The 144,179-nt window shown below is 45.1% G+C and overlaps 1 protein-coding gene, 1 long non-coding RNA gene and 1 pseudogene across 2 annotated transcripts; 1 reads left to right on the top strand and 2 right to left on the bottom strand.

The window, feature by feature from the left end:
- The first annotated feature begins 12,722 nt into the window (after positions 1-12,722).
- LOC123407546 (probable trehalose-phosphate phosphatase 7) lies at positions 12,723-13,777 on the top strand. The gene is made up of 2 exons (XM_045100711.1): positions 12,723-12,887; positions 13,013-13,777. The coding sequence occupies exons 1-2, from the start codon at positions 12,744-12,746 to the stop codon at positions 13,214-13,216; spliced, it is 348 nt and encodes a 115-aa protein (XP_044956646.1). The 5' UTR covers positions 12,723-12,743; the 3' UTR covers positions 13,217-13,777.
- A 3,945-nt stretch (positions 13,778-17,722) lies between these two features.
- On the bottom strand, positions 17,723-20,407 carry LOC123407547. The gene is made up of 3 exons (XR_006612631.1): positions 19,922-20,407; positions 19,221-19,302; positions 17,723-19,065 (listed from the first exon to the last, which is right to left on the bottom strand). It is a non-coding gene; the product is annotated as an uncharacterized LOC123407547 (long non-coding RNA).
- Positions 20,408-61,458: 41,051 nt separating this feature from the next.
- On the bottom strand, positions 61,459-130,023 carry LOC123408841 (annotated as a pseudogene).
- Positions 130,024-144,179: the final 14,156 nt, after the last annotated feature.

The raw sequence follows: 144,179 nt of genomic DNA, 5'->3' as shown, positions 1-144,179 counted from the left end.
TGGTGAAAGTGGATCTAAACCATGGACTCAACATTAGTCATGAAGAACTCATATACTTGTTGCAAAAGTTTTATTAGTAATCGAAACAAAGCATTCAATGCATACTCCTAGGGGAAGGGTTGGTAGGTATAAATCATCGCGCGACCCCGACCGCCACACAAAGGATGACAATCAATAGACTAATCATGCTCAGACTTCATCACATAGCGGTTCACCATACGTGCATGCTACGGGAATCACTAACTTCAACACAAGTATTTCTAGATCCACAACACCTTACTAATATAACTTCAATATTACCACAACCACAACTTAAAACTAGTTGATATGAATCAAACTTCTCTAACTATTCAATGCACATGAAGGTGGAAGTTTTCGTATCCCTTTGGATAACTACCCCTTTTTGAGACTAATTTCATAGCATAGATCAACTACCAAGCCACGCACCGCCGTGATCTAAAATATATAAGTAAAGCACATAGAGCAAAATCAACTAGCTCAAAAGATATAAGTGAAGCACATGTGAGCTGAATTGTCTACCAAAGGATATAAGTGAAGCTCGACAAAATCACGGTGAGTGCATGTCTCTCTCTCTAGGTGTGCAGCAAGGATGATTGTGACACAACAAAAATAAAAGACTCCTACGATACAATACGCTCCAAGCAAAACACATAACATGTGGTGAATAAAGATATAGCCCCAAGTAACGTTACCGATGGATTGAAGACGAAAGAGGGGATGCCTTCCTAGGGCATCCCCAAGCTTAGGCTTTTATGACATCCTTGAATCAACTTGGGGTGCCTTGGGCATCCCCAAGATTGAGCTCTTGCCACTCTTTATCTTTTTGTCCATAAGAACTTCACCCAAAACTTGAAAACTTCTCAACACGAAACTTAAACAGAAACTCGTGATAACATTAGTATAAGAAAGCAAACCACCACTTCCTTAGGTACTGGAGCAAACTTAAATTCTACTTATTTTGATGTTGGGTTACTGTATTTTCAATCTTCCTTGGCTAATACCCCCGATACTATCCATAGTTTCATCAAAATAGCAACCAACACAAGAAAAAAAAAATCTGTTAACAGCAGACCAGTCTGTAGCAATCTGTATACTTCGTATACTTCTGGTACTTCACAAATTTTGTAAACATACGACAGTCTGAAGAATTTGTGTAGCAATCAGCAGCAAAAAGAATCAACTCAAAAGCTCTTACAGAAATAAATTAAAATTCTTTTCGTGAGCAGAAAGTTTCTATCTTTTCCAGCATGACCAAACGATCATCCCCAAGACTAATCATAACGGTTTTGCTTGGCACAAACGCAAAAAGAAACACAAAAAACACAATCCTAACAGAATTATGAAAGCGTGGAAAACACAAAACAGAAAGAAAAAGGATAGATTCGTTGGGTTGCCTCCCAACAAGCAATATTGTTTAACGCCCTTAGCTAGGCATAAGACAAACAAATCTAAGTCTAACATACTTCCTATGCATAGGCATTTTATAGGAAAACAAATTGGCAAGACAACCAATAGTTACCAAATTCAAGGAAGAAAGAGACAATAGCAATCTCAACATAACGAGAGGTAATCTGGTAACATGAAAGTTTCTACCACAATATTTTCCTCTTTCATAGCAATTACATGTGGGATTATATTCAAATTCCACAATATAGCTATCCTATAGGATATTCTTTTCATGATCCACATGCATGCAAAGTTGATGGTTTTCAAAAATAGTGGGATTATCATCAACTAAAGTCATGACTTCTCCGAACCCACTTTCAATATTATTGCAAATATCATATTTATCATTAGGTTTGAACAAATTTTCAAGATCATAAGAAAGATCATCACCCCAATCATGATTATTGCGACAAGTAGTGGACATAGCAAAACTAGCATCCCCAAGCTTAGGGTTTTGTATATTTTTAGCATGATTGTCACTAATAGAATTCATAGTGAAACCATTACAATCATGCTTTTCATTCAAGGAGCCCTCGTGAATCACTTCATAAATTTCTTCGTCACGATTTTCAGATTCACGCATCTCAAGCAAAACTCCATAAAGATAGTCAAGTGCACTCAACTCACTAGCAATTGGATCAACATAATTGGATCTCTTAAAGAGATTAGCAAGTGGATGAGGATCCATATCACTAGATTTTCAGCAAGCGAAGATGCAAGAATATTGAAGGCACATGGCAACACAAGCAAACAGAAAGCAAGCGAAAGAAAGGGCGAATGAAAAAGGCAAACGAAAAAGGCAAAAGAAAAAGGCAAATTGGTGAAGTAGGGAAGAGGAAAACGAGAGGCAACTAGCAAACAAAGTAAATGCAAAAGATGAGTTTGTGACACCTACTTGAATAGATCTTGATCTCTTCTTCCCCGGCAACGGTGCCAGAAATACTTCTTCTACTGCAACAAAAGACCTTCCAACGGCGCGAGAAACACGTGCTGACGGGAGACTATTCTTGTCTTGATACTCCTCAGCAACGGCACGAGGAATCCTTCTGCTACGGCTATGCCTTTAGGGACTTCCTTGGAAAATATGCAAAGGATTCCCATGTGGCCTTGGAGCCTTGTGTTGGTGTTCCCTCGAAGCCGAAAGGTTGATGTAGCACAGCGGGGGTAAGTATTTCCCTCAGTTTTGAGAACCAAGGTATCGATCCAGTGAAGGAATATCACAAGTATCTGCACAAACACAAAGAGCTTGCACCCAACGCTACGAAGGGGTTGTCAATCCCTTGTATATTGTTTGCCAAGTGAGAACTGAACGCAACAAAGAAACAAAGAAAAGTAAAAGCAAAAGTGGAAACGATTGGTGTGAATAGACCCGGGGGCCGTAGTGTTCACTAGTGGCTTCTCTCATGAAAGCAAGTAGACGGTGGGTGAACAAATTACTATCGAGCAATTGACAGAACCGCGCAAAGTCGTTACGTTATCTACGGCAATGATTATATCTATAGGCATCACATCCAAAACAAGTAGACTGATACTTTCTGCATCTACTACTATTACTCCACACGTCGACCGCTATCCAGCATGCATCTAGTGTATTAAGTTCATGAGATCATAGTAACGCCTTAAGCAAGATGACATGATGTAGATGGACAATCTCATATCTACGATAAAAGCCCATCTTGTTACCCTTGATGGCAACAACACGACGTGTGCCTTGCTGCCGCTTCTGTCACTGGAAAAGGTCACCACACTGTATGAACCCAAAACCAAGCACTTCTCCCATTGCAAGAATCATAGATCTAGTTGGCCAAACAAAACCCAAGACTCGGAGAGACTTACAAGGATATCAAATCATGCATATAAGAAATCAGCAAAGACTCAAATATATATCATAGATAATCTGATCACAAATCCACAATTCATCTGATCTCGACAAACACACCGTCAAAGAGGATTACATCAGATAGATCTCCATGAACATCATGGAGAACTTTGTATTGAAGATCCAAGAGAGAGAAGAAGTCATCTAACTATTACCTACGGACCCGTAGGTCTGAAGTGAACTACTCACGAGTCATTGAAGGGGTGTTGTTGTTGATGAAGAAGCCCTCCAACTCCAAAGTCCCCTCCGATAGGGCACCAAGAAGGGACTCTAGATGAGATCTCGCGGAAACGGAAGCTTGCGACGACGGAAAATTGTTTTCGTGGATGCCCTGATTTTTTCTGAATTTTTAGGGAATTTATAGGCCAAAGACCTAGGGCAGGGAAGCGACAGGGGGGCCACAAGCTTGGTTGCTGCAGCCTCCCCCGTGGCCCTGGCAACAGGGCTTGTGGGCCCCCTGTGGGCCCACTTGCTTGTCCCTCAAGCCTCCCGATCTTCTTTCGTTCTGAAAAAACTTATTTCGGGGATTTTACTCCGTTTGTACTCCGTTCCAAAATCAGAGCTGAAAAGAGTCAAAAACACAGAAAAAACAGGAACTGGCGCTTGGCACTGAATTAATAAGTTAGTCCCAAAAAAGATATAAAAGGTAAACAAAACATCCAAAGTTGACAAGATAACAACGTGAAACCTTCAAAAATTATAGATACGTTTGAGACGTATCAGGAAACAACTCTAAATCGTTAAGACTATGCCCAATTCTTCGCCCGACCACTACCCATCGTGTCTATGACGAACATGTGCATGAAGGATTAGATCATGTTGGACCAAGAACCTCTCGGCCAGTGTCCGCCGATAGCAAGCCCCCGCTCTCCTCACCTGTCTCATGAGCACTACACTTATGTGATGCTTGGGGAAGTATGTTGTTATCCTCATGGATGACATACTTATCCACCGACTAAGAGGAGGAACACTTTAGTCCTGTTTGGACGAGCCCCAGGAACTCCGATCGCTATGCCTCTCGGGAATAAGGTGTCATCTCAAGATGATGGGTTTCTCAAAGCAACCTCAAGACATCGGAAGTCTATCCTTACCAACACAAGGCAAAGAACCGCAGTGGTTTGGGAAACCGCGACGATGAACAAGAAGCAGTAGAAGTCAACCACTGATCCTGCGCTGACTACATCAATGATGTCATGGAGGCTCGACTACTCAAGCCAATGAAACTTTTGTACAGTGAGAGAAATCAGAGAGCCTCTTCTTGGTCCAAAACAAAGACGAGAGTCCTAATTGGATCATGGTGAAAACATGTTGAAGGTGATTCACCCTCCTCCGAATCCAAGACCTTAGGTACTGGATATCTGGCCTATACTCTTGGGTACCGAGCTCATCCATAACCCCTCACGAACCTTCCCGGTTCTGAACACTGAGACTGTGAGCTTAGACTCATGGACGAGACCCAACCCAGACACGTTACCTTGCCACGTATTCCGAACTTGGGATACACAAGTAAGTTAGACGCTTGCGAGAACTTAGTTCACAAAGTCCTTGACCCTAATTTATTTCCAGAACCCGCTGACGGTCATCCAAGGACGTGCGGGGCATTCGAAGCTGTATCATCAAGCACCTCAAGATCCACAACAACAACATGGGGACGTGAAGACTGCCTCCAATTTAAAATTAAGTATCTCTCGAACGCCTAGCCTAGAAATCTAAAGCACGATATTTTTTAAGGGGTAAAGTGTTCACACCCTGTGTTTGACTCTCCTGACTAAATTAACTTATTTTAAAAACTAGGACCAATTAAAAAATTCATGGCTCATTGTGATGCTTGATGTGATTGTTGCGTGATTGCCTATTGCTTGTGTTTGAATCCAATGTTCCTGCTACTCTCCAAACTAACCTCCTTGACCCAAATCCTTGCCTAATGACCATGCCATGTGTATAGGACCAGAAACAAGTTTACCAAATATTATTTTCACCAAAAAGCATTTCTATTGATTTAAGCTTTCAAAAACCGCTGAGTTGGGATTTGTACTAAAAGTCCTCAAACTAGGGAGGTTGTTTTGCACCAATAATTTATCTAAATCCCATTATCAAAATTACTTCACAAAACCAGAAGATTATTATTTTAAAAGTTATTTCACTATTTTATTTAAATACCTTTCTCTGAGGCCAGAAATGGTCCCTTATGAAGGAAAGTTATTTTTATTGCTTTCAAAATGTTTGGGAAAATTTAGGGAAACTCACTGGATATATATATTTCATATATAAGAGTTTCAACCAATGGTCATGTTCAAAATATTAGGCAAAACCCTTCAAAACCCTTCTTGTCTATTTCAAGCTTTTCGTAGATTTTCATAAGAAATATTCTCAATAAATTCCAGTAAAATTCTAGCATGTCACATCTGATATATGTGATGACCTTGCCATGTTTCACCTCAATCCAAGTTGATTTGATTCACTTAATTATTCTAAAACCCTATCTGTCCAGATCCAAAAGTGAGCAACTCTACATTGCCAAGTGTCTCCAATTGTGCTCAAATTTGGTGGACATGTTCTGATACTCCAATAATGCATCCACACCAAGTGGTGCATCAAGGAGAATAGAAGAACTTGTCCCAAACGCCTCAAAACCTTCTCTGTTGATTTCTAACTTTGCGAAACTTTACATTATAATGTTTCTCCAATTGAACCCAAACTTTTTGAGCATGCTTTAATGCTCAAATAATGCACCCACACCAAGTTGTGGATTTGTGGGAATTGATTTGCGTGGTTTCATAAGAAGAAAGGCATTTTTGCCCATCTAATGGGTTTTTCAAGTATGCATTGGAAACATTCTCCATCAAATCCTAAATTGGTGTCCAAGCTAATGGAGTCAATTTTCTAGCCCTAACATCCATCAAACACCTTCTGTGCATTTACAAAACTTGCTGCCTTGGCCCTTTCCACTATTTCCCTTGAGCTTAAATTATTACCACAACTCTCTCTAGTCCCCTTTTGCATCCAATAACCTTGCCATGGCCACTGGTCAATTATTGGGGGGTGAGCCCATGTATCTACCCCTCATTTTTACCTTGGAAGCACTATTTTAACCCTCTTATTATACTCCTGTTTAAGCTAAAGCCCCCACCTCTTTCCAGAGATCCCCTAGAATGCTAATGCATCATCTCTAAGCAAGATATGGCATGCTCATGTAGGAAAAATGACCAGCACATCTGAAACTTGATTTCTGGCAGAATTGTAGCCTTGCACTACAACTACTAGCTAAACTCACCTGCCTGAGCTGAAACTTTGCAGAACTGTAGACCTTCCATGCCTAAGAATACTAGACATGGTTTCACCCCATTATCTCTCAAGTAAGTGCCCTCATCATTAGCCCTAAGTTTGCTGCTGCAAACTAAACTGCGGTCAAAACCATTTCGAACCAGCTCCACTTGGGTCCAAACTCCACCAATGCTTCGTGGCATGCATCCCTTGCATGCTTGACACCTTGGTCCAGCCATGGGGTGGCTTTGGACACGTCGAGGGGTGGTGACCACGTCCCTGGAGTGTAGAAATGGTGCTCTGCACCTTGTCTTCTTCCTCCAAGCCATGTCCAGCTGTTGCAGCATGTCTCAGCACGCTGTTGGGCCTCCTTTCACCGGTCCTGCCAGTCCCCGACGCTAGCTCGCCTCCAAACTCTCCCTAGGATGCATGCTATCATGTGCCTAGAGCATCCAAAGCTCTCCCGAGCTCTCCCTTACATTCCTCTCGTATATCTCCTTCCCGCGAGCCTCTGTTGCCTCTTACCTGTCTACCTCTCCCCCTGGAACCTCCCGGTCCTCTCCAACCTCTCTCCTTTGCTCTCTCCCCCTCCCATGGCCGCCCTTGCCACATTAGGCCTCGCTCCAGTTTTAGCGCCCCTAGGCTCTTCTCTACTTTGGGGATCGTCGGGGCCTACCAAGAATAGCACTGGCCCCGCCCCCGCGTCGTTTTCTCCTTCCATGTGGTCGGACGACATCCTCCGAGGCCGCCAGCGTTCGCTCCTCCGCGACAGAGAGCTCGTGCGCCTCGGAGCTCCCCGGCGGGAGCAGACCAACCAGGCGGGCGTGCCTCCTAGCCCCGCATGCTCCGGTGGCTGGAGCGACATCAGGGACGACCGGAGCCGCCGAGGTATGCGTCGGACGCTTCTCTGTCGCGCCTCCCTTGTCGCACCCCATTGAGAGGGAGGTTAGGTATAGTCCTCACAGGCGGGCCCCGCTTTACGGTGATCGGACGGCCAGGACCACGCGCAGTAAGTTGAGAGGGAGTCTCCCCGGCCGCCTCCGCCGTGCAGGAGGCGTATTTCTATTTCAGGAAATACGCCACCAGCGTAGCCCCTTGCGCGCACAGCCGTGCTGTTGGGCCAGCCCAACTGCTACGTGGCACCCTGAGCGCCACATTGCCCTTGGTATAAATTGTTGTTCCCTTTTTTTAGTAAAGAGGCAAATAATTTCATATCTAATTCACTTGTATTTGAAATCTGATGATTCAAATTTCTACAGGTTCCTAAAATCAAGACCTATCCATATATGTGCATTGCACATTTTTCCAAAAGACTTTTCTATCATATTAATATTCAAATACCCATTTGAATATTTAAACACCAGCTTCCAAAAACCCTAGAGGATTCAAATCAACTTCAAAACGAGTGATTCCAATTTCCAGGGTCTTCTAATATCATGCACTATTTTTGAAGAATTAGTCAACACTAGTCGCCAACCCGTGCTTACGCGCGGGCTCGCTTTATTTTTCCTTTTCTTTGAATTTTAAATTTTACATATCTAAGTACATGACTATATCTTACATTGAGAATACATTTTCGAAAGTTATACTAAAAGAATCGAATATTGTTCATAGTCACCAAAGGACTAAATATGTTATGGTCTCAAATCAGTTTGAAATTATATGATTTTGATTCTGGACTAACTTTGTTCTAGAACACATTTATGTTTTACTTTTGGATAGGGATGTAGTTCTCATGGTGCAACCGAGGCCACTGTTTTTATGTATATATTAGTACTACTACATAAATTACATATAATCTGAAGTTCCATTTTGACCTAGCAAATCAGAACAATTTTCTTAAATTAGTTGTCAAACATAACTATAGTTTGACTACACACTTCAGAATATCATTTCAGGTTAAAGCTTATCGGCAAGTGGTTCGATGTAATTTTTCTACATAAGTTAATTCTATTGATCCATACACAAACCACCACAGCTAACAAAGTCAGTATGATAGTATGATATTTGCACGGGAAATGCAATTTTGAAAAAATTCCAAAAAAAATTGTGTGTTCTTTGTCAACCAAATGGTACCTAAATTTTTTGAGGCAAAATGGTTAAGCATTTTGGCCTGTGCAAAAAAAAACCGAATTGAACATCAATTGTTGCCCCAAGATGTTACATTCAAATATGTTTTTTATCGACAAAACATCACTGCTCCAATTTGCATCAAAATTGTCAAGCATGTGTGCAACAGTAACACTCACATCCATAAAAAAATAGATTTGTCAAAAACATTTAATATTTTTTTTGTGTTATTGTTTACTCGGGTGCAAATGCACCCGGGAGCCAAAACACCTCTCCCTGCTTTGCACCAACTACATGTCTTGAAGCATATTTATATTGATTTTTTTTACTATAATTAAATTCCATAAAATGAAATAAGCAGACATGAGTTGATAGTACATCTCGGAATCTATCACCTGTTAGAAGCACTACAAAGTATGATAGTTATAAAATGTGATGGGTATTTCTTCCCACCAAGTAACCAGATCTGTTGTAGTTGTAATTCTCGACAACATGTAGGATTTCTTGTTTGCGAAGAATGAACTGGTTTGCAATAAAAATAGAACCAAAACTGGTTACTTAATATTGGATTAATGTGGAAGAATGTAATTTCTAATACCTCTATTGAAACCTGCCTACTAACGTGGTAGCACATGAAGTACCTATCACACGTATATCAGCATCATGGTTACAAAAGCTTTTTTGTACAACAATAAAGTAGTATAAGGTAGAGATGTGAATTATTAGTTTCACATAGGAACAAAAACATATACTGTATGATATTAGATGAGAATGGCAAATGAAGAATGCACCAAAAGAGAATAGTTAGGATAATTAAATAGAAAACAGAAATTCAGAATTCTTAGAATAATAATGAATAATCTTAAATCTATGTAAACCTCCTTGCAAAAAAAATAAGGAATTATATTTCAAAATATACCTGGAAATCTACTGCAGAGGAAATTCTTTCTCTTCCTAGAATAGGCATACATGTAGAATGTTCTATGCTCAGATAAGTCAGAAAAAACAAACCCACACTTCCTTTTGGTAAGAATTCATCCCCAATAGGCATACATTTATATCAGTTTTTGTTAAAGTGGCCTTAGCCCATGATTCCCTAAGGGAAACATTTGCAGTGGGTTATTTTATTTTGAGCTGCTGGAATATATAGTGTATGAATGGGAAGACTTCTGAGGATGAAAGCCCTTAGATACAGAAGTTGAAGAGGGGTCTTAAGTATGATCTGGATAGGTAGAGTCAAGAACAAACACCTCAATCAGTTCAATTTATGGATACAACAACTTATAACTTATTTCCTTATGTTTTCCTTTAATGTCTATTCTTACAAAGATTTCTTCCAAAGATCCTTATACTATACTTTATTTAATAGTATATTAATATAATTCTGACACTCTCGTATTGTTTCCCATTCAAAAAGATCCTTTGCTTGCACCATTTCGGTCCTACTTGAATCAAGATCAATAGTGTTGTACAGTAAATAGACTGAGTGGTGACATGTCGCGTTACGACAAAGAGATTAATAATGTACTGTAAATGTATTAATCGACATCAGTACAACTGAACTTGGATCAAAATATAGTGTGGGATTTTTCCAAGGAATTACATGCCTTCATATCAAATCACAAACAGGTGCACTATTTTGTATAACAAATAAAACAAAATACCGCACCTTAAAGGAAACTCAAAAAAAGGAGAATATCAACATGCATGAGAAGTGTCTCGTAACATCTTGAGCACCGATCTTTGCTTTACCTCATTCCTCGAAGTAGTTTTGCCCTCAAATGTGAATAAGAGAGTGCAGTTATTTTTGGGTTCTTTCTTAGGACTCCATCACTGCTCTTGTCCATTGCTGATGTACAGAACGCAAAGAGCAAAACATGATGTGGGTCTGCTAACCTAGACATTGGACGCCATGGTATGTCAAGTACCACTTGCGTCACCCTCTGTATGGTACTCAAGCTAATATTCCTCTGAATATCATGAAAAAAATAAAATAAAAATCGTGATTTAAAGTCTTTTTGCATAAGAGTGAAAATATAGTGCCTATTCCTAGAAAGAGATGAAATCATTACAAAGTTAGTACAAAGTTGAGTCACTTAATTTGGGACATAGGGAGTATGTGATTTGTTTTTTTAACAATTGTTAGCTCTGATGGAGCGACAAAATTACTGGAGTGAAGTTTTTTGTCATGCTTGACTATTATTAGACTATCATATATATATAGAGAGAGGATGGCCTACAATAGGCAATAATCTGCGTGCGAAAAAATACATGGTATTTAAGCAACTTTCACTAAACTTGGTGAATGATATATTTGTCTAAGATGGTGCTTTTTACATGTACATACGTAACCGACCGTTGGAAAGTAGGAAGTTTCATTTTTAAAGTAGGAAGTTTCATTTTTCTCAAACGACACACATATTAGGCGTTGCCTGATTCTCCCCATAGTACTATTTCTTAGGCTCACTACAAAGTACTAATTAACATCAACACTAAAATGTGGGAAGTAGATTAGAATGACAGGAGCCCATCAAATGCCTTATTAAATTACTATAAGATTTGTAGCATGCTTGTATCCAATTCAACTGCACCATGGAACACATCAAGCAATTTATCCATGGAGAAGGGAGATAATCGTTCAAGACCATCAGTTGTATCTCTACTATTAAAGCAGAATCGAACGTCGTGATGGTTCAACCTACCGATGGTTCGACCTTCCAGCGATCCCACCTCGTCCCCGAACAAAAAAAAAAACGAAACGACCTCGCATGTCTCTCCCCCACCCCCTCCCTCGCAACCACCCCCTCTCCCCCGTCGGTCTCCATCCTCTCAGCCACGAACGCACCTGCCTCCCCCACGCTCTCACGATCCCCTCCTCTCGGCCTCCGTGGTCTCCCCCAACCGCGGCCTCCACTTCACCGCCGGCGCCGCCTCCCCTCCTTTCCCTGCTCGTAGATCCGCTCAAGCAGCGAAGCCCACGATTAGATCCTCCATCTCTCCTCCCGACGTAGCCGCCGGCCATGCCGACCGACCGACTGAACGCCACGGGAGGGAGCACAACACCGCGGGCGCCTCGGCCGGTGCGGCCGCCGGCGGGGGCGTCGTCGCGGGCGGAGGCGCGGTGACCGGTGGTGGCGTCACGGGAGGAGGCGCCTTCACGGGCGGAGGTGCGGTGACCGGTGGTGGCGTCACGGGAGGATGCGCCTTCACGGGCGGTGGTGACACGGGAGGAGGCGTCACGACGGGCGGCGGCGCGGACACGGGCGCGACAACCGAAGGCGGCTTGACCGGCGCGACTGCGGGTGGCGGCTTAGCGGTCGCGACGGGGGTGGCGGTGGGCGCGGGAGTGAGGGGGTGGCGGTGGGCGTGGGGGTGGCGGTGGGCGCGGGCGTGGCCGGCGCGGGAGGTGACTGGGCGGGCGCCGTCGGCACGCCGGTGCTTTTCTCCCCCAATTGGTGCCCACATGGCCATATCGATTCAAGCGCCAGGTGAAGACAGCCCCTCTCCCCCGTCGGTCTCCATCCCCAGATCTCTCTCCCCCACCCCCTCCCTCACAACCACCCCGTCCCTCTCCCAGTCTCTCCCACCTCTCGCCCCAGATCCGTCCTGTCCACGCCGAGCGCAGCCTCATCGCCAACGCCGCTGCCGCCGGTCGAGATCCCGCGGTCCCCGGCCACCCCCGACGCGTCGGCGCCGGCGGAGGACGTGCTGCTGCGAGTCCCCCAGCGCAGCCACCCGCTGCCCGCCGACGACCTCTCCCTCCACCGCATCCAGGCCGGAGACACCTCCCTGGCCGCCATCGAGCATGCCGGTCGTGTCAGAGGTGGGCATCACGGTGACCACGGCCACGGCCACGGCGTGCCCCTGCCCGGGGTCGCTGTTCCCGTACCCGCCGCCGCGTGCCGGGATGGCCGTGAGCCGGAAGTGCCTACGGGCGGCGCAGGCGGAGCTTGGCGCGGGGATGCTCAGTGGCCTGGTCGAGTCCATGCGGGCGTCGTCCCCCACGCACGCCAGGGCCGCTGCCGCCCTCGCTGCAGGCGTCGACGACGAGCACGCGGCCTGGATGGCCAGGCACCCCTCCGCCCTGGCCAAGTTCGAGGAGATCGTGGCCGCCTCCAAAGGGAAGCAGATCGTCATGTTCCTTGACTACGACGGCACGCTGTCCCCCATCGTCGATGACCCCGACGCCGCCTTCATGAGCGAGACGGTGAGCCACTCCCTGCCTCCCCTGTTCGCTCTGCTTTCCTTCCTAAATTCATTCCGCCACCATGCGCCTCTGCTCACGACCTGCATGCGGGCACGTTATTAATTTTTCTGATTTGGAATGAGCAGATGCGGATGGCCGTGCGCAGCGTGGCCAAGCACTTCCCGACGGCGATCGTCAGCGGTTGGTGCCGCGACAAGGTACTACACCTGCACCTCCAAGCAGCACCCCTACCAGCAATTAATGAGCTCCCATTGCCATCGTCCACCACCACCACTACCCCTAACCAAACGGAGCCTTCAATTTCGTTTCGCAGGTGTTTGAGTTCGTGAAGCTGGCGGAGCTCTACTACGCCGGCAGCCACGGCATGGACATCAAGCCCCCGGAGATGCTCAGGCGGATCAAAAGGTAGTGCTTTCTTTCCTCAGCTATTCGTATCACATAAATGTGTTCCTATTTGCTCATGCAGACTTATTAATCAGTGGGATTGTGATGAGTAAATGCTTCAAGGTTTGGGCACATCACAGTTCATAGTTAGATTGTATTACTTGTTTAAATCGTGATGCAAAGTGCGATCATGTGTATCTTATTTCGATTCATAATGAACTCCCATTGCCATCGTCCACCACCACCACTACCCCTGACCAAACGGAATTCTTGATGCGTTTTTGTTTGTCCCGACCGATTTATTGTTAAGATTAATTACGCTTCAAGCATCCGATCTATGGCTTTCTAGAGTAAGCACAAGCGGAACTCAGTAATAGAAAATCTGAAAGTTCTTAACTAATCATTAATTGGATAAAATAAACAAAATGCCACAGTTACCAATAGGCTTGTTTGAACAACAGATATAGTTCAACGGATGAAAAAAAATGGAAGGCCATAAAATTGGCTTCTTACACGATGGTTGGGTGGTCTGTAGGTTGGGTTCGTCAGAATGGTTTGCACCAAGCCAGAGCGGAACATGGACATGTCCTTCACCTTCCACAATAGCAACATCATGAATCGCATACTATTGAGTTCCAGATGTATATTAGAGGTACAATTTTCATGTTTTGCATTGTGGCCTTGTGGGTACCATTGCTGGATGTTGACTTGACTGTGTGATTTATCAAATGATATAAGTTTATTCTTTATTAGAAATAAATAATGTAGGTTGTTATCACAGTGTAGGCGCCAAGCAAAATTCAGTAATTAGAATTATGTACTATCTTAACCATTGCTGATTTATTAAATAACTATTTGAAAGATAATAGGGGCCGGGAAATACAGTCATACTGTTTAGTCTATAACGCTTGCTAATCATTATACTTTAATGTAGTTTCTTGTCTCCTACCACAGTTGAAGCAATTAAATATGAGATCCGCAACTATATAACCATCTCCGTCTAACCAACCATATGCAAAAAATTATACGTCTTTCGCAAAAATAAACAACATTATACGTAATCCGGGAGGTATATTTAGTTCTCGCTGGGCATATTAATATGATACTTCACTACTGGCATTTGGCTACAATTGAGATGTTACCATAGTTTTTTGCTGTCTTTTGAGAGTATAAAGTTATGTAAAGTGCATCTTTCCAATCCTCGTTTTTGGTCTGCCTTGATTGCTGCTAGACTGTGATGACGATTTGATGTGGTTTGATTTTATCCACCTCCGAGCGACGGATCTGATTTCTTATTGTTTCTGCCGTGCAACCTTAGGTGGTGGTGGTGGTGTCCCCACCATGGGCAAGCAGAAGGCGGCCATGGCCGGCAAGCCCGACCCCAAGAACACCCGCCATGCCCTCGGCGACATCGGCAACATTGAGGCCAACAACCAGCGCGCCCCCTGGGCGACATCGGCAACGTCGTCAACCTCCTCGCGGCTGAAGGGTAAGGAGGAGAAACCCACTACCCAATCCAGTACGACCCCCTTCTTCTTCCTGTGGATCTTCCGCTAATGGTGCCTTCTTAGAAACAGGAAGCCGCAGCTACATGAGCCCGCGAACCGCCCCGTCACGAGGAACTTCGGCGCCCAACTCCTCAAGAACGCCCAGGAGAAGGCCAAGAACCCGGTGGCGAGACCTGCGCTGCAGAGGGCTCATGTCAAGCCCGTCCCTCCTCCACCAGAGCACGTGATCGAGATCAGCTCCGATACCGACGTGACCAAGTCGGAGGCCGACAGCGTCAACTCCGTCCGCAAGTACTGAGGAAGAAGGTGGTCACCACCCTCAGGCACGTGCTCTCGGTACGCTCAAAGGTGCGCGCGTCACCCGTCAACAGCCAAACACTAGCTTCCTAAACATGTGCGTGCAAAGAGTCTGATTTGATTCTGATCCACCATTACAATGCCAGTTTGCACCTGGAATCACGGAAGAACCACTGAACCAGAGATCCAGGAGTCCAGGACATCGACAAGCTTGACTGCGGCAGCCAGCTCGCCGTCGTTGATTACATCGAAGATATCTACAAGTTTTACAAGTTTGCCGAGGTAAGACCATCGACTCCCCCTTGATAGCAAGTAGTGGGATGTCCCTGCTCTGCCACAGAACTTCTGAATCTGACGGTGTTGTTTCCATCCATGCTCTGTTGACAGAATGACTGCCGAGCCGGAGACTACAGGGGCTTGTAGGTGGAGATCAATGCCAAGATGAGGGGGCATCCTGGTGGACTAGATCCTGGAGGTCCACCAGAAATTTGATCTCATGTTTGAGTCACTCTATCTGACAGTCTACATCATAGATATGTATCTGTTGCTGCAGCCCGTGCTCCGGCGGGAGCTGCAGCTGGTGGGCGTCTCCGCCCTCCTGATATTAGAAAAGTTATTGGTTCCTTTTTTTAAAGAATATTCTTCTATGTCTTATTATTTTTATTTTGCTCATTTTTGTATCATGTCTCAAACTGTGTTAACTTCTGAAATTTGCAAGCTAATTGGAATTTTCCTTTTGCATAAAATATAATATTAATGCAATGTACCAGGTTTGGTTTTAGTTGCATAACATAACATATTATCTGTGAACTTTTTTTTGGTGCTGACTATGATATTTCATTTGTTGAACTGTAGGTTCAGCTGGGACATCATTTACTCCTCACATAATAACTGTCAAGCCTAATGAGGTACTTGAACAATGCTCCCTCCTCTCTGATGTCTATTCGCGCAGTCTGGTTGTTCCTAAGTTGCTTTTGGACATTAGTTGTGCGGTCAGGATCGAGTAGATTGCCCTGCTGGTTACCACTCTTGGTTGAGAACAGAGCTAAGAACAGAGTGTGTATTATGTGGCTCCTGGTACAAACAACAAGAAGTAAAGCATAGCACTGAGTCGACCCTTAACCATCTTTTGAATATTTTATCCTCTTTACTTCTGTTTTCTTGCGACAACTGTTTTCGGTCTTACCTTGGAATCCATGCCATTACTGCTTATTTATTACAGTATATAGTATCCAACTTGAACTTGCTGCTTATCCACAGGATGCATGGCACAATTCTTAAAGGATGGCATTACAAAACTAGGAGAGTATGAGTAATAAATAACTGTCGGTTCTATTTGAGGTAAGCATTTGTGTTTGTGTGTTAATCATTACGCACTAGATACCAATCTTTGTGTTGTTATCTTATATGATCGGTTCTTTTACGATGCTATCCTAAAGAACCAGACATGCCCTGTTAGTGCTCTCTGAGTTAGCTTGCTATGCGCAGATAGTAATATTTCCCGATTCTTCTATTTTTGTATTTTTGTTTTAATCGATAGTTAACAAACGAATTTTTTGTTGCTTTATATATTCATATGCCAGGAATCTCTAATCTGACTATTGCCTCCTTTGTTTGTTGTATAGTTCTTTCCCAACATCTATGAAAAATGCAGAGTGATTTTCTATAGAAAGGGAAAATAATTGAAGTATGTGAGGTTGTTTGTTACTTTGTGTGGCATGTTTGGGTGGCCTTGTCATGATCTGACTATTGTTCTTGTACGCTGGTGCTGCCACTGGATCTTGCCTCCCTCGGCGAGCTGCTGATGATGCTGTATGTTTTGCCTTACCTTTCAGGTCCACTCTCTGAGGTGTATCCGTTGTCACTCATGAGGCTATTGGCATACTTCTGCAGGAAGTTAATTGAACTTGTCACTGCACTTCGCCCCGATCATGCACGATAACCTCACAAATTGATGCAAACCTTATAGCTATCCAAGAATAGCAAAATGGGCACAATGATTTATATATGTTCACTTATTAGTATTTAATCTTTCCAGGTAAATCTTGATATTGCGTGAGGACTAAATTCTTTAATCCCATGGATGATAATCCTAATAATAAACACGTGCCATGTTTTCTTCATAATTTGGCTCATGTAATGTGCTTCTGTAAGAATTCTTTATTTGCTCATGTGGACAATATAGATTACAGATAGCTTTATTTTTCTTTATTAGAATTTAGAAATGAATCAGTTTTGGGTAGAACGTTGCTCAACTACGTTATGAATGTACTACTGACATTGCGCTCTCAACCTGTAGGAGTTTGTCTATATATTCTCAGGGTCATGACCTCTCCATGCAAGTATTTCTGGTTCTCTGGTTTAGGATCTAATAATCTACACTTACGAGTACTATTTGTCTTCTAATGAATTCAACATCTTGTTATCTCATATGAACATAATACATCATGCATGTGAAGCTTTGATCAATTCACAACAATTCTTGATGGTCACTTAATATTTTTCCCAGTGCAGGCCAATCAAAATTGCATGCCAAACACTAATAACCAAAGTCACCCAAGGGAGCTTTAAATCGTAGGAAATGCTGCTACTTGGAACATAGTTTCAGATTTTGTAGGTAGTGTTAGACTTGTAAGATTTTTTTTCTTTTTCAAATTGATGCAGAACACTTGCGAGCATCCGATATACATGACTGAAAAATGAGATATACAAATGAAAAGTCACTGCCAATGGCCCTTTCATATCTTATTTTTTTTCGCTCATGGATTTTGTTTATCTGAATTGATGTCGTGGTTACTGGAAGCTAGAAAGAAGTTTCCACAGAATTTTGCAATATCAAGGAAAGCTACAGATAAATGCAAACATGGTAGATAATTCTCTGAGTATGGTATTTAGTCCTTCAAAGATTGTGGGCGTATTTATTCTTCATGTAATATGTGAGTACTAAAGGAGTTTCCTAACTTACTGCTCTTAGTCCCTCATGCTTTTGTTCAGTGTTATTTCAAAAACAACAAATCTATGATGCTATTTAGATAGGAAATAATTATACATGCTTTAATCGTACATACTGGTCAAGGAAAGGGCAACCCGCAGAGATGAATTTTAGTGCTTGCCATGACACACCGAGACAGTCCTCGTGTAGTCGTGTTTTGCCCGTAGCAACGCACGGGCACATTTACTAGTTTTTATAATGTGAAGACACAATAAAATAACAAAGAAGTAGCGCTCACCACTCAGACCTTTTAGTACTTTAAATTTAGAGTAAGCTAATAAAGACATGGAACATCTAATACTTGGCACTTCCTAAACATGAGCACTATATCTTTATTAATGAACCTAAAAATATTTATTCGATATTTTGATTCAGTATTTACAAAACTGGAAAAAGAACTTAAAATGCTTTGTGCATTTTATAATTATCCTCAGCAGAATTTATGCAAATCGTTGTAAAATGCACTACCACAAATACTGGCAGTTGCTTATGTAACCTAAAAGGGTGTCTTAATGGGTTGGACATTTGCACATTTAAAAACAGCTCCATAAATATCGGCAATGGTGGCCTGGCAAAGAGCCACTTAGGTTGTCTTGATCATTTAAAATCTATATCAGAAATCTGACTTGCTCAAGCCTTGTGGACAATATGGCTTCCCCTGCTCAGGAATATTAACTGATCATAATGAACTAAAGATTGCCTACCTAAAAAATATGATGTCCAAGCCAATAAGGTTCTCCTCATAGCTTAATATCCATATCTAAAATTTGTACTTTCTCGATTATGATGGAAAACATGTGTGTGCCTATTCTGAAGTACCAACTAATCATATGAATCAATGATAACATACCTAACAGGAAAGGCATAAAACGCATATTGGCTTGATATTTTGGATGTCCCTCATATTGGCATGATATTTCGGCCATTCCGATTGCGTGAACACATAGAGTGCTGCATCTCAAAGTTGACCTCCCCATTCGTCTCTGGAACTTAACTCCTAGAAAAAGGCACACAAAATTGTAAGCATATACAGATTTTTCTCAGCTCTATCCAACGTCAATAAAGACTTAAGGGCAGCTTGCATGAACCACATTTGACCGAACCACACATAATAGAGCATCTTCATCCAACGGAGGGCATCGAATAAATTACCTCTAGAAAATTGGTGGAGGCGGATGCCATGACCGTGAAGTGGACTCCTAGGGTGAGGTCGTTGGCATTATGTCGTCCAACCCTGATATGCCACAAAACAAATATTTAGCAACAACAGTAAGGAAAGGGAGCACCGTTTTGCGAGAGCACTGCTTACAACATGCATGTCTGTACATAGCCTATGTGTTCACAGCCTACCGGCAAGCAATATTTTTGCATCATCTTGTAGATTTGTCAATAGAGATAGTAAACTGTAGTACACTGGACAACATAAAGCAATGCATTGGGTATTTTTCATCACCGATAGTCCACACAACTATACTATACACTATAGTAACCTAAATAGAAGTTGATCCCATGAACCATTTCATTAAAACTAACTAAACCACCAATTATTAAAAAAATCGGTTATCCTCTGCCAAATTCAATCGAGTCGACCACTCTCTACTTTTAGTCCTAACTGAAACACCTGTTAACAAATTAACTAAACCACCATGATTCAAAAAAACAAAACAATCCAAATCACCATTGCAAAGCCAAAGGATAGTAGTATTGACACAGTTCCTTGCCAAACTCAAATTCGTGTGTGTGGGAGAGGAGATTCTGCCCACTAACATGCCCATACAATGGCACTCCACCTAGCACATCCGCCAATCCATCCCACCCAAGTTCCATGAGAGAACTTCAGTGCAGAAAATTACCTTGCCGGTTAGCCACTTAGAACATGGCCGAATTTTCTACAGGGAGCATGATCTTCTCCTCGGTGGCCTCAAGTGTGGAGGGGTACAACAGGGCACATCAGAACACCATTGCTGTCACCTATAGGCACCGATGCAAAAGAGGATAGCATTGTGTGTCGCAGTAACTGCGAACGTGACCTTTTGAGAGGAGGAACATGAGATGGGGGCAGATCGACGAACGGGACACAGTCAGCCTCACCCCGGTTCCCTCGATCGGCCGCGTCGCCACACACCACCAAAAGCATCTGCGGTCGTGTGCATGTCAAAGAGAAGAGACCAAGGAGAGTGATGGTTCATGGTGGCGGTGGAGCCGATCGGATGTGACAGAGGCTGGATGCGATGGAGAGCAGTGGCGGATGGGAAAGGGAACAACGACGGGAGCAGGGCAGCGGCGCGATCCAAGGCACGCGATGTGTGGGGATGGTTGGCTTGGTGAGGTTAGGGATAGATGAGAACAAACGTGATGAAAAGGATTGTGGGCCTGTACAGTTTTTTTTACCGAATTAAAATTAGATGCATTAATCTCCACCGTAATTACTCGGTTCCACCAGATAAACGGTTTATAATTTCTAATTAACGTGGTAATTTCTAGGAAGTCTCTAATTAGTATAAGTATAGATTTTTATCTGGCATGTTTCTGTTGCATTAAATAAATAGCTCATTTTTGCTATTTATCCAATGTTAGAAAATCCCTAGAATATTCATACCAACTCCAAATTCAGTGAAACAATTTCCTAAATATTTCTAAAATCATGCTCTGTCAAATGAGTGCCTCCACTCATTTTTAACAGAATGTTTTCTGTGAGCTTCTTAAAGGATCACCTATTCCTCCTTTCGTCCATTCAAAAATCCTTGATGGTCCAAATCTCCTAGAGAAAGCTTCATGTATTTTACTTATGACCAGAGAGGTCCAAGAAAAATAAAACTCCTATTTATATAGCACCTTTGTTTCTGCTTGTTGTGTGGCTTACTATGATTGTTTCCGACGATAGTTGACGGAGTAGACGGAATACTAGGAGTCGAACCGGAAGACCTCAAAGACCCCGAGGACTTACGTGAGCAAAGGCAAGCAACCCTTTGTCCATGTCTGAGAAAATGTTTTATGCATGACCTGTTGATTACTTTATTCCGATGTATATAGTCATGGTTAATCGGTACACCCCGACATGGTGTTTATGATAGCTCCTCTGGAGCACTTGCATTGAGCATGACGCTACCACCTATGAGGGTCACACTGTTAAAAGTTGACAAGTAGTAGTAGTGCTACGCATATGATGAGAATATGCATGGTGATGGTAACACTAAGAAGAAATCAAAGACTTTACAAAAACCCCGTCGGGTGCCACTAATGCCCGAAGGTGATGCCATTGAGCTCGATGACCACTTGAGAAAGAAGTGATGTACCGGAAAGGTTTTTTGTGATTGGTATCAAACATGGGATTAGATTTATGATGTGTCGACCATCCCAACCTTACATGTGCGACCATGATACCCCTTTATGGGACGGGGCTTTGTTGATTACTTTGGTCGGTGATAGCAAAGAGCCCGCATTAGTAGTGGCGGGACAAATATGTTCACTCTCGTGATGGGGTCGTACCAGGTAGGTCGACTATGCCGTTTTTACGTGTTCCGGGCACACCGTTGGTCCCCGCATGGATGATACGGTCCAGAGTTGGTGCTCGTAAGATGTACATCATGTGGGTTGGGTACCAATCGAGTGGCTCTTTGTCTAGTTTCATCAGGGGAAAAGCAATGATCGGGTACGTACCTCAGGTATGTTATATACCGCGAGTCGTGGATGACATGGAAGTTTTCGGCATCTCGTGGGTAGAGCGTACAACCTCTGTGGAGTGTAAAACTATTCGAATAGTTGTGTCCATGGTCAAGGACAACTGGGTAATCCTGCTTAAAATACGTCCAGTCGTTTCCGCATAAACCAAGTGTGTGTGTGTGGTTGAGAAAGATGATACTGTCAAGTTTGGTGACTTGACATGGAGGGTGAACATGAGGTGTTCAGTCTTCAGATTATTAATGTTGACATCTGTAACCCGTTGTTATGGTTACTATTTACCTAGGGATGCATGCCCATCTATATACTTGACCATGTTTACGCACTTATAAAACCTCCTTTCCACAAAGGCTGAATTATACTTCACATTTCACTCAAATACATAATCCGCATCATGGGCTGTTGCGACTACATTCAAAGTACTCATTGGCTTGCCACTGGTTATTTCATTGACCAGGTAAGAGAGAACATGAGATGGTGAAGAGTAACTTGGTGACGTTCCAGCGAGCCAGGACGCTTCCTAGTCAGAATGCTTGTAGGTTACGACTTGGGTTTGCGCTTTCGACCAATATCTCTGCTAATGGTTAAGTTTGGTGTGCTGGCATTCAAGGCCCTATATATGTAACACTTGACTGCAATGGTCAGTTATTGTAGCAAACAGTATCTATGGATGTGAGACTCTTGTTATTCCGTTTTTGTGTGTTCGGTGAGCATTGATGTCCGGGATCACTGAGCATGTACATTTGGCGATCTCGACTCGTAACCCGTGGTCCCCACATTGTAACTCACCATCTTGGTAAGCCGCCTTTATGTTAAGGCAACTTGAACATTTTAGACTGCTTTATTATTTCCTTCTTGAGTCCCTTGCTTCTTCAAACAAGTTTGTTCATCGAGATAACCCGCCAACGTATTCATGCAGCACGTTTTCTTCGTAAATCTGTCAACATGTCAAAGCCATCCAAATGTGATTGGCTGCTATTAGAAATTGGTGACGTCGCCCTTCACCGAAGCGTACCAATAGGAGTCTTGTCTCCTAAGGAAGTGATCGGATGGAGAGCCGCTGCTCATGAAGAACGACCGCAACCCACCGAAGGAGAAGTTGTGGTCTTCACCGATCACCTTGAACGAGGCTTTTCTCCCCCTGGCTCAAAATTCTTTGGAGATGCCTTGCACTTCTTCAATCTTCATCCTCAAGATCTGGGACCCAACTCAATCAGCAACTTATGCCAATTTCAAGTCTTTTGCGAAGCATACTTCAAAATAGAGCCCATTGTTCCCTTGTTTAGGGAATTCCTCTATTTGAACCGCCAAACAAAATGGGCCGATGGTCCCAGCTTAGAACTTGGCGGGGTCACAATCCAAAGGCGCTGAGAATGTGGTTTTCCTGCTGTCACCCTGCCCAGTCACCCCAAGGGCTGAGGAAAGACTTGGTTTTATTCTAAGAATACTACACCTGGCAACGAAAATTCTGTGCGAGGTTTTAGAGAGGAGTGCCTTCCAATGGAATTCCAACTTGCCGGCTCACTGACTTGGCAAGAACAATCCACAATTAATTTTATCTCGCCGAAACTTAGGGATTTGAGCGGCAGAAGCTTAACCAGAATTGACTTGATCCGATGTTGGGTGGAGTGGCGCAGTATGCCCTTAAGCCGCCGGGATGGATTCATGTGTAAATATGATGGCGATTTAAACAATACATAACGCTTCACCAATGTTATGCTTGACTCTAATGAAGTCAATAGCATTGTGAAGAAGCTAAGTGGCAAGCCAAAGAAGTCTGTTCAAAAACTGGTCTGAAGCCATTCTGCTTCCAGAACCCGTCTCCTGAGGTACAGACCTTTAACCATTTCTCGCCATACTTATTATTTCTGTTACTCCTTTGAGAACTTACTTTTTGTCAATATTACTGTAGAAAAACTCGCCCTTCTAGAAGCAGAGACCGGCGAAACCGCCCATCAAGAATGTAAAAGCCTCCCCAAAGAAGATAAAGAAGAACAAAACTGCTACTGGCGAGTCATCTGTTATGGGCGAGTCACAGGCCACCGAAAACCAATCTGAGGTAAATGTTTCATCTATCCCTTTATTTTCATGTGTGATGTACTAAGCATTTTGTTCAATCTTAGGAGGATGACGCTGAGAGTGATGCTGAGGATGTCGAGGTAATTTCAATATCTTCTTATTCAGATATTTCTTTGACAAGGCCTCCAAGGCGCGTTTGTAGAAAAGTTCCTATGACTCATTCAGATGCTTATTTGGATCCTGACTTCCTTTTGAAGAAGTCTATTTATACTCCAAAATGCCACACCCGTAGCTCCTTAGGCAATCTTATGGCGGGTCTACCCAAGAAGGCCGTCGGTCTTAAATTTTGAACTGAGGTGCCTTTCATCCTAACTCTTATTCCCTAGAAAATAAATTATGTTTGTTGATTGCTCAAACTTTACGGGGTTTCCACCTTAATAGGTATCCCCTCCTTCATCGAGCGAATCAGCATCTTCAAAATTGCCACCTCTTGTTCATCTCCCAGGGTAAATCCGTATTTGTATATCCAATACTTACTTCAGTACTTATACTTCATTACGTATGTATCAACATTTCGTGTTTTAGGGCCCAAGCCAATAAAAGGAAAACCAACGGGTCAGTGAACAATCGCGACGCGCCTAGAGAGGAGGAAGTGGATGTTACCCTCCTTGAAACTCCAATTGAAACAGGTGGCACTCATACCAAGCTTCCTGAAACAAATATTATGGACGATCTTCCTGATGTCCAAGTTAACCCGGCGGAGGTTGACAATACAGCCATGGAGGCGAGTCAGAAAATGATCTTGATCCGCCAAGTCCTTCAAAGGTAACAAAAGATTTTTTATCCGATGATGAGCCAGTTATCGTTACTGGGACGGGTCACACCACACTCGTCTACACCGTGTTGGCTAAGCATACTGCCAAAGGTGCAACAACCGAAGTGGAGAAAGGGAAAGGTAAACTTGAACTTCCCAATGTTGAAACACTTGATTTGGAAGAACTCCAAGCTGGATATCTGACCCGCCTCTTCATGAGCCATGGTATGCAAGCCAGTCTGCGAAATATGATGAAGAAACGATATGAGGTATGATGCTCTACCATAACGCATTCCATTTATCGTTCTATAGCCCCCAAGTGCCGGGTCACCTTCCAGAAGATGTGTCGGGCCTTGTGAATTACTTGAAACTTCAACCTGTAGCCTCGAAGGGCGGGTCATCTTCTTGAAGATGAGACGGGTCTTGTAAATATTAATTTGAAACTTCAACCTGTAGCCTCCAAAGTTTGGTTCATCTTCTTGAAGATGAGCCGAGTATTTTAAATATTAATTCGAAACATGAACGTGTACACCCCAAGGGTCGGGTTGTCCTCTTGAAGATGAGTCGGATCTTGTAAATATTAATCTAAAACATCAACCTGTAGCCCCCAAGGGCCGTTTCATCTTCTTGAAGATGAGCCGGGTCTTTATCAATTTTTCCTTGGAATTTCAACCTATAGCCCCCAAGGGATGGGTCATCTTCTTGAAGATGAGCCGGTATGTAAAATGATGTAATACAAAACTAACATGCATTCGCCCCCAAGTGTCAAGTATATTGCATGCAATCTGCTTGAGACTTGATACCAATCTTCTATGGAAGTAGAATAGTCTTTTACAATCCGTATTAGCGGCTCAGCTTTGTCTTAATTACCCATCTTGCTTTGATTGTATAGGAATTTGTAGGTCAAGCTAACTCATTCTTGAATAGTATGAAGAAAAATATGTCACGACAACAAGACGACAGGGCTGAAGCTGAGGAAAAACGTCGGATTTCCTTGGCAGAAATTGAAAAAATCACGTATGAGCACACATTGTATAAAGAGAGGGCTGAAACTGAGAAGGCCTCCATGTTAATACGTGCTAAAGTCGCCGAGGGTCAGCTGAAACTTACGTCTGAAGAGTTAACTGGTCTAAAACGACATATCTCCAGGATGACCAATGTTGTGTTTGGTAAGAACCTTGTTTGTAAAATTGTCAATTGCCACATTTGTAAAGAAACAGAAAACTTCTAGGCGACTCACACTCCATATGTTTTGTTGCAGGCCCTCGATCAGCCAACCTTTAAGATTACTATGTGCTAAAGCGGAAAGCATTATATACCCTGACAGAGCAACTTTATGCTGGCGGCTTATTCACTATCAAGGCTGTGTGGGTGATAAAGAGTTGGTGAGGTTTATCAGTGATATGCTGAAGCGGCTCTCGACCATACCCAAGCATATAGAAGAAATGAAGAGATCAACTGCATGGAAAGGGCTAATCACTTCTCTGAGCCGTTCTTTGTCTTATGCACCAGAACTCAAGTCAGAGGAAATACCAGGTGGGTTTCGTGAATAAAAGAATGATGGCTCAAAATTCACGCGGGAAGACAATGCCCAGTGTGTGAGGGAGGTTCGTCCAGCAGCGAGTCGGCTTCTGAGGATCTTGACTTGACGAAATATCAGGCGGCTTATGATGAAAACCACAAGCGTGTGCCACATGCAACTTTTGCACCAGTGGACCTTACTCCTTAGTGTCATAAGCACCTTTTTTCCTCTGATACTAATCTGTCGACCATCTTGACAGAAGAAGGTGAATTTCATGCTTTAACAAATTGCAACTTCCCAATATTCAGCCTGGAGGAAAGGGCAACTTCCAGACCCAAGACCCCGAAAGCTTGGCATAGGGTAAACCGGGGGCAGCTTAACCAAGGCAGCTTCCCAATATTCAGCCTGGAGGAAATGGAACCCGGAGGAATTGGCCACCGGGTTAATGTGGAAAGAAAATTTTGGCCTTATTGAGCAATGTAATATTTTTTAGGTTTAAAAAACTACTATGTTTGCACAAAACGGTGTATGGATGCTAATATTTTTGGCATTAACATTTAATATAAGTTACCTTTCTGAGCTTTATTGCCTTGCAAATTTGATTTTCCCTTTTTGATAAAAAAGGACTTTATAGTCACCATACTTTGCATGAGTCTGTAAGAATATTGAATCCATGCCTGAAAAAGATAACACCATATAGGGTATTGAATTTTTAGAAATAAGCCGGCTCATTGAGTTATGTCGGGTAGACAGGCTTGTAAGACTCTAGTAGTACCCTAAGAGGTTTTTGCAAAATCCTTCATGATTTAGAATGGCGGATCAGGCCCAAGTCAAGCTTCAGTGAAGTAGGTTCAATGAACCCATGCATGTTTTGTCTATTTTCCATATGTCGGATCTCTGTGACACCTCAAAGGTTTAACCTTGGTAAGTTCAGGGTCCAAGATGGATTGACTAGCCAAGAGTACACGGGGCCAATAAGGGGAGTCGCTTCGAACATACAGTCCAGTATATACATTGTAAGTCAAGATGGTATTAAGCTTGAACTCAATTAGGGTATTAAGCTTGAACTCAATGAGTTTGAAGCCCCCAAGTGACCTATGATCAAGGAAAAGCCGAGCATAGGATTGCACAAGACGATGCTATTACTGCTAAACAACCTGGGGACTAGTAGCCCCCAAGTAAGCCGGCTTTATTCTTCAAGATCATAAATTGGCGCCTATGTTTGAACCGTGCATCATGGCAACTGGTCCTCTTTGGAATATTATTATCCATGTTTGAATGATCGCAACAGGGTGGCTCATCCTCTTTGATACTAATAGCGTCCATGTTTGAATGACCTCCTTGGCGGCGGCTCATCCTCATAGGTGGCTTATGTAAACAATAAAGACTCATGCTCAACATACAGTCTGAAATGGCAGAGCCCCCGAATTTAATGGGCGTTGTTTTTATTGTTCTGATAAAAATAGTAAAAGATTTTAAACTATGTACATATATAGGGAGCCAATAGCTCTAAGTGTAGTAAGGCCGAATGTGGGTGACTCCGCAACAGCAGACTTTCCCTTGCAACGGCACCAGAAGAATGCTGCTAGCACTCTCCGGCAATCAAAACTAGAAGAATGTTGTTGACGGCCCACCAGCGCGTGGGATCGTAGCAGTTTTCGAGGGTAGAGTATTCGACCCAAATTTGTTGATCGCCAAACAGGAGGTGAGAGGATACTCTCAAGTATTAGCAGCTGAATATGTCAGCTTCAACCACACCTGAAAGATTAGTATCTGTAAGCAAAGTAGTAACAGCAAAGTAGTATGATAACAATGGTGTCAGAAACGATCTGTTGACACGGCAGACTATTTCTAACGATTGTATCAATGGCGCGAAGTTGCCTCGTTGACGGAAATTGTCAGTTCCCGTCAACGACCAGCGAGAAAAAGATTGTAGCAGGTAGCAGCGGTGTAACGAGCAATAACAGCGGCAAGGAAAAGCAGTAGTGACAGCAGTAGCAAGTAGCAACAGTAGCAAGCGACAGTAGTAGCAACAGTAGCAGCAAAGCAAGACAAGTAACAGCAGCAGAGCAAGACAAGTAACAGCAGCAGAGCAAGACAACTAACAACAGCTGTATGACAAACTCGTAGGCAATGGGTCGGTGAATTGTTTGGATGATATTCATCATGCAACAGTTATAACACGGAGAGATTTGTGGCTAGCTCCCGTTCGTCTATGTGATGTAGGCATGCATTCCGTGTGTCGTCATACGTGCTTAGGGAAAATAACTTGCATGACATCTATTGTCCATCCCTCCCGTGGCAGCGGGGTCCAAAAGGAAACTACGGGGTATTAAGGTTCTCCTTTTAATAAAGAAACGGACCAACGCATTAGCACTTGGTGAACACATGAACTCCTCAAACTATGGTCATCACCGGGAGTGGTTCCGGTTATTGTCACTCCGGGGTTGCCGGATAATAACACATATTAGGTAACTACAACTTGCAAGATCGGATCTAAAACACACATATATTGGTGACAACATAATAATTTCAGATCTGAAATCATGGCACTCGGGCCCTAGTGACAAGCATTAAGCATGGCAAAGTAGTAGCAACATCAATCTCAGAACATAGTGGATACTAGGGATCAATCCCCATCAAAACTAACTCGATTACATGATAGATCTCAGCCTACTCATCACCGCCCAGCGAGCCTACGAATAGATTACTCACGAACGATGAAGAGCTTCATGGAATTGGAGAGGGAAGAAGGTTGATGATGACGATGGCGACGATTTCCCCTCTCCGGAGCCGAAAACGGACTCCAGATCTGCGCTCTAGATGAAGAACAGGTTGTGATGGCGCCTCCGTATCGCAAACGCGATGAAATCTTCTCTTTTTATTTTTTCTGGGACGAAACTAAACTTATAGACCTGAGATTGGGGGCAGCAGAGCCGTGTGGGCCCCACAAGCTTGCCCACCGCCACCAGGGGGGTGGCGGAGGCAGGGCTTGTGGTTCACTGGCCCACCCCCTCAGGTGGGTCTTTGCGCGGGTATTTTTCATATTTTCCAAAAATGCTCCCCATAAATTTTCAGGACGTTTGGAGAACTTTGATTTCTGCACAAAAATAACACCAAGGCAATTCTGCTGAAAACAACGTCAGTCCAGGTTAGTTCCATTCAAATCATGCAAATTAGAGTCCAAAACAAGGGCAAAAGAGTTTGGAAAAGTAGATACGATGGAGACGTATCAACTCCCCCAAACTTAAAACCTTGCTTGTCCTCAAGCAACTCAGTTGACAAACTGGGAGAGAAATAAAAACTCTGACAAACTCTGTTTGATCTTGTTGTTGCAACTATGTCTAACTCATAACCAGAATTTCAGCAAGATCACAAGTTAACCACATAACCAAGTGACACAAAGGTCTCACGGTAAACTAATATCAATGGCATAATCAGCTAACGAGCAAATAATAATGAGTTTCAAATACCAACACTTCAATCAAAACAAGCATGAAGCAATATGAATAGGTGGTATCTCGCTAGCTCTTTCTGAGACCGCAAAACATAAAAGCAGAGCACTTTCAAACATCAAAGGCTGACTAAACATTGTAATTCATAGCAACGAAGATCCAGTCATAAGCATACTCAATATCAATCAAAAGCAAAGAATAAAAATGACAGAGGTGCTCTCTAATTGGTGCTTGTAATAGAAGAGGATGACTCAATAGGAAAATAAATAGACAGGCCCTTCGCAGAGGGAAGCATTGATTTGCAGAGGTGCCAGAGCTCAAGCTTTGAAAACAGATATAATAATTTTGGGTGGCATGCTTTCATTGTCAACGCAATGACTAAGAGTTCTCAATATCTTCCATGCTACTCATGCTATAGGCGGTTCCCAAACAGAAAAGTAAAGTTTTAACTCCCCGACCACCAATCAATCCTCGGGTACCGTCCATACTAACATCAATCCGGGGGGAGTCTTGTTTTGCAGGTACGTTTTCGATTTAAGAGTGGAACTGGGCATTCCAATTACCGGCCCCTTTCTCGTGAATGAAAGTGAATAAACACAGGTCGAGTATAACACTCCTAGCATGGAAGATACCAATAGCCCCTATCACCACATGAGCGGTTCGGGCATGCAAAACAGATTATTTCTTGAAGGTTTAGAGAATGGCACATGCAAATTTACTTGGAACAACAGGTAGATACCGCAAATAGGTAGGTATAGTGGACTGTCATGGAAAAACTTTTGGGTTTATGGAAGTGGATGCACAAGTAGTATTCCGCTTAGTACAAGTGAAGGCTAGCAAAAGACTGGGAAGCGACCAACTAGAGAGCGATAACAGTCATCAAGATGCAATGAGTTTGACTAACATTTAATGCAAGCATGAACAGGATATAAATCACCATGAACACGAACATCATAGAGGCTATGTTGATTTTGTTTCAACTACATGCATGAACTTGCGCCAAGTCAAGCCACTTGAAACATTCAAAGGAGAATACCATCCTATCATAATACATCATAGTCATCTCAAAATCTATGTTGGCATTCAAGACAAACCATTATAAACTCTCAGCTAAATAAGCATGGCATCAGAAACTATCATCTCTAAGTTGTCATTCCAAACATGGTTCTCTCACAACAAAGCTGAATCTAGGTCGACAAGCTAGTCATATTTACAAAAACAAAATAGATAGAGTTCATACCAGCTTTTCAGTCTCTGTCACTTCATCATATATCATCATTATTGCCTTTCACTTGCACGATCGAACGATGTGAACAATAATAAGAGTGCTCGTGCATTGGACTAAGTTGAATCTGTAGGCAAACACAAAGGAGAAGACAAAGTAATATGGCTCTTTGAAAGCTAAACAGGTATGCATGCAAGAACCACTAAACATTGTAACCAATATCTTCTACCTTGACCCAAAGAAAAAGAAAACTATTTACACGGGAAAGCTCCCAACAAGCAAAAGAAGAAAGAAAAATCTTTTTGGGTTTTCTCAAAAGGACACAAAACAAGAAAACAAGAAAACAAAAATAAACTAGAATGGATAATACAGTGGCAAAGTGTGAACACCGGCTAACAAAGTGAAAGCATAAGCATGAATGTAAAGTCGGTGAGAACACGTACTCCCCAAAGTTTAGGCTTTTGGCCTAGCTTGGTCTACTCCCATGGATGGTCCTGGCGAAACCCAAAATCATAATGGGTGTTATACGGGAGTGGTGCAGCCATTGCCTGAATAGCTGCCTCACGAAGTCGAGCAGCCGTCGCTTCCCTCTCATACTCCTCTGCCTCTCCTATGGTTATGTAGTATCTTCGTTTTACCTGAAAGTCAAAGAAAGCTGGAGCAGGATGGGTAATATGGAAAACACGCTGCCGGTTAAATATCAAGCGGTATAGGAGGGATCCATGATCTCTCTCAAGGAACTGGTAGCGTGTTAGAGCGACACGATCAAGGTAGGCTGTACGGAGAGGAGTGTCTTCTGGACGGATGGATACTCCAAGAAAATTTGCTAAGCGTGTAGCATAAACTCCACCAAAGAAATCCCCCTCACTGGCATTTTTATTCAGCCTCCTTGCTATTATAGCTCCCATATTGAAGCTCCTGTCACGTGTTACTGGGCTCTTAAGGATACTAAGGTCGAAAGCGCATAGGTGATAACGTGCACCCTTGCCGTTAATGCACCTACCAATGAAGAGGGCAAAGTAGCGCAAGGCAGGGAAATGGATGCTTCCTATGGTGGCTTGCGTGATATCTCTGGTTTCTCCAACAGTTATACTCGAGAGAAAGTCTCTGACCGAAGACTTAGAAGGATCATTAATACTACCTCCATCGGGTATCTTGCAAATCCTATTGAAATCCTCCAAATCTATGGTATAGGATTTATCGTACAGATCAAACAGTATGGATGAGTCACGGCCGACTGAAAATTTAAATCTACGCACGAAAGAGGCAGTGAGCATAGCATACTATTCACATTTATCTGAGAGGAATTCTTCTAACCCGGCATTGCAGACCAGTGTATCAAACTTATCCTTGAAACCTGCTTCGATCATATACTCATCGGAAGGCCATTCACATGGTTGCACCGGTGCGTCCCTTAGTTGAAAAGGTTCGGGCTCCCGAAAAGAAAGACGGGGACCCTTCTTACTTGAGGAACCACCATGAAACTTCCTCCTGAACATAATTTCTTTTTGCTGAAATTTTTGAAGTTGAAGAGAAAAGTGAATGAAGACCAACCATACCTTGTAGCAACTACTCCTACTAGTGCCTCGAGACCGTATCACGCGCTAAAACTACTTGGGACAAGCTAAAATCAATGTTTCTAGCTCAAGAACAGGGTCACCAAGGTAGCAAGAATACGCGAAGGATAAAGCACTAGAGCGAAAACTAATTGGACCAATGGAGGAGTCACTTACCAAGGAGTAATTTCCCCAAAACAGTTCGGAGAATGGTGCTTTGAGCCAGGAGATCGAAAATCACAGCCAAAAGAGCAAGAACACGGGTTTGCGCTGCGAATCAATTTTTTCTATAGGTGGAAGAAGAGGCTGGGAGCTGGAATGAGTGGAGGGGGTCCCAGTGGGCCCCACAAGCTTGCTCTCCACCACCAGAGTGGTGGCGGTGGCACAGCTTGTGGCCCACTAGTGAGGCCCCCACGCCAGCTCTCAGGCCTAGTAATTTTCAAAAATTCCAGAAAAAATCATACTAAATTTTCAGGACCATCGGAGAACTTTTATTTTCGAGGTATTTTTCTCTGGGACGCTAAAATAGAAAACGAGAAAAGCTAAACTATTTCCATCATTTTTCTTCTAAGCAACAGAAAATGAAAGCTCAAAACACAGGTATGTGACTCTTTGATTCATCCATTTCATGGTCATCGAAAGAAATCCGTCAATGGGGTTGATCAAGTCCTCATGACAAAACCTTCTCGAATCACAAGAGAGAATGGAGAATTTTTGAATAGCCACTAAGTCACCTCAATGGGGATATGTATCTCCCCAACAAGCAGATCATACTTCATCTTGACACAAGGAATAGGGCATTCAAAGCTCCCAATAAGAATCGATGAAGTCTTTTCGATAGCATTGATGCAATGTACTTGATATCGTTTCTTCGGAAAGTGCACGGTACGCTCATTACCGTTGACATGGGAAGTGACATTGCCTTTGTTGCAATCTATAACAGCCCATGCAGTGTTTAAAAAGGGTCTTCCGAGGATGACAGCCATGACATCGTCCTCGGGAATATCCAAGATAACAAAGTATGTTAAGATGGTGGTGTTAGCAACCACAACAGACACATCCTCGCAAAGGCCGATATGGAAAGCAGTTGATTTGTCGGCCATTTGCAGAGAAATTTCAGTGGGTGTCAACTTATCCAATTCAAGTCTACGATAAAGAGAGAGCGACATAACACTAACACCGTCTCCTAAGGTCACATAAGGCAGTTCTTACGTAGTTTCCTTTAATGGAACAAGGTATAGTGGGCACTCCGGGATCACCAAGTTTCTTAGGAGTTCCACCTTTGAAAGTGTAATTGGCAAGCATGGTGGAGATCTCAAGATCTGGTATCTTCCGTTTATTAGTCATGATATCTTTCATGTACTTGGCATACGGAGACATCTTGAGCATATCAGTTAACCGCATCTGCAGAAAGATGGGTCTTATCATCTCAATGAAGCGCTGAAATCCTCATCATCCTTTTTCTTGGATGACTTAGGAGGAAAGGGCATAGATCTCTGAACCCATGGCTCCCTTTCTTTACCATGCTTCCTAGCAGTGAAGTCATTCTTATCGTATCTCTTAGGTTGTGGGTTATCAGGATTAACCGTAGGTTCAATCTCCACATCCTCATCATTTCTAGGTTGAGCATCATTATGAACATCACTGTCCATTTTGTCACCAGGTTCATGTTCATCACCAGATTGTGTTTCTGCATCAGACGCAGAAATATCATTAGGTTCTTCAGGTGTGACAGTATTTGGTGAACTGGTATGTAGGTTTCTATCATCCTTCTTCTTCTCCTTACGATGACTGGGTGTATCAGCACTGATTCCATGAGAATCTTGATCAATTCTCTTAGGATGACCTTCAGGATACAAAGGTTCCTGAGTCATTTTGCCTCCTCTAGTAATGACTCTGACAGAGTTGTCATTTAATTCATTGAGCAAGTCATTCTGATCTTTAAGTACTTGTTCTACCTGAGTAGTAATCATATAGGCATGTTTACTGAGAAGCTTTAGATCATTGACATTTCTGTCTACACAAGCACTTAAATGGCTAAGCATACGAGTCCTTTGTTCCAAATTTCTACTAACATAATCATTGAAACTCTGTTGTTCGGCAACAAAGTTGTCAAATTCATCAAAGCATAGGCTAGCAGGTTTGTCAAAAGGAATATCACTCTCATCAAACCTACGCAGAGAATTCACTTCTACTACCGGTATCGGATTATCGAGACCATGGATCTCTTCGATAGGTGGTAGATTTCTGACATCTTCAGATCTAATACCTTTCTCTTGCATAGATTTCTTGGCTTCTTGCATATCTTCGGGACTAAGGAATAGAATACCTCTTTTCTTAGGAGTTGGCTTAGGAGGTGGTTCGAGAATAGTCCAAGCATTATCGTTGATCAAGATGTTATTCAGTAGAGTCTCAGCTTGTTCTACAGTTCGTTCCCTAAAAACACAACCGACACAACTATCTAGATGGTCTCTAGAGGCATCGGTAAGTCCGTGATAGAGGATATCAAGTATCTCGTTCTTCTTAAGAGGGTGATCAGGCAAAGCATTCTGTAGCTGGACGAGCCTCCCCCAAGCTTGTGGAAGACTCTCTTCTTGGAGTTGAGCAAAGTTGTATATTTCCTGCAAGGCAGCTTGTTTCTTACGGGCAGGGAAATATTTCTCACAGAATTAATAGACCATATCCTGGGGACTACTCACACATCCAGGAGCAAGAGAGGTGAACTAGGCTTTAGCGTCATCCTTTAGAGAGAAAGGAAACAACTTAAGGATGTAGTACTAGCGGATCTTCTCCTCATTAGTGAAAAGGGTGGCTATATCGTGTAGTTTGGCAAGATGGGCTACGACCGTCTCAGACTCATAACCGTGAAATGGATCAGATTCGACTAGAGAGATTATCTCAGGATCGACAGAGAATTCATAATTCTGATCGGTGACAAAGATAGGTGAAGTGGCAAACTTCGGGTCGTATTTCATCCTAGCTTTCAGAGATTTTTCTTTCCACTTGAGAAGTAATTTCTCAGTGTCATAGTCGTCCTTACATCCAAGAAAATCCTCAGCTATCTCTCCCTCCATAACGTAACCCTCAGGTATATCACGCAATTCATATCTAGGAGAGCTAGATCTAACAGGAGCAAAAGCAGATTCTATCTCAATAGTATCGGCAGTATCAGAAGCATCACGAGCATTGGCAGTAACTCTAGCAATATGAGCATCAAGGAACACCCCTTGTGGAACATCAGGCAAAGTAGCATCTCTAGCAGTATCAAGCATAGCATCATCAGGCATAATAGCATCTCTAGCATCATCAGGCAAAGCAGTATCAGGCATAGCATCTCTAGCAGTATCAGGCATAGCATCAGGCATAGTATCAAGCATACTATCATCAGGCATAGTATCAAGCATAGCATCTCTAGCAATAGCATCATAAGCATCATCAAGCACAGGCGACATATCAAGATCTCTAACACGAGGGTGATGTCGCAAACTGACTCATAACTGAATGTGAATCAAGTGTAGAGCTAGATGGCAATTCCTTACCTCCCCTCATAGTTGAGGGCAAGACTTTGGTTTTTGGATCCTTCAGATTCTTCATAGTGATCAGCAAATATAAATCCCAAGTGACTCAGAGAATGTAGCAATACCTACCCGGCAACGGCGCCAGAAAAATGTTGACTCCGCAACAGCAGACCTTCCTTTGCAACGGCACCATAAGAATGCTGCTAGCACTCTCAGGCAATCGAAACTAGAAGAATGTTGTTGACGGCCCACCAGCGTGTGGGATCGTAGCAGTTTTCGAGGGTAGAGTATTCGACCCAAATTTGTTGATCGCCAAACAAGAGGTGAGACGATACTCTCAAGTATTAGCAGCTGAATATGTCAGATTCAACCACACCTGAAAGATTAGTATCTGCAAGCAAAGTAGTAACAACAAAGTAGTATGATAACAATGGTGTCAGAAACGATCTGTTGACACGGAACACTATTTCTAACGATTGTATCAATGGCGCCGATTTGCCTCGTTGACAGAAATTGTCAGTTCCCGTCAACGACCAACAAGAAAAAGATTGTAGCAGGTAGCAGCAGTGTAACGAGCAATAACAGCGGCAAGGAAAAGCAGTAGTGACAGCAGTAGCAAGTAGCAATAGTAGGAAGCGACAGTAGTAGCAATAGTAGCGGCAAAGCAAGACAAGTAACAGCAGCAGAGCAAGACAAGTAACAACAGTAGTAGGACAAACTCGTAGGCAATGGGTCGGTGATTTGTTTGGATGATTTTCATCATGCAACAGTTATAACACGGAGAAATATGTGGCTAGCTCCCGTTCGTCAATGTGAGGTAGGCATGCATTTCGTGTGTCGTCATACGTGCTTAGGGAAAAGAACTTGCATGACATCTATTATCCATCCCTCCCGTGGCAGCGGGGTCCAAAGGAAACTATGGGATATTAAGGTTCTCCTTTTAATAAAGAACATGACCAACGCATTAGCACTTGGTGAACACATGAACTCCTCAAACTATGGTCATCACCGGGAGTGGTTCCGGTTATTGTCACTCCGGGATTGCAGGATCATAACACATAGTAGGTAACTACAACTTGCAAGATCGGATCTAAAACACACATCTATTGGTGACAACATAATAATTTCAGATCTGAAATCATGGCACTCGGGCCCTAGTGACAAGCATTAAGCATGGCAAAGTAGTAGCAACATCAATCTCAGAACATAGGGGATACTAGGGATCAATCCCCATCAAAACTAACTCGATTACATGATAGATCTCATCCTACTCATCACCGCCCAGCGAGCCTACGAATAGATTACTCACGAACGACAAAGAGGTTCATGGAATTGGAGAGGGAAGAAGGTTGATGATGACGATCGCGAGATTTCCCCTCTCCGGAGCCCAAAACGGACTCGAGATCTGCCCTCCAGATGAAGAAGAGGTTGTGGCGGCGCCTCCGTATCCCAAACGCGACGAAAGCTTCTCTTTTCATTTTTTGTGTGACGAAAGTGAACTTATAGACCTGAGATTGGGGGCGGCAGAGCCGTGTGGGCCCCACAAGCTCGCCCACCGCCACGAGGGGGTGGCGGAGGCAGGGCTTGTGGCCCACTGGCCCACCCCCTCAGGTGGGTCTTGGCGCAGGTATTTTTCATATTTTCCAAAAATGATCCTCATAAATTTTCGGGACGTTTGGAGAACTTTGATTTCTGCACAAAAATAACACCAACACAATTCTGCTAAAAACATCGTCAATCTAGGTTAGTTCCATTAAAATCATGCAAATTAGAGTCCAAAACAAGGGCAAAAGAGTTTGGGAAAGTAGATACAATGGAGACGTATCAGTGGGCAATGTTCCACGGGCGAGTCGTCTCTTCCTCCGAGATTGGCTTATCTAGATGAAGGTCGATCAAATAGTAGGAGCCATTGTGAAGACTTTTGCTGATGACAAAAGGTCCTTCCCATGGAGGTCATAGCTTGTGCATGCCTGTGTGATCTTGAATCTGTCGAAGCACTAAGTCGCCTTCCTAGAAAATTCGGCTCTTAACCCGTCGACTGTGATAGCGACGCAGGTCTTGCTGATAGATAGCTGATCATGCTACAACCAAATCACGCTGTTCCTCTAAAGCATCGAAGGAATCCTGACGCGCTTGCTCATTATCTATTTCCACGTAAGCTGTGAATCTGGGAGAATCATGCCTTATATCACTTGGAAGAACCACCTCGGCCCCATAGATGAGGAAAAAGGGAGTGTAACCAGTGGATCTATTAGGTGTGGTCCTAATGCTCCAAAGTATCGAGGAAAGTTCTTCGACCCAACAACCCGGAGTGCGCCGCAAAGGAACCAGGAGCCGGAGCTTGATCCCACGCAAGATCTCCTGGTTAGCTCGCTCAGCTTAACCAGGAGCCGGAGCTTGACCCCACGCAAGTCGGATGTCCTCCCGCTGATAAAACTCCTTCATGGTGCCCTTAGACAAATTGGTACCATTATCGGTAATGATGCTGTGGGGATCACCAAAATGAAAAATCAGCTTCTTGAGGAACTTGACTGTTGTCTCTGCCTCACAATTGTTGATCGGCTCTGCTTCAACTCACTTGGTAAACTTGTCTACCACCACCAACAGATGAGTCTTAGTCAACCCAGGAGACATGACAGTGCATTCGTACAGACCGTACCGGGTCACGAAAACAGTCTTGGGTATGTCCTCGGGTCGGATCTTCAGTTGGTAATATCCAGATCGTAGGTCGATCTTGGAGAATACCTTAGCTCCATTTAGCTGATCCAACAAGTCTTCAATCTTGGGGAGTGGATACTTGTTCTTGATCGTCGCCTCATTGAGAGAATGGGAATCGACGTAGAGTCCGATAGTCTCATCCTTCTTGGACACGAAAAGAATAGGTGATCCCCAAGGTGTCGCACTCGGACTAATAAACCCTTTCCTGAGTTGCTCATCCAACTGCTTCTTCAACTCTGCTAGCTCTTCGGATCCCATCATGTAGGGCTTCTTATAGATAGGCCTGGATCCGGGCATGAGCTCAATGATGAACTCGATGTCTCGGTCAGGAGGCATTCATGGTAGCTCATCAGGAAAGACGTCCGGGTACTCACAGACTATTGGTACTCGTTCGAATTCTACCTCTGACAAGTCGTTAACCCGTGGTACTCGAGCGGGTACTGGCTCAGAGACATACTGGATTTTGACCCCTTGGTCACATGTCATGGTAACGGCCCTGTTGGCACAGTCCAAGATGCTTTGATGCTTGGCCAGACAATCCATGCCGAGAATTACCTCTAGGCCTCGCGACTTAAGCACAATGAGATCCGCTGAGAAGCTCGTCCCATTGATAACTATCGCGACCTTCCTACATCCTAGGTTGCTCCTCAATAGTGCTCCCGGGGTTTGAATTGCCATTTTCCCGTGAAGCAAGGGTAGGTTTTAAACCACATTTTTCCGCAAATATTTGTGTAACAAAGGAATGCGAAGCACCACAATCAAAAAATATTGTTGCTGGGGTGGAGTTGACGAGGAACGTACCTAGAATGCAGTCCGGGTCTTCCGGTACCTCTTCTGCGGAGATATAATTAATCCGCCCCCTGCTGTGATACTGTTGATTGCGGGGAGCCTCATTCCTTCCTGGTGCTCCTTGGCCTTGATTTGGTGCATTGGGGCGCGGTGCGTCAGGCTTCTTATTGGAGCACTGCGTGGAATAGTGCCATGTTTGTCCACATCCAAAACATGTACCTTCCGCTGGAAGATTGGTCTTGACTCCACCGTTGTTCGGTGGGTTGATTGCTGGCTTGGTGTTCACTTGCTGCTGAGGCTGATAGTTCTGGCGAAATGTTGGAGTCTTGTATTGCTGCTGCTGATAGCTGGGTCTTGCTGGAGTTGACTGCCATGGGCGTGGCTTTGGGTTACTCGGTCCTCCACTACCCATTAGCTTGCGCTTGCGGGTGTCATCCATAGCACGACGCTTATCCTCCAACATAAGGGCCTTATTAACCAAATCGCTGAAGGCCCGACATTCACAAACAACCAGCTGATACTGGAGTGACTGCTGCAGTCCTTCCATAATGCGTTCCACTTTGGCAGCCTCGGTGTTGACGTCTTCATGCACATAGCTTGACAGGAGGTTGAACTTCTGCACATACTCCTTAATGGATCCACTGACTTGCCTTAAGGATCAGAATTCCCGCTTCTTAATGGTCATCATTCCGGGAGGAATATGAGCAGCGCGGAATCCATCTTTGAACACGGCCCAAGTGATGACTTGCCCTGCTCGCATGATCTGAAATCCATCCCACGAAGCTCTGGCTGCGCCTCCGAGATAGTGAGAAGCATAGAGCACTTACTCACGTCATCAGTGCATTTGACCAACGCGAGGAGGTCTTCGATAGTACGGATCCAGTCATCGACATCCAATGGTTCAGTCGTCTCTGTGAATATGGGTGGCGTAGTTCGCATGAACTCAAAGAGAGTAGAGCGACCATTGCCATTCCTGTTCTGCGGCGGGTTGTTCACCAAGGTTTGAGCCAGCCGCTGAATAGCGGCATTGTTGGCTTGACGTTCCTCTCGAAGAGCTTGAAGGAACTGAGCCATAGTCAAGCTTTCAGGAGGAGGCGGTGGCGGTGGAACATCCTCTTGCTGCTCATGGTGATCTCCAGCTTGAGCTTCCCCTCCAGTTGCCTGCTGCTGTCCTGAGGAGGCACAACTGGGGTTGCCGAAGGTGCTGTTGCAAGTTGCATTCACCATCCTGTTAGGAGAGTAGACAGGTCAATTTGCCGAACTGGCTGAAATCATAAGGGATGATGTTCTAGTAAAGAGGGGGTCTGGTGTTGTGCTAGTGTGAAAATTTTAAGCCAATGGTTTTGAAAGAGCTAATGCATTAGATTTAAAACAAGCGATGTAGTCGCTTACAAGCTTCCTAAATCAGAATGCGACTTGCATCCAACATGCTCGCACAACACTCATGGTTCATATGAACCGATACATGAACTCCTACGCTCGGGGAGTGATACGTCTCAAACATATCTATAACTTTTGATGGTTTCATGTTGTTATCTTTTCAACTTCGGATGTTTTATCTACCTTTTATATCTTTTTTGGGACTAACTTATTAATTCAGTGCCAAGAGCCAGTTCCTGTTTTTTCTGTGTTTTTGACTCTTTTCAGATCTGATTTTGGAACGGAGTCCAAACGGTATAAAATCCCCGAAATAAATTTTTCCAGAACAGAAGAAGATCAGGGGACTTGAGGGCCAAGGCAGGAGAGCCACAGGTGCCCACAAGCCCTGTAGCCGCCACCAGGGGGGCCGACGGCTACCAGGCTTGTGACCTCCCTGGCGCTCCCCTGCCCTAGCTCTTTCTCCTATATATTCCCTAAAATCCAGAGAAAATCAGGGCATCCACGAAAACACTTTTCCGCCACCGCAAGCTTCTGTTTCCGCGAGATCTCATCTGGAGACCCTTCCCGGTGCCCTGCCGGAGGGGACTTTGGAGTTGGAGGGCTTCTACCTCAACATCATCGCCTCTCCAATGATTCGTGAGTAGTCCACTTCAGACCTACGGGTCCGTAGTTAGTAGCTAGATGGCTTCTTCTCTCTCTTGGATCTTCAATACAAAGTTCTCCATGATCTTCATGGATATCTATCCGATGTAATCCTCTTTGGCGGTGTGTTTGTCAAGATCCGATGAATTGTGGATTTGTGATCAGATTATCTATGAATTATATTTGAGTCTTTGTTGATTACTTATATGCATGATTTTATATCCTTGTAAGTCTCTCCAAGTCTTGGGTTTTGATTGGCCAACTAGATCTATGATTCTTGCAATGGGAGAAGTGCTTGGTTTTGGGTTCATAACGTGTGGTGACCTTTCCCAGTGACAGAAGGGGCAGCAAGGCACGTATCGTGTTGTTGCCATCAAGGGTAACAAGATGGGCTTTTATCATAGATATGAGATTGTCCATCTACATCATGTCATCTTGCTTAAGGCGTTACTCTATTCTTTTGAACATAATACACTAGATGCATGCTGGATAGCGGTTGACGTGTGGAGTAATAGTAGTAGATGCAGAAAGTATCGGTCTACTTGTTTTGGACGTGATGCCTATAGATATAATCATTGCCTTAGATAGTGTCACGACTTTGTGTGGTTCTATCAATTGCTCGACAGTAATTCATTCACCCACCGTCTACTTGCTTTCATGAGAGAAGCCACTAGTCAACACTACGGCCCCCGGGTCTATTCACAACTATCGTCTCCACTTTCACTTTTACTTTGCTTTGTTTCCTTTTTGCTTTCAGTCCTCACTTTGCAAACAATCTATAAGGGATTGACAACCCCTTCATAGCGTTGGGTGCAATCTCTTTGTGTTTGTGCGGGTACTTGTGACTTGATGCGATCCTTCCACTGGATCGATACCTTGGTTCTCGAAACTGAGGGAAATACTTACAGCCGATGTGCTACATCACCCTTTCTGCTTCGGGGGAACACCAACGCAAGGCTCCAAGGCCACGGGGGAATCCTTTGCATATTTGCCAAGGAAGTGCCTAAAGGCGTAGCCGTAGCCGTAGCAGAAGGATTCCTGGCGCCGTTGCCGTGGAGTATCAAGACAAGAATAGTCTCCCGTCAACACGCCTATTTCTGGCGCCGTTGGAAGGTCATTTGTTGCAGTAGAAGGGAGTAACTCGTAATTGCCTACGTCACTAATACTAAGTGGCAGACTGCATGGTCTCATAAGCGGGTTCTATGGGATCTTCGTCTTCATCTTCATCTTCATATTCATCTTCATCAGTGCTTCCCTTCTTTGAAGGAGTAGGGGAAGGAAGCGGACCATCACGGCGTCTCTTGGTTGGCGAGGTAGCAAAAAGTTCGGTGTACTCTTCCGTGGTCAGGCAACGGCTCTGAAGAGGAGTGGCCTGAAGCGGTGGTATTACTCCTCGGAAAGCAAAGCTAGGTGGTCCTACGGGTGCTTATTCCTTCTTCACCTTGCGGTTCTTCATCTTCTCCGTGCGAAGAAGATCCTTGACTTGGTGCAGCTCTTGACGAATCTTTGTTGACTCCTAGATCAAAAGATGCGTCAAAGTGTCGGAGGAGAGACTGAAGTAGGTCTGAAACCTTAGCGGCGTCCCGTCCTCAGAAGATGGGTTGAGTGTCCAACTCCCATCTATCCCATCCTTAACGAAGGGTAGGTGACGTCTAGCTGGCTTGTCAGCCATCCCGGGAAGGATGTCGCGGAGTCGCACGAGCGCCTCTCGTGTTGCGGTCTCTACTGCCAACATCAGATCCTCCATTTGTGGTCCTTTAAAGAACCAACTAGCCGGGGAGTCATTAGCCTTCACCATCACGTCCACGTGATATTCCTTGGTGTCGGCGTTGACCCAGTGCTCGTGGTAGAGGAAGATGGGCGTGCGGCATACTTGACACTTCTCGAGGATATCACTCAAAAGTAGAGGAAAGCCCGTCTGCAGAAGCATCTCAGGTATGGCGGCAATCTACAAGATATAGAGGAGATGGTTAGAAAGTTTTTAGTAGGTGCAGAATCGCAGGTTAAGGTCTATGTGCACTAGTCGTCTCGGCTATCGTCCATGCTACCTAAGGCTTCCTATAGTCAGGATGGCTCTGATACCAGCTCTGTGGGGACACCGACTTACGAGTCGAGATCGCCGTGTTCAGTGATCCCAGAGATCAATGCTCACCGAACACAGATACCAAATAAAAGAGTCTTACATCCAAGTATCGATTTATTACAACACATGACCGAATGGTCAAGTTCACCAGGCAGGGCCTAAGGCCAAATCATATTGATACAACTAATAGCGGAAATCATAGGGGCTAAGCGGGTGCCCATGCCATCAAGCCTACACCGACAGGCATTCTAACTCGGAAGCGTCCTAGTTCGCAGGGGCATCTCCGAAGATGTACTCATCTCCAAACTCTGGTCCTTCCATGTCTGGTAAATAATATAACCAGTGGCAAGCCATGAGTACTTTTGAATTTACTCGCAAACAGCCCATGATATGAACAATGAAAGTGAAGGATAACAATAACATGCATCTTTGGTGGATGTCTCTTGGTGGTAAATAATCATGATCACGGGTATGCATCAAGTTAAAGAATTACTTTTGAAGAACAGGTTACAGATATCAATATATCTGTTGAGGGCTCAATCATCCGGGTTCACCCTATATGCCAAGTCACCAAACTTGGTCATATCATTACTTTCATAATAACTCCTTTTTCAACACATCTCACACACACTTGGTTTATGCGGAAACAACTGGAAGTAGTTTAAGCAGGATTACCCAACTGTCATTGACCATGGACACGGCTATTCGAATAGTTTTACACTCTGCAAAGGTAGTACGCTGGACCCACAATATCTAGGAAACTTCCGTGTCATCCACGAATCGCGGTATATAACATACCCGAGGTAAGTACGCGATCAATGCCTTTCCCCTGACGATACTAGACAAAGAGGTCCACTCGATTGGTACCCAACCCACATGTTGTACGTCTTACGAGCACCGACTCTGGACAGTGTCAACCATGCAGGGACCAACGATGTGCCTGAAACTCATAAAAATGGCATAGTCATCCTACCTGACACGACCACATCACAAAGTGACCACACATCACTCCCGCCACTAGTAATGTGGCTCTTTGCTAGCACCGAATAGAGTAATCAACATAGCCCCATCCCATAAGGGGTAACGTGGTCGTACTGGTAAGGTTGGGACGGTCGACACATCATAAATATAATCCCATTTTCGAAACCAGACTCACACAAACACCGGGTGCACCACTTCACCAAAAGTGGCCACCTAACTCATCATCACCCCCGGGCATTAGTGGCACCCGACGGGGTTTTCATAAATCTTTGATTATATCATCAATATGCTCATGCTATTTATTCTAGCATTACTTGTCAACATGATAATATCATGATCCTCAAAAAAAGGGGGGTAGGATCAAGCTCAATGCATGTGCTCCGGAGGAGCCATCGGCAACATCACCGTAGTGATTTACCGGCACTTATGATCATATGCAACGGAAATACATGCTATCTTATCATGCAATATAACATATGCTCAGTCATGGTCAAAGGGCTGCTTACCTTGGTCAGCTAGGTATCCGGAGTCTTCGAGGTCTTCCGCTCCAATTCCCTCGTCACACGGATTTTCTATCGTCGATAAAAGAATAAATAAGAAATAGCTCACTTAGAAACAGATCACAAAGTTATTTCAAAAATGTTCTTTATTACTCACAAATCTGAGTTGTCATTTTAAAAATTATTTTCCTCAAATTCTCATGAAGGAACATTTTTAAAATTAACCAAACAGAAGCAAAACTATTCCATATTAGTCCTTTTTATTATTGTAAAACAGAATAGTTGTTGAAGAATTCACTCAATGGTCTTTTTAAATACTAAATATTTTTAGAAGAATAATAGTGGAAAAATTATATTTTTACACTGGTTAAATATTTTTATAAAAATCTATGAAATCATATTTATAAAAATAAAGAAAAATGGGCTAAGTCCCTCGCCTGGCTCGGCCTGGAACTGGGCTGGCCCAGGGCCAACCGACACCCTGCCGAGGCGTGCGCGTCGTCAGGTTTAAACCTGATGTGTGGGGTCCTGTGGTTATCGGCTACGGGCAATGCGGGGGAGGGAGCTGGGCCACCGACAGGTGGGGCACACCTGTCGGGGTCGTCTCCTACCTCTGGCCAGAGAGTAGGAGGAGCACGCCGGCGAGGCTGCCGACGTTCTCAAGCCCCAACGAGGACAGAAATGGGTTCGACATGATGCCGCCTACCTGCTGGTGGTCAGAACAGCAACGGAGAGCCAGCGGTTCGGCGGTGATGAGAAGGCCACGGTGGAGGAGTTTCGGGAGGTGGTCGAGGAGATAGCTAGGGGCACGGAAATGCTCGGGGAAGTTGGGGGAAAGATTCCTGAGGTTGAGGGGATCAGTTTGGTGGGTCGGGGAATGCAGGAGCCGACGTGTAGCCGAAGATCGAACGGAGCTACGAGGCGGAGGGGCCTCGGTCGATCTCGAGCAACGGGGCTCTACTAGCTTGCTGGGGTGGCTAGCGAGGTGCAAGTGGTCGTGGTGAAGCTGTCTGAGGGGTGCTGGAGCGAGGGGGGCTATAAATAGGCCCGTGACAGTGAGCCGATTTAGGAGCGCCGGTGACTCACCGTGGCACGCATGGGGGTGCAGAGAGGAGCTGGGGTCGAAACCACGGTCTCAGGACATGGTTTTGGACTGCCAGAACCATCTGCTACAGAAGGAGAGAGGAAGGAGTCGAGCATCCGTGGCGGCGCAACCTTGGCCGGTTCTTGTGCGTGCGGGCACGCGTTGCACGAGCTCTAGCGCGGGAGAGGAGGGGCCCTAATGGTTGCTCGACGCAGAGGGGTTGTCCGGGAAGAGGTTGGACAACTCGGGGGAGGCTGGAACTGGCCGAGAGCGTCGCCCCACCTCGGTGGCTTCCTGTAGTGCGCCCAGAGCGCAGTTTTGGCATGCCACGACATGCTCGTGCTCTCTGAGGCACTTTGTACGTGTCTAGCATGTCCTGGCACTGGCTAGGAGTGTGGCTAGACGCTTGGGCCTCGTGGGAGCTTCGGCTGGTCAAGGGAGACAAGAAATACTGGTACTCTCAGCTTTGAACTGAAGCTTAAATTGGGGTTTTTGGCCTTTCCACTTTGAACTAGTGAGGGGCGAGTTGACTCGGGTTGGGTATTGATACTGGCCACTTAATCTATGAGTTTGGAGCAAAGGGGTTGGGCTTAGCTCTAGCTAAGAGGGCTTTTACCCATCTGTCAGAAGGTGCTCGACAGTGGCTGAGGGGGTTACACCCCACCACTGGTGCTGCAACTTAACATGTTTGGGTTTGGTGCGAAAACATGGGGTTTCACCGAGTTTGAGCTCCATTGGACAAGTTTAGCTTTGTAAACTTGAAAACACCTCTATTTGACCAGATCTGTCCCTTCCAAAGAGAGTGTGGGCAAACTAAGTCCCACAAATCCCATTTTTGGTGCGGAACCCTCATTTGAGATATTAGGCACTCATGCAAAGTTTCAGCATCATTGGACAAACTTTGCTATGTAGAGTCACTACTGGAATCAGAGATTTTGCCGTCTGCCTATTCTTTGCCGTCAGCTAGCGGACGGCAAAGACACTCTTTGCCATCAGCTTCAACAAAACTGACGGCAAAGAACTAGCAGATGACAAAGAAGGTCTTTGCCAGAGTCAGCTCTTTGCCGGTCGCGGCAGATGGCAAAGAAGGCGCGAGCAGACGGCAAAGAAGCTCATCTGGCCGGGGGAACCTAAGGTCAACCTACTCCCTTCTTTGTCGACTGCTCGCGCCTTCTTTGCCGTCCGCCAGCACACGGCAAAGAGTATAGACCCCTTTGCCGTGTGCCAGCAGACGACAAAGATCTTGAATCTAGTAACGGCTGTCCCGCCCCCACCGCGGCCCTCTCTCTCTCTCAAACGGCCCCTCCCTCTCTCTCCTCCCCCGACGCCCAACACCGCCAGCACTGTTGCCCGGCCACCCCCGGTGCCGCCCCTCAAGCCCCACCGCCGGCGCCCCGTGGCCCTGGTGCGCCCCCGCTGCCCCACCCCCGGCGCCCGTGCTGCCGCCGCCGCAGCCCCACAACCCCCCGGCGCCCCTGGTGCCGCTGCCGCAGCCCCACCGCCGGCGCCGCCGCCCCGAAGCCCCACAACCCCCCCGGCGCCCCCTGCTGCCGCCCCTCAAGCCCCACCGCCAGTGCCCCGTGGTGCCCCTTGTGCGCCCCCGCTGCCCCACCGCCGGCGCCCCTGCTGCCGCCGCAGCCCCACCGCCGGCGCCGCCGGCCCAGCCACTGCCCCGCAGGCCTCGGCGCCGCCCCCGCAGCCCCACTGCCGGTAAGCCCATCCACCCCCGCCCCCTTGATTTTTTATTTTTTGGTATTTAGTTCTTTGGAATTAGATTATAACTACCGGCATGATTTTTTATTGTTGTTGTAGTAGTTGTTCTTGTTATTGTAGTTGTTGTTGTTATTGTAGTTGTTGTTGTTATTGTAGTTGTTGTGGCATATATAGTTTAGTTGGTAGGTTAGTTAATTAGTAGTTTTAGTGGTAGTTTAGTTAGTTGGTAGATTTAGTTAGTTAGTTAGTAGATTTAGTTGGTAGTTTAGTGGTAAATTTTGTTTTGTTATTTAGTGGTAGCTAGATTATTTTTTAGTTACTTAGTGGTAGATTCTGTTTTTTTTTGCTGTTTAGTGCTATCTAGGTTTAGCGATAGGTTTAGTTAGCTTGGTTAGTTAGGTTAGTTAGTTAGTTAGCTTACTAGAAAGAATAGGAAGAAGAAGAAGAGGAGGAGGAGGAGGAGAAGAAGAAGAAGAAGAATAGGAGGAGGAGAAGAAGAGGAGAAGGAGGAGAAGAAGAGGAGAAGAAGAATAGGAAGAAGAAGAAGAGGAGGAGGAGGAGAAGAGGAGAAGAGGAGGAGGAGGAGAAGAAGAGGAGAAGAAGAATAGGAAGAAGAAGAAGAGGAGGAGGAGGAGAAGAGGAGAAGAGGAGGAGGAGGAGAAGAAGAAGAAGAAGAAGAAGAATAGGAAGTAGAAGAAGAAGAATAGGAGGAGGAGAAGACAAAAAGAAGATCACATGTTTGGTATTTAGTTTTTTGGAATTAATTAGCCCATTTAGCTCCAAAATACCATAATAAGCTCAAAATGGCACAAGAACCTTGGTTAGCTCATTAATATTATATACTTAGCTTGTTTTCCTCTAAAATGACATAATTGGAACATTTAGCTCGAAGAAGACATAATTAGATAATTTAGCTCCAACAAGAGGAGAAGAGGAGAAGAAATAGGCAAAATGAAAAGATAGAAGAAGAAGAAGAAGAGAAGAAGAAGAAGAGAAGAAGAAGGAGGAGGAGGAGGAGGAGGAGGAGGAGGAGAAGGCCAAGGACCTTCTAGTCCTTCTCCTCCTCCTCCTCCTTGATTTCTTCTTCTTCTCCTCCTCCTCCTCTTTCTTCTCCTCTTTCATATTATCCTTGCAATTGCTTTAATTTCCCCAACAATGACATAATTAGTCCATTTAGCTCCAAAATACCATAATAAGCTCAAAATGGCATAAGAACCTTGGTTAGCTCATGAATATTATATACTTAGCTTGTATTCCTCTAAAATGGGATAATTAGCCCATTTAGCTCAAAAAATACATAATTAGGTAATTTAGCTCCAACAAGAGGAGAAGAGGAGAAGAAATAGGCAAAATGAAAAGAAAGAAGAAGAAGAAGAAGAAGAAGAAGAAGAGAAGAAGGAGAAGGAGGAGGAGGAGGAGGAGGAGGAGGAGAAGGCCAAGGTCCTTCTATCCTTCTCCTTCTCCTCCTCCTCCTTCTCCTCCTCCTCCTCCTTATTCTTGATTTCTTCTTCTTCTTCTCCTCCTCCTCCTCTTTCTTCTCCACTTTCATATTATCCTTGCTTTAATTAACCCAACAATGACATAATTAGCCCATTTAGCTCCAAAATACCATAATAAGCTCAAAATGGCACAAGTAGCTCATGAATATTATATACTTAGCTTGTTTTCCTCTAAAATGACATAATTGGAATATTTAGCTCAAAATAGACATAATTAGGTAATTTAGCTCCAACAAGAGGAGAAGAGGAGACGAAATAGGCAAAATGAAAAGATAGAAGAAGAAGAAGAGATGAAGAAGAAGGAGGAGGAGGAGGAGGAGGAGAACGCCAAGGACCTTCTATCCTTCTCCTCCTCCTCCTCCTTCTTCTGGATTTCTTCTTCTTATGCCATTTTCTTTCTTATCCTCTTTCATATTATCCTTGCTTTAATTAACCCAACAATGACATAATTAGCCCATTTAGCTCCAAAATACCATAATAAGCTCAAAATGGCATAAGAACCTTGGTTAGCTCATGAATATTATATAGTTAGCTTGTTTTCCTCTAAAATGACATAATTGGAATATTTAGCTCAAAAAGAAGGAGAAGGAAGAAGAAGAAGAAGAGAAGAAGAAGAGAAGGAGAAGGAGAATAAGAAGGAGGAGGAGGAGGAGAAGAAGAGAAGAAGAAGGAGAAGGAGGAGAAGAAGAAGGAGAATGAGCCCTCCTTCTTTTCCTTCTTATTCTCTCCTTCTTCTCCTCCTTTTTCTCCTTCTTCTTCTCTTCTTTTTTATTCTTCTCCTGCTCCTTCTCCTTCTCCTTCCCCTTCCCCTCCTCCTCCTCCTCCTTCTTGTTTTTCTTCTCCTTGTTCTCTTCTTGCTTCTTCTCTTTCTTCTTCAATTTAGCTTATTTGTAATATATATGTTGTTGTTCTTCTTCTTCTGACTTTCTTATTCCCATTTTGCAGATTGGATGTACTACATGCATGGAAGCTGGCGTTGGAGTGCTTTAGTTTCCGTTTTTATTTGAGTTGATGAACAATGTGTAGGTTCTTTGTATGTGTTGATGAACAATGTGTTGATGAACAATATATGTGCAACTATATGTATGTATATATGGATGAAACTTTGTATGTGTTGGTTCTTTTGACATATGGGATGTACGTTGATGAACAAATGGCATTGATGAGCTTTATATGTATATCATATATGTGTTGTGATCTATTTATGATATATGCGCTATGAATTATATGTATATGTGCTATGAAATAGAAAAAATAAATAAAAATGGGACAATATAGGCTCTTTGCCGTCTGCCAGCTGATGGCAAAGGCCTTTGCCGTCAGCCAGCCGACGGCAAAGGTGCCACGTGGCGCCCAGCTATGCAATCTGGGCAGTAGCAGCTGGTCATATAGTCTCTTTGCCGTCCGCTTCCTGGGGGGCAGACGACAAAGAAGAGGGCACAGAGGAGGAGGCAGACGACAAAGAGTGGAGAGAGGGGGGAGGGGAGGACCCAGCAGACGGCAAAGATTGTCTTGGAGTCAGACGACAAAGATGGAGGGGAGGGGAGGTGAGTAGAAGGCAGACGGCAAATATTGACGAGGAGGCAGACGACAAAGATTGACGGGGAGGCAGACGGCAAAGGCTCTGTTAACCCCTAACGGAGGCAACGTCTGTCGGCTGCCGTCTCAAAGGCTTTGCCGACTGCTCCTAAGGAAAGATGACGACAAAGCTCTTTGCTGTCCGCTTCGGGGGGGCAGACGGTAAAGAAGGTCCTATGCCGTCGTAGGCCGACGCAGAAATTTTGCCGGCCGTGACAATCTTTGCCGTTTGTGGTATTGTCTTTGCCGTCAGGGATACTGTCTTTGCCGTCTGTGATGGCAGACGGCAAAGAAGGTGATTCCTGTAGTGAGTTTCTCTAACTTCTATCTGGACATAAGGGGTTTTAGGGTTATTTGGGGTCTTTAATCACCTTGGATCAAAATGAAACTTTATATGGACACCAAATATGGCTTAGGGATACCACTGGAATTTTCTAGGATTTTATTGAGAATATTTCCTTTGGAAATATTTCAAAAGGTCAAAACAGACAGAATGGTTTCGAGGGTTTTATTGAAATAATTATAATGTAAAATAGGGTTAAAAATCTTATGTATGGAAAATATATGTCCTTCTGATCATCAACAAATTTAATCAGATTTTTCTAAGGCAGAAAAGTATTTTTCCATGAAGGAATACTATTTCTGGCCTTAGAAATAGACATGCAATTAAATTAGGAAAACAGTTCTAAAAATAATTATTTTGTGGTTTTGGAATACTAAAATAAGTTAAAATCAGATCACCAATTTTGGGTAGAAACCAACCTTGCCATCAAGGGCAAGTAGTGCAACTCAAATTAGGGTTTTACCTTGATCAGAAACAAAAGAAGGTTTTGAAAATAATCCAATATTTGTGAAATGGGGTTTTATCATCGCATAATCAAACACACAAGCCTACAATGACAACCATGTCACTCACAGCATTAATTTTGAAAAAGTTTTAACAAGTTCAGATTTTTGCATTACACAGAAGTCGTAGTAAAAACAGGGTGTGACAATCCACCGCCTTGTCCTCCTGATATGGTTATGTACTAGGTTTAACAACAACTTTGATGTATCTGGAGGGTACCTTTCAACGCGTTCTTTGAAGACGAGGTGTGCGATTCTTTCCTCCTGGCTGTGGTCACTACCAGCCTCGTGTTCTCGCGACGCTGACGGTCTAACCCGGGAGCATGTCTTCATTTGTGACGCTTCCTCCCTGCTTGTGGGGCAGTTTGAGGACACTTTCGGCAGTCTGTGTCTGCAGGTCCGAGTCCCGCACATTTCCATGCCGCCGTGAGGCGCAACCCGTTACCAAGGTTGTTCCTCACGGGGAAAAGCCCCGATGCCCTGGGTGCCGATATGGGCGACACATGGGTGGCCGAGTGGCCTTGTGACCGGTAAGGCTCCTGAGGCGTGTTACTCAGGAGCCCCCCTTGACACTAAAACCGCTCTACGTCGACTGATCCCAGTCCTGCACATTTCCCCACCACCATTAGACACGGCCATGAAAGGGCGTCTAAGGGGCGGGGCCCCGCCTCCCCTCATACCGACCAGATTCCCAGGACGACATCAAAGAGTACAAGTGGCCTTATGACCGGTAATGCTCCTGAGGCGCGCCTCAGGAGTCCACTTTGGCGCTCGAGCGATTCCCCATCCCGCCTCTCTAGCGGTTTCCTCGGTAAGCCCGGCGGTTGCTACCTCTTGAGCTTGCGTTGGTTTTTCCCTTGAAGAGGGAAGGGTGATGCAGCACAGTAGCAATAAGTATTTCCTCAGTTTGAGAACCAAGGTATCAATCCAGTAGGAGTATCAAGATGAGGCACCAATGTACCTGCGCAAAAACAAACAAACTTGCACCAACACTATAAAGGGGTTGTCAATCCCTTCACGATTATTTCCCAGGTGAGATGTAAAGGTGAAAAGTGCAGCAAAGTAATTTGTGGATCTGAAAATATGATGTGAAGTAGACCTGGGGGCCATAGTGTTCACTAGAGGCTTCACTCATGATAGGAAGTATTACGATGGGTGAACGAATTACTGTCGAGCAATTGATAGAATCGCCCAAAGTCATGATGATATCTAAGGCAATGATCATACATATAGGCATCACGTCCGAGACAAGTAGACCGATACTTTCTGCATCTACTACTATTACTCCACACATCGACCGCTATCCAGCATGCATCTGGTGTATTGAGTTCATAACAAACAGAGTAACGCCTTAAGCAAGATGACATGATGTAGAGGGATAGATACATGCAATAGATATAAAGCCCATCTTTTTAAACCTTGATGGCAACAACACGATGCGTGCCTCGCTACCCCTTCTATCACTAGGTGAGGACACCGCACAGTATGAACCCAAAACCAAGCACTTCTCCCACTGCAAGAATTATAGATCAAGTTGGCCAAACGAAACCCACAACTCGAAGAGAATTCCAAGGATACGAAATCATGCATATAAGAGATCAGAGGAGACTCAAATAATATTCATAGATAATCTGATCATAAATCCACAATTCATTGGATCTCAACAAACACACCGCAAAAGCAGGTTACATCGGATAGATCTCCATGAAGATCATGGAGAACTTTGTATTGAAGATCCAAGAGAGAGAAGAAGCCATCTAGCTACAAGCTATGGACCCGAAGGTCTGTGGCGAACTACTCACGCATCATCGGAGAGGCAATGGTGTTGATGAAGAAGCCCTCCGTGTCTGAATCCCCCCCCCCCGACAGGGCACGAGAACGGTCCCCATATGGGATCTTGCGGAGACAGAAGCTTGCGGCGGCGGAAAAGTATTTTCGTGGCTCTCTCTCGTGGTTCTAGATTTTTGGAGAATGTATGGGCGAAAGAAGTAGGGAAAAGGAGCCACGTGGGGCCCACAAGCATGCTAGGCGCGGCCCCCCTATGCTGCGGCTAGGGGGCTTGTGACCTCCCCCGGGGTCTTCTGCCTTGGTTCTCAAGTCCCCTGCGTATCTTCTGTTATGAAAAAATCATCCCGCAGGTCTTATTCCGTTTAGACTCCATTTAATATTCTTCTCTCGAAAAGGTCAAAAACACGAAAAAAATAGAAACTGGCACTTGGCACTGAGTTAATAGGCTAGTCCCAAAAAAGATATAAAATAGCATATTCATGCATACAAAACATCCAAAGTTCACAAGATAATAGCATGGAACCATAAAAAATTATAGATACGTTGGAGACGTATCAAGCATCCCCAAGCTTAACTCCTGCTCGTCCTCCAGTAGGGAAGTGATAAAGACTGAATTTTTGATGTGGAATGCTACCTAACATATTTTTCCTTTGTAACTTCTTTCTTGTGGCATGAATGTTCAGATCCGTAAGATTCAAAACAATAGTTTACTATTGGCATGAAAACAATAGTACTTCAAGCATACTAGCAAAGTGATCATGAAATTTTGAAATAACATGGCCAAAGAAAGTTATCCCTACAAAATCATATAGTCTGCCTATGCTCCATCGTCCCCACACAACAAATTTAAATAATGCACAACCCCGGTATTGGCCAAGTAATTGTTTTCGCACTCTTACTTTCTCAAACTTTTTCAACTCTCACGCAATACATGAGTGTGAGCCATGGATATAACACTATATGTGGAATAGAGTGTGGTGGAGGTTGTGAGGCAAAAAGGAGGAGATGGTCACATTGACTCAGCATATCAAATGGCTATGGACATGCCCATCAATAGATATCAATGTGAATGATTAGGGATTACCATGCAACAGATGCACTAGAGCTATAAGTGTGTGAAAGCTCAAAAGGAAAACTAGTGGGTGTGCACCCAACTTGCTTGCTCGCGAAGACCTAGGGAAATTTTGAGGAAGCCCATCATTGGAATATACAAGCCAAGTTATATAATGAAAATTCCCACTAGTATATGGAGTGACAAAACAAGATACTCTCAATCATGAAGAAGATGGTGCTATTTTGAAGCACGAGTGTGGAAAAATATAGTAGCATTGTCCCTTCTCTCCTTTTCTCTCATTTTTTTGTTTGGGCTCTTTGGCCTCTTTTTTCATTTTTTTGGTGGGCATCTTTGGCCTCTTTTTTTTATTTCCTCACATGGGACAATGCTCTAATAATGATGATCATCGCACTTTTATCTACTTACAACTCAAAACTTAGAACAATGATGACTCTATATGAAATGCCTCCGGCAGTGTACCGGGATGTGCAACGATCTAGCTTTGCGTATGACGTTGAAACAACTCGCTAGCTATCTTAAGATCATGCAATGGCAATATGAAAGTGACGGCACATGTCATGAGACGGAACGGTGGGAGTTGCATGGAAATATATCTCAGAATGGCTATGAAAATGCCATAATAGGTAGGTATGGTGGCTGTTTTGAGGAAGGTATATGGTGGGTTTGTGCAACGGAGAAAGTTGCGCGGCACTAGAGAGGCTAGCAATGGCGGAAGGTTAAAGTGAATCTATACCATGGACTCACATTAGTCATGAAGAACTCATATACTTATTGCGAAAGTTTTATTAGTAATCGAAACAAAGTGCTAAACGCATACTCCTAGGGGAAGGGTTGGTAGGTATTTAACCATCGTGCGATCCCGACCGCCACACAAAGGATGATAATCAATAAATCAATTATGCTCCGACTTCCTAACATAGAGGTTCACCATACGTGCATGCTACGGGAATCACTAACTTCAACACAAGTATTTATAGATTCACAACACCCTACTAACATAACTCTAATATTACCATATCCATATTTCAAAACTAATTGCGAGGAATCAAACTTCTCTTACTAATCAATGCACTTGAATATGGAATTTTTTATTATATCCTCTTTGGATGCCTATCATCTTTAGGACTACTTTCATAGCACACGCCAATTACCAAGTTACTTAGAGAGAGCACTCTCAAAAAGATATAAGTGAAGATCGAGAGTTCTTATTTCTTCAAAATATGACACCGCCATGCTCTAAAAAGATTTAAGTAAAGCACTAGAGCAAATTTATCTAGCTCAAAAGATATAAGTGAAGCACATGCGAGCTAAATCGCCTAACTTAAAAGATATAAGTGAAGCTCAATGAGTATTCTAGCAAATTCACGATGAGTGCATGCCCCTCTCAAAAGGTTTGCAGCAAGGATGATTGTGACAAAACAAAAAGAAAAGACTCCTATAATACACGACTCTCCAAGCAAAACACATATCATGTGGTGAATAAAAATATACCTCCAAGTAACGTTACCGATGGATTGAAGACGAAAGAGGGGATGCCTTCCCGGGGCATCCCCAAGCTTAGGCTTCTTGGTCTCCTTGAATTTGGCTTGGGATGTCTTGGGCATCCCCAAGCTTAATCTCTTTCCACTCTTTATCCCATTGTCCATGAGAACATCACCCAAAACTTGAAAACTTCACAACACAAAACTTAAACAGAAACTCGTGATATCATTAGCATAAGAAAAGAAACCAACACTCTTTAGGTACTGTAGTAAACTTGATTTCTATTTAGATTGATGTTCTATTACTGTATTCTCACTTTTCCATGGCTATTACCCCCCGATACTATCCATGGTTTCAACAAAATAAGCAATCAACACAAAAAAAACATAATCTGTCAAAAAACAGACCAGCCTGTAGCAATCTGTATACTTCGTATACCTCTGGTATCCCAAAAATTCTAAAAACTTATGACAATTAGGAAAATTTGCATATCAACCAGAAGCAAAAAAGAATCAACTCAAATTATCTTTATGGATAGGAATTCAAAAATAATTTCATGAGCGCAAACTTTTTGTCTTTTTCAGGATGATCAAACAACCATCACCAAAACTAGTCATAAAGGTTCTACTTGGCACAAACACAAAAAGAAACATAAAAAACAAAATCATAAAAGAATTATGATGGTGTGGACACAACAAAATACAAAGCAAAAAGCAAAGATGAATTCATTTGGTTGCCTCCCAACAAGCGCTATTGTTTAACGCCCTTAGCTAGGCATAAGGCGATAGAATCAAGTGTCGTCATCTTTGGTGCGCAAACCATAAGTAGCCCTCATCATGGATTCATAGGCAATCTTATTTTATTTCTAGGAAAGTGTTACATGCCCTTATTTAATGGAAATTTTAATATAGTATTCCCTTCCTTCATATCGATGATAGCACCAATAGTCCTAAGGAAAGGTCTACCAAGAATGATGGGACATGTCGGATTGCAATCAATATCAAGCACAATGAAATCTACACGCACATAGTTCCTATTTTCAATAAGAAGAACATCATTGATCCTTCCCATAGGTTTCTTAATAGTAGAATCCGCAAGATGCAAATTAAGAGAGCACTCATCAATCTCATTGAAGCCTATAACATCACATAACGACTTTGGAATAGCGGAAACACTAGCACCCAAATCACACAAAGTATTGCATTCATAGTTTTTAATCTTGATTTTGATAGTAGGTTCCCACTCATCATGAAGTTTTCTAGGATAGATATCTCCAAGTCAAGTTTCTCTTCAAGAGATTTCATCATAGCATAAACGATATGATCGGTAAAGGCTTGATTTTGGCTATAAGCATGTTGAGAGTTTAGCATCGATTGCATCAAGGAAATACATTCAATCAAAGAGAAACTATCATAATTGAATTCCTTGAAATCCAAAGTAGTAATTTCATCATTACTCAAAGTTTTGATATCCTCTACTCCACTTTAGTGCCTTTAGCATCAAGATAAATAGACTCCGAATTACTGGGGCGTTTCTCAACCAAAGTGGATTCATATCCAAACCCATCATAATTAGGATTGACATTAGAAAACAAGGATTCAATAGGAGTCACACCAAGAACTTTAAGATCTTCGTGATCCTCATCACGAGAACACGCCTTTTTATGCCATTCATGTCTAGCACGAATTTGGGCGGTTCTTTCTTTACTCTCATTCATGGAAACACGCATAGCTTTCAAAGTTTCATACACATTAATCTTGGGAGGATCACATCTCAATTTCAAAGCATCAATATCAAGAGACATTCTATCAACGGTCCTAGCCAAGTCATCAATTTTGAGCAGTTTTTCTTCTATGGACGCATTGAAAATCTTTTGCGAGTTGATAAACTCTATAATATTACTCTCAAGATCAGAGGGTAATTTATTGTAATTTCCATGAGCATTGTTGTAGGAATTGCCAAAGTTATTAGAGAGATTACTAGGAAAAGGCCTAGGATTAAAGTTACCTTTATAAGCATTGTTGTTGCCAAAATTATTCCTACCAACAAAATTAACATACAAGCTCTCATTGATATTCTCAATCAAGGAAGACAAAGGCATATCATTTGGATCTAAAGGAGAACTTTTACTAGCAAAGAATTTCATTAACTCATCCATCGTAGCACTCAAAGAGTTAATTTCTGCTATAGAATGTACTTTTTTACTAGTAGGTGACCTTTCAGTGTGCCATTGAGAATAGTTTGTCATGATATTATCTAGGAATTTCGTGGCTTCTCCTAGTGTGATTTCCATGGAAGTTCCATCGGAGGCGGAATCAAAGATATTTCTAGAAGCAAAATTCAAACCAGCATAGAAGATTTGTATAATCATCCAAAGACTCAGGCCATGAGCGGGACAATTTCTAATCATCAATTTCATTCTCTCCGAAGATTGTGCAACATGTTCATGATATAGTTGCTTAAAATTCATGATATCACTACGGAGAGAGATAATCTTAGCTGGTGCAAAATACTTGGAAATATAAGCATCTTTACACTTGTTCCAAGAATCAATACTATTTTTGGGTAAATATGAAAACCAAGTTTTTGCTCGATCTCGTAGTGAGAACGGAAATAGCTTCAATTTAATCATATCATTATCCACATCTTTCTTCTTTTGCATATCGCATAACTCAACGAAGGTATTAAGATGGGATGCGACATCTTCACTAGCAAGGCCGGAAAATTAGTCTTTCATAACAAGATTCAGCAAGGCAACATTGATTTCATATGATTCCGCACTAGTGGCGGGAGCAATCGGAGTACTAATAAAATCATTATTATTAGTATTCGAGAAGTCACACAATTTGCTGTTTTCAGTCATGGTGACTTAGCAAGCAGACATGCACACAAGCAAATAGAAAGCAAGCGAAAGAAAAGGGCGAACGAAAAAGGAAAATACTTTTGTAAATTTTGTTTTTTTAGAAGTAGGGGAGAGGAAAATGAGAGGCAAAAGGCAAATATTGTAAATGCAAGAGATGAGTTTGCAATAGTTACTTGGATAAGCTTCACTTTAAATACTCCCCGGCAACGGCGCCAGAAATTCTTCTTGCTACCACTTGAGCTTGCGTGTGTTTTCCCTTGAAGAGGAAAGGGTGATGCAGCACAGTAGCAATAAGTATTTCCCTCAGTTTGAGAACCAAGGTATCAATCCAGTAGGAGTATCAAGATGAGGCACCAATGTACCTGCGCAAAAACAAACAAACTTGCACCCAACGCTATAAAGGGGTTGTCAATCCCTTCACGATTATTTGCAAGGTGAGATCTGAAGGTGAAAAGTGCAACAAAGTAATTTGTGGATCTGAAAATATGATGTGAAGTAAACCCGGGGGCCATAGTGTTAACTAGAGGGTTCTCTCATGATAGCAAGTATTACGGTGGGTGAACGAATTATTGTCGAGGAATTGATAGAATCGCGCAAAGTCATGATGATATCTAAGGCAATGATCATACATATAGGCATCACGTCCGAGACAAGTAGACTGATACTTTCTGCATCTACTACTATTACTCCACACATCGACCGCTATCCAGCATGCATCTAGTGTATTGAGTTCATAACAAACAGAGTAACGCCTTAAGCAAGATGACATGATGTAGAGGGATAGATTCATGCAATATAAACCCCATATTTTTACCCTTGATGGCAACAACGCGATGCGTGCCTCGCTACCCCTTCTATCACTAGTTGAGCACACCACACGGTATGAACCCAAAACCAAGCACTTCTCCCATTACAAGAATTATAGATCAAGTTGGCCAAACGAAACCCACAACTCGAAGAGAATTAAAAGGATACGAAATAATGCATATAAGAGATCAGAGGAGACTCAAATAATATTCATAGATAATCTGATCATAAATCCACAATTCATCGGATCTCAACAAACACACCGCAAAATAAGGTTACATCGGATAGATGTCCATGAAGATCATGGAGAACATTGTATTGAAGATCCAAGAGAGAGAAGAAGCCATCTAGCTACTAGCTATGAAACCGAAGGTCTGTGGTGAACTACTCACGCATCATCGGAGAGGCAATGGTGTTGATGAAGAAGCCCTCCGTGTCTGAATTCCCCTCCGGCAGGGCGCCCGAATGGTCCCTAGATGGGATCTTGAGGAGACAGAAGTTTGCGGCAGCGGAAAAGTATTTTCGTGGTTCTCTCTGGTGGTTCTGAATTTTTAGAGAATTTATAGGCGAAAGAAGTAGGGCAAAGGAGCCACGTGGGGCCCACAAGCCTGCTAGGCGCGGCCCCCCGCCAGGCCGCGGCTAGGGGTCTTGTGCCTTGGTTCTCAAGTCTCCTGTGTATCTTCTGTTATGGAAAAAATCATCCCGCAGGTTTTATTCCATTTGGACTCCGTTTAATATTCTTCTCTGGAAAATGTCAAAAAGACGAAAAAACAGAAACTGGCACTTGGCACTGAGTTAATAGGTTAGTCCCAAAAAAGATATAAAATAGCATATTCATGCATACAAAACATCCAAAGTTGACAAGATAATAGCATGGAACCATCAAAAATTATAGATACGTTGGAGACGTATCAGCGGTCTCCCGAGGTTCCCTAGAAAGACCAATCAATACAAAGGGAGAAAGAGAACTCGAGTTTCGGTAAAATTAGAGAACATAGAGAAGAAATTCCCGCCCTTCTTTTCTTTTCAAAACATTAAGCAGAGATATCTTCGAGCCTTTGATAGCTCAAAATACAAAAGAGGCAGCTCTTGAGGTTCACAACTTGAAGCGCAAGAAAAGAACGAGAAACGGACGATGCCGGCACCTAAGATATTCACCGCCTCCGTCTCCCCCCTAGCGCGGAGCATAGGGCTTCCACTCAGCATGGGATGGACCCCTCGATGTCCTCTGGGGGCCCTAGACGTATACAGCCTCGGCTCGTTATTATATGAGAGTGTCACGGTGGGGGTGTATCTGGGAGGTCGCGAGGATGCTTTGGCCTCTTGAGTGTCCCTACCCCCGATGCATAAGCGCCTGATTCCTTTTGGGTCAGCTGTGGGCATAGTCATTGGTGGACTGAGCAGATTGCATGTGTCTTCACCCAGAGCGGAGCATAGGTCATCCACTCGTCGTGGGATGGACCACTTCCGCGTCCTCGGGGGATCCTAGGCGTATACAACCTCGGCTCGTTATTACGTGAGAGTGTCACGGGATGAAGTAGATTCCGGAAGGATTGAAGGACGATGCAGAGGTGCTACGGGTTGATGCAAGTCCCAGGGACGCTTCGGGGGCCCCATGCCTCATAGGCGCGTGCCTCAGTCGTGGTCCCCTGGCTCGTAGTGGCTTGGCACGGTCCGCCTTGAGCTAGCCCTCGAGCGTGGGTGGAGCCCCCAACGCTCACTGGCATGAGAGCTCGTCCAGATGGTAGGACCTGAGTCCTTGGGGAGTTGACTCAACGCGCCTCGCTCGGGCGCCCCAGGTTTCCAAATTGATACCCTGGGCCATGCCCCAGGGCCGGGCTAGCCCAACCTGAGGGAAACGATGGGTACCCGAACACCCACTGGCGATCGAACGAAGCCTGCACTCGTGACATGGGCGTGTTATCCACCCTCAGTCCCCAGGCGGGCGTCACGCGCCCCGTAAGCAGGGGCAGATATACCACCCCTGGCCTCCAGGTTAGGATCGTCTGGCCCGAGAACATGGGTGTGTGCTCCACCCTCCGTTCCTAGGCTGGGGCCTCTCGGCTGGGACACAAGGGTGCATCCACCGTGTCCGACGCGAGAGGTCCCCGGTCCCCAGACCCAGACGTACGCCCGAAGCAGCTCCCGGACAACAGTTGTGCCCCGCGAGGACTCCCACGCTGGGTGTCCCTGCGAAGCCACCCCCGCGGTGGTGTTCATACCTGTTTGTGTGGTGGCTGCCTGCGGGGTCGTGTGCGTGCCACCTGCCGTGGTGATGGTCCGCGTTGCTTCCTCCGTAGCCCGGACGTGTGCCGGCGCGATCGTCATCGAACTGTGTGCGCCTCCAGGCACTACTGAAATTCATAAATTTGCCGTCTGCCATGGCAGACGGCAAAGGGGGCAACCAGTGACGGCAAAGGCTTTGTCGTCGGTCAGCATATGGTAAAAAAGAATCCGGTGAAGAGGTTCTTTGTCGTCTTCCTTTTTAAAGCGGACAACAAAGAATCTTTGCCATCAGGGGGTAGACGGCAAAATAAATGGGACGGCACATACACCAACGACTCTGTTAAGTGTTAACGACAGGCCTCCTCTCTTTGCCGTCTGTCGTCCCCCCTTTGCCATGTGGGGGCAGACGGCAATGGGGGGGAACCAGCCCCCCTCTCTCCCCTCTTTGCCCTCTGCCATCCCACCTTTGCCATGTGGGGGCAGACGGCAAAGAGGGGAGAGAGAGGGGGCTGGTTCCCCCTTTGCCATGTGGGGCAGACAACAAAGAGGGGGAACCAGCCCCTCTCTCTCCCCTCTTTGCCGTCTGCCATCCCCCCTTTGCCATGTGGGGGTTGACGGCAAAGGGGGGAACCAGCCCCCTCTCTCCCCCTTTGCCGTCTGCCATCCCCCCTTTGCCACGTGGGGGCAGACGGCAAAGGGGGGAACCAACCCCTTTTTAATTTATTTCTTATTATATCCAGCATTTTTCACAATAATCAGGTTATATATATATATTTGACATAAATAAATTTCATTCCGTACTCATAACCATATTAAAATAACTTTCATCCATAGTACATACATATTATGCAAGTTGCATCCGTACGAAACCATATATTACACCAGTTTCATCCACATGCATACAAAGTTTCATATATATCCATATACTACAATAGTTTCAATACTAGCTTCCATGAAGCCATGGTACAGGAAATCATCTTCAAGCATTCCATCAATATAATCCAAGCTTCCCGTGAAGTGAATGTAATCTACAAAATGACAAATAAGGAAGTTAGAAGAATAATACTAGATGAAGAAGTATATAGGTTATTTAGGAGAGAAATCAGCTAAGTATAGGCCATTTAATAACTAAGTTAGGTGGAATAGGTCATCTTGGAGCTACATAGCCTTATTATGTCATTTAGGAGAGAACTTAGCTAAGTATAGGTCATTCTAGAGCTAACTTGGATAAAATATGTCATTTTGTAGCCAACTACGATTATTAATCCATTTTGACCTTATTATGTCATTTTGGAGCTAAATTAGTCATTTGAATGAGCTAACCAAGGTTCTTATGATGTTTTTACCTAACTATGCTAATAATGTCATTTTGGAGGATAATTAGCTAAGTATGTCTTTGTTGGGGAAAATAACCTACGTAGAAGAAGAAAGAGAAGAAGAGAAGAAGCAAGAAAAGAAGAAGAAGGACAAAAAAAAGAAGAAAAAGAAGGAGGAGGAGAAGGAGAATAAGAAGAAAACAAGAAGGACAAGAAGAAGGAGAAGAAGGAGGATAAGAAGGAGAAGGAGCTTCTCTCCTCCTCCTTCTCCTTCTTCTTCCACCTTCTCCTTCTTCTTCTCTTCTTCTTCTTCTTCTTCCTTCCTTTCATTTTCCTCTTTCTTCTCCTCTTGTCCCCTTCTTCGGGCCAAATTAGCTAAGAATGCCTTTTTGGAGCTAATTATGTCATTTTGAGGATAATTAGCTAAGTATAGATCATGTTTTATTAAATAGACCATTTTGGAGCTAACTAAGCTAATTATGTCATTTAGGTGGAACCCTAACTAACTATAGGTGGTTTTGGATCTAACTTGGCTAAAATAGGTCATTCCGGAGCAAACTATGCTTATTAAGCCATTTTGGAGCTACCTATGCTAATTATAGGCCATTAAATACCTAAGTTAGGGGGGAATAGGTCATCTTGTAGCTACGTAAGCCTTATTATGTCATTTAGGAGAGAACTTAGCTAACTATAGATCATTTTTTATTAAATAGGTCATTTTGGAGCTAACTAAGCTAATTATGTCATTTTGTAGGATAATTAGCCAATTTAGTTTTTCTTGGATGAGTCTATGCTACGTAGAAGAAGAGACAGAGAAGAAGCAAGAAGAGAAGAAGAAGTAAAAGAAGAAGGAGGAGGAGGAGGAGGAGGAGGAGAAGGAGAAGGAAGAGGAGAAGAAGAAGAAAAGAAGAAGGAGAAGGAGAAGGAGGACGAAGAAGGAGAAGGAGGAGCTCCTTCTCCTTCTTCGACTCCTTCTTCTCCTTCTTCTTATCCTCCTCCTTCTCTTCTTCTTCTTCTTATTCCTTCCTTTCATTTTTCCTCTTTCTTCTCCTCTTGTCCCCTTCTTTGGGCTAAATTAGCTAAGAATGCCTTTTTGGAGCTAATTATGTCATTTCGAGGATAATTAGCTAAGTATAGGTCATGTTTTATTAAATAGACCATTTTGGAGCTAACTAAGCTAATTATGTCATTTAGGTGGAAGCCTAGCTAACTATAGGTGGTTTCAGAGCTAACTTGGGTAAAATAGGTCATTCCGGTGCAAACTATTCTTATTAAGCCATTTTGGATCTAACTAGGCTAATTATAGGCCATTTAATACATAAGTTAGGGGGAATAGGTCATCTGGCAGCTACGTAAGCCTTATTATGTCATTTAGGAGAGAACTTAGCTAACTACAGGTCATTTTTTATTAAATAGGTCATTTTGGAGCTAACTAAGCTAATTATGTCATTTTGTAGGATAATTAGCCAATTTAGTGTTTCTTGGATTAGTCTAAGCTACGTAGAAGAAGAGAAAGAGAAGTAGAAGTAAAAGAAGAAGGAGGAGGAGGAGGAGGAGAAGGAGAAGGAAGAGGAGAAGAAGAAGAAAAGAAGAAGGAGAAGGAGAAGGAGGAAGAAGGAGGAAGAAGCAGGAGAAGGAGGTGCTCCTTCTCCTTCTTCTTCTTATATATCCTCCTCCTTCTCTTCTTCTTCTTCTCTTCTTCTTCTTCTTCCTTCCTTTCACTTTTCCACTTTCTTCTCCTCTTGTCCCATTCTTTGGGCTACATTAGCTAAGAATGCCTTTTTCGAGCTAATTATGTCATTTCGAGGATAATTAGCTAAGTATAGGTCATGTTTTATTAAATAGACCATTTTGGAGCTAACCAAGCTAATTATGTCATGTAGATGGAGCCCTAGCTAACTATAGGTCGTTTCGGAGCTAACTTGGGTAAAATAGGTCATTCCAGAGCAAACTATGCTTATTAAGCCATTTTGGAGCTACCTAGGCTAATTATAGGCCATTTAATACCTAAGTTAGGGGGAATTGATCATCTTGCAGCTACATAAGCTTTATTATGTCATTTAGGAGAGAACTTAGCTAACTATAGGTCATTTTTTATTAAATAGGTCATTTTGGAGCTAACTAAGCTAATTATGTCATTTTGTAGGATAATTAGCCAATTTAGTCTTTCTTGGATGAGTCTAAGCTACGTAGAAGAAGAGGAAGAGAAGAAGCAAGAAGAGAAGAAGAAGTAAAAGAAGAAGAAGGAGGAGGAGGAGGAGGAGGAGAAGGAGAAGGAAGAGGAGAAGAAGAAGAAAAGAAGAAGGAGAAGGAGAAGGAGGAAGAAGGAGGAAGAAGAAGGAGAAGGAGGAGCTCCTTCTTCTCCTTCTCCTCCTTCTTCTCATTCTTCTTATCCTCCTCCTTCTCTTCTTCTTCTTCTTTTCTTCTTCTTCCTTCCTTTCATTTTTCCTCTTTCTTCTCCTCTTGTCCCCTTCTTGGGGCTAAATTAGCTAAGAATGCCTTTTTGGAGCTAATTATGTCATTTCGAGGATAATTAGCTAAGTACATGTCACGTTTTATTAAATACACCATTTTAGAGCAAACTAAGCTAATTATGTTAGTTAGGTGGAACCCTAGCTAACTATAGATCGTTTCAGAGCTAACTTGGGTAAAATAGGTCATTCCGGAGCAAACTATTCTTATTAAGCCATTTTGGATCTAACTAGGCTAATTATAGGCCATTTAATACATAAGTTAGGGGGAATAGGTCATCTTGCAGCTACGTAAGGCTTATTATGTCATTTAGGAGAGAACTTAGCTAACTATAGGTCATTTTTTATTAAATAGGTCATTTTGGAGCTAACTAAGCTTATTAAGCCATTTTGGAGCTAACTAAGGTTATTACGCCATTCCGGAGCAAACTATGCTTATTAAACCATTTTGGAGCTAACTATGCTAATTATGTCATTTAAATGGAAGTCTAGCTATTTTTTATTAAAACACTAGAAATAACATACCATTATCGTCATCACGACGGTGAAGCACGGTGGCTCTGGCTTGTTTCACGTGGAGAAGGCTGCCCTGGAGAAGGATCCACTAAAGAACGGTCGTGCGATGCATTTCGGGAGATATTCTGCACCAAACATCGTTTGCAATGTGTCGTTAGCATTAGGACACTCTTAAGAGCACTGCACTAAAATGAAACTCACCGTCCCCGCCACGTTAATGACTGGCATTGGCGGAGGGACTTGGCCGCTCTTCTCGCACATAGACTGTACTTTTGGTTTCGACAAGTCAAACTTTTTATTTATTAATGAAACGGACATTCAAATGCAAGATTTGAAATAACATGAAGAAGAAACTTACCACGAAGAGCTCGTATATGGCCCTGTTAGATGCATCATTCCATGCCCTCTCCGCCTCCACCAATGCAGTCGTCCTCTCCTCCAGCTCCCTAATCTCCTGATCCTTCTCCGCCATAGCCGCCTGCATTGCCTCTCTCTCTTTCTGAATAGCAGCCTGCAACACAACTCATTGTTAGCAATGTAATCATATTGGTTCCAACGCACAACATAATGCGGAAAGATAGTTGAGTCCATTAAACTAACCTCGATGGCGATCTCGACTGGCCGTGGATGACGTGTTATCTCCGGACAGGAGCTTGTTTGGCGTGCCTTTATCTGCCGGAGAGTGCTAGGACAACGTATAAGGCCGTCTCCAATGGTGATCGAGCCATGGGGCCTCCCATTGCCAGCTATCATCACCAGCTCTGGATCTATAGGCCCCTTGCTCGGGTTAAAGTCCTCCCCTTTCCTCTCCTTCCCGTGATCTCTGTACTTCACAAGCTTGTGGTGGGAGGAGATGTTGGTGAAGTTTTCTGGATGCTCGAGGTCAGACTCAGAGAATGCCTTGACCTTCTTGTATGAGGCAGTATGGGCCATCGCATACAGGTCGTACATCTGTGGCACCTCCGTCTTATTGTGACGCGCCTAAAAGAGAGAGAGAGGAAAATTGTATTAGTAAAGGGCTCTAGATAGCATTAAGAATGAATTGCATGAGGCATGAAGCAAACCACATACCCAGTTCTTGCCAAATTGGATTAAGTTGACGCTCCCTTGATGGTGTGGCACACCAACCATTTTGCCACGCCTCTCCTTGGCGTTGTTGTGGCTGGCCTCCAACGTTTCGGAGCACCACTGATCCACCATGGCCTCCCAACAATCCATCTTATCCACACACCATCTTGGGGGAACCTAAGTTAATAAAGAGAAATTTGAGCGTGTAAGAACCAAATCAAGGAAACTAACTACAAAGCCTTAAGAATATGTAATTACCTTCATGTAATGCTCCTTCTCCATCTTTGCAAAACGGCACTTCGCCTTGTCAATCCTAATATGTTGCGTGGCATAGTAGTCTCGAACAGCCTGCACCCGAGCCTCGTGCCGAAAGTTTTGAAGTAGGCGGCGACATTCGGTTTCGATAAACTTTGCCGCGTCCCCCTCGTATCCCTCCTCACACCTATAGTAGGTCTGCAAACGAGACAACATCGATTAGTACAATAAATAGCTATGGTTGATTTATAATTGTGTGAAGGAGAAATTACATAGAGCTGTCGGATCACCATGTCGGCCCTCGTGTGGCACAAAACACCGTCGATCTCCACCTCCGGCGGGGCCGGGGCACCCAAGTAGTGCTCCCAGGTCATTCCTACCTCTCGCTCCCGACCAGGCAACGTAACAAACCCTGGGAAGTTTTTACGGCAAAGCACACCAAGGACGCTGTTGGGCTTGCGGACACCCTTGACAACAATCCAACACCTACGGTATATGACAAATTAAAGCCAAAACATTAGATATTTGAGAAAACGCGAAGGCAAAAGGTTAAATAAGAGTGAATTAACTTACTTGTCCCTATTTGGCCTAATCGACCACCTCTGCTCGGGGGTCGCCGGCACGAGCGGGAGCCCCGAACTCCCACTCTGGTAGACGGTAGCCCCCTCACCCAGCTCGTCGTCGCTACCAGCATGGCTACTTGGATCAGCCCAGGTATCCCACTGGGTCTCTCGGAATGTACCCTCATCCCTGCTTTGCTCCGGAGTCGCCTGGAACGAAGCCTCTGGGACACGAGTCTCGTGGGTCGAAGGCTCGTCGACCTGAGGCTCGTCGACCAGAGGCTCGTGAACGGGAGACCGTGTAGCCTCCACCTCAGACGAATCCACCCTAGAAGTCCTGTGCTCAGGTGAATCAGCTTGGGGTGGTGGCGGAGACCATGTAGCCTCCACCTCAGAAGGCGTGGCAGCCACCGCCCTACCTCTCCCGCGGCCACGTGTACCTTTAGTACAACATAAATACCAACATGAGTAATAAAATGTATATAAATACCAATATGCATACAACATGACTACAACAGGACTATATAAGTACCCATTCCATCACCCGCCGACGAAGAAGGAGCAGCGGAGTGCTTTCGACCCTTTCCCACCATCTTTCAACACCTGTCATGACAAAGAGTAAATGAAATTAGTACAACATAAATACCAACATGAGTAATAAAATTTATGTAATTTAAGTGTATCATCATCATAAATACCAACATGACTAATAAAAATTGAATACCTAACATGAACTCAAAATTTATATATTGTATAATAGTTAAATACCTGACATGAGCTAATAACAATCGTGCTCGTCTATATATGCTTCGGGGTCAATTAATGCATCATGATCATCACTATCATTAATAAATGCATCATCATCATCACTATCACGAAGAACATGTGGAAGGCCACCATTATGTAATCGGTCAAGAAGTGACAGGCCATCCGCAGCAGTAACCTCTTCTTCTTCCAGCTCTTCCTGTTCGGGCTCAGGGGTTAAGACGGATTCGCGGTCGCTGTCTACTTCAATGTTTTGGGGTGAAGTAGAGCGGTTCTTGAAATGTTTCTTGGACATATGTGTTTCTTGGAAGAATTCTCCTTCATATCTGTCTGGGTTAATGTGAGGTTCGTAATCCTCTTCATTGAGGGTAGATTTGGATCAGTTTGGCAGTCCCACGGTAAATAGAAAACTTGTGTCGCCTGTTGAGCCGTAATATAGACATAGGGAACATCTAAGTGGGTGTTTTGGTTGATTTCGACTAGTCCTATATGTTCATGAGTCCTTCTAGTCTCCCTCGGCTCAAACCAATAACATTTGAAGACTACGACGGTCGGTGGGTTTTCACCATAGAATAGAAGTTCATAAATTGCTTCAACTCTTCCATAATACTTGGTGTCTCCTTCCCCGATAGCAGAGACAGAACAATTTGTAGTCTTTGGTCGGGCATAGATAGCTCTTTGTCAAAGGTACGAAAGTGATACCCGTTGATGTTGTATTTTTCAAATGAACGGACCTTATAGTCAAAACCATTAGCGACTTGTCTCAACTCGGCGTCCATAGACTCTGCATCAGCCTACAAGTTTAATACGAAAGAATGGATGCATTAGCCGCAAATTAGACCAAGAAATCAAATGGGCCCTTAATGGTAATTAATTACCCTTCGTTTGAACCAAGAGATGAAACCGGGATAGTCGCCTCCATGCTTTGCCTGAAGCTCATACTCTTCGACGGAATCATTTTCGATGACCGCTCCATCCGAGAATTCGGCTACGTGTCGACTATATCAAATATCCGGGAATAAGAGTAGTTAAAAGCAATTAGAAGTTGCGGAACAATAATTTACCGAGAACTTACTCGATGTACGGCCGCACTTCTGTTAGGTTGGTGAAGATATACAATGAAATGGTCCGCCATTCTTCGACATCCAACGATTTCCCTTTCGAAGCATCGGATGGTGCGAGCTTACGTTTGAATAGGCTGAGGTTGTACTAAACTTTTTTTGGATCGCCATCATTGTACCAAGGCTTCGGGTTATGCAAATGATGATTTTTGGCTTCGTAGTGTAATATCACAAAGTTTGCCTCCTCCTCAGTACTGAATGCCTCGGCCATCGATGCTTCAATTCTACGTTTATTTTTACACTTAGCTCGAAGCGTCTTCTGCATCCTCTCAGTTGAGTAGCACCATCGATTTTGAATGGGCCCCCCATTCTTGCCTCGGTGAGGAGATGCAAAATCTAATGTTGCATTGGATTAAAGAAGCCCGTTGGAAAGATCTTTTCTAACTTGCAGATCAACTCCGGCGCCAACTCTTCCATTTCATCTAGCACGCCAGGCGATAGTTCTTTCGCACAAAGAGAACGGAAGAAATAGCTCAGCTATGCCAGTACTAGCCATTCATCCTCAGGGATAAAGCCATGCAACATCACCGACATTACCCGCTAAATCCATATGTGCCAATCATGACTCTTGAGACCAAATATTTTCAATTTCTCAAGACTCGCTCCCCTCTTTAGATTCACAGCGGGGAACATCAACCGCATTTTCACCCACAATAGCATTTCCCTCATAGATGGCCTTTCAAGATTGAACGATGCCTTTTGTTTCACTATGCTTTGCTTTCCTTTCCGTTGTCGCAAGTTTTGCAACGGTCTATCACATAGAGCCTCCAGGTCGATTCTAGCCTTAGGATTATCTTTTGACTTCCCCTCTATGTCGAACAATGTACCAAAAATGGCCTCCGCAATATTCTTTTCAATGTGCATCACGTCGATGTTGTGTGGGAAAAGGAGGTCTTTAAAGTAAGGCAGATCCCGTAAGCATGACTTGTGAGTCCAAGCGTGTTCCGTATTATACCCTTTGAAGTATCCTAGATGCAACGGATCAGGCTCGAGAGCGATTAACTGATCAAGGGTCTGTTGGCCTCTCAACGCAGCTGGTGCAGTGTTTTTGACAACTCTACCTTTGATGAAATTCTTCTTGTCTTTTCTGAACTTATGGTCAGGATCCAGGAATTCTCTATGCATGTCGGAGCAAGAATACTTGCGACCAGCCTGCAGCCAACGGAACTGAAGAGCTGCCTTGCGTGTGGTGCACGGGAACCTTCCATCCACACACCAGCCAGCGAATAGCGCAAACGCCGGATAATCATGCGTCGAGTACATGTACCACACATGCATTTTGAAATTTGTTTTGGTAGCCGCGTCCTAGGTCTTGATCCCATTATCCCAGGCTTCTTTCAACTCATCCTTAAGCGGCTGCATATACACATTCATATTCTTCCCTGGATAGTTGGGCCCTAGAATTATCAACGTCAGAAAAATGTTCTTTCTTTTTATAATCTCTCCGGGTGGCAAATTTAGTGGAATGACAAATACAAGCCAACAGCTGTATTGTGCTGCCGTTATACCATACACATTGAACCCATCCATGCTGATGGCAACTCTAGGTTGCCTTGGATCTTCCGATTTATCCTTATGTAATGCATCGAAGGGCCTCCACACAAAACCATCTGAAGTGTGTACCAGCATCTTGTTCCCATCCGCATCTAGTTCGGTTCTTTTGCCCAATTTGTGGCATGTCATCTGTCTGGCCGTCTCTTCGACCATGAAAAGACGTTGAAGTCTTGGTACGATTGGCAGATACCGAAGAACACTAATGGGGATTTTGGTCCGATTCTTCTCACCCACACCGTTGTCTACCACAATATACCTGGAAGAATTGCAAATGGGGCAATAGTTCAAGGCCGCATACTCATGCCTAAATAAGGCACATCCATTCTCACAGGCATGTATCTTCTCATAGGGCATCTTAAGTACACAGAGGATTTTCTCTGACTGGTACAGGTTTGCAGGTAGTACATGGCCTTTGGGTAGAAAGCGTCCAAATATCGTCATCATCGCGTCGTAGCATTCTCTGCCTAGGTTGAATTGAGCCTTCAGAGCCATTACTTGCGCGATGGCATCCAGCTGACAAAGCTCAGTCTGCTCGGGGAGAGGATGTTTTCAAGACTCCAACATTTCATAGAAGGCCTTTGCAGATTCCTCCATCTCATCGTCCGAATCCCGAGCATCATCAAAGTCTTGCACCATGCCTTCAATCCCGGTACCATGCTCGTCGGTGCAACGATGAATCACATCAGCTCTGGCACGTTGGTCAGACTCACCATGAAAAGTCAACACCGTATAATTAGGCGTAAAACCCCACTTCTGCAGGTGTTTACCCATTTCAAACTCTGTCTGCTTTTTCCAGTTGTCGCAGTTGGGGCAGGGGTACCATGTTTTTTGCTGGCCATTTGCAAATGCAGCTCTCACAAACCCCCTAGTTTTTGTTAACCATTCATGGGTCATGTCTTTCTGACTAGGGTGACTAGTGTACATCCAAGCACGATCACTCATGTTGCCTAGCTACCTATGGGGGCACAAGAAATAAATATATAATTCATCATCTACATTTATACGCTAATCAAGTTTGTCAGTTTTATTACGTCCATGCAACCTACATGCTAATAGTTAAAGATAGGTCGTAATCCCACCCGAGTATCTGTAGATTGGGTTCATTTTCCATGCTCTGCACCAGATGCGACGCAGAATTTTGGCAGCACCTCCCTGCTGTTCTCCTGATACACGTCTCGGCAATAAGCAGAGAGGATGTGTACCCGGAGAACAACAGGGAGGCACTGACGAAATTCTGCATCGGATCCAGAGCACAACATACGGGAAAACGAACCCAATCTACACATACCCGTGTTGTCCATGGATAATGTTGGACAATTCGAAAGGATGGCGGTTATAAATATGCAAAGAAATGCATATTTATAGATGTCGCCCAGTCGAACGGGAGCCGCATACTGGTCACGCATACTCATGATTGAAGAAACCTATAGCTAGCAAGTTTCATCGGCACGAAGACCGGGATAGAGCAAATTAAGGGGGTAGTAGGAGAGGTCATTTGTGCTCACCAACAAACGCAAGGGCGGAGCTCCTCCAACGCACGTGGAGGTCGTCGAACAACTGCACATTGAAATTCACACGATCAACACAAATGCGATGTTTTTATAATTAACAAAACCGGAAAATACGTGGCCTAACTCATAATTTACAAAACTATGACCCCCGTCGGCCTCTAGAAGGCCGAAATGCACCTTCTCATTCAACAGTAGGCAGAAGAGGTGTCGGGGGTCGGGGCTTAGTGGCGTCGAGGGTCGGTGGTGTCGGGTGTCGGTGGCGTTGGGGGTCGGGGGTTAGTTGCGTCGGTGGTCGGTGGTCAGTGTCGTCGGTGGTCAAGGGTCACTGGCGTCGGGGGTTGGGGTCTTTTCGGTCAACAAGAGGCCGAACACGTGTCGGGGGTTGGGGGTCAAGGGTCAGTGGCGTCGGGCGTTGGGGATCGAGGGTCGGGGGTCGATGGTCAGTGGCGTCGGGGGTCGAGGTTCGAGGGTCAGTGGCATCGGGCGTCAGGGGTCGGTGGTCGAGGGTCAGTGCCGGGGTTCCTTTTTCCTCTCCTTTCTTCTTTTCGTCTCTCTTCTTTTTCTTCTTCTTCTTCTTCTTCTTCTTCTTCTTCTTCTTCTTGATCATCTTCTTATTATTATTCTTCTTCTTCTTTTTTCTCCTCCTCCTCTTCTTCTTTTTCTTCTTTCTTTTCTCTTTCTCCTCCTCTCCTCTTTCTTCTTCTTCTTCTTCTTCTATATTCTTCTAGTTTTTTTCTTCTAAGTTTTTTCTTTTCTATCTATTTTTTTTGTATATTTTTTTTCTACCTAAAAGAACTATCCTCTAAGTTATTTTTTTGTATCTAGTACCTAATAAACTAACTATCTAATTTAACAGAAAAAATACAAAAAAATAACTATCAAATTAAAAAAAACTTACCGGAGTTGGGGACGTCCGGTGAGGGAAGGGGCGTAGGGGGCCGGCCGATGAGGGGAGGGGGAGAAGGGGGCGACGCAGGGGTGCGGCCGGTGAGGGGAGGGGGCGCAGGGGGCCGACCAGTGAGGGGAGGGGGCGCAGGGGGCCGGCCGATGAGGGGAGGGGGCGCAGGGGGGCGGCACAGCGGGCCGGCGGCGAGTGAGGTGACGGGAGGGACATCGGGGCGGCGCGGGAGGGACGTTGGGCGCGGGGTGGATTCGAGCAGGGGCCTGGGGCTACGTGGGAGGAGGGGGTTGGCCTGATGGTGGTTGGTGGGCCGCCCCTTTGCCGTCCGTCGTGCCCCAGGCAGATGGCAAAGAACCCCCCAGCCAGACGGCAAAGCGGCGGGGTGGGGAGGCATCGGGTGGGGCAACCGCCGTCCCCTTTGCCGTCCGCCGTGCCCCCAGGCAGACGGCAAAGGACCCCCAGGCAGACGGCAAAGGGGAGGGGTGGGTGGGTTGGGTGTTTCGGCCGTTTGGGTGGGTGAGGGTGGGGGCTTTGCCGTCCGCTGGCGGACGACAAAGAGGCGGCCGACGGGAAAATAAACCTTTGCCATTAGCCACCTCTTTGTCGTCAGCAGTGTGACAGCTGACGACAAAGAGTACCTTTGCCATGCGTCAGCAGACCACAAAGGCCAGCCTGACGACAAATTTATGAATTCCAGTAGTGAGGGGTTGATGTAGCCGGGCCTCCGGTACTCCCTTCTCGTTCCGTGAAGCAAGCCGGGGGTCGCTGGATGACGCCTCCCCAGCGCGGCCAAATCCCGTGCCTCCAGCAGCACCCGCGGAGTTCCAAGTGGGGGCGGGCTTGAGTGGGTGTTTGGGACGCGCTCGTGTGGTTCCCCTGTTGTATCCCCAAGCGATGCGGGCTGAATAGTGCGGTTCCCACGGGGGCGCGCTTGGGTCTCGCCGGGGACATCGCACCCAAGACCGCGCCTGTGCCAGCCGATGTGGCGGCGGCGGGCGGCGTGTCGGCGCCTGAGCTCATGTGCTACGAGGAGCGCGACCTGTATGTGTGTCGGGTGCTGACAGACTCGGAAGGGGGAAGGGACAGCCTCGACGTGTGGAAGGGTCGGTGCGATGGGGGAATGCAGCATGGTGTGGACGCCCGACACTCGTTGGAAACCTGTCCGGTGTGGACGCCGAGTGACGGGGTGGCAGTGCTTCGTAGGGTGTCCCGGCCCGCCTGCGCCAAGCGAGCAGCCCGCCTCTCTGCGCGGATTCACCATGTCCCTCCCATGAGGGTGACCAGCTTCAGCGGGCCGAGCCTAGGGAGAGACCTTGACACCCCCCCTACCTGGCACGCCAAATGTTGGATTTCGGGCTCCGCCTTACCCTAAAGATTCGAACTCAGGGGCGTGTACGTAGATCTCTCTCGGGCTCGCCTCACCTAGCTTGCTACTCGCTGGGGATGGCAGAGAATTCACTCGATGGTGAGGAAGACACAAAACACGGCAGTTTTACCCAGGTTCGGGCCGCTGATAAACGTAATACCCTACTCCTGCTTTGGTGGATTGTCTCTCGTGGAGGTTGGTGGATGAACTAGTATAGTGTTCGAGGGCCTCCGGAGGCTGGGTGGCCTTCGCGTGGTGTGGGTGTGCAAACGAACAGAGTGGATCCCCCGCTACAAAGTAACCTAACCTCTATATATAGCGGCGGCCCAGGTCCTCTTCCCTTATCGCCAGGGCGGGAAGGGATCCCACAATGGCCAATTTCGAAGGGGAACAGGGGAACATGCTCTCCCTGTTCAAAGGTGGTCTTAGCCTACAAAGTGGTTGCCATTACTGCAGGGACAAGTCCAGGGATGACGTCTGTCTTGTTGCCGGGCGGCGATGGCCTTGTTGCACCAGAATGGAAACCTTTGGAAGATGCCTTGGGAACCCGCGTACGTCCTTCCCTACTTTGCACGAAAGGGGATACTGCATCGTCCTGCAATCCGCTGCTTTCCTGTCCTTTCCCTGCGTCATCCTTGACTCCTGAGGCTGGGCCTTGCCTCGAAATCTCCGCCGCTACGGAGGGGTCCTCAGGGGGGGCCCTGCGGGTCTTGATGCTGCTCCTCCTTGCGATGCTTGGCCCCTCACAAGGACCTTTCCTTGAGTGGTGCCGTTCCCGATTGTGCTTGCTTGATAAAGTGGGCCAGCCCTGGGCCGCAGGCAGGGAGGTCAGGGTACCCCCATTCCCAGAACACCGAGAGTAGCCCCCGGGTCCAAGGTGTGCTCAAGCTGGCTTCTGAGCGAAGCCTTGGGGGCGGCCCGAAGCGCTGCGGGCCCTAATTGCCTGTGGGACAGGCCCTATAAACGTCTAAGTGAAAGCTTGTCTTCTTGTCTTCTCCGCACCAGACAAGCCTCAGCAAGGCTCGTTCAACCACTTGACCCGCATCCACGATCCGCCTTCGGAGATACCTATAGAGCACCTTTATAGTCACCTAGTAACGTTGCGACGTTTGATAGACACAAGGTATTCCTCCTGTGTCCGGAGTATCATGATCTCATGGTCATTGGAAGAGATACATTGACATGCAGAAAAGAGTAGCAATAAACTGGCACGATCATATGCAACATTTATAGTTTGGGTCTTGTCCATCACATCATTCTCCTAATGATGTGATCCCGTTATCAACTGAAAACACTTGTCTATTGCCAGGAAACCTTCACAATCTTTGATCCACAAGCTAGGCAACTAGAGGCTCACAAGGGATAGTGTGTTGCCTATGTATCCACACATGTATTTGAGTTTCCAATCAATACAATTCTAGTATGGATAATAAACGATTATCATGAACAAGGAAATATAATAATAACCAATTTATTATTACCTCTAGGGCATATTTCCAACAACTTCGTCTTTGAGGTGACTCTTCCCTCCCTTTGTAGGGAGCCAGGCACTCATTTGAGTAGTGTCTGGGCTTCCCACAATTGCAGAAATTTCCGTCATGACTGGACGTACGCTTATCTTGATGTCTCGAGCTTGAGATTCTCTCTTTGCCTCTACTCTTATAGAACTTGTTCAATTTTCTGACCATGAGGCTTATCTCTTCATTAGTGACAAGATTGTCCTTTGAAGCAGCGCGAGCATCACATGAAGCTTTCTAAGCATTACTTGACTTGTTGTGCAGCTCATCTTTGTCCTTGAGTGACATCTCATGAGCAACAATCCTACCAATTACTTCAGTTGGCTTGAGATCTTTGTAATTTGGCATCATTTGGATCAATGTGCACACTATGTAATACTTACCATTGAAAGCTCTAAGTATCTTCTTGATGATGATTTTTCGGTCATCTCTTCGCTTCCTAAGATGACAATCTCATTGGTGATGAGAGCTAGCCTAAAGTACATTTCAGCGACACCATCACCTTCCTTCATCTTGAACTTGTCGAGCTGACTTTGAAGCACACCCAACATAGATGCTCTGACACAATCAATACTTTCGTGCATAACAACCAAAGTATCCCAAATTTCTTTTGCATTCTCAAGACGACTGATTTTTTTGAATTTTTTGGGGCATAGGCAGTTGAAGATGATGTCGCAGACTTGTGTATTAAGTTGCAAAATCTTCAGCTCATCAGATGTCGCATCACGATATGGATCATGCCCTTTTCCAAAGAGGTTACCTTGCACACCAACATGAATAACAACCCAAACATGAGGATTAAAGCCAAGAATATGCATTTTCATTTTATGCTTCCAACTAGCGAAATTAGTGACATCGAAATGTGGACCTCTATGATGATAATTTCCCTCACTAGATGTCATACTCTCCTAGGTTGTTAAACCAATGAAATGGAGATGAAAGCTTTGATACCACTTGTAGGATCTAAAGTATGTCTAGAGGGGGTGATTAGACTACTTGCCAAGATAAAAAACTTCTTTTTCCCAATTTTACTTGAGAGGCAGCTACGACAGTTATAACAAGTCAAGTACACCCCATACATGCAATTCTAATTGTATAGCAGCGGAAAGTAAAACATGTGAGTGTAAAGTAGAGGAGTAACATAGGGAGATCAAACGCATGAGATTGACACGGTGATGTTTGGCATGGTCCCGATAGGTGGTGCTATCGTACGTCCATGTTAGTGGAGACTTGAAGCAACGACGGGTAACGGTTGCGAGAATCCATGGAGGGCTCCACCCACAAGGGGTCCACAAAGAAGAGGCCTTGTCTATTCCACCACGACTTCCATCCACGGAGCACTAGCCTTACTCACAGTACATATTCACGAAGTATGCGATCTCCTTGCCCTTACAAACATCTTGGTTCAACTCCACAACACGAAGTAGGAGGCTACCAAGCGACACCTAACCAATATAGGAGGCTCTTGTTCTTCAAAAGATAGACTCCTCAACACAAATCACTCTCTCACAGAATATGCATGGGTAGGAGAGGTTGATTTGGTGGAAAGCAGTGTGGGGAGGCTAGAGATCAAGTTTCAAATGATAGGATCAGAATATTTTGGTCACAACACATAACTAGGTGGATCTCTCTCAGAAAATGGATCTCGCAATGAAGTGTGTGTTCTGAGTACTTCTCCCATGAATGAGAGGTGGGTGAAAGGGTATATATGGGCACCAACCAAAATCCAACCATTACATACAAAATGGCAAACTCGGTGACACCGAAGTTGAAAACTCAATGGTACCAATTAGCACTAAAAGTGTGAACTCTTGAATCTCGGTGAGACCGCGATATACTAAACTTGGTGGCACCAAAAAGGCGACTAACGGTGAGATGGCCATACTCGGTGGCGCCGGTACTCAAACTAGGAAATTCAGATTTTGTGTATCTTGGTAACAGAATGTTGGTCACACTGAACTCGGTAGCGCCAACTTGGTTTTGATTGCACTAATTTGGTAGGAATGGCTAGGGTTTCTGTCTGACGTCAAACTCGGTGGGTCCTATACGGAAATGTTGGTGACACCGCATTTGTGTATGTGGATCTTGACAGAGTGGATATGTGGGAAAAATGACTGAGTGTTTTGGTGGCTAACTTTGAGCATTTGAGCAATCAGTTCATTTTACTACCTCACCCCTTTTAATAGTATTGGCTTTCCTATGGACTCAAAAGTGATTTATCAGAAATATAAAATGAAGAGTCTTCTAGCTTGAAGCTTGATCCAACATTGTTCCTTTCTTGCATCCAGGGGCATCTCCATATAAACCTAAAGCCATAGTATCTTTTGAACTTTTTCTGAAATATACTTGGAAAACATATTAGTCCAATGATGCATATGTTGTGATCATTTATCAAAACCACCCTAGGGAGAAATTGTGCTTTCAACACCGCTGTCCGCCATGGCCAACGAGATCGTTGTTCCCGAGCTCCATCGGTTGCCCTGTGCTGCTTAGAGAGCTCAAGGGGCTCCCAGGAACCCGACACACCACTTGGATCCCTCACATGCCTTCTCTAGTCACTCCAGTCGCTATAGCAGAACTCCGACCGCCGCGGAAACCGATGCCGTCGTCTTCTCTCACAAGCCCAGCTTCCCTCGTGTGTCTCATGAGATGCGCGAGAATGCTAGCTGGCCTTAGGTCCAAGCCGAACCCCCAGCCAACCCGTCTAGCACCATTCTGAGCAACTTTCCACCGTCGGGGCATTGGACGTGGCACTGCCATTAGCGGCTAATGACCTTGCTAACTAATCCCCTGTCCACTAACGTGTGGACCCCATGGGCTAATAAAGCCCAAGTTTAAAATTAAATCTTTTAACTAAAGCTGGGCCACTTACGTGTGGACCCCACACGTCAGATTTCACCTCACCTTGTGCCATTGACTTGCTGACGCAAGCATGACGCACAGCTGACGCAGTAATGGAATTTTGGAATTATTTAATTCTAGAAAACACCAAAACCTTTGAAAATTAATCGGAAATAATCTATAACTTGAATGAAATTAAATTATGTATGAAAAGGTATCAAAAAATGCAAGGAATCTGTTTATGGCATATTCATGCATGTTAGAACAACTTTTGTCCTTTATTTTGGACAAATTAAAAAAATTCCATTTAAATAACCACATATGAAGTTTGAATTTGAACCTTTGGTTCAAACCAACTTCATTTAATGTTGTTGCTAGATGCATTATCTCAATTAACATCATATTGCCATGTCATGATTACGCATCATAGTGTTGCATTTTTGTGAAGTAAATGTTGTTCTTTTTCTATTTGTTGATGTTGTTCCCTCTTGGTAAACGATGGTTCGGAAGTTGTGATTGTTGACACTAATGAAAACCCATGGTTATCTTTAGAACTGTCACGCAAGCAACCCCCTTGAGCATTCTGATACAATCCCACTCTCTCGCTCCTACTCTCTTTTAAATGCATTAGGACAACAACGATTCAAATGTGACTTGTTCTCGGTAGTTAAACCCATTTCTTTGCACGACCTGTACTTGTCGTAGTAAATAGTTGAGAGCACTTATCATGAGTAGAAACTCAGCCATGCTTGCTTATTGTGCTTGCTATGCTTAGAGTAGTGTTGGGTCTGATCCATCTAGGCAATGAATTGGAATGATGACGTCCTAATGATGAGATTTAAGTGTCTTGATTTGTTTTGGTCCAGACAGTGTTGAGTGTCCATATGGGAGAACATGGTGAATTATGTTCTGATACGGTTCATAGGAACTAGGTTTCATGCTTATTAGAGCCTACATCGTTGTTACACAGAGATATGCAAGTCAGGTGCTCTAGTATGTGGCGCATGGCACATGTGGCCTGTCGTGGCACATGGCATGGCACATGTGCTGGACTGGACATAGATAGGTGTTCTAGGAGGGAACGTCATTGATGGGATGAGGACGTCGGTTCCTCTGAGTCAGGGTGAATGAATCCGACTTGATAAATGTAGCGATGAGAGGCCGTGTAGGAGTACACGGTGAGTTGTCTCATTGGGACCGTCCTTAAGAATTGAATTATGTGTATGTTATCGAAGACAAGATACTACCGCACTTTGGTATCCTTAATTCATTCTCTCAACTTATTAATTGCCTTGGTCTCTATCCAAGAGTTGCAACTAGTTTCTGGTGTTTATAGGATGTGCTGGCGACCGTATAGCACTGACAGGAGGGGTAGGCTATGACGCGGTATTTGCACCAGTGTCCGAATGTACCAGGTGTAGAACCATCCATCGAGGTTGGCTTGGGAACCCTGTACACATCGTTTGAGGCCGTAATGGAAACTTCGGTCGGACTTCCTTGGGGGTTTAGTATCAAATAGGCGATAGACCTGGACTAGAGTCTTTTGTGGTTAGTTAGGTCGTGGCTGACTCCCACGCTAATGCTTGCGCTCGAAGGTTGCCGAGATGCATGACGTGCATATGGTGATAACTGGTGAGAACATGTGTCAAGAAGTATACCCCTGGAGGGTGAACTAATAGGTTCGAATAGCCGCGTCCTCGGCTATGGACTACTTTGAAACTTATGTGGTACACAGACAACTTGAAATGGATACTCTAAAATACGCAAGATAAATGTGAGTGCTATGGACGACCTTCTCATAGGGAGACGAGAGTGGATCCATATTGGTGTATTGAATTGGTGAATATGTGGACTCGTGTGCGCTATCCCACCTCAAAGATACTACTTGTATTCATAGTACAGGTTCGCTAAGAGTCAAAGCTGGCTTGCTGCAATAAACTCCACAACCCCCTTTGTTGAAAATGATGCATTTGTAGATAGTTGTGAGGCAAGTCTTGCTGAGTACTTTCGTACTCACGGTTGCTTAATTTATGTTTTTGCACAGGAGACATTAGTCTTACTATTGGTTCTACGTGATGTGTTCGATGTTGACCGGAATAGCTTGGGAATCGCAGACAGAGGCGTGGCTCCTTTGGTAGGGTCGTTCTAGATTTTCAAGCTCCTCCAGCCACTTTTAGTAGATGTATGTACTCAGGCATGTTGTGCTTCTGCTTGATGCTTGTATGACTTGAGTGTTGGTCATGTGACCCCTGTTTGTAATATCACACTACCTTGACTCTTATGAGCCTTTAATAAAAGCTTGAGTCATAGAGTTGTGTTGTGATGCCATGTTGTATCTACACATATTGTGCATATTGTGTGTATCTTTTGAAATGTCTTGTATGTGTGGGATGCAACACCTAGTTGTATGCCTTTAGTAGCCTTCTTTACAGGGAAATGCCTCGTGTGCTTCCACTCAGCCTTGGTAGCTTGCTACTGCTCCAAACACTTTATTAACCGGCATGTATCCTTCTTTGCTGTTGTGTCTGTCCTCATGGGGAAATGTCATGCGGTGTAATGGAGTCCATGTAGCTTGTTACGACTCGTCTACAAACGCTGATGACCGACACGTGCATTGCTAGGTTACATATACATGTCCCTATGCGGTTGTGCCACTTGGTTCTATAACTAGTCATGCCGATCCGAGTTCTATGACATAAGATTGCTAGCAACACATTCATATACGTGAGCCAAAAGACACAAATGGTCCTGGCCAAGGTAAGGTGGCAGCCATGGAGTTTACCGTGCTGGACGCCTCAAAGTGATGAGATGTGTTACATGCCGAATTCGTATGGCTTAGGATCGAGATCCCGACATGGACACCAATGTCTAAATCTTTTTTGTAGTGTTTTCCAAAGCAGTTTTACCAAGATTACTTCACAAAGTACATGCTTGGTGGACAAGCAACGAAGGTTAAAGTATTTCATTGAGAATACAGTGAGTATCGAGAAGTAGTAATGAAGATAGTGAAGGAAGGGTGGGCGGCCATCACAAGGGATGGACTATAGTCCTGTGTGCATTAGGCATGGAGGAGGGCACAATATGGACATTCCGCTTCACCTTCTCCAACAACCACAATGTTTTTCGACTATCTCTTTACCATCTTTACTACAACTGTTGTTCATCACTCTTTACTTCGTGCTTCTCTTTTTGTTTTGAATTGGTGCTTATGTAGTTCTTCAATATATGTACATGTGAACTAAGTTATGCATTTTTTGTTCCACCAATATTTGTAAACATGATTTGAGATGAAATAAGTGATTTCCTACATTAGAATTTAAAATATGTGAATTTTTATTGCAAAAATTAAATTAGCGGTAAATTATTATTGGCGGACCATTACAATGCACATAGTTTGAGAAAGCAAAACGTATGTGATCAACTTCAAGATTAGACACCTTTGTCCACTCACAACGTGTGCGATGAATCTCTAGTGCACACACAATTAGCCAAGAGACTATGTGTCAGATTAACAACATCAACACACATACTTACTTCTTATAAAGTGTTTATGATAGTTTCCTTATCACACACGTGTTGGAATCATGAACTATTTATGATGTCGTGTCCATCGTAAATGTTGGTCATACACGAACACGTGTGATAGGTCTTCATTAGACACAAGTACTATGGATGAAACATTTGGTACATTTCATATATGACAAACATTTACAACGGTGCAACTTGTGGGATAGATTCACCATTCACATATGGTTTTATATGGACAACTGTATGAACCTTGCGATTCTATCATAGACGGTACCAAAGAACTAAATGTGTGTGATACTCTCCTTACCACACATTTTACAATCATGAATTGTTTGTGATGTGGCGTGCATCATAAATGGTGCATCACATAATAGCGCGTGCGATGGTAATGCAATCCCACACGAGTAGCAAATATTTAAAATTTGGGAAATATTAAACATCCCCAATGATTGACTGATGACTCTCGTTTGTGATAGATTCAGACATCGCATAACATTCTGCCAAACGTTTGCATTCTTGCTCAATATCACAGACAATTTTTCTGTGTCGTGTGGGATGCCCCCTATCGCACACACAGGCAAGGTAATGGTGTAGAACTCCATCATGGAAAGGGGGTAAAAACCGTTTGTGTAGGACGTCGCCTCACGAGTGTTAATTTTTATGCAAGATTTAATAATGTTTGTCTTCATTCATCTCTTAATAGCTATTTATTTGGCAAGCATCCTGTGGTGGGGAAGATCGAGGCATATATATTCAGTTGAATGTTGGTGATTATGAATTAGTATTGTTGGCACTTTCCCTAAGATAAATAAGTTGCGAGGTGAAACATTAAACCCCTATCTTCATTTGTGTTTGACTGAGATTATTTGTTCCTTGTTCCTAAAATATGCTTGGAATGTCAACAATCATGGAATACTACATGATGGTTGAATGTGTGGAATTTCCTAAACCAAAAGATCTTACATAGACTCTCCTTGTAAATATGATGAATTGTAATTGCTTTGATGACCACGAACGTAGTTTGTCATTTTCCAAGAAAATTTATTGCTTCTAGTTTATAAGTTGTGGATGAATTATTACTTTGTTATGAGAAGTTTTATGATGATTACTTGTTGCTATAATAATGTTCATGATGCTAATATGTATGTATTTTTTTATCGACCTCTCTCTCTTCAAATACGTCATCATGATTATTGAGTTTTGGTATTCGCTTGAGGACAAGCGAGGTCTAATCTTGGGGGAGTTGATGTGCGCATCTTGCATCATGATTTCCTACTATTATTTACAAGGTTTTGATGATTATAATGCTATTCGTATGCATTTTCTCCCATAATTTGTAAGATTTACTACAAAAGGGAAATTACCTTCAACTAGAATTGTCGATCTGAAAAATATACAACAGAGATAGCTATTCTATGGACTTCCAAATGACCTGCAAATTTATGGAGAATTATTTTGGAATATATAAAAAATACTGAAATGTAGAAACTCTACGCAAGATCAACCATGGGACCATAATGGAATGGTCATGCCCTACACCACTATGTGCGTCCTCCACCCTTTGTGAAGCGAAGCTCGGGAGGGCCATCTAGTGTGTGTCTTCGGCTCTGTCAAGCCATTTTCCCTATAAAAAATATGTCATGGACTTTCGAGACAAAGAGCTGCCGTCTGTAGGCGGAACGTGGGAAGGTGCACATTTTCTCTCCGGTGGAGCGACTCCGCGAGGGATACTTTGCTCTGGGAGGGGGAAATCAAATCCATCGTCATGACCAACACTTCTCTCATTGTGGGAGTCTCCGCCAACAACTTCACCAGCAACATATCATATCAAACCCTAGTTCATCTCTTGTATTCAATCTTTGTCCCAAAACCTTAGATTCGTACTTGTGCGTTGTTAGTAGTGTTGATTACATCTTGTAGTTCATACTAGTTGGTTTACTTGGTGTAAGATCATATGCTCAGATTTTTAATCATATATTTGTCTCCTCTAATCATGAACATGAATGTGATTTTTGAGTAGTTCCGTTTGTTCTTGAGGGCATGGGAGAAGTCTTATTATAAATTATCATGTGAAACTGGTATTCGTTCACTATTTTGATGAAATGTATGTTGTGTTTGCTCTAGTGGTGTCATGTGAATGTCAAATACATTAAACTTCAACATATTTGGGACTAGAGGAAAGCATTATGGAGTAGTATGTAGATGATAGGTTGCAAGAGTAACATAAGCTTAATCCCTAGTTTATGCACTATTCCGTAAGGGGTTGGTTTGGATCCATATGTTTCATGCTATGGTTAGATTTATCTTAATTCTTCATTTTTAGTTGTGGATACCTGGGAAGGGGAGTAGTCAGAAGGAGGTTGTTTGTTGAAATAAGAACAACACCTTAGCACTGGTCCACCCACATTTCAATTTTTCAATGTAGTCGTGAATCCACTAAAACATGATGTTCGTGACTAGACAAAATCCCCGCGTGTCCTAGAGAACGAACTTTTATTTTGAGAATTACTTTGGCCTGTCCTTAGCAATATAAGAATTGGGATTCCTTGTTGCACCTTGTTCCTTTAGTTACTAGTTACTTGCTACAAATTATGCTACTATCAAACTATGTGCTATCACACCTTTTAGTACTTGTAGACAATATCTTGTTGAAATCACGTATCAATTCCTTTAGCTCCTCATTTCGCTTGACACTTTTAGTTATTGAAAGGGCTAATACTGATCCTCTATACTTGTGGGTCATCAATTCTCTATCGCTCTAGATTGTGATTTGCATGATGAATGTCATCCAGGCAAATATTCATTGTTGATCCAATGCCTACGTTTTGTTCACATTGTCTTTGCTATGTTACTATTGTTGCTACTTTTGTTAGGATCAGTACAAAACTGCTACTACTATTATCAATACTATTACTACTACCTAAACCCTAAACCCTAAACCCACTACAGGAATCACACTCTTTGTCGTCTACCGTAGCAGACGGCAAAGGGGTGTTCCACGGACGGCAAAGGCCTTTGCCGTCAGCTTCATGTCGCCAAAATTTCTGCGACAGCTTTCGACAGCAAAGTACCTTCTTTGTCGTGTGCCACCACAAAGTGGACGGCAAAGACCTTTGTCGTGAGCCATCTGTCGAAGCAGACGACAAAGACGTGTACACGACAGCCAACAGGAAACTACTGTGTTAGGTGGCTAACAGAGCATTTGTCGTCTGCCACTTTTCAAAATCGTTGTCGTCTGCCTCTTTCACAGTCTTTGCCATCTTCCTCCTCAATATCGTCTTCATCTTATTATTTGCATGGCTTTGCCGTCTTCCTCTCTCACTATCTTCGTCGTGTGCTGCTTTCACTGTCTTTGCCGTCTGCCTTCCAAGGCAGCAGACGACAAATTAACCATATGGGCCAGCCCCAGGTTGCACAGCTGGCTGCCACGTGGCCTCTTTGCCGTCACCTAGCACACGGCAAAGAGCCCATATTTTCATTGTTTTGTTTGTTTTATGTTATTTCACACCACACACACACACACAAACACACACACACACACACACACACACACACACACACACACACACACACACACACATATATATATATATATATTTCAAAGCACATATATGATATATAGTTCACAACACATATATATAGTTCACAACACATATATAATATACATATAAAGTTCATCAATGCCATTTGTTCATGAGTGACAACCCATATATCGAAAGAAGAAACATACAATGTTTTACACTGTTCATCCATATATACATATACATATAGTTCCACATTATCATTAACTCAAATAAAAACAACAACTAAAGCACTCCAGCAATGCGAGCTTCCACGTAGTATATCTAATCTGCAAAATGGGAATAAGAAAGTTAGAAGAAGAAGAACAACAATATATGCCATTTTTGAGCTTATTATACCATTTTGGAGGAAAATAACCTAAGTATAGGACCTTTTTGAGCTAACAAAGGTTCTTATGCCTTTTTTGACCTAACTAAGCTAATTATGTAATTTTAGAGGAAAACAAGCTAAGTATATAATATTTATGAGCTAACCAAGGTTCTTATGCCATTTTGAACTTATTAGGTCATTTAGGAGGAAGATACACTAAGTTATGAGCTAACCATGGTTCTTGTGATGTTTTTTACCTAACTAAGATAGTTATGTAATTTTGGAGCTAAATTAGCTAATTATATCATTTTGTAGGATAATTAGCTAAGTATGTCTTTGTTGGAGAAAATAATCTAAGTGGAAGAAGAAAAAGAAGAAGAAAGAAGAGAAGAAGAAGGAGAAGAACAACAACAACAAGAAGAAGAAGGAGGAGGACGAGGACGAGGAGAAAGAGAAGAAGGACGAGGAGGAGGAGGAGGAGGAGGAGAAGAAGAAGAAGAAGAAGAAGAAGAAGAAGAAGAAGAAGAAGAATAAGAAGAAGAAGAATAAGAAGAGAAGAATAAAAAAAGAAGGAGAAGAAGGAGAATAAGAGAAGGAGGAGGAGAAGAAGAAGGAGAGGACATCCTCCTTCTTCTTCTCTATCTTCTTCTCCTTCTTCTTGTTTTCTTCTTCTCTTCTTCTTTTCTTCTTCTTCTTCTTCTTCTTCCTTCGATTTATTTTCCTCTTTCTTATCCTCTTCTCCCCTTCTTCTTCTTCTTATTCTCCTCCTCCTCCTCCTCTTTTTCTACTCTTCTTCTTTTCTTCTTATTTGGAGCTTTACTAGCTAATTATATCATTTTGGAGCTACACTAGCTAATTATGTCATTTTGGAGGATAATTAGCTAAGTATGTCTTTGTTGGCGAAAATAAGCTAAGGAGAAGATGAAATAGGAGAAGAAAGTAGAGAAGGAGAAGGAGGAGAAAAAGGAAAAGAAGAAGAAGAAGGAGGAGGAGGAGAAGGAGAAGAAGAAGAAGGAGGAGGAGGAGGAGGAGGAGAAGAATAAGAAGAAGAAAATAAGAATAGAAGAACAAGGAGAAGAAGAAGGATAAGAAGGAGAAGAAGGAGAAGGAGGAGAAGAAGTTGAAGGATGACTCCTTCTCCTTCTTCTTCTCCTTCTTCTTCATTTCTCCTCCTCCTCTTCTTCTTCTTCTTCTTCCTTCTTTTCATTTTCCCTCTTTCTTCTCCTCTTCTCCTCTTCTTGGAACTAAATTAGCTAAGTGTGTCTTTTTGGATCTAAATTAGCTAATTATGTCATTTTGGACCTAAATTAGCTAAGTATGTCTTCTTGGAGCTAAAGTATTTAATTATGTCATTTTGGAGCTAAATGAGCTAATTACGTCAATGTTGGGGAAAATAAGCTAAGGAGAAGATGAAAGAGGAGAAGACAGAGGAGGAGAAGGAGAAGAATAAGAAGAAGACGGAGGAGGAGGAGGAGGAGAAGGATAAAAAGAAGAAGAAGGAGAGGAAAAAGATATGTCATTTGGGAGGAAAAGCTTATTATGTCATTTAGGAGGAAGATACACTAAGTTATGAGCTAACGAAGGTTCTTGTGGTGTTTTTTACCTAACTAAGCTAATTATGTCATTTTGGAGCTAAAGTAGCTAATTATTCCATTTCGGAGCTAAATTAGCTAATTATGTCATTTTGGAGGATAATTAGCTAAGTATGTATTTGTGGGGAGAATAAGCTAAGGAGAAGAAGAAAGAGGAGAAATTAGCTAATTATGTCATTTTGGAGCTAAATTAGCTAATTACATCATTTTGGAGCTAAATTGGCTAATTATGTCATAAATGAGCTAGAGAAAACTTACCGTCGTGGTCATCTAGGAGAAGCCCAAGGGTTGTTCAGGCCGGTTGCGTTTGGAGACGGTTGCCTTGGAGAAGGATCGTGCGATGCCGCTAGGAAGTTATTCTGCAGAAAATATATTTTGCAATGTCTTGTTAACATGTCTCCTCCTCCAACAACCGAGTCGTGTTTCGGTCCCTCTCCTCAAGAGCATCCTGAAGAGTAGCCTGGTTTGCAACTCTCTCTTTCTCAAGAGGAGCCTGGTATGCCGCTCTCTCTTTCTGAAGAGCAGCCTGCAACACCATTCCTCGTTACCACTATAATGATCGATGGCCAGACACACAATGAAATAGATGATAGTTCTCTGAGTCCGTACAACTAACCTCGATGGCGAGATTGACTGGCCATGGACGAGGTGCTATCTCACGACAGGAGCTCGACTAGCATGCCTTGATCTCGGGGAAAGCGAGTGGACAACGTATTATCCCATCTCCAATGGCTATCGAGCCATGGGGCCTCGCACCGCCAGATATCATCACCAGCTCTGGATCCCAAGGTTCCTAGCTCGGGTTAAAGTCCTCCCCTTTCCTAGCCTTCCCCACTTCCTTGTCTTTCACAAGCTTGTGGGGGAAGGAGATGTTGGTGAACATCAGTGGATGATCGAGGTCAGACTCAGAGAATGCCTTGGCCTTCTTGTAGGAGGCAGTATGGGCCATGCCATAAAGGTCATACAACTTTGGCACCTCCGTCTTATTGTGATGCGCCTAAAAGAGAGGAACAAAGTATTAGTAAAGGGCTCAAGTTAGCATGAAGAAGGACGCAAACCACGTACACAGTTCCGTCCGAACTGAATTAAGTTGGCGTTGCCTTGATGGTGTGGCACACCAACCATTTGGGCACGCTGCTCCTTCGCATTATCGTGGACGGCTCACCAGTGCCTATGCACAACTCATCCACCAACGCCTCCCAACAATCCATCTTATCCGCACACCTTCTCGGGGGCACCTATAAGTTAGTAAAAATAATTATGAGTGCTACGCCTACGAATCAAGTCAAGAAACTACGTACAAGGCCTTAAGAATAGGAGATTACCTACACGGGGGCGTATACAACCCTTGTAGTACGACAAGGTCAACACGTTACATATTTGAAGAAACTTGAAGGCAAAAGGTAAGAAAATAGTAAATGCACTTACCTCTCCCCTTCAGGCTTAATCACCGGCCTCGGTTCTCGGTCGCAGGTACGACCGGGAGACGTGTACTACCACACTTGTACATGGTGGCCCCGTCCACCATGTCGCCCTCACTATTCGTAGACTCATCCCCGCCACCAATAAAATGGCCACCCGCCCCCTCGGTCCGATCCGGCTAGGCACCCCATCCGGACGTCTCCACATTAGCCGAAGCCTCTGTGGCGGGAGTCTCATGGGACGTAGCCTCATGAACCAGAGTCTCATGGGCCGAATGCCCGTCGACCCCAGGCTCCTGGACAGGAGTCTCATGGGCCAAATGCCTGTCGACGCAAGGCTCCTGGACCAGAGTCCCCGTAGCATCCACCGAAAATGGGTCCACCATAGTGGTCCTGTGCTCGAGTGAATGAGCTGGTGATGGTGGCGAGGACGACGAAGAAGAACCCCTGAGCGATCTAGACCCACGCCCACCATCTTTGAACACCTACCATGATAAAGAATAAATTAAATTAGTACACATGAAAAAATTGAATACCTAACATGAATAATAATATGTACATATATAATTAAAGTTGGGATGCATACAAATTAATAATACTATGGACAAACAAATGCATAATCATCATCACTATCATGTGTGTCGTCATGAATGATGTGCTCATCGGGTTCAAGGACATCAACTTGTGGAAGGCCTTTCTGTAATCGGTCAAGCATTGACAGGTCATCCGCAGCACCAACCTCTTCTAGTTCTGGCTTTGCTTGTTCCAGCTCAGGGGTGAAGTCGAATTCATTGTCGGTGTCTACTTCCATGTTCTGGGGTGAAGCACGACGGTTCTTGAAACATTTCTTGGAAAGACGTGCTTCTTTGAAGAAGTCTCCGTCATATGTGTCTGGGTTAATGAGAGGTTCATAATCCTCTTCATTTGGGGGAGGTGTTCTAACATGTGAAGGCACTTCATAAACAACATACCAACCATTCAGATTCTTATCAGTTTAGCATGCCCACGGTAGATAGAAAACTTGGGTCGCCTGTCGAGCCGTAATATAGATATTGGGAACATCTAAATGGATGCTTGGATTGATTTCGACTAGCCTTATATGTTCATGATTCCTTCTAGTCTCCTTCAGCTGGAACACATAGCATTTGAAGACTACGACGTTCGGTAGGTTTTAACCATATAATTGAAGTTCATAAATTGCTTGAACTCTTCCATAATAATCGATACCACCTTCGCCGATAGCAGAGACACAACAATTTGTAGATTTTCGGTCCGGCATAGATAGCTCTTTGCCAAAGCTACGAAAGTGATACCCGTTCATGTTGTATTTCGCAAATGAACGGACCTTATAGTCTAAACCATTAGAGGATTGTCTCAATTCGCCGTCCATACACTCTGAATTAGCCTACAAGTTTAATACAAAATGATTGTTGCATTAGTTGCAAGTTAGACCAAGGAATGAAATTGTCCATTATTGTTAATTACCATTTGTTTCAACCAAGAGATGAAAGCAGGATAGACGCCTCCATGCTTTGCCACAAGCTCATACTCTTCGATGGAATCATTATAAATCACCGCTCTATTCGAGAATTTGGCGACGTATCGACTGTACCAAATATCCGGTAATAAGAGCAGTTCAAAGGAATTAGAAGTTATGAAAAAATGTGTCGAGAACTTACTCAATGAAATGTTCCAACATTCTTGGACATCCAACGTTATTAGTTTCGAAGCACCGGCTGGTGCGAGCTTCCCTTTGAATATGCTGAGGTTGGATGTTCCTTTTTTAGGGTCGGCATCATTGCACCGAGGCTTCGGATTATGCAAATTATTATTTTTGGCTTCGTAGTGTACTGTCACAAACTTATTCACCTGCTCAGTAACGAATGCCTCGGACGTCGATGCTTCAATTCTTCGTTTATTTTTACATTTAGCTCAAAGCATGTTCTGCATTATCTCAGTTGCATAGCACCAACGATTATGCACGGGCCCACCCAATCTTGCCTCGGTCGGTAGATGTAAAATCAAATGCTGCATTGGATTAAATAAGCCCGGCAGAAAGATCTTCTCTAACTTGCAGATCAACTCCAGTGCCAACTCCTCCATGTCATCTACCACGCCAGGCGACAATTCTTTCGCACAAAAATAGCTCACCTCCGTTAGTACTAGCAATTCATCCTTAGGAATAAAGCTACGTAACGACACTGTCATAACATGCTCAAGACATATATGCCAATCATGACTCTTGAGACCAAATATTTTTAGTTTATCAAGACTGGCTCCCCTCTTTAGATTTGCTGCATACCCATCGGGGAACATCAAGTGCATTTTGACCCACAAGATAATTCCCATCGTAGCTGGTCTTCCAAGACTGAACCAGGCCTTTGGCTTCGACCACTTCTGCTTTCCTTTGCCTTGTCACATGTTTTCTAATGGTCTATGACATAGTGTCTCTTGATCGACTCTAGCCTTAGGATTATCCTTTGTCTTCCCATCTATGCCGAACAATATACTAAAAATGGCCTCTCCGATATTCTTTTCAGTGTGCATCATGTCGATGTTGTGTGGAAGAAGGAGGTCTTTGAAGTAAGGAAGATCCCACAAGCATGGCTTGTGAGTCCAGGCGTATTCTGAATTATACCCCTTGAAATACCGTGGATACTTTGGATCAGGCTCGAGGGTGTCTAACTGATCCAGGATCTGTTGGCCTGTCAACGCAGGTGGTGCAAACGTTTTGACAACTTTACCTTTGGTAAAGTTCTTCTTGTCTTTTCTAAACTGATGGTGAGGATCCAGGTACTTTCTATGCAAGTCAAAGCAAGAATACTTCCCACCCGCGTGCAACCAATGAAACTGAAGAGCTGCCTTGCACAAGGGGCACGGGAACCTTCCATGCACACACCATCCAGAGAATAGAGCATACACCGGCCAGTCATGCATCGAGTACATGTACCACACATGCATTTTGAAGTTTTCTTTTCTCGCGGAATCATATGTCTTGACCCCATTATCCCAAGCTTCTTGCAATTCATCCTTAAGCGGCTGCATGTCCACATTCATATTCTTCCCCAGATAGTTGGGCCCTGGAATTATCAACATCAGGAATATGTTCTTTCTTCGCATAATCTGCCTAGGGGAGATTGAGTGGAATAACAAATACAGGCCAACTACTGTATTGGGTTATCTTCATGCCGAAGGGATTGAACCCATTGGTGCTGACGCACACTCGAGGATTCCATAGATCTCCCGCTTTATCTTGATGTAATCCATCAAAATGTTTCCACGCTTCCCCATCTGATATGTGTACCGCCATCTTATTCCTATCATCATCTAGTTCAGTTATTTTGCCCAATTTGTGCCATGTCATCTCTCTGGCTATCTCTTCGACCATGAAAAGACATTGAAGCCTTGGTATGATTGGCATATACTGAAGAACTGAGCCTTTAGAGCCAGTACATGTGCAATGGCATCCAGCTGACAAAGCTCAGTGTGCTCATGGAGAGGACGTTTTGAAGGCTCCAACATTTCATAGAAGGCCTTTGTAGATTCCTCCATCTCTTTGTTCGAATCCCGAGCATCATCAAAGTCTTGCACCATGTCTTCGATCCCGACACCATGCTCGTCGGTACGACAACGAACCACCTCAGCTCTGGTGCGTTGTATAGACTCACCATGAAATGTCCACACCGTATAATTAGGCTTAAAACCCCTCCTCTGTAGGTGTTTATTCATTACAGCCTTTTCCTCTTTTTATAGTTGTCGCCCTTTGGACAAGGGCACCAGTTTGTTTCCTGGCCATTTTCAAATGCAACTTTCACAAAGTCCTTGGTTTTTAGAAACCATTCTTTCATCATCTCTTTCTGACTAGGGTGACCGGTGTATATCCATGCACGATCACTCATCTTGCCTAGCTACTAAACACACAAGATATATATATATATATATATATATATATATAATTCAGCATATATGTTCATCAGTTAATCAAGTTCACCAGTTTTATTACGTCCATGCAACCTACACGCTAATAGGTAAATATAGGTCCTAATCCCACCCGACTATGTGTAGATTGGGTTTGTTTTCCCATGCTCTGCTCCGGAGCCAACACAAAATTTCGGCAGCACCTCCCCGCTGTTCTCCTGATACACGTCTCGGCAATAAACAGAGAGAATGTGTATCCGGAGAACAACAGGGAGGCACTGACGAAAGTATGCATCCGATTCGGAACAAAGCATATAGGAAAATGAACCCAATCTACGCATACTCGTGCTATCCATGGATAACGTTGCACAATTTGAAAGAATCACGGTTATAAATATATATAAATGCATGCATATTTATAACTATAACCCTTTCGAACAGGAGACGCATACTGATAATTTAATGTACCTATATCTAGGAAGTTTCATACAAAGACCGACCCAGAGCAAATTAAGGGGCGAGGAGGAGATGCCACTTGTACTCACCCACAAATGCAGGGGCAGAGCTCGACGAACGCACGGGGTGGTCTTCGAAAAGCACACGAGATAACTGCACATGTAAATCCAATGGATCAACACAAATATTTTGTTTTCATTAATAAAATCAAAAAATATATGACCTAACACAAATATATGACCTATATAGATGTTATTTAGGGCTCCATCAATGCTGAGGAACCCCCTAACTCGGTCGTCCCCGGTGCCCTCTAGTATGGCGGTGCACGGTCGAAGGGTTAACTCTCCATCTCTTCCAGTTCCGGAGACCTCTCCTCTCTACCTTTCCTCTCGTCTCCGACCATTCTCCTGCTGAGCTCCACCGCCGTCGGCCTCTGGAAGGCCATAGAGCACCTTATCGGTCAAGAGGGGGCCGAAGAGGTGTCGGTGGTTGGGGGTTGGGAGTAAGTGCCATCGGGGGTGACGTATTAACAACTGCGCGAACTTTCGTGCGGGGGTGTCCGGATGTCGTGTCGGGGCGTCGTTTCGGGGTGTCGGGGTGTTAGGGTGTCATTTTCTTCTTCCTCCTCTTCTTTTTTCCTCTTCTTCCTTTACTTCCTCTTCCTTCCTTCTCCTCTTCTTCTTCTTCTTCTTCTTCTTCTTCTTCTTCTTCTTCTTCTTCTTCTTCTTTTCCTTTTTCCTCTTCTTCTTCTTCCTTCTTTTCCTTTTTCCTCTTCTTTATTCTTCTCCTCTCTCCTCTTTTCTTCTTCTTCTTCTCTTCTTCTTCTTCTTCTTCTTCTTCTTCTTATTCCTCTCCTCCTCCTTCTTCTCCTCCTCCTCCTCCTCCTCTTCTTCTTCTTCTTCCCGTATCTACTTATTCTTCATTTATTGTTCATCTTTTTCTAGTTATTTTAATTATTACTAAGTTACTAAACCTATATAGCACTAAACAGCAAAAAAATAACAAAAACAGAATCTACCACTAAGTAACTTAAAAATAATCAACCACTAACTAACAAAGCAAAACCTACCACTAATTAACAAAAACAACAAAAAATAACAAATAACCTATCACTAATTAACTAAACCTAGCACTAAATCGACTAATTAACTAAATCAATTACCTAAACTACCACTAAATTTACTAATTAGCTAACCTACCAACTAAACTATATATACCACTAAATATATTAATTAGCAAAAAAAGAACACAAATTCACCTTGGCAGTGGGCAGCCAGGGTGGTGGGGGCCCGGGACGGTGGGGGTGTGAGCCGGTAGGGAACCGGCGCTGGCAAGGGTGCCGAGTGTAGGGAGGGGTGCAGGCTGCAACGAGGGGCACGGGATGCGGGGAGGGGCGCTGGCTATGGGGAGGGGCGCCGGTTGTGGGGAGGGTGCCCGGCTGCGGGGTGGGCACAGCGAGGGGTGAAGGATGCGTGGGGCCGATGCAGGGAGAGGGAGGGGCGAGGGGTGGCCGGCACGGGGGAGCTCGGTGGCTGGCGGCGCGGGCTGGGAGCGAGGATGAGGGAGAGAGACAGAGAGTGGCGGGGTGGGGTAGCCAGCCGTGAGGGAGATATGGGAGAGAGGAGAGAGAGGGGGGGCTAACGGCGGCCGTTAGCGTAGTTAGGCTTTGTCGTCCGCGGCGGACGACAAAGAGGGGGTGTGGGGGGCGGGGGTGCATCGGCCGTTAGGCCTGTTCTTTGTCGTCTGCCTGCTTCCTCTTTGCCATCAGATAGAAGACGACAAAGTGGGAGGGTGGGGTCTGGGCCCTTTGTCGTCTGCCATACCCTTCTTTGCCATTGGCTGGCAGACGACAAAGCACAGGCAGATGGCAAAAAGAACCTTTGCCATCAGCCATATCTTTGTCATCAGTTTTCCGGAAGCTGACGGCAAAGAGGGTCCTTGCCATCAGCCAACGGATGGCAAAGAACAGGCTGATGTCAAATTCTCTGATTCCAGTAGTGTATCAAACTATTGTGCTATGAAACGATGTGTTTGCATAGAAATAACTTTTCATGTGTGGTTGAATTGGCATCTCCACTGTTGTGGCTGATAGATACATTTTGACTGGCCTTGTGTCGAATCGATAAATTTGGTGAAATGCTACCCTTGAAAACTGTCTTCACCCCCTATATTTGTGTGTTATCACTTCTCGGTGGCTACGATCGGAGAGGATCGATGATGTTGACCGCTTGACAGCATCATTTCTTGTGGTGCTCCACGTAGACGAAGAGGACGATGGTGTGCATCGCCTGAATACCCTCATGTGGCACAAGATGTCATTGATGCATGAGAATGACGAGGCGGCCCTAATTGCGTATTGGCCGCGAGCTCCACCCAAAAAATAGAGGGCGAGCGATATCATACTAGGGGGCTTGCATTTGTCAAGGGGCCAGGCTCGACCATATCCACCCCTCGGGGGTACGGTATGCCACGCAGGCTCGTGACTCCCTCGGTAGCCCTCCTGGCATAGTTCCACTTCTATATATTCCCAAATACCTTAAAACAAATAGGGAGACACCCACAACACTTTTTTCATTGTCGCACGCCTTTGTTCTCCCACGGTCCAATCTGGAGGCCTTTTACGATACTCTACCGGAGGGGGAATCAATCACTGAGGCCATCTACATCAATCTTGCTGCCTCCATGATGATGCATGAGTAGTTCATCACATACCTATGGGACCATAGCTACTTGCTCGATGGCTTCTTCTCTCTCTTTGATCTTCAATACGATGTTCTCCTCGATCTTCTTGGAGATCTATCCGACATTATCTTCTTTTGCGGTGTGTTTGTTGGCATTCGATCAAATGTGGATTTATGATCAGATTATTCTTTGGAAGTAATTGAGTATTTTTTATCTTTATTATTCATGATTGTTACAGCTTTGTATTTCTCAGCCATCTATCCATTTGGCTTGCCCAAATAGACTGATTTCTCTTTAGTGGGGGTGGTGCTTTGTAATGGGGTCAATATTGTGGCGCCCTACATCCCAATAACAGTAGGGGACAAGATATGTATTTGTATTGTTGCCATAAAGGTTAAAAGGACTCGTTTTATTCATATTTATTGGTTTTACTTTTTCTACATCATGTCATCTTTCTTAAAGCATTACTTTGTTTTTCATGAACTTAATACCTAGAGAGGCAAGCGTAGAACCGCTCTCGAAGTGGACCACTCGTAGTAGATGTAGGATCATTTTGGTCTACTTGTTTTGAAATAGATGCCTATATACATGATCATTGCCATGAATAATGTCATAACTATACGCAGTTTTATCAATTGCCCAACAATAATTTGTCTATCCACCGTATGGTTTGTGTTAGAGAGAGAAGCCTCTAGAGATAAGTAAGGCCCCCGAGTCTGCTTAATCATATTGCTAAAACCCAAAAATACCTCGGAGAAATTTAACTAATTTGTTTGTACTTTATTTTTTATATATCTATTAGTATCAGAATTAATCCTTGCAAATAACAAGTTCAAGGGGATTGGCAACCCTCTTGCTCGCATTGGGTGTAATTGTTTGCTTTTGTCTGTGTAGTTACCGAAGACAGGAATTTGTGTGGTTCTCTTGTTGGTTCGATAACCTTGGTTATCTCTTAGGGAAATACTTATCACCTATTATATTGCTTTACCATTCCTCTTCGGGGAAAAACACAACACAACTCACAAGTAGCACGAGACAAGTTGGAGATGCAGCAGCTCCCTCATCAAGAGGCGGTGCAGCTTGCTAATACCCTTCATGAGACCATTACTGAAGCATGCGGCACTACTTGACGTGTATCGATGGCTAAATGAGGACGTGGATCCTCGAGCTCCAACAGTTCATCCCATACACCCTCATCGACGAGGGAAGTTGAATCATTTGCCATTCTTCTTCTAGCACCTCGCGACGCGGTTCTAGGAGTTTTGCTATCTGAGGGCAGAGACACAAGAGGTGGGGGTGGATTCGGTGACGCATGTGGTTGTTACTTGCATCCTTGCAAGCATCCAAGATGCCTTACCTCACTTATTGGTGGACATCATGCTAGAGGACCTAGATGTGGAGGACTAGCGGAAGGTAGAGCGCGCGTAGGCAGAGATAGAGAGGCGATGGTGCTGCAACAGAAGGAGGATAACTTCAAGGATGCGTGAGCTATTCTACTATCGCCATTCCTCCTCCATTTTGGTAGTAGGTCTCCCCCTCTTTCCTCTAATGGTAGAACACGCACAAGGTGCCCTTAATCTAGTCTCTCCGTGTTGGGGAACGTTGCATGGGAACCAAAAAATTCATCTTCTTCCTTTACTTATTCTTCCTCTTCTTCCTTCCTTTTCTTCTTCTTCTTGTTCTTCTTCTTATTTTTCTTTTTCCTCTTCCTCTTCCTCTTCTTCTTCTTCTTCTTCTTCCTTATTTTCCTTTTTCCGATTCTTTATTCTTCTCCTCTCTCCTCTTTTTCCTCTTCTTTATTCTTCTCCTCTCTCCTCTTTTCTTCTTCTTCTTCTCTTCTTCTTCTTCTTCTTCTTCTTCTTATTCCTCTCCTCCTCCTTCTTCTCCTCCTCCTCCTCCTCCTCTTCTTCTTCTTCTTCCCGTATCTACTTATTCTTCATTTATTGTTCATCTTTTTCTAGTTATTTTAATTATTACTAAGTTACTAAACCTATGTAGCACTAAACAGCAAAAAAATAACAAAAACAGAATCTACCACTAAGTAACTTAAAAATAATCAACCACTAACTAACAAAGCAAAACCTACCACTAATTAACAAAAACAACAAAAAATAACAAATAACCTATCACTAATTAACTAAACCTAGCACTAAATCGACTAATTAACTAAATCAATTACCTAAACTACCACTAAATTTACTAATTAGCTAACCTACCAACTAAACTATATATACCACCAAATATATTAATTAGCAAAAAAAGAACACATATTCACCTTGGCAGTGGGCAGTCGGGGTGGTGGGGGCCTGGGGTGGTGGGGGTGCGAGCCGGTGGGGCGCCGACGCCGGCAAGGGTGCCGAGTGCAGGGAGGGGTGCAGGCTGCAACGAGGGGCGTGGGATGCGGGGAGGGGCGTTGGCTGTGGGGAGGGGCGCCGGTTGTGGGGAGGGTCCATGGCTGCGGGGTGGGCACAGCGAGGGGTGAAGGATGCGCGGGGCCGATGCAGGGAGAGGGAGGGGCGAGGGGTGGCCGGCACGGGGGAGCTCGGTGGCTGGCGGCGCGGGCTGGGAGCGAGGATGAGGGAGAGAGACAGAGAGTGGCGGGGTGGGGTAGCCAACCGTGAGGGAGATATGGGAGAGAGGAGAGAGAGGGGGGGCTAACGGCGGCCGTTAGCGTAGTTAGGCTTTGTCGTCCGCGGCGGACGACAAAGAGGGGGTGTGGGGGGCGGGGGTGCATCGGCCGTTAGGCCTGTTCTTTGTCGTCTGCCTGCTTCCTCTTTCCCATCAGATAGAAGACGACAAAGTGGGAGGGTGGGGTCTGGGCCCTTTGTCGTCTGCCATACCCTTCTTTGCCATTGGCTGGCAGACGGCAAAGCACTGGCAGATGGCAAAAAGGACCTTTGCCATCAGCCATATCTTTGCCTTCAGTTTTCTGGAAGCTGAAGGCAAAGAGGGTCTTTGCCATCAGCCAACAGACGGCAAAGAACATGCTGATGTCAAATTCTCTAATTCCAGTAGTGTATCAAACTATTGTGCTATTAAACGCTGTGTTTGCAGAGAAATAACTTTTGACGTGTGGTTGAATTGGCATCTCCACTGTTGTGGCTTATAAATATATTTTGACTCACCTTGTGTTGAATCGATAAATTTGGTGAAATGCTACCGTTGAAAACTGTCTTGACCCCCTATATTTGTGTGTTATCACTGTTCGGTGGCTACGATCGGAGAGGATCGATGATGTTGACCGCTTGACAGCATCATTTCTTATGGTGCTCCACGTAGATGAAGAGGACGATGGTGTGCATCGCCTGAACACCCTCATGTGGCACAAGATGTCCTTGATGCATGAGAATGACTAGGCGACCGTGATCGTGTATTGGCCACGAGCTCCATCCAAAAAATAGAGGGCGATCGATAGCATACTGGGGGGCTTGCATTTGTCAAGGGGCCAGGCTCAACCATATCCACCCCTCAGGGGTACGGCATGCCACGCAGGCTCGTGACTCCCTCGGCAGCCCTCCTGACGTAGTTCCACTTCTATATATTCCCAAATACCTTAAAACAAATAGGGAGGCACCCGCAACACTTTTTTATTGTCACACACCTTTGTTCCGCCGCGGTCCAATCTGGAGGCCTTTTACGGTACTCTACCGGAGGGGAATCGATCACTGAGGCCATCTACATCAACCTTGCTGCCTCCATGACGATGCATGAGTAGTTCATCACATACCTATGGGACCACAGCTACTAGCTAGATGGCTTCTTCTCTCTCTTTGATCTTCAGTACCATGTTCTCCTCGATCTTCTTGGAGTTCTATCCGACATAAGCTTCTTTTGCGATGTGTTTGTTGGCATTCGATCAAATGTGGTTTTATGATCAGATTATTCTTTGAAAGTAATTTAGTCTTTTTTATCTTTATTATGCATTTACAGCTTTGTATTTCTCACCCATCTATCCATTTGGCTTGGCCATATAGATTGATTTCTCTTTAGTGGGGGTGGTGCTTTGTAATGGGGTCAATATTGTGGTGCCCTACATCCCAATAACAGTAGGGGACAAGATATGTATTTGTATTGTTGCCATAAAGGTTAAAATGATAGGTTTTATTCACATTTATTTGGTTTACTTTGTCTACATCATGTCATCTTGCTTAAAGCATTACTTTGTTTTTCATGAACTTAATACCTAGAGAGGCAAGCGTAGAACCGCTCTCGAAGTGCACCACTCGTAGTAGATGTAGTATCATTTTGGTCTACTTGTTTTGAAATAGATGCCTATATACATGATCATTGCCATGAATAACGTCATAACTATGCGCAGTTTTTTCAATTGCCCAACAATAATTTGTCTATCCACCGTATGGTTTGTGTTAGAGAGAGAAGCCTCTAGTGATAACTATGGCCCCCGAGTGTGCTTAATCATATTGCTAAAACCCAAAAATACCTCGGAGAAATTTAACTAATTTATTTGTACTTTATTTTTTATATATCTATTAGTATCATAATTACTCCTTGCAAATAACAAGTTCAAGGGGATTGGCAACCCTCTTGCTCGCGTTGGGTGCAATTGTTTGCTTTTGTGTGTGTAGTTACCGAAGACAGGAATTTGCGTGGTTCTCCTGTTGGTTCGATTACCTTGGTTCTCTCTTTGGGAAATACTTATCTCCTATTATATTGCTTTACCATTCCTCTTTGGGGAAAAACCCAACACAACTCACTAGTAGCTCGAGACAAGTTAGAGATGGAGCAGCTCCCTCATCAAGAGGCGGTGCAGCTTGCTAATACCCTTCATGAGACCATTACTGAAGCATGCGGCACTACTTGACGTGTATCGATGGCTAAATGAGGATGTGGATCCTCGAGCCCCAGCGGTTCATACCATACACCCTCATCGACGAGGGAAGTTGAATCATTTGCCATTCTTCTTCTAGAACCTCGCGACGCGGTTCTAGGATTTCGCTATCTGAGGGCAGAGACACAGGAGGTGGGGGTGGATCCGGTGACGCATGTGGTTGTTACTTGCATCCTTGCAAGCATCCACAATGCCTTCCCCCACTTATTGGTGGACATCATGCTAGAGGACCAAGATGTGGAGGACTAGCGGAAGGTAGAGCGCACGTAGGCAGAGATAGCAGAGGCGATGGTGTTGCAAGATATGGAGGATAACTTCAAGGACGCGTGAGGTATTCTACTATCGCCATTCCTCCTCGATTTTGGTAGTAGGTCTCCCCATCTTTCCTCTAATGGGATAACACGCACAAGGTGCCCTTAATCTAGTCTCTCGGTGTTGGGGAACGTTGCATGGGAAACAAAAAAATTCCTACACACATGCAAGACCTATCCACGGTGATGATCATCTACGAGAGGGGAGATAGGAATCACATACCCTTGTAGATCGCTAAGGAGAAGCGTATATAACGCGGTTGATGTCGTGGAACATCTTCGCGATCCAAAATGCACTCTGTCCCGCGATCTCATCACGATCCGTCCTGTGATCGCATCCCGATCTAGTGCCGAACGAACGACGCCTCCGCATTCAGTACACGTACAGCTCCATGACGATCCCCACCTTCTTGATCCAGCAAGAGGGGTGGAGACGTAGATGAGTTCTCCAACACGACGGCATAGTGGTGGTGGTGGCGGACAATCCAGCAGGGCTTCGCCATGCGCTGTGGAACTAATCTAGAGCAGAAAACGATCTAGAGAGAGCAACACGTGGCTAATTAGGGTTAGGGCTGCCTCTAATTCCTCTAGTATATAGGAGGGAGGGAGGGGATGAGGCAGCCTCAAACCCTCAAGGTTTGGCCGAAGTTGGAGGTGGAGGAGTCCAATTCCAATCCTACTAGGAGTAGGATTCCTCCTCTCCACTTGGAAACCCTTTCCACTTTTTCCACCTTTGGTTTTTTCCCGCCCCTAGACGCATGGGACTTAGTGGATGGTTTGGCCAGCCCACTAGGGGCTGGTTTGAATCCTCCCATAGCCCATGAGGTCCTTTGGGTCGAGACAACCTCCCGATGGCCCCCGATACCCTCCCAGCACTCCCTCTACACTATGAAGTACCTAAAACTTTTCTGGTGACCAAAACATGACTTCATATATATCAGTCTTTACCTACAGACCATTCCGGAGCTCCTTGTGATGTCCAGGATCTCATCTGGGACTCCGAACAACCTTCGGTCACCAACATACATAACTCAATACTACCGAAACATCACCGAACCTTAAGTGTGCAGACCCTGCGGGTTCGAGAACTATGTAGACATGACTTGAGACACTCTCCGGTCAATATCCACTAGTGGGACCTCGATGCCCATATTGGATCCTACATATTCTACGAAGATCTTTATCGGTTGAACATCTATGTCAAGGATTCAATTAATCCTGTATGCTGTTCCCTTTGTCCATCGATACGTTACTTGCCCGAGATTCGATGGTCGGTATCTCCATACCTAGTTCAATCTCATACCGGCAAGTCTCTTTACTCGTTTTGTAATACAAGATCCCGTAACTAACTCCATAGTCACATTGCTTGCAAGTCTTGTTGTGATGTTGTATTACCCAGTGGCCCCGAGATACCACTCTGTCACACGAAGTAACAAATCCCAGTCTTAATCCATGCCATCCCAACAGACACTTTCTGAGTTCATGTAGAGCACCTTTATAGTCGCCCACTTACATTGCAACGTTTGATAGACACAAGGTACTCCTTCGCTGTCCGGGAATGGCTTGATCTCATGGTCATAGGAACAGATACATTGACATGGAGAAAACAGTAGCAATAGACTAACACGATCATATGCTATGTTCATAGTTTGGGTCTTGTCCATCACATCATTCTCCTAATGATGTGATCCCGTTATCAAGTGACAACATTTGTCTATGTCCAGGAAACCCCGACCATCTTTAATCAATGAGCTAGTGAACTAGAGGCTCACTAGGGACAATGTGTTGTCTATGTATCCACACAAGTATTTGAGTTTCCAATCAATACAATTCTAGCATGGATAATAAATGATTATCATGAACAATGAAATATAATAATAAACAATTTGTTATTGCCTCTAGGGCATATTTCCTACACTCTCCCACTTGCACTAGAGTGAACAATCTAGTTCACATCACTATGTGATTGTAATGAATCTAACACCCATGTGGTTTGATCATGTCTTGCTTGTGAGAGTGGTTTTTAGTCAACGGGTCTGAATCATTCAGATCTGTGTGTCATCCTGTAGACGCTGCTACCATCCGCAATTTGGAACTATTACAAATGACTCGTCCACTATACGAATCCGGTTTACTACTCAGAGTTATCCATATTAGTGTCAAATGTTGCATCGATGTAACACATTACAACAAACTCTTTTATCACCTCCATAATCAAGAAAAATTCCTTAGTCCACTAGTTACCAACGATAACTTTTGACCACTATCCAGTAATCCATTCCTGGATCACTTTTGTACCACTCAACAGATTCATGGCAAGGTGGACATCACGTGCGGTACATAGCACATCATACTATCGAGCCTACGACTAAGGCATAGGGGACGACCTTCGTCCTTTCTCTTTTTTCTGCCATGGTCGGGCTTTTGATTCTTACTGAAAATCACACCTTACAATACAGTAAAGAACTCCTTCTTTAACTGATCCATCTTGAACTCCTTCAAAAATCATGTCAAGGTATGTATTCATTGAAAGTTTTATCAAGCGTCTTGATCTATCTCCATAGATCTTGGTGCTCAATGTTCAAGTACCTCAGTCCAGGTTTTCCTTTGAAAAACTCCTTTCAAAGAACCCTTTATCCTTTCCAGAAATTATACATTATTTCTGATCAACTATATGTCAACCACATATGCTTATCAGAAAATCTATAGTACTCCCACTCACTTTCTAGTAAATACATGTTTCTCATAAACTTTTTATAAACCCAAAAGCTTTGATCACTCATCAATGTACTTATTCCAACTACGAGATGCTTTCTCCAGTCCATAGAATGACCGCTGGACCTTGCATACTTGCTACCTTCCTTAGGATCGACAAAACCTTCTGGTTGTATCTCATACAACCTTTCCTCAAGGAAACCATCGAGGAAACAATGTTTTGATATTCATCTGCAAGATTTCATAATTGAAAAATGCAGCACCTGCTAACATAATTCCGACAGACTTTAGCATCGCTACGGGTGAGAAAGTCTCATCGTAGTCAACTCATTGAACTTGTCGGAAACATCTTTGCGACTAGTCGATCTTTCTTAATGGTGACATTTACCGTCATCGTCCGTCTTCCTTTTAAAAATCCATATGTACCCAATAGCCTTATATATGACCAGCAAGTAGTTCTTCCAAAGTCTACACTTTGCTTTCATACATGGATCCTATCTCGGATTTCATGACCTTCGGCCATTCCTCGGAATCAAAGCCCACCATCGCTTCGCCGTAGCTTGTAGGTTCATTGTTCTCCAACCACATGACTTCCAAAATAGGGTTACCGTACCACTCTCGAGCAGTACTTGACCTTGTCGACCTACGAGGTTTGTAGTAACTTGATCCGAAGCTTCATGATCACTGTCCTTAGCTTCCACTTCAATTGGTGTAGGTGCCACAGGAACACTTCTTGCGCCCTGCTACACACTAGTTGAAGTCACGGTTCAATAACCTCATAAAGTTCCAACATCCTCCCACTCAATTCTTTCAAGAGAAACTTTTCTTGCGAAAGGATCCGTTTCTAGAAACAAACACTTTGCTTCCAGATCTAAGATAGGAGGTATACGCAACTGTTTTGGGTGTCCTATGAAGATGCATTTATTCGCTTTGGGTTCGAGCTTGTCAGGCTGAAACTTTTTCACATAAGTGTCGCGGCCCCAAACTTTTAAGAAAAGATAGTTTATGTTTCTCTCAACCATAGTTCATACAGTGTCATCTCAACGGAATTACGTGGTGCCCTATTTAAAGTGAATGCTGTTGTGCCTAAAGCCTAACCCAAAATCAATAGTGGTAATTCGATGATAGACATCATAGTATGCACCATATCCAATAGTGTGCGGCTATGACGTTCGGATACACCATCACACTACGGTGTTCTAGGTGGCATGAGTTGTGAAACAATTTTAACATTGTCTTAAATGTATACCAACCTCGCAACTCAGATGTATTTACCTGCACGATCACATCGTAGACATATTATCCTCTTGTCACGACGATCTTCAACTTCACTCCGAAATAGCTTGAACTTTTCAATATTTCAGACTTGTGATTTATCAAGCAAATACTCCTACATCTACTCAAATCATTAGTGAAGTAATAACATAATGATATCCATTGCGTGCCTCAATACTCACTGGACTGCATACATCAGAATGTATTATTTCCAACAAGTCACTTACTCGTTCTCTCACTGAAAACGAGGCCTTCACTTATCTTGACCGTGTGGCATGATTTGAATGTCTCAAGTGATTCAAAATCAAGTGAGTCTAAACAATCCATCTACATGGAGTTTCTTCATGACTTTACACCAATAGGCATGGTTTGCATGTCTCAAACGATTCAAAAACGAGTGAGTCCAAAGATCCATCGCTATGGAGCTTCTTCATGTCTTATACACCAATATGACTCAAGCGGCTGTGCCACAAGTAAGTGATACTATCATTACTACTCTGTATCTTTTGGCATCTAACATTACGAACATGTGTAATACCACGATCAAGATTTAATAAACCATTCATATTAGGTGCATGACCAATGAAGGTATTATTCAGGTAAACATAATAACCATTATTCTCTTTAAATGGATAACCGTATTGCAATAAACACACCCCAATCATGTTCATACTCAACGCAAACACCAAACAATATTTAGGTTCAACAGTAATGTCAAAAGTATAGGGAGCGTGCGATGGTGATCATATCAACCTTGGAAACACTTCCAACACCCATCTTCACCTCACCTTTAGCTAGTCTCTATTTATTTCACAGCTTTTATTTTGAGTTACTAACACTTAGCAACTGATATGGTATCTAATAACCCGATGCTACTAGGAGCCCTAGTAAAGTCATGCATATGCAATATACTTTTGTCGATTTTGCCACCCTTCTCATGTACCAAGTAACTAGGGTAGTTCCGCTTCAGTGACCGTTCCCCTCATAATAGAAGCACTTAGTCTCGGGTTTGGGTTCAACCTTGGGTTTCTTTACTAAAGTGGAAACCGGCTTGCCATTTCATGAAGTATCCCTTTGAACCCTTGCCCTGTTGGAAACTAGTGGTTTTACTAACCATCAACACTTCATGCTCCTACTTGGTTCTCACCTTCGAGGTCCAATATCGTGGATAAGTTAGGGATCATCATATCTATCCCTGATATGTTATAGTTCATCACGAAGCTCTATAGCTTGGTGGCAGTGACTTTGGAGAACTATGTCAATCACTGTCTTATCTGGAAAATCAACTCCCACTTCATTCAAGTGATTGTAATACCGAGACAATCTGAGCACATGCTCAACGATTGAGCTTTTCTCCCTGACTTTGTAGGCAAAGAATCTTTGTGAGAGGTCTCATACCTCTCAACACGGGCACGAGCTTGAAATCCTAATTTCATCTCTTAGAACATCTTATATGTCCTGTGACGTTCGAAATGTCTTCCGCGCCTCAATTCTAAGACTTTTAAGCATTACTCACTGAACTACCATGTAGTCATCAAAAACGTGTATGTCAGATGTTCGTACCATCTACAGACCACACCCGATATTTAGGACACTAAGCGGTGCATCAAGGACATAAGCCTTATGTGCAGCAATGAGGACAATCCTTAGTTTACGAACCCAGTCCACATAATTTCTACTATCATCTTTCAACTAAATTTTCTCTATGAACATATCAAAAAACAGGAGAGCTACATCGCAAGCTACAACATAATTTCCAAAGACCTTTTGACTATGTCCATGATAATGAGTTCAATTAATCATATTACTTAAGCACTCCAACTCAAATTGACTCCACACTGGTTATTCGAGTGGACATGATCCAAATTTACTAACTCAATTCCGATCATCACGTGAGTTGAGTTTAGCTTCAATGGTGAACATCTCCATGTTGATCATATCCACTATATGACTCATGCTCGACCTTTAGGTCTCTTCTATTCCGAGGCCATGTTTGTGCATGCTAGGCTCGTCAAGTTTAACACTTGTGTTCCTCGTGTGCAACTGTTTTGCACCCATTGTATGTGAATGTAGAGTCTATCACACCCTATCATCATTTGTTGTCTCGAAACAATGAACTGTCGCAACAGTGCACAGTCATCGAACCTGAAATGGGCAGACCCTACGGGTTCGAGAACTATGTAGACATGACCTGAGACACTCTCCGGTCAATATCCAATAGCGGGACCTAGATGCCCATATTAGATCCTACATATGCTACAAAGATATTTATCGGTTGAACCTCTTTGTCAAGGATTCAGTTAATCACGTACTCTATTCCCATTGTCCAGCGGTATGTTACTTGCCCGAGATTTGGTCCTCGGTATCTCCATACCTATTCAATCTCGTTACCGGCAAGTCTCTTTACTCATTCCTTAATACAAGATCACGTAACTAACTCCTTAGTCACATTGCTTGCAAGGCTTGTTGTGATGGTGTATTACGGAGTGGGCCCCGAGATACCTCTCCATTACACGAAGTGACAAATCCTAGTCTTGATCCATGCCAACCCAACACACACTTTCGGAGATACCTCTAGAGCACCTTCATAGTCGCCCAGTTACGTTGCGATGTTTGATACACACAAGGTATTCCTCCGGTGTCCGGGAGTTGCATGATCTCATGGTCATAGGAACACATACATTGACATGTAGAAAACAGTAGCAATAAACTGACACGGTGATATGCTATGTTCATAGTTTGGGTCTTGTCCATCCATCATTCTCCTGATGACGTGATGTCGTTATCAACTGAAAACACTTGTCTATGGCCAGGAAACCATGACCATCTTTGATCAACGAGCTAGTCAACTAGAGGCTCACTAGGGACACTGTGTTGTCTATGTATCGACACATGTATTTGAGTTTCCAATCAATACAGTTCTAGCATGGATAATAAAGAATTATCATGAACAAGGAAATATAATAATAACCAATTTATTATTGCCTCTAGGGAATATTTCCAACAGACGACACGTTCAAATGTAAGCCTCGACCCACCTTTTAAATGATGAATAATTATGCTGAAAACAGCCCCCCCTCTTTGGATTCCCTCTTTATTTAAACAATTTCTGTTTCTGTGCCTCTGCCTTATATCAATCATACATTACTTGGTAATGCAATGTCACGACTATGACGCATTAGGACCTCTGTCGAAACTACGACCACATGAAGCATGCCTCCCAAAGTACTTGCATGTTTTTAGAACAATCACAACTATGCAAGTGTTGTTGGGCGTCCGTGCAATGCCTTTGCCGTTCTAATGAGAGTTCTAAAAAAGGGTTCTAAGCAAATAGGCAGAACATGCAGAAAACACTCTTTTTGAGAAAAAAACATTCAAGGTATTTTACTTATCTCCACATGTTTGGTCCTTATGTTGGGTAGATGTGTATCATGGTCCTTGTCTTGGGCGGGCGTGTATGGTTGCCTTCCACTTCCCGGGCCTGTCATGAAGTAGCATTTTCCTTCTTCAAAAACTCTAACAGAAAAAGAAGAAATATTATGAACGCGTTATGCGTCCACAACACATCAATTAGACAATATTATAACTATGTGGAGCATGTATTACACTCTAAGTCATAAGCATGACTAAATTTAGCATGGTAATTTACATGATATTGCGAAGTGCTAGAGTCTAGTTATTAACTTTTTTAATGTATTTTGTTGGCTAGGGCAGATCCGGCATGCATGATACTTGCTACCAGAAACGGATCATCTTGACGTCCTATGGGTAGAACTTGCGAAAATGGTACTTTTGTATATTTTCAATGTTCCATGAATTTTGCACAAATTTCCCATCTTTGGTTTGTATATGTCGGAATCGGGGCTCTGCATTCCCAAGAAAAGGTTTGAACTCTAGGGTGCGCTCGCTCTCCTACCCTTCTCTATCTCTCAAGCTCACGACAACTCTCCGGTAGCACGAGCTAAAGAAGACAAACTAGGACACTCGGCAGTTTACCCAAGTTTGGGCCACCTTGTGGTGTAAAACCATAATCCTGCTTGGATAGATTGCTCATGGTGGAAGAAAGGTACAAAGATGCATTCTTGCCTTAATACAACACTATGAGCCTCGGATCCCCCTGTACGGAGGTCGGGCCTCTCCTTTATACTAGCCTCGGTAATCTTCCCCAAAAACACAATTGGCGGCAAGGGAAGCCAGAACGGCCATTTTGAAAGGGGACACGATTGCGGCTCGCCCTAACAAAGGTGGTCTTCACCTGCAAAAGACCTTCTTCGTGACGCGTTGGTAGGCTCGTGGGTGACCTCCCTCATGCCGAGCCCCCAGCCTTAGGCCTCTAGCACCGATCGGGAAAGTTGTGGGGGTTGCTTTGGGAACCCGCAACTGTCTCGGCTACCTTGAAACGAAAGGGGAAAGCCTCTTGGTTTGTGCCCGCTGGCACCGACCCTCGTACCACACAACATGGCTCACGTCACCCACGTGAGCAGGCCGGACCGTGCGATCCCGACACGTCGCCCTCGGCAAGTTCGCTTCTCGGGGGAAGGGGTGTGAGGAGGCGCCTCCTTCCTGCTAGCCTTGCAGGAAATGGCCTCGGGTGAACTAAGTGACCGTACCCTCACGGGGAAAGGTCCTCGCGAGGGTTGAACCCCTGGGCCTAAGCGAGGGGCCCCCGAGGCCCACATCACACACTAGGCTTTGGGTAGAAGGTAGGCGGGCCTGGGGACCCCTAGTCCCAAAGCCCCGATAATAGCCCCCGAGCCCGTGGTGTTTACAGCGCACCAGTCTGGGTGAGATGGTGTGGGAAATCTATTAGGTAACTATCGGCGTCCTGGGAATGGGGGTACCCAGACCTGCCTGCCTGCGGCCCAGGACTCGCACACTTCATCTACACAAGATCGACTGGCACGACACCACCCGAGAGAAGGCCCCGCGAGGGGCTAATCCTCTCGAGGAAGAGCGACATCAAGACCCGCACAGGCGTCCTCAGGACCCCTCCGGAGCGGCGGATTTTTTGAGGCAAGGCCAGAGCTTGGGAGTCAAGGGTGACGCCAGGGAAGGACAAGTGAGCAGTAGATGGCAGGACAGAACAGTTTCCCCTTTAGTGCAATGGAGGTGGGAGCGTACCAGGGCTCAAAAGGCATCTTCCAAAGGTTTCCCTTCCGGTGCAACAAGACCACGGCCGCCCGCAGGCAGGACGGGAGTCATCCCTGCGCCCACCTTTGCAGCACTGGCACCTACTTTGCAGGCGCAGACCACTTTTGACAGGGGAAGCATGTTCCCTTGTCCCTCATCAAAACTGGCCACTGTGGGATCCCTTCCCCCCAACGATAAGGGAAGAGGACCCAGGCCTCCAGTATAAATAGAGAGAGTAGGATACTTGAGAGAGGAGTTTTTTATAACAACCGAATAGAGTTCATTCTGACCAAAGGGCAATACACCAAGCCACTGGGTTTCCGAAGGCTCGGTAGCACAATCCTTGTTCATCCACCAACCTCCGCGAGAGGCAATCAACCAAAAGAAGGCGTAGGGTTTTATGCTTCACAGCGGCCCAAACTTGGGCTGGTTTGCCACTAAAGTTAGGGTGGCGCCCCCTCTAGGTTTGTCCCTCCACTAGCCCAGTCGCATGTGCGTGAGGTGGGGAGGTGTGCTCAGCCCACCAAAGGCTGGTGTGCATCCCTCATGGCCCATTTAGCCCCTCCGGGGCGGTGGCCCCTTCAGGTGGACCCCCAGAACCCTTCCGGCACCCGGAGTGCGCTACCGGTGAGGCACAAACTTTTTCCGGTAACCAACATGGAACTTCCAATATATCAATTTTTACCTCCAGACCATTCAGGAGCTCCTCGTGACATCCAGGATCTCATGTGCGACACCACACAACCTTCAGTCACCATCATTCATAACTCAACAATACCTAATCATAACTGAACGTTCAATGTGCAGACCCTGCGGGTTCGAGAACTAAGTAGATATGACCTGAGGCACTCTGTGTTCAATGACCAAAAGCGGGACCTGGATGCCCATATTGCCCCCTATGTATTCTATGAAGATCTTTATCGGTCGATCCACGATGTCAAGGATTTAATCAATCCCGTATACTGTTCCCTTTGTCCATCAGTATGTAACTTGCCCGTGATTCGATCGTCGATATCTCTATACCTAGTTCAATCTCGTTACCGGCAAGTCTATTTACTCGTTCCCTAATACAAGATCCCGTGACTAACTCCTTAGTCACATTGCTTGCAACCTCATTGTGATTTTGTATTACCGAGTGGGCCCTAGAGATACCTCTCCGTCATATGGAGTGACAACTCCTAGTCTCGAGTCACGCCAACCCAATAAACACCTTCGGAGATACATGTCGAAAACCTTTATAGTCATCTAGTTTCATTGTGACGTTTCATACACACAAGGCATTCCTCGGTGCTCGGGAGTTGCATGATCTCATGGTCATATAAACAGATACTTGACATGCAGAAAACAGTATCAATAAACTAACACGATCATATGCTATGTTCATAGTTTGGGTCTTTTCCATCACATCATTCTCCTAATTCTTCAGGAAACCTTGATCATCTTTGATCATTGAGCTAGTCCTTAGAGGCTCACTAGGGATAGTTTCTTGTCTATGTACCCACACATGTTTTTAAGTTTCCAATCAATACAATTATAGCATGGATAATAAACGATTATCATGAACATGGAAATATAATGATAACTAATTTATTATTGCCTCTAGGGCATATTTCCAATAGTCTCCCACTTGCACGAGAGTCAGTAATGTAGTTCACATCACTATGTGATTCACACCGAATGAGTTCTGGGGTTTTTCATGTTTTGCTCGCGAGAGGTTTTAGTCAATGGGTCTGAACCTTTCAGATCCATGTGTGCTTTACAAATCTCTATGTCCTACTATAGATGTTGTTACCACGCTCCATTTGAAACTATTCCAAGACTGCTCCATTATACAAATCTTGTGAGCTACTCAGAGTCATCCGGACTGGTGTCAAAGCTTGCATCAACGTAACCCTTTACGATGAACCCTTTTATCGCATCCATAATCGAGACACTTTTCCTTAGTAGTTAAGTTACTAAGGATAATTTTGAATGTTGACTAATGATCCATTCTTGGATCAGTCTCTTACCCCTTGACAGAGTCATGGCAAGGCACACATCAGGAGCGCTACACAACATACTATAGAGACTAAGTCTAAGGCATAGGGGACGACCTTCGTCCATTCTCTTTCTTCTGTCGTGGTCGAGCCTTGAGTCTTACTCAAATCCACACCTTACCACATAGTCAAGAACTCTTTCTTTGACCGATCTATTTTGAACTCCTTTGAAAACTTGTCAAGGTATGTTATTCGTTAATAGTTATGTCAAGCATCTTGATCTAACTCTATAGATCTTGATGCTTAGTATTTAAGTAGCTTAATCCAGGTTTTCCTTTAAAAACTCCTTTCAAACAAACCTATATGCTTTACAAAAATCTACATCATTTCTGATCAACAATATGTCAACCACATATACTTATCAGAAATTCTATAGTGCTCCCACTCACTTTCTTGGAAATACAAGTTCCTCATAAACTTTGTATAAACCTAAAAGCTTTGATCATCTCCTCAAAGCGTATATTGCAACTCCGAGATGCTCGCTCTAGTTCATAGAAGGATCACTTATGCTTGCATACTTGTTAGCATCCTCAGAATCAACAAAACCTTCTCGTTGTATCACATACAACCTTTCCTCAAGGAAACCATCGAGGAAACAATTTTTGACATCCATATGCTAGATTTCATAATCAAAAAATGCATCAACTGCTAAAATAATTCCAATAGACTTTACCACCGCTACAAGTGAGAAAGCCTCATCGTAGTCAACTCCTTGAACTTGTCGGAAACCTCTTTGCGAAAAGCCGAGCTTTCTAAATGGTGACATTCACCATTGTTATTTGTCTTCCTTTTAAAGATCCATTTGTACTTAATAGCCTTACGACCATCAAATAGTTTTTCCAAAGTCCACACTTCATTTTCGGATTTCATTGCCTCCAGCCATTGTCAGAATCCTATTTCGGATTTCATCGCCTCCAGTCATTGTCGGAATCCGGTCCCACCTTCGCTTCTCCATAGCTTGTATGTTCATTGTTTTCCATCAACATGACATCCAAGACAGGATTACCATACCATTCTGGAGAAGTACATGTCCTTGTCAACCTACAAGGTTCGGTAGTAAGTTGATCTGGAGCTTCATGATCGTCATCATTAACTTCCTCTTCAATTGGTGTAGGTGCACAGGAACATCTCCGGGTGCCCTGCTACACTCTGTTTCAAGTGACAGTTCAAGAACCTCATCAAGTTTCACCATCCTCCCACTCAATTCTTTCGAGAGAAACTCTTTCTCGATAAAGGACGCATTTTTAGCAACAAAAACTTTTCTTTTGGATCTGAGATAGGACATATACCCAATTGATTCCTTTGGGTATCCTATGAAGATGCAATTATCCGCTTCACGTTCGAGCTTATCAGGCTAAAGCCTTTTGATATAAGCATCACAACCCCAAACTTTACGGAACAAAAGCTTAGGTTTCTCCAACCATAGTTCATCTAGTGTCATCTCAACAGAATTACATGGTGCCCTATTTAAAGCGAATGTGGTTGTCTCTAATGCATAACCCCAAAATTATAGTGGTAATTTAATAAGAGACATTATAGTATGCACCATATCCAACTATGACTTTCGGACACACCATCACACTATGGTGTTCCAGGTGGCATGAGTTGTGAAACAATTTCCACATTTTATACCAAACTCGCAGCTCAGATATTCATCTCTACGATCATATCGTAGACATATTATCCTCTTGTCACGACGACACTTCAGACTTGTGATTCATCAAGTAAATACATGTGTATCTACCCAAATCATCACTGAAGTAAGAACACAACGATATTCACTTCGTGCTTCAGCACTCATTGGACTGCATACATCAAAATGTATTATTTCCAATAATTCACTTTCTCGTTCCATGTCACTGGAAAATGAAGCCTTTAGTCATCTTGCCCAGGTGGCATGATTTGCATGTCTCAAGTGAGTCCAAATCAAGTGAGTCGAAAAGATCCATATGAATGGAGTTTCTTTATGCGTTTTACGCCAATAGGGATGGTTCGCATGTCTCGGACGATTCAAAAACGAGTGAGTCCAAAGTTCCACCAACATGGAGCTTCTTCTTGCGTTTTATACCAATATGACTTAAGCCGCAGTGCCACAAGAAAGTGGTACTATCATTACTACTTTGTATCTTTTGGCATCAATATTGTGAACATGTGTATCAGTATGATAAAGATTCAATAAAGCATTCATATTAGGTGCATGACCATTGAAGGTATTATTCAGGTAAAAAGAGTAACCATTATTCTCTTGAAAAGAATAACTGTATTGGAATAAACACGATCCAATCATGTTCATTCTCACGCAAACACCAAACAACATTTAGGTTCAACACTTATCCCGAAGGTAGAGGGTGCATGCGATGGTTATCTCATCAACCTTGGAAACACTTCCAACTCACATCGTCACCTCATCTTCAGCTAGTCTCCGTCTATTTTGTAGCTTTTATTTTGAGTTACTAACATTTAGCAACACAACCCGTATCTTATACATATGTGCTACTAGGAGTACTAGTAATATGCACACCAATAACAAGTGTATCTAATATACTTCTGTTGATGTTGCCACCCTTCTTTTCTACCAACTGTCTAGGCCAGTTCTGCCCCAGTGATCATTCCCCTCATCATAGAAGCACATAGTCTCGGGTTTGGGTTCAACCTTGGGTTTCTTCATTGGAGTGATGACTGACTTGCCATTCTTGATATTTTCCTTCTTTACTTTGCCCTTCTTGCAACTAGTGGTTTCACTAACAATCAACAATTGATGCTCCTCCTTGATACCTACCTTCGCGGTGTCAAACATCGCGAATAGCTCAAGGATCGTCTTCTCCATCCCTGGTATGCTTTAGTTCATCACGAAGCTTAGTAGCTTGGTCGCGGTGACTTGGGAGAACTATGTCAATCACTATCTCATCTGGAAGAATAACTCCCACTCGATTAAAGTGATTATAGCACCCAGACAATCTGAGCACATGCTCAAAGATTGAGCTTTTCTCCTTTACTTTGTAGGCAAAGAATCTTGTTGGAGGTCTCATACCTCTTCAACACGGGCACGAGCAAGAAATCCTAATTTCAGATCTTGGAACATCTCATATGTTCCATGAACTTCAAAATGTCTTGGAGCCTCAATTCTAAGACGTAAAGCATGACGCACTAAACTATCATGTAGTCATCGAAACTGTTGGGGAACGTTGCATGGGAAACGAAAATTTTCCTATGCACACACAATACCTATCCATGGTGATGATCATCTACGAGAGGCGAAAGTGAATCTACATACCCTTGTAGGTCGCTAAGCGTAAGCATATATACCGCGGTTGATGGAGTGGAACATCTTCGCGATCCAAATCGCAGCCCGTCCCGTGATCTCATCACGATCCGTCCTGATCTAGTGCCGAACAGACAGCACCTCCGCGTTCAGTACACGTATAGCTCTATGACGATCCCCACCTTCTTGATCTAGCAAGAGGGGCGGAGATCTAGATGAGTTCTCCAGCACGGCGGCGTGGTGGTGGTGGTGAACTAATCGAGCAGGGCTTTGCCTAAGCATCGTCGAACTAGACTAGAGGAAAACAGATTTAGAGAGAAGTAGAGGGAGCACGTGGCAATTAGGGTTAGCCCTCACGTGTAAAACCTCTAGTATATATAGGATGGGGAGAACGGGAGGCTGCCTTGGCCCCTCCTCCAAGGATAGGTTCGGCCGAGCCAACAAGTGAGGCATCCTATTAGGACTCCTTCCTAATTTAGAAACCCTTTCCACCTTTTGGCTTTTTGCCTTATTCCTCCACTCCAGCCGCATGGACCCTTAAGTGAGGCTTTGGCCAGACCACTAGGGGCTGGTATACCTCCTCTCACAGCCCATGAAGTCTTTGGGTCATCCAACCCCTCTTGATGGTTCATCGGTACCCTCCTGACGCTCCGCGTATACTACCGATGAGCCCGATTCTTTTCCGGTGACCAAAGCAGGACTTCCTATATATCGTTCATTACCTTTGGACCATTGCGGAATCCTCGTGACGTCCGGGATCTCATCTGGGACTTCGAACAACTTTCGGTCACCAACATACATAACTCAATAATACAAAAACTTCACCGAACCTTAAGTGTGCAGACCCCGCGGGTTCGAGAACTATGCATACATGACTTGAGAAACTCCCGAGTCAATAACCAATAGCGGGACCTGGATGCCCATATTTGCTCCTACATATTCTACGAACATCTCTATCAGTTGAACCTCTATGTCAAGGATTCAGTTAATCCCATATGTTGTTCCCTTCGTCCTTCGGAATGTTACTTGCCCGAGATTCGATCGTCGGTATCTCCATACCTAGTTCAATCTCGTTACCGGCAAGTCTGTTTACTCATTCCGTAATACAAGTTCCTGTGATTATATCCTTAGTCACATTGCCTGCAAGGCTTGTTGTGATGTTTTATTACCGAGTGGGCCTCGAGATACCTCTTTGTCACACGGAGTGACAAATCGTAGTCTTGATCCATGCCAACTCAACAAACACCTTCGGAGATACCTGTAGAGCACCTTTATAGTCACCTAGTAACTTTGCGACGTTTGATACACACAGGGTATTCCTCCGGTGTCCGGGAGTTGCATTTTCTCATGGTCATAGGAACAGATACATTGAAATGCAGAAAATAGTAGCAATAAACTGACACGGTCATATGCTACGTGTATAGTTTGGGTCTTTTCCATCACATCATTCTCGTAATGATGTGATCCCGTTATTAAGTGACAACACTTCTCTATGGCTAGGAAACCTTCACCACATTTGATCCACGAGCTAGTGAACTAGAGGCTCACTAGGGACAGTCCGTTGCCTATGTACCCACACATGTATTTGAGTTTCCAATCATTACAATTCTAGCATGGATAATAAACGATTATCATGAATAAGGAAATATAATAATAACCGATTTATTATTGCCTCTAGGGCATATTTCCAACAGTCTCCCACTTGCACTAGAGTCAATAATCTAGTTCACATCACTATGTGATTGTAAAGAATCTAACACCCATTCAGTTCTCGGGTTTGATCGTGTCTTGCTCGTGAGAGAGGTTTTTAGTCAACTGGTCTGAACCTTTCATATTCGTGCTTTACAAATCTCTATCTAATCCTATATATGCTCCTACCACACGCCATTTGGAACTATTCCAAACGACCGCTCCACAATACGAATCCGGTTTACTTCTCAGAGTTATCCGGATTAGTGTCAAAGCTTGCATCGAGTAACCCTTTACGAAGAACCCTTTAATCACCTCCATAATCAAGAAAAATTCCGTAGTCCACCAGTTACTAAGAATAACTTTGACCATTGTTCAGTGACTCAATCCTGGATCACCTTTTGTACCCCTTGACAAACTCATGGCAAGGCACACATCACGTGCGGTACGCAACATGGCATACTATAGAGCCTATGGCTAAGGCATAGGGGAAGACCTTCATCATTTCTCCTTTTTTTTGCTGTTGGTCGAGCTTTGAGTCTTACTCAAATTCACACCTTACAACACAGCCAAGAACTCCTTCTTCGCAGATCTATTTTGAACTCCTTGTATAACTTGTCAAGGCATTCATTTCATTGGAAGTTTTTATCAAGCGTCTTGATCTATCTCTATAGATGTTCATGCTCAATGTTCAAGTAACTTAATCCAGGTTTTCCTTTGAAAAATACTTTTCAAACAACCCTATATGCTTTCCAGAAATTCTACATCATTTCCTATCGACAATATGTTAACCACATATACTAATCAGAAATTCTATAGTGCTCCCACTCACTTCCTTGGAAATACAAGTTTCTCATACACTTTGTGTAAAACCAAATACTTTGACCATATCATCAAAGCTTATATTCCAACTCCGGGATGCTTTATCCAGTCCATAGAAGGATCATCGGAGCTTACATACTTGTTAGCATCCTTAGGATCGAGAAAACCTTCTGGTTGTATCGCATACAACATTTCCTGAAGGAAACCGTCGAGGAAACAATGTTTTCACATCCTATCTGCAAGATTTCATAAATAATGCAACAAATTCTAACATAATTCCAATAGACTTTTAGCATCGCTACGAGTGATAAAGTCTCAACATAGTCAATTCTTTGAACTTCTCGGAAACATCTTTGCGACAAGTCAATATTTCTTAATGGTGAGTTTTCATCATCATCGTCTGTCTTCCTTTTAAAGATCCATCTGTATTTAACAGTCTTACGACCATCAAGTAGTTCTTCCAAAGTCTACACTTTGTGTTCATACATGGATCCTCTCTCGGATTTCGTGGCCTCCAGCCATTTTGTCGGAAACAGGGCCCACCATCGTTTCTCCATAGTTCATAGGTTCATCGTTGTCCAACAACATGACCTCCAAGACAGGATTACCGTACCACTCTGGAGTAGTACATTTCCTTGTCGACCTACGAGGTTTGCAATAACTTGATCCGAAGCTTTATGATCACTATCAGCAGCTTCCACTTCAATTGGTGTAGGCGCCACAGGAACAACTTCCTACGCCCTGCTACACAATGGTTGAAGTGAAGGTTCAATAACCTCATCAAGTTACCACCATCCTCCCACTCAATTCTTTTGAGAGAAACTTTTCCTCGAGAAAGGACCCGTTTCTACAAAAAACACTTTGCTTTCGGATCTGAGATAGGAGGTATACCCAACCATTTTGGGTGCGCTATGAAGATGCATTTATCCGCTTTGGGTTCGAGCTTATGAGGGTGAAACTTTTTCACATAAGCATCGCAGCCCAAACTTTTATGAAACGACAGCTTAGGTTTTCCAAACCATAGTTCATACGGTGTCACCTCAACAGAGTTATGTGGTGCCCTATTTAAAGTGAATGCAGTTGTCTCTAATGCCTAACCCAAAAACGATAGTGATAATTTGATAAGAGACATCATAGTATGCACTATATCCAATAGGGTGCGGCTATGATGTTCGGACACACCATCCCACCATGGTGTTCCAAGTGGCATTAGTTATGAAACAATTTCCACATTGTCTTAACTGTGTACCAAACTCGCAACTCATATATATTTACCTCCACGATCACATCGTAGACATATTATCCTCTTGTCACGACGATCTTCACTTTGAAATGGCTTGAACTTTTCAATATTTCAGACTTGTGATTCATCAAGCAAATATTCCTGTATCTACTCAAATCGTGAGTGAAGTAAGAGCATAACGATATCCACAACACTCATTGGACTGCACACATCAAAATGTATTACTTCCAACAAGTTACTTTCTTGTTCCATCTCACGAGAAAACGAGGCCTTCAGTCATCTTGCCCATGTGGTTTGACTTGCATGTCTCAAGTGATTCAAATTAAGTGAGTCCAAACTATACATATGCATGGAGTTTCTTCATGCGTTTATATCAATAGGCATGGTTCACATGTCTCAAACGTTTCAATAACGAATGAGTCCAAAGATCCATCTGCATGCAGCTTCTTCATGCATTTTATACCAATATAACTCCAGCGGCAATGTTGCTAGTGAGTGCTACTATTATTACTACTTTTTATCTTTTCACATCAATATTATGAACATGTGTATCACCACGATCGAGATTCAATAAACCATTCATTTTAGGTGCAAGACCATTGAACGTATTATTCAAATAAACAGAGTAACCATTATTCTCTTTAAATGAATAACCGTATTGTGATCAACACAATCTAATCATGTCTATGCTCAACGCAAACACCAAACAACAAATATTTAGGTTTAACACTAATACTGATGGTAGAGGAAGCGTGTCATGTTGATCACATCAACCTTGGAATTACTTCGAATGCACATCGTCAACTCACCATTGCTAGTATCCGTTTAATCTATAGCTATAATTTTGAGGTATTAACACTTATCAACTCAACGGGTATCTAATACCCTGGTGCTACCACGAGTACTAGTAAGGTACACATGAATATTACGTATATCCGATATAATTTTGTCAATTTTGCCAGCCTTCTCAACTACCAAGTATCTAGGGCAGTTCCGCTTCAGTGATCGTTCCCCTCATATAAGAAGCACTCAGTCTCGGGTTTGGGTTCATCCTTGGGGTTTCTTCACTAGAGAAGCAATTGGTTTGCCGTTTCATCAACTACCAAGTATCTAGGGCAGTTCCGCTTCAGTGATCGTTCCCCTCATATCAGAAGCACTTAGTCTCAGGTTTGGGTTCATGCTTGGGTTTCTTCACTAGAGCAGCAACTGGTTTGCGGTTTCATGAAGTATCCCTTCTTGCCCTTGCTCTTCTTGAAACTAGTGGTTTTAATAACCATCAAGAATTGATGCTCATACTTGATTTCTACTTTCGCGGTGTCAAACATCGCGAATATCTCAAGGATCATCATATATATCCTTTATATATTATAGTTCTTCACGAAGCTCTAGTAGCTTGGTGGCAGTGACTTTGGAGAAATATGTCAATCACTATCTCATCTGGAAGATCAACTCCCACTCGATTCAAACGATTGAGCTTTTCTCCCTTACTTTCTAGACAAAGAATCTTGTCGGAGGTATCATACCTCTTGACATGGGCATGAGCCTAAAATCCCAATTTCATCTCTTGGAACATCTCATATGTTCTGTGACGTTCAAAACGTCTTCGGTGGCTCAATTCTAAGTCGTTAAGTATTACCATTGAACTATCACGTAGTCATCAAAAACGTGTATGTCAGATGTTCGCAACATCCACGGACAACGTTCGTGGTTCAGCACACTAAGCGGTGTATTAAGAACATAAGCCTTATGTGTAGCAATGAGGACAATCCTTGGTTTACAGACCCAGTCCTCATAATTTCTATTATCATCTTTCAACTAAGCTTTCTCTAGGAACATATCAAAAATAGCAGAGCTACAGCGCAAGCTACATCATAATTTGCAAAGACATTTTGACTATGTTCGTGATAATGAGTTCAATTAATCATATTACTTAAGAACTCCCACTCAAATTGACATCCCTCTAGTCATCCGAGTGTCGCATGATCCAAATTCACTAACTCAAGTCCAATCATCACGTGAGTTGAGTTTAGTTTCAACAGTGAACATCTCCATGTTGATCATATCAACAATATGATTCATGCTCGACCTTTCGGTCTCTTGTGTTCCGTGGCCATGTCTTTACATGATAGGCTCGTCAAGATTAACCCAAGTGTTCCACGTGTACAACTGTTTTGCGCCCGTTGTATGTGAACGTTGAGTCTATAACACCCGATCATCACATCATGTCTCAAAACGACGAACTGTAGCAATGGTGCACAGTCGGGGAGAACACAATTTTATCTTGAAATTTTAGTGAGGGATGACCTTATAATGTTATCGTCGTCCTAAGTAAAACAAGGTGCATAAAAGGATTAACATGACATGCAAATCATAAGTGACATGATATGGCCATGAACTTGTGCTTCTTGATCTCCATCATCAAAACATCGGCATGATCTCCATCGTCACCGGCGCCACACCATGACCTCCATCATCATGATCTCCATCATTGTGCTACCATTGAGGTTGTCGCTCTAACTATGTTGTTACTACTAAAGCTACTTCCTAGCGATATAGCAAGAGCATCTGGAAGCGCAAAATAAATTTAAAGACAACCCTATGGCTCCTGTCGGCTGCCGTAGCATCGACGTGCAAGTCGATATTTAAATATTACAACATGATCATCTCATACATCCAATATATTATATCCTGTCTTTGGCCATATCACATCACATGCATGACCTACAAAAACAAGTTAGACGTCCTCTAATTTGTTGTTGCATGTTTTACGTGGCTGCTATGGGTATCTAGTATGATTGCATCTTACTTACACAAAGCCACAACAGTGATATGGAAATTTCTATTTAACCTTCAATCCATCAATACCGCCGAATCAAGAAAAGACTAAGGAGGGTAGCAAATTGAACATAAACACCCATATACTCTTTTGTGTTCTAGTCGACATGTCATCTATGCATGAACCTAGCTCATGATGCCACTGTTGGGGAACATTGCATGGGAAACAAAAAAAATTCCTACGCACACGCAATACCTATCCATGGTGATGATCATCTACTAGAGGGGATAGTGAATCTACATACCCTTGTAGATCGATAAGAGGAAGCATATATAACGCGGTTGGTGTAGTGGAACATTTTCGTGATCCAAATCGCAGCTCGTCCCGCGATCTCGTCATGATCCGTCTCGATCTATTGCCGAACGGACGACACCTCTGCGTTCAGCACACGTACAGGTCGATGACGATCCCCGACTTCTTGATCCATCAAGAGGGGTGGAGAGATAGATGAGTTCTCTTGCACGACGGTGTGGTGGTGGTGGTGGTGAACTATACCAGAAGGTCTACGTGTAAGCACCGCCGACCTATATTAGAGGAGAAACAAATTTAGAGAGAAGCAGAGGGCGCACGTGGCAAATAGGGTTATCCCTCCCCAATAAAACCTCTTGTATATATTGGCGGGAGAGGTGGGGAGGCTTCCTTGGCCCCTCCTCCAGGGAGAGGTTCGGCCGAGCCAACAAGGGAGGAATCCACCTCCCACAAGGGAGGTGGAATCCTATTAGGACTCCTTCCTAATTTAGAAACCCTTTCCACCTTTGGCCTTTTGCCTTATTCATCCACTCCAGCCACATGGGCCCTTAGGGGAGGCTTTGGCCAGCCCACTAGGGACTGGTCTATCTCTTCTCACAGATCATGAAGCCTTTGGGTCGTCACAACCCTCCCGTTGGTCCCCGGATACCCTCCCGTACTCCCGGTACACTACCGATGAGCCGGAACTTTTTTGGTGACCGAAACAGGACTTCCTATATCAACCTTTACCTCCGGACCAGACCGGAGCTCCTTGTGACCTCCATGATATCATCCGGGACTCCGAACAACCTTAGGTAACCAACACCTATAACTCAACTATACCGAAACGTCATCGAACCGTAAGTATGCAGACCCTACGGGTTCGAGAACTATGCGGGACCTGGATGCCCGTATTGGCTCCTAAATATTCTATGAAGATCTCTATCTATTGAACTTCTATGTCAAGTGTTCAGTTAATCCCGTATGCTGTTCCCTTTGTACTTCGGTATGTTACTTGCCCGAGATTCAATCGTCGGTATCTCCATACATAGTTCAATCTCGTTACCGGCAAGTCTCTTTACTCGTGCCGTAATACAAGATCCCATGATTAACTCATCAATCACATTGCTTGCAAGCCATGTTGTGATGTTGTATTACAGAGTTGGCCCCGATATACCTATCTGTCACATGGAGTGACACATCCGAGTCTTGATCCATGTCAACCCAACAGACACCTTGGGAGATAATTGTAGAGCATATTTATAGTCACCCTGTAACGTTGCGACGTTTGATACATACAAGATATTCCTACGGCTTCCGAGAGTTGCATGATCTCATGGTCATAGGAACAGATACATTGACATGCGGAAAATAGTAGCAATAAACGGACAATATCATGTGCTACGTTTATAGTTTGGGTCTTGTCCATCACATCATTCTCGTAATGATGTGATCCCGTTATCAGGTGACAACACTTGTCTATGGCGAGGAAACCTTGACCATTTTCGATCAACGAGCTAGTCAACTAGAGGCTCACTAGGTACAGTGTGTTGCCTATGTATCCACACATGTATTTGAGTTTCCAATCAATACACTTCTAGCATGGATAATAAACGATTATCATGAACAAGGAAATATAAGAATAACCAATTTATTAGTTCCTCTAGGGAATATTTCCAACAAAAACATGTATGTAAGATGTTTGCAACGTCCACAAATGATGCTTGGGATAGCACATTGAGCGGTGCATTATGAGCGTAAGCCTTTTGTGCAACAATGAGGACAATCCTCAGTTTATGGACCCAGTCCGCATAATAGCTACTATAATATTTCAACTTAGTTTTCTCTAGGAACGTATCAAAATACAGGGGAGCTACTAAGCAAGCTAATCATCTACAACATAATTTGCAAATATATTTTGACTATGTTCATGATAATGAGTTCAAATAATCATATTACTAAAGAACTCCCAATCAAATTTACATCCCTGTGGTCATTCGAATGGTACATGATGCAAATTCACCGACCCATGTCCGAGCATCACGTGAGATGAGGTGACTTCAATAGTGAACATCTCCATGTTGATCATATCTTCTATATGACTCATGTTTGACCTTTCGGTCTCCTATGTTCCGAGGCAATGTCTATACATGCTAGGCTCTTCAAGTTTAACCCGGGTGTTCTGCGTGTGCAAAATTGTCATGCACTCGTTGTATATGAACATAGAGTCTATCACACCCAATCATCACGTGGTGTCTTGAAACAACGAACTATCGCAACAGTGCACACTTGGGGAGAACACAATTTTATCTTGAAATTTTAGTGATGGATCACCTTATAATGCTACCGTCGTCCTAAGAAAAACAAGGTGCATAAAAAGGATTAACATCACTTGCAAATCACAAGTGACATGATATGGCCATGAACTTGTGCTTTTTGATTTCCATCTTCAAAGCACCGACATGATCTCCATCATCACCCGCACAACACCATGATCTCCATCATTGTGTTCCATCAAGGTTGTCGCACCAACCATGCATGTACTACTATTTCTACCATTTAGCGATAAAGTAAAGCATTACATAGCGCTTAATGATTGATACGCAGGTCGTAAAATAATTAAAGACAACCCTATGGTTCCTGCCGGTTGTCGTAGCATCGACATGCAAGTCGATATTAACTACAACATGATCATCTCATACATCAAATATATATCAACACGTCTTTGGCTATATCATATCACAACATACCCTGCAAAAACAAGTTAGACGTCCTCTAATTTGTCGTTGCATGTTTTACGTGGTTGCTATGGGTATCTAGCAAGAACGCTTCTTACCTACACAAAAACCAAAAAAATGATATGAAAGTTGCTATTTAACCTTCTACAAGGATCGCCTCTATCGAATTAGATTCAACTAAAGTAGGAGAGACAGACACCCGCCAACCATCCTTATGCAACAAGTTGCATATCTGTCGATGGAACCGGTCTCTCATACGCGGACGAGTAAGGTTGGTTCGGGGCGCTTCATCCCACACTACCACCGAATCAAGAAAAGACTAAGGAGGGCAGAAATCTGAATATCAACGCCCACAAACTCCTTTGTGTTCTACTCGAGATGTCATCCACGTGTAGACCTAGCTCTGATACCACTATTTGGCAATGTTGCATGGAAAACAAAAAAATTCCTACGCGCACCAAGATCAATCTATGGAGATCAACATCTATGAGGGGGGAGTGCATCTACATACCCTTGTAGATCGCTAAGAGAAAGCGTATAGATGTAGTGGAATGTCTTCATGATCCAATCACGATTTGTCCCGCGGTCTCATCGCGATTCGTCCCGCAATCCCATCATGACCCATCCCGGTCTAGTGCCACATGGACGACACCTCCGCGTTTAGCACACGTACAACTCGATGATGATCTCCACCTCCTTGATCCACCAAGCAAGGGTGGATAGGTAGATGAGTTCTCCGTCAGCATGATGGCATGGCAGCAGTGGTGGTGTAGTTGTTCCGGCAGGGCTTCACCAAGCACTGCTGAAACCGATCTAGAGGAGAAAACTAATATATGGGAGAGACAAGGTGTCGGTGCATTAAAGACTTGGGTCCCTAGTGCCCCAGACTTGTGCACGGGCGCAAAGGGCCCCTGACGGCAGGGCATGGCAGAGTCCAGACAAGATGCGCCCCCAAGATTACAAAGTCCCCAGCAATCCTGTCTTGCCGGGAAGATAACCAAGGCCACACCCGTTTAGTGGGCGTGATGAACTCACCAGGCACAAGGCCTCGACAAACCTTCCTTGCCGGGACGACAACCGAAATCCCAGGCAAGCTTCCTTGCTGGGACGAAGACCCAAGACCCCGACAAGCTCCCTTGTCGGGATGACGGGCTAGGCACTAGAGGGCAACCGCCCTTGCCACAGTGCCACCGCCCCCAAGTTCTAGCACATTCCGCCTGTGCCACCGCAGCGTCCAGGTGTCGAAACGCCTGGACACATGTCTTCACCAGCACTTTGCTGAGAAGGACAAGACGTGCATTTAATGCACCTGACGTCGGTAGATGAATAAGCACCGCTCTAGGTTCACTGTAACTTCTCATCAACCTACCACCAAGCACTTTAGGTGACCCCTTTGCCTATCAAAGGAGGCCCTTACCTCATTCACAAGGGGTTAGACTCTTTGCACATTGGCCAGACGACGGTTATCATCAGTCACTGTAATGAACAACGAAACGCTTAATGTGATCAAACGAGAAGGACGTAGGGTTTTCGCGTTGGCGGCCCTAACCTAGGTAAAAAGGCTTGCCAGGTGTTGATTGTTAGCTCTCCTCTTAACATCGGCTTTCCCCGCCCTACGATCACAAGGGTATTACGTTGATTCCCATACGTTTCGACTTAGCATCGGCGACATCTTTGGTGCGCTAGGTATGGGGAGGAAGGGTTGCATTAACCTGACCTAGCCATCAGCACACCACCTCTTCTTCATCGCCATGGCCCCAAAGATAAGGGGCGCTCCGGCGTCCAACGCTCCCGTACCCAGTCCTCCGGTCCCGGCGAGGGCAGGAGAAGGTACGGGCGCAGGACAAGAAGGCAGAGGTCCCGAGCTTCCACAACATTCTGGAGAGCAAACCCAGGCGAGTGGGGTCGCTGGCGGCCATGGCGATCATCCTCACCCTGGTGCGTTGAAGGACATGGGCGCGTGGACAACCGACGGCGCGGCCACGTCCAAAGATGCGCCGACGCGTTTCAAGGCGCCCACGCAAGCCCACACGTCACATACTTCTTAGGCCACACATGACGGATCACCCCAGGAGGGCGGCGATCCTTCCCCATCTAAGGGGACCATTGGACCCCGTTCTCAAGGTACGCCGAGCAGGCGCACCTGTTTTGCTAGGGTGCGGGCTGGCGAGCCACCGCGTGACCAACGGGGAGCTCCTTCTAGCACGGTTAGAAGTAAGAGCCCCTTGAGGTCTTCGCACATCTCGCGCCGCCCGCACCGGTGGAAGCACTGAAGCTGGCCCAGCTGGTCCTAGATTTGCCTCCAACGGCGGACAAGCAAAAGGAGTGGAGGGCCACCATCCAGAGCCTCCTCGTAGTTACCGATGGAAACCAGCCGCATCAGACGGGGACGTCGAAACGACTCTCCAGCAAGCACGCTCGGGACCGTGGCAAGAAGACAGGGGCTCCCACGGCCACCGTGCACCCTCCTCCATGGTGGCAGGAATGGGTCATCGTCTTTGACCAACAACACCGCAGAGTATGAAGGGCTGCTTGCCGGGCCCAGGATTGCGACAGATCTTGGAATTCGGAAGCTCCTCATCAGAGGTGACTCCCAACTGGTCATTCGGTAGGTCAACAAAGACTATTGGAGCCCGTTGACGAAAGCCTATGTGGAGGAAGTGAGAAAGTTGGAGGAACGATTTGACGGTCCACAGATGGAGCACGTACTTCGTGCCGAAAACACCATCGCAGATGACCTGTCAAAGCGCGCAACACTTAAACTTCTTGTGGAACCAGGGACTTTCGTGCTACGACTGACTCAACTCTCTATGGCACCATCAACCAAGCCAAACAAAAGGAAGAAGCTTAACTCCGGCAAGCACTTCCTGGCAGACCTACAAAGGAGCGCCGTCAAAAACCTTGCCGCGGAAGAAGTTGCCGGACCTGAAGCAAAGCCTGCCGGGGGGGATCCCACCCCAGCAGAAGAGATGCCGTTAGTCCTTGTCGTCGAGCCTCATGCTCTGGCATGGGTGCAACACATAGTCCGATACCTCCAAATTGGGGAATTTCCCGAGGAACCCGAAGAAGTAGAAAAAGTGGCCCGCCAGTCAAGCATGTACCAATTCATGGATGATGCCCTCTATAGAAGGCGACTGAATGGCATGAAGCTGAAATGCATTCCCAAGGAGGAGGGACTGGAGCTGTTGGCCGAGATACACGGAGGAATATGTGGATCCCACATAGGGTCGAGGGCCCTCACCGGCAAGGCGTTTCGGCAAGGTTTCTTCTGGCCCACAACCCTCCACGATGCGACCGCACTAGTAACCAAGTGTGAAGCGTGCCAGTTCCATTCAAGAAAACTTCATCAGTCAGCACAAGCTCTCCAAACAATCCCTGTCTCATGGCCATTCTTGTTCTGGTGGCTCGATATCTTCGTATCCTTCCCCCGCGCCGCCGGGGGCTTTGAGTACTTGTACGTCGTAATCAACAAGTTCACAAAGTGGCCAGAAGTGGAGACAGTGAGAAAGGTAATAGCGCAATTGGCCGTCAAGTTCTTCAAGGGATAGTCTATCGCTTTGGCACCCAATTCACGAGCCGCATCTTCATGCAATACGCCAGGGACCTCGGCAGCAAAATGTGCTTCACTTCTGTCGCTCACCCTAGGAGCAACAGTCAAGCCGTAAGAGCAAATGCCAAGGTACTGCGCGGGCTCAAGACCAGGACTTTTGACAAGCTGCACGAGCATGGAAGGCACTAGATTGATGAACTGCCGCCGGTTCTTTGGTCGATCAGAATGACACCAAATCGAGCCACCGTCCAGACACCCTTCTCCCTGGTCTACAGGGCAGAAGCAGTTCTTCCCACGGAACTCATCTATGGATCACCTCTAGTGCTCGCTTATGATGAGCTTGAGCAAGAGCAATTGCGCCCAGACGACGCAGTGCTCCTCGAGGAGACCCGGATTTAGGCGGTTGTGCGAGCCTCTCGCTACCAGCAATCCTTGCACCGCTATCATAGCCGCAAGGTAGGAGCCAGAATTTTTGAGGAAGGCGACATTGTTCTTCGGCACATTCAGTCGTCCAAGAATACAAACAAGTTAACGCCGAAGTGGGAAGGCCCATATCGAGTAGTGCGAGTCACCAGACCCGGCGCTGTCCGCCTGGAGACTGAAGATGGCTTACCGGTGAGCAACTGCTGGAATATAGACCATCTTCGAAAGTTCTACCCATAGGGAGAGGTTGTCGGGCTGACCGGCAACCACCTTTTTGTACAAGTCTTGCCGAAGTTGCATGTAATCCTTTGTATAAAGCCAGGTGAAGACCCTGAGCGCAGTCAAATAAAGCATAGCATTCTGCATCATCATATAGATTCTCATGATAGAAAACATGCATGCATCTATGATTTTGTGAAACGCACAGACTAACAAGGGGACCATAGCCCCGGCAGATAATTTCGATTTTTTCTTCTTTCACTCGAAAGACAGGAAGAACCCCGCGCACTGGTTTGCCGGGGGGAAGATAGTGGGGACGCCCACGGAAGCAGTGAGCGCCAAGATAATCCACTCAAGGCCAAAAGAAGTAAACACAGCTGGCAGATAAGTTGCAAACACTTTGAGTACGCCATCGGGTAAGTGCGTTCCTCTCCTCTCTAAACACCCTCGACTCTCACATATGGAAAAACCTGTGCCCTGGGGATCACTGTCACGAGCCTCCCACAGGTCGCCTCAAAGCGCGCTCAACGACACAGGTGGCTTGTCCGGCACACCTCTTCTGTAAATAGCATGCTCGACGACCCACGAAAAAATACAGAAAGGAGCTGGACGTCCCGCCAGTAGTGACGACCCCCGACAAAGTATCGCAGGAAAGAGAGAAGGGGGCGATAGAGGAAGAGAAACACTGCTCTCTCAAACGAAGCATTTAGTATACTACAAATAACAATGTTTAAAGCATAGATTACAATAACAAGGGGCACGGGGGCTAGTCTCGCCGCGGTCCTTGCACTCTCTTAACCTTGTCTATCCTGTCAACGATTGGCATAACCTTCTCCTCGAAGGGCTTGGGGTCCACTTCCTTCGGCAGGCGTACCATGGAGAGGTTCAAATCGGGGTTCCTGTATGCCAGCTTGGTGAGCACTTCGAGGAGGACGTTCTGGCACAGCCGCTGGGCCTCGCTCGCCAGCCGCGTCGCCTCGTCGGTATGGAGAAGCTTCAAGGCGTCTGTCAGACTCTCGAAGAACAAGGCTAAATTAACACTCAGAAGGGCCCCCGGAGAAGGATCATGGCCAGGGCCTTCGTGATCCATGGTGGCTAGCTGATCGGCGATGGCAGACACGGCGTTAAAAAGGCGCTCCGTCCACAACTTGACAACCTTCACGTACTTGTTGTGGTCGACGGAAGCGGCATCGAGCTGTTTCGCCGTGACCTGGAGCCTCCGAGTCAAATCCTCCTCCCGGGGCCAGTCCCTCGTTGAGTGCCTCCTCCATGGAAGTCAACTTGGCCCGCCGGGCGTCTAGGGAGCCATTGGCGCTACGAAGCTGGGCGACCTTGTGAGTCACAGCAACCTCTGCATCCTTCAAACTGGTGAGGGCCTTGTCCCTCGCGGAGGAAACCACAGATACCTTGTCACGGAGGCCATCGACCTCTTCTTCGAGCTCTTTCACCATCCCGGTGAGCCCATCCTTGCCGACTAAGGCCGGAGACGCCCGGTCGGTGACCTCCTGGAGCTTGCCGGCGTATTCCAAAGCCTGGACATTGAGGTCGCTCTTTAACTGGTCTGCCAGCTCCTGAGTGCGCTCGTCGCCAGTCCCTTGACCTCCTCATCCTTGGCACAGAGACACTCGCTGAGCGCACACTCGCGAGCAGCGCGCTCCTTCTCATGGTCTTCCAGGCTGATCCGGATGTTGGTGAGGCAGGCTTCCTCGGCTGAGGTTCGACGCCGAGACTCTTCCTCCTCCTTCTGGACATCATCCGACCGAAGGTTGAGCACTTGGTCCTCGACCTTTAGCTTCTCGCGCTCGTTCTGCAGTGCCTTGTAGGCCTCGTCGAAGTGAGCCTGCGTTTCTTCAAAATGCTTCTCCAACGCCTCCTCCTCCGCCTTGACGACCTCCTCCCGGGATTCCAACTTCTCCCTCCTGAAGCGATACAAGGCTTGGAGCTGGCTGACGTGGTCTCTCATGGACATAAAGAGTTGCCCTTAGCTGAGCTTTCCGCCGCCGGTCTCCAGCCCCACCGAGGCATTTGGACCAACACCAGCGGAAACCCCCGCATCGACGCTCTCCCCCTCCACCAGGATCCTCGATCGCTCCGCCCCCGGCGGGACGATGAACATCTCCTCGCCAGCATGAAGGTACGTGCTACACAGGGTACCCTCTGACCTGGGAGGTTCGCCGCCGCCTGCCTCTCCTCTGGCGGGCTAGGATTCCTCGCCCCTGGCAGTCTCGCCGCCCCTGGCAAGCGGAGTGTCATTGGGACGCGCCTCCGTACCTTCAACGGGGCCCTCTGTAGGCTCCAGAATATCCTGCTCCTAGTCCAGTTCCTCGTGGGCAACCTCACGCGCCATGGCATCAAAGGCTTCAGCCGGCGCTTCGCGGGCGACCTCCGTAACCACGACATCGACGTCGATATCCTCCGTGGGAGAAGGATCTATGGGAAAGGAAGAGAATAGGAATGATCAAAATCAAACAAGTTAATCAAGAAGAAAATTCAAGACCCAACTTGCGGATTCTTCTGGGCAGACGCTCACCGCCCTCCTGCTGGTGAATGGTAGCTGTCCCCTCCTCGGCGACGTCCATTGTCGGGGGCTTGTCCTCAAGCATCATAGGCTCAGGCGATGCACACTGGGGGTTTTGCCGGGGGCTAGGCACGAGAGTGGTCGGAGGCGCCGGTGGAGCTTCCGGAGCGTCCGCCAAGGGATTGTCACTACTTCACCCCGTGGCGCCAGCCGGGGGCCCCTCGCCGGCTGACGCGTCGACATCCACCAAGGGATCGCCCTCGGCCGTGCGCTTGGCGCTTGCCGGAGGCACCCCGCCAGCAGATGTGTCCGCTCTCGCCGACGGCTCATCAGCGGCTGACGCCCTAGCCCTCTTCGCCGGCCTTTGGGCCAGCGTCTGGGTGTCACTGCGAATAGACGACATCACCAAGTCAGCAAAAACACCAAGAAAGCAAGAGTGAGGGGGAGACGGAGGATCGAACTCTTACTCGTCGTCCTCCCCCTCTGAGCTCAAGATCGAGATATCATAATCCACCTCCGCCCCGGCACCCATCAAAGGGGGCACCACCCTCGAGCGTTTGGCGGGAGCGGCAGGCGGACTTTGCTGGACTGGGATATTGGAGCCGTTGCGACGGAGCACTCGCCTGGGCTTCCGACGAGCCAAGCACTCCTCCGTCCCCTCCTCCTCCTCCTGTGCCCCAGCGGCAGGCGTTTGTTCTTCTGGACGGCTCCCGACAGCCGAACTGCCGGAACCCCCGGCGAGCTTCGCTTGTGGTGGCGCCTCTCTGCCAGTCGCTTCCCTGCCATGGGAGCTCGCACCCCATCCCCGAGGGCGAGGGTATGCTCCTCCACCCGGCGGGCGAAGTGCGCTTCTTACTCGATGCTGGTCTCGTGGACGACGCCGTTTTCTTCCCAGATGGAGACCTCCGACAATCCGTCGAAGAAATACGAGACCACCTCCTCCGCGGGCTCCAGCCAGGTCTCGACCATGCCGTGAGCATCACAATCCGGCATCATCGCCATGAGGCTGCTCAGGGCCGAGATGTTGCACAACGGGAGGACTACTCGCGGCTGCCGGATCTTTAGCTAAGAGCTGAACAACTTCTGGCAAAAGTACCCAAGCTCCATGGCCGTCACGTTGTTGTCCACCCCCGGTCGCAGCTGCATGACATCCGCCACGTTCACGAAGGCCGAAGCCGGCCACCCTCCCCTGTACTGGAGGGGGGCAATGCGCCTGTGGATGAAATCAGCGGCCACCATCTCCATCGTCAACCCCGCGGCCGTGAGGCACAGGATCCCGGTGGTAGCGATGGTCAGCTTATCATCGTTAGGGGCAGATCGGTCCAGCCCTGCCCCCAAGACGCAATCTTGGAGGTCCGGGGCTTGCAGCAGGGCGGATATCCCTCCCGACGAATCCAACACCACTTCCCCTGCCACTCGTCCCAATTCTCGTGAAGGGTACCTCCCAGGTATGCCTCCTTGCGCTCAGTCCTTGGGACCCAGGCGATGAAGCCCAAAAGGGCCTCCCCACACAGGATGCGAGGAGTAAAGTAATGGCGGAAGAGAGCTGTGTTAGGGGTGATCCCGACGAAGTTCTCGCAAAGGTGCGCGAAGATGGACCTGCACGTCACCGCGTTCGGCGTAAAGTCGAGGAGGTGGAAGCCATAGGTGTACATGAGGTCGAGGAAGAACTCTGAGAATGGCGGGCAACGAAGGGGAAGTGGTCCGGCCCACCACTTGCCGTCCCGGGGAGCACCTCGGTGGCCGGATGCGCCTTCGTCTCGGCAGCCCACATGATCTGGTAGCTGATCTTGAGAGTGACCATATCCAGAAACTTGGGGAAGTAGGCGTACTTCTCCTGCAGCCTCGCCAACTCCTTCTCCGAGGCAGCACCCATTCCCAGAGGCCTTCGGCGGCATAACGACGGTGTAGGATGGACGCTGTCGCCCGAAGCGGAACCACGGGGAGGAAAGGGAGGCGTGGGGAAGTTCTAGCAGAGGGTGGCGACGGCGGCGACATTTGAGATTGGAAAAGGACCGGGAACAGTGGGCTAGGAGGGCTTGTATTTCCCCCTTCTTATGAGGGCGCGGGCCGACCCTTTGTCTACTCTACCAACGGTTCCCCACGCTCGCGGCCGCCTCGACCACTGTGCGCACAACTCCCCACTCTATATGTTCAATGTGCGACGTGGGGAAAGGCAACCGCTAGCAGATCCAGCCGCGAAAGCTCTTGCACCTCTTTGGCCTGGCCCAACAATGCTCCAGGCGCGTGTGTGGCCCAGGCCTGGGGGCTCCTGTCGGTGGACTAAAGACTAGGATCCCTAGTGCCCCAGACTAGTGCACGGGCGCAAAGGGCCCCTGACGGCAGGGCGTGGCAGAGTACAGACAGGATGCACCACCAAGATTACCAAGGCCCCAACAAGTTTGCCTTGCCGGGAAGATAACCAAGGCCACGCCCATTTAGCGGGCGTGATGAACTCATCAGGCACGAGGCCTCGGCAAACCTTCCTTGTCGGGACAACAACCGAAGCCCCCGGCAAGCTTCCTTGCCGGTACAGAGACCCAAGACCGTGACAACCTCCCTTGCCGGGATGATGGGCTAGGCACTGGAGGGAAACCGCCCTTCCACAGTCCCACCGCCCCCAAGTTCTAGCGCATTCCGCATGCGCCAGCGCGGCGTCCAAGTGTCAAAACGCCTGGACACATGTCTTCACCAGCACGTTGCTGACAAGGACAAGACGTGCATTTAATGCACGTGACAGCGGTAGATGGATAAGTACCGCTCTAGGTTCACTGCAACTTCTCATGAACCTAACACTGAGAACAATAGGTGACCCCTTTGCCTATAAAAGGAGGCCCCTAGCTCATTCACAAGGGGTTAGACTCTTTGGACATTGGCCAGAAGACGGTTATCACTGTAACGAACAACAAAACGCTTAATACGATCAGACGAGCAGGACATAGGGCTTTACGCGTAAGCGGCCCGAACCTGGATAAAAAGGCTTGCCGGGTGTTGATCTTTAGCTCTGCTCTTAACGTCGTCTTTACCCGCCCTATGATCACAAGGGCATCATGCTGATTCCCATAGGTGTCGACCTAGCATCACCGACACGGGGCTGCAACCTGGAATTGGTGTGTTGCAGTGCACTCTCCCCATCTATATATAGCGGGAATGGAGAGGAGGGATGCGCCCTAGGGTTTTCCCCTGGGGGGCCAGTGGACAAAGGAGAGGTGGGGCGGCTGGCCTAGGGGTGGCTTGCCACCCAAGTTAAGGTGGCGCCCCCTCTAGGGTTGGCCTTACACCAGCCCAGCCGCATGGGACTTTGGTGGGGAGGTGTGCTCAGCCCACCAGGGGCTTGTGGAAATCCCTCACAGCCCATGTGGCCCCTCCGGGGCTGGTGGCCCCTTCCAGTGGACCCCCGGAACCCTTCTGGCACCCCGTTTACGTTACCGGTGACGCCCGAACTTTATCCGGTGACCAACACGGAACTTCCCATATATCAATTTCTACCTCGTGACGTCCGAGATATCATCTAGGACTCCGAACAACCTGTAGTCACCATCATTCGTGACTCAACAATACCTAATCATCACCGAACCTGAAGGGTGCAGACACTACAGGTTCGAGAACTATGTAAGCATGACCTAAGACACTCTGTGGTCAATGACCAATAACGGGACCTTGATGCCCATATTGGTTCCTACATATTCTACAAAGATCTTTATCGGTCGAACCATGATGTCAAGGATGCAATCAGTCCTGTATACCGTTCCCTTTGTCCATCGGTATGTTACTTGCGAGAGATTCAATCGTCATTATCTCTATACCTAGTTCAATCTCATTACCGGCGAGTCCCTTTACTTGTTCCGTAATACTAGATCCCGTGAGTAACTCCTTAGTCACATTGCTTGCAAGCTCATTGTGATGTTGTATTACCGAGTGTGCCCTGGATATACCTATCCGTCAAACGGAGTGACCAATCCAAGTCTCGGTTCACGCCAACCCAATATACACCTTCGGAGACACTTGTAGCGCACGACGGGACGCGGGGTGCCCCGCCTTTTCAAAGTGCTCTGGCATTCGCCCCGGCTGACATAAAGCTGGAACGCAGGGTGGAGGCGTCATTACTCACCTCCATGCCATTCCCACCCTTCTGCTTCTTCTTCCTTCATGCAAGGATGCGCCAGATCCAATCTCCGAGCAGAACGCCTTCTCGCCCCCCTTCGCAGCTCTGTACGACATCTGACGCCCACCAGCAAGAAGGGGAAGGCTCCGAGCGTTGTTGTTGTCGGGCCTTCTCTCATGCCTTCCCTCATCTCCAAGGTGGATGGCCTGCTTTCGATGCTCCCGGTTGTGGCGGGAGACACGCACGAGTGGGGAGCCAATGTTGTCTAGTGAGGTTTTCCTACCCCTTTGTCCTCCACAACATTTACGTCGGGCTTGTCCTGCCGTCATCCAACTTCTTCTACGCCATCCTTTCCCATTACCAGACCTGGGCTCTACACATTTAGCCTAACTTCGTCATCCCCTTATCCTTGTTCGCCTTGTACGACAAGGGATTCGAGGGCGTGAGGCCCCTCGTGGCGCTCTTTCGCCACTTCTTCAGCTTGCGGTTCACAGCCCAGGGCTAGCGCTCCACACGATCATCCACCATTGAAGGTCAGGAAGAAGGTCGAGGGCTATGGGAACCACTGGGTCTTCATGGACGGCTACGGGAGAGCTCTCTCTAGGCGACCTCCTTGAGCCTGCCTAAGAAAACCCACAAGTGGAGCCACAAGGAGCTCACAGACCCAAGGAGGGCACCCATCCTGGAGCGAATCACCTTCCTCATGGAGGCCCGCCTGACATGGGCGATGATTCCCAAGGAGTTCTTGGGGCATCGCATCACGCCACTTCAGGCACACTTGCACCCGTTGTGGGAGTTCGCCGCCGGTGGCGACCTAATATGCATGCGCGTGAGCGGCCTGATTCACGATGAGCTGGATGGAGCCTTGGGGATTTGCTGGGTCCGTGTCATGAGGACCTCTTGCAGGCCACGCTGCTGTTGTGTGCCTATGACCATATGGAGGGGATGGTTGTGGAGATGTCTGCCTTCCACGAATGCGTATCCTTGGGCCTCACAAGGACTCCCCCATCACGATGTCGTCCTCGGACGAAGACAACAATGACTAGGACTCGGAGGTGACGGAAGGGGCGGAAGAAGTTGACCGAATCCCTCCGCCCAACCTCCATCCGTCCTTACGCAGCCTTGGGGACGACGCTGCTGTAGAACAGCGGTGCTAGGCGATCCCCGCTGAGCCCGTGGCCTCAGGAGACGGAGCGGGGCTAGGCTCAGTGATGGCCGAGGTATTTGGCGTTAGGGCCCCCGACGACAGTGTTGCGCCTCCCTCGACAGAGGTCGTGCCTCCCCCAGAAGCCCCTCAGGCTCCCAGGGATGAGGGAGACCAAGATGAGCTCGCCGGGAACCGCGATGAACGCCCCTCCGGTGCTGGCGGCACGGCCTGCGAGGGTGGCTGAGACGTGTCGCCCACCGTCGAGAAGAAGAGGAAGTGGGCCGCCGAGGACGAGTAAGTACGTTAGCCCATCCGCATGCTATTTATCCATGATTAGTTTGCTTAGGCCTCCCTTCTCCAGTGCAGGCTCCCAGGTGGTGGCGAGGAGAAGAAGAAGAAGGTCGCCGCTGGGGTGAAGGTGATGCAGGTCTTGAGGGCACGCTCATTCCTTGGCACGGGTATTGGTGGGTGCGGAGGTAGCCCGCGCAAGTAAGGCGCTGTGCTCGGGAGCGCGGGTGCCACTCATCTTCGGGCGTCTCCACAATGCAGCGAGGAGACGCTATCATCAGTGCCGCAACACCCCCGCTGTCGACACCATCGCCCAAGGCCGGGGTGGTCCAGCCCCCGACGCCAACTGCCAGGCCCGCAGTCTCCGTCGGGGCCATAGAGGTTGGGACGATGGTCTTAGAGAGCGCACTACGGATGCCCGGAGCGGGGAAGGACCCAGAGCCCCCAGCGCCCCAAGTAGAGGGCATCAAGGCCGCCCTAGTTGCGGCAGCAAGTAGCGCTGGGGCGACAGTACCTCCGGAGGCCTTCGCTCTGACGGACCCGGACGCCTTGCTCCAGCGCGGGGCCCTGACCGATGCCTTGAGCCTGCTCCCCTGGCTCAAGACGGACTTCCGAGATGCCAAGGCACATCTGTCCGCGTAGCGCGAGAGGTTGGCCATGGGGTGGTGCCAACTCAAAGTCTCCGCCAAGGAAGTCAGAGACAAGGCCGAGGCTATCGACGTGGAGGGCCGACAGGAGGCCGCCGATGCAAATGCCGCCTACACGAGTGCCCTCGCTAAGAAGGCAGCACTCACCAGGAGCTACGAAGAGGTAGAGGCCAGGTTGAAGGCGCCTTGGGAGGCCATCCAGGCCCGCGAGGCAGAGCTTGCCGACCGTGACTCCGAGATAGCGAGGGTGGCACCCGATCAGTTTGCAGAGCGTGGGCACTTAGAGGCACAACATCATGAGGTTGCTGAGGCTTGGGATGCCCTCGCGAAGCAAGTCTCTAAGGCCAATGTCGGGTTGGCCGCCCGGGAAAAGGAGGCCTGGGCCGTTGCAGACACGAAGGGAGCAGCGGACCGTGTTGTGCTTTCTTTTGTGGACATCAGGGACCGCCAGGCCCTGAGCTCCGTCCGCAGGTCAGGGCTTGAGGCCCCCTTGTTTCTCAGGATGCCGATTATGCTGAGTTTTCTTCTGAGCTCCTGTAGGAGCTTGAGGGCATGGCAAATAAGGTGGAAATCATCCTAGAGGAGGAGTGCCATGACCTTTTCTCCGCGGCCACGACCCACGTCTTTAGCCATCTCCTCCTTTGCGATCCCCACTTCAAGTTTGAAGGGGTGATGGTTCTTATGCCTGAGGAGTCCCACGGTGACCTGGCGACCACCATGGAGGGCCACGTGCGTACACTTCTCGAGAAGTTCTCCTGCAACGATGACGAGGAGTCCGACGAGGAGCCCCCTACCTTGCCCTAAAAAGAACATCCTTGCCTAGAGGAGGAGTCAGGCATCACCTTTCACTATATGGAACAATTTGAATTCTGTAATAATTGCTTGTGATTCGCAATGTCTATCTCCACGCTAGGTTTTTTCTTGCTTTCCATTGTGCTTTGCATCACCGGGGCCGAACCATGCGCTTATCTCAGCCACCGCTAGATTACCAGGGGTGAGAGGCTAGAGGGCCAGTGAAGGCTCTCGGCCACGATGCTGGGGCGCCCCCTTGACGCGCAAGCAACTTGCTTGAGGACCACTGACACGTCCATTTTGCATCATGTTTTCATGTTGATATTTATCGCTTCTTGGGCTGTTATTTTACTTCACGATACAATTCTTATGCCTTTTCTCTCTTATTTTGCAAGGCTTACATGAAGAGGGAGAATGACGGCAACTGGAATTCTGGCTTGAAAGTGAAGCAAAGTTGAGATACCTATTCTGCGCAACTCCGAACACCGTAAAAATCAAGTAGAAGTTTTCCTGATTTATCAAAAATACTAGGCCGAAGAAGTGCCAGAGGGGTATCGGGGGGTGCTCACAAGCCTGCACGGTGCGGCCACCCCCCAGGCCGCGCCATGAGGGCTTGTGGGCAGCCCGCTGGCCCACTGGTCCCCCTCTTTGGTTATATGAAGGGTTTCGTCCAGGAAAAAAAATCAGGGAGGAGCTTTTTCGTGGATTTGCCGCCGCCACGAGGCGGAACTTGAGCACAACCAATCTAGAGCTCCGGCAGGACGATCCTGTCGGGGAAACTTCCCTCCCGGAGGGGGAAATTGTCGCCATCGTCATCACCAACACTCCTCTCATCGGAGGGGAATCGTCACCGTCAACATCTTCATCAACACCATCTCATCTCCAAACCCTAGTTCATCACTTGTAACCAATCTCCGTCTCGCGACTCCGATTGGTACTTGTAAGGTTGCTAGTAGTGTTGATTACTCTTTGTAGTTGATGCTAGTTGGATTATTTGGTGGAAGAGTTTATGTTCAGATGCTTGATGCTACTCATTACCTCTCTGGTCATGAATATGATTATGCTTTGTGAGTAGTTACTTTTGTTCCCGAGGACATGGGATAAGGCATGCTAATAGTAGTCATGTTAATTTGGTATTCGTTCGGTAATTTGATATATTGTATGTTGTTTTTCCTCTAGTGGTGTTATATGAACGTCAACTACATAACACTTCACAATTATTTGGGCCTAGAGGAAGGCATTGGGAAGTAGCAAGTAGATGATGGGTTGCTAGAGTGACAGAATCTTAAACCCTAGTTTGTGCGTTGCTTCGTAAGGGGCTGATTTGGATCCACTAGTTTAATGCTATGATTAGACTTTGTCTTAATTCTTCTTTTGTAGTTGCGGATGCTTGCGAGAGGGGTTAATCATAAGTGGGATGCTTGTCCAAGAAAGGGCAGTACCCAAGCGCCGGTCCACCCACATATCAAACTATCAAAGTAACGAGCGCGAATCATATGAACATGATGAAACTAGCATGACAGAAATTCCCGTGTGTCCTCGGGAGCGTTTTTCCTCCTATAAGACTTTCTCCAGGCTTGTCCCTTGCTACAAAAGGGATTGGGCCACTTTTCTGCACCGTTGCTACTTTTGTTACTTGTTGCTTGCTACGAATCATCTCACCACACAATCACTTGTTACCGACAATTTCACAACTTGCAGATTTTACCTTGCTGAAAACCACTTGTCATATCCTTCTGCTCCTCGTTGGGTTCGACACTCTGACTTATCGAAAGGACTACGATTGATACCCTATACTTGTGGGTCATCAAGACTCTTTTCTGGCGCCGTTGCCGGGGAGTGAAGCGCCTTTGGTAAGTGGAACTTGGTAAGGAAACATTCATATAGTGTGCTGAAATTTATTGTCACTTGTCACTATGGATACTAATCCTTTGAGGGGCTTGTTCGGGGTATCTTCAACTCGAACGGAAGCACAAAGAGTTGCTCCTCAAGTTGTTGCACCTACTGAAAATATTTGCTTTGAATTTCCTTCGGGTATGCTTGAGAAACTGCTGGCTAATCCTTTTACAGGAGATGGAACATCACATCCAGACTTGCATCTAATCTATGTTGATGAAGTTTGTGGTTTATTTAAGCTTGCAGGTGTGCCCGAGGATGAGGTCAATAAGAAGTTATTTCCATTATCTTTGAAGGATAAGGCGTTGACATGGTATAGGCTATGTGATGATACTGGATCCTGGGACTATAATCGGTTGAAATTGGAATTTCATCAAAAGTATTATCCTACGCATTTAGTACATCGTGATCGGAATTATATTTATAATTTTTGGCCTCGTGACAGAGAAAGCATCGCTCAAGCTTGGGGGAGGCTTAAATCAATGTTATATTCATGCCCCAATCATGAGCTCTCGAGAGAAATTATCATTCAGAACTTCTATGCTCGACTTTCTCATGATGATCGCACCATGCTTGACACTTCTTGTACCGGTTCTTTTATGAAGAGAGATATTGACTTCAAATGAAATTTATTGCAGAGAATTAAACGTAACTCTAAAGATTGGGAGCTTGAAGAAGGTAAGGAGTCAGGTATGAATTTCACGTTTGATTGCGTTAAATCCTTTGTTGAGACAAGTACCTTTAGTGATTTTAGCGCTAAGTATGGACTTCACTCTGAGATAGTAGCTTCATTGTGTTAATCCTTTGCTGCTCATATTGATCTCCCCAAAGAGATGTGGTTTAAATATCATCCTCTGTTAGAAGTCAATGTAGTTAAACCCACTCTAGTTGAAGAGAAAGTCATTGCCTATTATGATCCTGTTGTTCCCAGTGCTTACAATGAGAAACCACCTTTCCCTGTTAGGATAAAGGATCATTCTAAAGCGTCAACTGTGATACGTAGAGGCTATATTAGAACACCTACACCCCCTGAGAAAATTAGAGTTGAACCTAGCATTGCTATTATCAAAGATCTTCTGTCCGACGATGTTGAGGGACATAATATTCACTTCTGTGAAGATGCTGCTAGAATTGCTAAATCTCACGTTAGAGACAAACATAGGCCTGTTGTTGGCATGCCTGTGGTTTCTTTTAAGATAGGAGATCATTGTTATCATGGTTTATGTTACGTGGGTGATAGTGTTAGTGCAATACCTCAATGCTTATACGATGAAATCAAAGACGATATTGCACCTGTTGAGATAGAGCCTGTTGAAGTCACTATTCAGCTTGCCAATAGAGATAGTATCTGCCCTGTGGGAATTGTTAGGGATGTTGAAGTCCTATGTGGTAAAACGAAGTATCCTACTGATTTCCTTGTTCTTGCTACCACACAAGATATCTTTTGTCCCATCATATTTGGTAGACATTTTTCTCAATACCGTCAATGCTCATATTGATTGTGAGAAGCAAACTATCACTGTTGGCTTTGAAGGTGTGTCACATGAGTTCAATTTCTCTAAGTTTGGTAGACAACCTCATGAAAAGGAGTTGCCTAGTAGGGATCAAACTATTGCCTTAGCTTCCATTGCCATGCCTCCTACTGATCCCTTAGAGCAATACTTGCTTGAGCATGAAAATGATATACATACGGATGAAAGGGATGAAATAGATAGAGTTGTCTTAGAACAATATCCTATTCTTAAGAATAACTTGCCTGTTGAACTGCTTGGGGATCCACCCCCACCAAAGGGTGATCCTGTGTTCGAGCTTAAACACTTGCCTGATACTCTTAAGTATGCCTATCTTGATGAAAAAGAGATATAACCTGTTATTATTAGTGCTAGCCTCTCAGAGCCTGAAGAAAAGAAGTTACTAAAAACTCTCAGGAAGCACCGTGCTGCTATTGGATATACTCTTGATGATCTTAAGGGCATTAGTCCTACCCTATGCCTGCACAGGATTAAAGCTGATCCTGATTTCAGACCAGTTGCTGATCGTCAAAGGAGATTAAACCCTAAGATGAAAGAAGTAGTAAGAAAAGAAATATTAAATCTCTTGGAAGCGAGTATTATCTATCCTGTTGCTCATAGCGATTGGGTGAGTCCGCTGCATTGCGTCCCTAAGAAGGGAGGCATTACCGTTGTCCCTAATGATAAGGATGAATTGATCCCACAGAGGATTATTACTGGCTATAGGATGGTGATCGATTTTAGGAAATTGAATAAAGCCACTAGGAAAGATCATTACCCTTTACCT

Source organism: Hordeum vulgare, chromosome 7H (assembly GCF_904849725.1).
Source record: "Hordeum vulgare subsp. vulgare chromosome 7H, MorexV3_pseudomolecules_assembly, whole genome shotgun sequence".
NCBI classification, from domain to species: domain Eukaryota; kingdom Viridiplantae; phylum Streptophyta; class Magnoliopsida; order Poales; family Poaceae; genus Hordeum; species Hordeum vulgare.
This window is presented reverse-complemented; position numbering and strand designations above follow the sequence as displayed.

Coding starts and splice junctions, on each gene's coding strand:
- LOC123407546 (XM_045100711.1), top strand. CDS start 12,744: ATGGCCAGGCACCCCTCCGCCCTGGCCAAGTTCGAGGAGATCGTGGCC. Junction 12,888..13,012: donor CCGCCTTCATGAGCGAGACG/GTGAGCCACTCC, acceptor TGGAATGAGCAG/ATGCGGATGGCCGTGCGCAG.